The sequence below is a fragment of the Notechis scutatus genome, chromosome 3 (assembly GCF_049901735.1).
Source record: "Notechis scutatus isolate UNSWTSFEM ecotype Mainland chromosome 3, rNotScu1.2, whole genome shotgun sequence".
NCBI lineage: Eukaryota > Metazoa > Chordata > Lepidosauria > Squamata > Elapidae > Notechis > Notechis scutatus.
In genome coordinates, this window is record NC_142011.1 from 134377183 (window position 1) to 134521361 (window position 144179).

Consider the following 144179-nt stretch of genomic DNA (forward strand, 5'->3'; position numbering starts at 1 on the left):
CTGGGCTGATGCTCATTTTATCAATAGAGGAGTTTTCTTCTTCCTACTGCAGGAAAAATAATTTTTATCCAGTAAATTAAGTGAAAAAGCAACCAGATAACAACATTAAACAATCTTAGCCAGTAATATCCAGTCCTCGTTTGATTGAATATTTCTTTGGCATCCAGGAGCTTCAGGATTGATTAGTCTCTTTTCCACTAATGTTCTTACTTTTTGGTAAGAAATATGCAAAGACATGTGAGGTGTTTACATAGCCATGTAGCTTACTGTTTTAGCTATACAATAAACAATACCTACCTTCAGTACCCACTTCAGTAGATTTTAATAGGGCTGGGATGAGATGGATCCAAAGTTACAATGTAGGTCAATTTTCTCTTTCTTTCTAAGCTTTAAAATAACATGATAAATTAGCTGCTTGATAATTGACCTGAGGAATCTCATCCTTCAAAAGAAGGAAGTTTGAACACGTATTTGTCAAGCCTGTACAATCTTATTTATTTTGTAAGCGTGAATGTACAGAGAAAAGAGAATATTGATGTATTTGAAATTTCCATAATATTTTAAGCTGCTCATTTTCTATTGCAAGTAGTCCTTGAGTGGCAACAGTTCATTTAGTGACCATTTGAAGTCACAGCACCACTGAAAAAAAGTGATTTATGACCATTGTTCACACTTATGATCATTGCAGCATCTCCCATCATCATGTGATGAAGATTAAGACTTCGACTATTTATGATGGTTGCAGTGTCCCCGGGTCATGTGATCATCTTTTGAGACCTTCTAAGCAGAGTCAATGGGGAAGCCAGATTCACTTAACAACTGTGTTACTAGTTTAACAACTGCAGTGATTCACTTAACAACTGTGGCAAGAAAAGTCACAAAATGGGGCAAATTCATTTAACTATTTTTCTTAGCAGCAGAAATGTTGGATTCACTTGTGGTTGTAAGTCAAGGACTACATGAACTTTTTTTCCAAATCAATGTTTCCACAAAATTTTCATTACATTATAATTTTTACAGATGTTCAAGTGAACCACTGCTGTACTGTAGTCAGAATGATTGGTCGGTTCAATAGATATTATTTAATCCTTGCAAGCACCTTATTTACATCTTGTGCATGTTATTTTTTTGGCATTTTCACAATTACTTATTTTAATTTTTTACTAATTTCATTATTTTTTATCCTGCATTATTTTTATAAATAACTCTTGGCAAACATATATAATACTTCTTCCTCCTTCTACTTTTCCCCACTACAACAACCTTGTTAGGTAGATTGCGCTGAAATAGTTCAGCTATCACAAGGTCACCAAGCTGGCATTGATTTCTAACCTAGTTTCTAGCCTGGTGCCCTAGCCACTAGACCAAACTGCCTCTATTCTCATCAAAAGAAGCAGGACAGGAGGATGTGAAATATGCAGTGAGGGTTTCTGCACCTTATGACAATAAAATCACCAATTGCTTCTGCACAGATGATAATAGAGAAAACAATAAACCGAAATGCTTAGTGCTGGATATCATATTAGCTGAAGAACCACTATTTTCATCCATTACACAAATGGTTGGCTCCTTAAAATGCAGTAATAGCATTGACTGAGATATGAACAAGCCCTTTCTCCCAGTTGCTTTAAAGTGAAGATTTTGAAACACTAATCATTATCAGCAATGTAGTCAGTGCTTACTCTTTGGTAAATGTAGGGTTCATTATATTTAATAGCACATTAAGTTTACCATCAGACAAATTTATTAACTTTGCATACCTTTACGTATACCTTCAACACAACCACCCATCAATTTCACAGGCATTAATTCCCAGAGAAATGTGCTCAGGGTCCCAAATCTACTTATTAAGGTGTTTTGTTTTTTTTAGTGCCAAGGACAGAATTAGGGGAGAAGGGTAGGGACAGACATTTCCTTTTTCAATTAGCTAGATGGCACTGCAGCATAATAACATGCTATTCACTCTGCAAATTGAGTGGGAAGCATCCAGTGTACTGGTGAATAATGTTTAGCAACAACTTATTATTTTATTCAGCACTTTTATTCTCCAGCCATTTCAACATTCCCTGGAAACATATTTTATAACTAAGAAGTCTGTTTTGGGTACATGTTGTATGCCAGGGTTTACTTGTTGCTCTTTTTCCAACTATCTACTCGGGTGGGATTCAACTGGTGTTACTAACAGGTTAAGTGATTACGTCTCTGGTCTGCTTCCCAGGGGAAAAGCGGATCTGTGGGACTTTGCAAAATATAAATGTGTGGGGCCTTTTGAATCTGGGAAAATGCTTTTCTGTAGGTTTTTTCTTTATTCATCTATATGTGGGTTGGGAAATGTTATCCAGAGTTATATAGTATATGTTTTACTTTCTCACTGAATGCTTGTTGAATAGAAGTTTAGTTTAAGGTCCTTAATTGTATGTGTCGTTGGGTGGTGGAAAGTAGATAAAAATATCAGTGTCCATGAATGATGGTTATGATCAGATGATGAGATTGTTTCAGAATATATTAGGTAGAGACAATGATATATATGCTATAAATGTCAACACCTATGATTTTTGTCTTAATCACTACCCTTATTTTTGATAGTAATTAATTATATCAGACATATAAATATCCCTTCTGCTTCCAAACTTGCTCTCCAATAACTCAATGTTGTAGAATATGTCTTCTGCTCAGTAAAATCTGTTGAAAATGTTGATAATTCCACTCATTATTTATCTGAAATCAAGTTATATTTTGATTTTAAGTCTTTTCTGAATAATCTTTTTAAAGCAAAGTCAATTAATTTATATTACATACATCATTATCTGTATTATTCTTTGACAAGCTCTTTAAATAGATTGATTACACACACACACACACACACACACACACACACACACACACACACACACACACACCAAAAGAAAAAAAAGAAAAAATAGAGAAGAATGAATGGGATATCATTCACAGACTGAAATGAGAATAGAAATATGGTTGTACGGAGAAGGTACAACTTTGAATCTAGCTCCAAAGAACAGAAAAATGGCATGGAGATACAAATTATGGCCTTGTAGTTTTATTGGCCCGTCATTCTATTTTTCTTTAGGATCACTGAAGAAGTGCATGGAGATTGCTATGGAATCTTGGCAGGAGAAACTACATTTACTGTTAGCTTTTGTGCTTTTGCAAAATATGTCTTTAAAGCAGCTAAGTCCTATAGCAGATTTAATTTGCATCTCTATTGCTACTCCCCCTGATGGTCACAAGCATCCTAATGGTTCACAACTGCTAACATTCTAACACATTAATCAGAAAAAACACTAATATGACCAGGATATATTAGATGATAATATGGAAGAAAATCAAGTCAAGATTATTTAAGTCTGTAGCAGTCTGCTTTGAAGTTTTAATACCATCTGATCCATGTTACATAACCAATGGGGGGATTGTGGAAGTTGTATTCTTGAAGGTTAGAAAAAAATTGTATTTATAAGGTGAGGTCATCTGATGACACAAAGTGAGGTGTCATTCAAATGTTCTGATGTACTGTAGTTTTACATCTTAATCAATGACTGACCAAGTGATGCTATGGAGATTCTTCAAATATGTATTTTTGGTGAAACATGCATGACATCTCTGCTTCACAAACTGTTTGTTTCCAGGACCAATTGTCCTAGGCAGTGGACTTTTTCTGCTGTGGCACTTGTGCTATGAAATCTTCTTCCCTCTGAGGTGAAGTTAGTCTTGTCACTGTTGAGCTTCCGGATGTCCTTGAAGATATGTTTATGCTAACAGGATTGTGGACCCCAGAGGATAAGTGAATTAGGGAGGTTGCTTCACTCTTTGTAATATCCCTTTCTCTATTATTCTTTCTTTTAGTTTAATGTTTATATTTCTTAATCTATTTATTAACTTTTTTTAGCTCTATCATATGCTGCCCAGAGTCACTTGTTTGTCAGATGGGCAGCTGTATAAATTGTATAAACAAACAAACAAATTTATTCTGTTAGATTATTGTTAGGAATGATAGTCACCTAACAGTTGGGTTAGCTGACTTTAAATGGAACAACGAACGAGCTCTTTGTATAATTGGACTAGCACTGAGTGACCAGCAGCTAGTCCATATTCGTGGAGAAGAGTCTGCTGCTAGGTGTTGGGAGAATTTGAAGAGGATTTATGTTCGTGACAGTGTAGGTGCACACATACATCTTACACGTAAACTGTTTAGAGCACATCTTCTGAAAGGTGGAGATATGTTAGCTCATTTGAAATTTATGAAAAGAACTTTTCAAGAGCTACATGAAAAGGAACTGATTTTTTTCAGAGTTGAATTAGGTTTGCATCATTCTTTCCGCATTGGATGAAAGTTATGATGATTACGTATGTTCACTGGAAGTCCTGACCAGAAATGAACTGACATTGTCTGACATAACTGGACAATTGTTAGAAGAGGCAAGAAGAAGGCAGGATAGAGACCAACTGAGAGAGAAACAACCATAAGAAGAGGATTTGTTTTCAACTGCCTATACTGTTAGGAAATGTTTTTCTTGTGGGGCTAGGGGACATATAGCTAGATTCTGTAACAAGGGCAAATGACAGAATACTGGTAATAACCAGAAGGCCAAGAAGAATGTTAATTTAGCTATGTCTAGCAATTCAACTGTAAACCATGATTTGTGGGTAGTTGATAGTGGAGCAGTGCAGTGCATTACTAGAAATAGAGAGAGGTTTGTAAAGATATCCACGAGTAAGCAACATGTATCATCGGCAAATGGATGGAAGATGAAAGCGTCTGGTGAAAGTACTGCATATTGTTCATGTGTAAATGAGCATTTAACTATGTTATATGTACCTAAACTGAAATTTAATTTGTTATCAGTAAGGGCTTTAGTTAATATTGGTTATGTAGTAACCTTTAGAAGAGATAACTGTATAATAGAGAAAGAGGGTAAAGGTGTTACTGCTACTTTAGAGAATGATTTATATGTGATACATAATGATCAATTGCAGATGGCTAACTCGGTTTATAACAATGTTAAGCCACATGACGAATGTATACATTTACTGCACAGGGCAGTGAAATTAATGGGGCACATTAATTTCAAAATGTTGAAACAAACTGTTAAATTGTCAGAGGGAGTAAAATTAAAACCCTGTAGCAAGTATTTAAACTGTAATGCCTGTAATCAGGAGAAAAGCAAGATTACTCCTGCAAACAGACTGAATGGGTTTAAGACCAAAGAACCTTTAGAGGTTGTTTTTGCTGACATAATTGATCCTAAGACACTCAGTTTGGGAGGTGCCTGCTATGTTTTGAGTATAATGGACCATTACTCACGGTACAGTTTCTGCTATCTAATGAAAAACAAAACAGAAATGCTCCAACACTTCTTTAACTGGCTAAGATTTGCTAAAAGGAAAATGAGACATAGGGTAATTACCTTAGTTATAGATAACAAGACTGAGTTTATTAACAATAGATTCCAAATGATGTTGAAATTGGCTGGTGTTGAGCATAAGCATTCTGCCCCTTACAGGCCACAACATCACTCGTTTATAGAACAAAGAGGGCAAACGTTACAAGCCATGGCTCGCACTATGTTATCCGATTCAGATTTGCCTGAAACACTGTGGGGTGAAGCCATAATGTGTACCAACCATGTTTTAAATAATGTGGTGAACACAACAACTGGTGAATTGCCATTCACTTGTTGGCATGGCAGAAAACCAAATTTAAGTTATCTACACATATTTGGAGCTCCAGCATGGGTGCATATTCCCTCACAAGTAAGACTGAAAGGGCAACATAGAGCTAGGAAATTATTTTTCATAGGTTACAAGGCCAACCATAGATTGTTTAGATTCTGGGCTCCAGGCACAGCTAATGTTTACTGTAGCACTAGTGTTAAATTTCTTGAGCACATTGGGTGACATAAACCAGAACAGGAATCCAACAATGATGTTGTTATCGACACCCAAGTAGTCCCTAACGATGAGATAGTTAAACCATCAATAGCCATGAAAAAGGAAGAACAGGCACAGCAGGAGATAGAAGAACAGGAGCAGGTGGAACATGAGAGTCCATCAGTAAGCCCTGAGTTGCCTAGACTTCAACCCGTGTAATACGACCACCAGATAGATATCAGGCTAGTATAGCATGCCAAGTAAATATAGTTCCTACTAACTATAATGAACTGAAACTGTATCCTGCTAAGGTTCAGGCTGCTTGGCAGGAAGCAATGGATAAGGAACTGAAATCCTTACAAAGGTTGGAGGTATATGAAAATGTCAGGTTACCTCCAGGTAAGCATGCCATACTGTGGTAATATAATCTATTGATAATTTTATCATTTTCTGTAAGGCCTTTGAAATACTAGCAATAAGTCTAGGGATATAGACATTCTTGGTGGGGGTAGGAGTACCTTTGCTCATGAGTGTCTCATCCTGTTTGATTCTGCAAGTTTAGAAGGAACAGGAAAATAGGTGAAAGTTCAAGATACACAGTTGTGCTTTCTCATGGGACTTTCCAAACTTTCCCATGAGACTTTCCGTGGCTGTATGATCTCATCCTAGCAAGGTAACATCTGGGACTTTCCAAGATTGTGTGTTCTCATGCTGGTGAAGTAATCTCCTGTTGAGGTCATTGTTTTCTGAATATGCATACTGTATTTTTGCTTGTGTTTTTTCTCAATAAATACTGCTACCTGAGTTCACTCAGGGCTGGCATTTTCACAGACATTTTCCCTGTGTCTCATTTCGAATGTCAGTCCACCATAAATGGTGACCCCGACGTGATAGCTTGGAAGGCTATACGTTTCCCGCATCCTATACTCATCGTCGCGGACATCGACTGGGCCCTCATCTTCTTCGCTGGACGAAGATAGATTCTTTCGTGAGTATGGGGGGAGATCTCTCGAAGGCTCAGAAAGAGCACATCAGGGAATTGAGAGGGATCATTGGGAATAGTTTTGGATTTGGAATTGGCAGTAGGGGTTGTGCTGTAGGAAAGAAAGAAATTGAGGACTTACTACAGTATGTTTGGAAAAATATTAAGTCATATCCGGAGGGAGGTAGTATTAAAGTAGAGTCCTGGAAAAAAGATAGGGAAATTTTTGCACGAGGAACCTCGTGCCCCTTCTTCAATTTTGTTAACCTGGAGGGTGATTATGGATGCGTTAGCTACTTATGAACAACCGCTCCTAGCACCCCCTGAAGAAGGTTTGCCGCTTTACCATGCGGTACGTTTGTTGCCACCGACGGCACCTCCAGATAAATCTGGGGGACTGTCCGGCGCTAGAAATACTTTGTCAGAGGATAAGAGTTTACCTTTAAGGGTTCAGGTGGATGCAGTTACTGCAGCTATTCAAGAAGCAAAGAATAGAGGGGAACTATCAGGGGATGATTTGGTGGAGTTTGGAGTAGAAGTTCAACTTAATCCAGTAGAAATTGTCATGGACGCTGCGTTGAATCCGCAGCGGGAGTGGAAGCCTTTACCTCTCAGGATTTTGAGGGAAGTTAAGCAAGCAGCAAAAGAATATGGTGTTAGATCGCCATATACTCAGGCATTGTTAGAAGCAGTTGGTTATGGAAATAAAATGATTCCGGCTGACTGGAAAGCTCTGTTGAATATGATTTTAACTCCAGCTCAATATTTGGTGTTAGATCAGAAATGGAGACAGCTGGCAGTCCAGAGGGGAACAGCAAATGTTACCCCAGATCAGCTTTACGGAGCTGGTAATTTTACAACAGTGGAACAACAGAGATGGTATGCCTGAGGAGGGGTTCGTTCTTCTCCCACAATTAATTTTTCAAGCCGTAGGGGCTCTCCCTGACGGCGAAGGTGGTGAGAAGACCTTTACTAACATCAAACAAGGGAACAATGAACCCTATGAAAATTTCATTAGCAGACTGAAATTGGCTATTGAAAGACAAATTGATAATCAATTCGCCCAGAAAGAGTTGCTTTTAAAGTTAGCAGTAGAACAAGCTAACACAGATTGCAGAAAGATCTTAAATCCACTTGTAGCAAGTGGAGAGCGAGAAATCGCGGATTTGATTAATGCATGTAGGAAGGTTGGGAGTCAGTCTTTTAACATGGAGACTTTAGCTCTGGCTTTACAAACAGGACATGCTCAAAAGGGGAATTGTTTCAATTGTGGGAAGCCTGGACATTTTAAAGCGCAATGTCGGGCTCCTGGAGGGGGTCAAAGTCAGCAGAATAAGAGATCAATGGGACAGGGTGTTCATCCTAAATCAGTGTGCCCAAAATGTAAGAAAGGATACCATTGGGCATATCAGATGCTCCTACAGTTTTTACTGATGGAGGGAAAGTTTTTGGTGCTTGTGTTTGGGGGGTCCCATGAGAGGGCACAGCTGTGTATCTTGAACTTTTACCTATTTTCTTTTAATAGTGGATTCATTGTATGTGTATAATTTGTTACCCTTTGTAGCAGGTTCTTATTTGTCTCCTGGAATATCACCTGATATTTTAAGATTGCTTTTGCTGTTACAAGGATGTTTGGAGCAGCGTGTGAATGTGTGTTTTGTTGCTCACATGCCACACTCAAGACCATGTTGACTAAATTAAATAAAAAAGGAGGGAAGCTCCTGGGGCTTCCGCGATTCAAGATCAATTAAATCTAGCTTTATATACTTTAAATTTTTAAATTTGTCTGGTAACCCCCTGCAGCGCGGCCAGCAGGCATTTTCTTCTCCTTCTACAGATGCAGTGAGACCTCGGGTGTTGGTGCGGTTCCTTCCGGATCCGGCATGGGTTCCTGCTGAGCTGATAACGTGGGGACGTGGTTATGCAGCAGTTGAACATCTTGGTCAAATTCGTTGGGTTCCTGGTCGGTGTGTTCGACCGGATCATTCGCAGGCACCCGTGAAGGAAGTTTCGGAGGAGCAGGATGGTGTACCTGTGGTTCCTGATTCACTTGATGCCAATGGCTCGGACGCGGCGATGTGAAGACTGGGAAAAGATGACTGCTTATCTGAGATTGCCAACTTGTATGCAGCAGGTTTCTTTGGGGAACCGGACTAAATTAATCTGCAAACAGCGGTATCCTTTGGTTTTTCCAGCATATTGGTCCTGGCATAAGGATCAAGACATTCTTTACTCGGGACCTGATAAGGATATTATATCTTCAGCCTGTGCAACAACTCTGATCCTGTTTAATGTTTCTGTTTCAGACTATGGACAATATCAGTGTCAATTGGAGTTGCCTAAGTTACCTTATACAGACTCTCTTTCCATTCGTCTTATGCCTCCACGAACTTCAATACGGAGGCAAAGAGATGTTATTAGATGATTAATGTAGAAATGTCTGAAATTCGTAAAGTTACTTTTGCAAAATCGATATGCTTTAGATATTATGTTAGCTGCCCAAGGAGGAGTTTGTGCTTTAATTCATTCGCATTGCTGTGTTTTTATACATAATTATGAGCCAAACATTACAAAGACTGTTCAGGACATGGAAGATCGTATTGCTCAGCATCAATCTGGAGCCGATGAGTTTAATGCATCATTCTGGGACAGTCTGTGGTCCTGGCTTCCTGATGGATCATGGTTTCGCTCCTTATTGCAAGGGGTTGTTATTATTATTGCTATATGTATCTTATTATGTTGTTTTATTCAATGTATTCCTAATCTATTACAAATGTGTACCTCAGTCTTCCGGCGTGTGGGATCAGGTCATGAGGGAACTGTGTACTATGCCACTAAAACACCCCCTATCTTTGAATAAATAAAAAAGGAGGGAATGTGGTAATATAATCTATTGATCATTTTATCATTTTCTGTAAGGCCTTTGAAATACTAGCAATAAGTCTAGGGATATAGACATTCTTGGTGGGGGTAGGAGTACCTTTGCTCATGAGTGTCTCATCCTGTTTGATTCTGCAAGTTTAGAAGGAACAGGAAAATAGGTGAAAGTTCAAGATACACAGTTGTGCTTTCTCATGGGACTTTCCAAACTTCCCCATGAGACTTTCCGTGGCTGTATGATCTCATCCTAGCAAGGTAACATCTGGGACTTTCCAAGATTGTGTGTTCTCATGCTGGTGAAGTAATCTCCTGTTGAGGTCATTGTTTTCTGAATATGCATACTGTATTTTTGCTTGTGTTTTTTCTCAATAAATACTGCTACCTGAGTTCACTCAGGGCTGGCATTTTCACAGACATTTTCCCTGTGTCTCATTTCGAATGTCAGTCCACCATACCATACGGTATAAGTGGATTTATAAAATTAAGACAGGTATGGATGGGACTGTTACCCATAAAGCTAGGTTAGTAGCACAAGGGTTCGATCAGTCAGCCAACAACTACAATGAGGTCTAGACCAGACACAGCATATAGTGTCAACCAATTAGCCAGGTTTAACGCTGAGCCTACTGAAAGGCACTGGCAAGCTGCTAAGTGTGTGCTGAGACATCTTAAATGATGCATTATGCATTATATCTGGAGCCTAAGGATGAACTAAATTTAACTGCATATGCCGATGCAAGTTTTGTTACAGGCATACCTACACGTAAATCAACATCAGGGACTGTAGTGTTATTAGGAAAGCTGTTAATTGGATGGTGATCTATTTGACAAAAACATCTAAGCTTATCAACAATGGTGGCTGAATTCTCATGTTTGTCTCTGTTATGTACGGACTTAGTATGTTATAAACAACTAATGATAGACATGGGAAGTAATGTAAAGGAACCTATTGTTGTATATGAAGACAACCAATCAGCAATTCAGATGGCTTCCAATCTCGCCATAAAGACAAGATCAGAACACACCAATCTACGATATCTGAATGTGAGACAATGTGTTCAAAGTAAAATGATTAAACTGGTGTACTGCATGTCAGAGAATAACATTGCAGATCATTTTATGAAAGCCCAAGGCACTGTAAAACATAAGGCTTGCTGTGAGGAATATGAACTTAAACTGTAAGGTTTTATATGTTGTCCTACCCAAAGGGGAGAATGTTAGGAATGATAGTCACCTAACAGTCCGGTTGGCAATATATAAACCAGGATAGTCATTTAATACTATTGTATCTTTAAGAGAATGTTGTAATTGTGATTGGCTGAGGTTCCTCCAATGGCCATAAGATGGAGCCAGAAACCTGGTTTGTTCTCTTTTGCATTTTCTTTGTTTTCCTTTTGCCTTTTGCCTGATCGTCATTCTGCTTGAATTGCTGTGAGTCTTGCAACTATTCGCAAACTCTGTTTACTGAATTTTGTTTATGATACTGGTAAAGAAAAGGACTTCGTTTTTGGATTATCCCTGGACTGATTATTTTGAATACTAACTGCTTTAACTGCATATGATTTGGACTGATTGTTGGACTTTGTTTACCCGTTTACAGAAAGTAAAACTTACATTTTACTATTTAGTGTATCTATGTGCTGGTTGTGTGTTATTCATCACCATTCTCACTATGTTTCCCTGAGTGCATTCATTCTCCTAATTATCCTTTTCCAGTTGTTTTTATCTATCCTATTGGGTTTGATAGGAAGGGCATGTGATGGGTCCCTTAGTTAAAGAGTGTTACTTTATGGGACCCTGGAAGCCTTTGCTGCTGTAGCACTTTTCCTGTGAAACATCTTATCCTCTGAGATTATTTTGACCCAAATCCTTCTGAGCTTTCATACATGATTGAAGATCTGGATGTGCTCCAGGGCCTGAAGGTTGGGGAATTAGATGGCCCATTGAGTGGCATTTGTGAATTGTTTTGTTAGGAAATATTGCCTGCAACCACAGTAGGTTTTTACCCTTTGAAGATATTATTTTTATTTTCCTAACTTGTTATTAGACATCCAGAGTCACATTTGCCAGGTGGACAGCCATATAAATCAAATGAATAAATGAATAAGTACAAAAGGAATTCAACAAAAAGTTGAATGTCTAATTCCAGAGGACCTTTAACTAGAATTCTGTGGAAAGGCCTGAGGATATGAGCATTTGGTTAGTCATTATAAAGTTTTCAGACTTTGATTCTAATTAACTAACCAACATTATGAGGGGCAAGCCCTTTAAATTACTTGTTGAGTATAAATAATGCATTAATTAGTCTCATGAATGTGCTCAGCAGTGTCTTATAAGAAAATAATTCTCCCCCCCCCCCTCTCTCTCTCCCTCCCTCCTTCTTTCTAAAGACAATTTAATGAGAATAATCTAACTTTCCCAGACTATATGCTAGCAATGAAATTTACAAATGAAATATCTATAGAAATGTGTAAAATTATGACTTGGAATTATTCTCACTTGACTAAAGGAGAGGAAGCATTGCAATCATACAGAAATTTAATGCTAAGGATTGTTTTGCCTACAATACACTATATATGTCACCTTCTCAATTTCATGACATACACCCACCCCAATTCTCTAGTATCTTAGCTGGATATATATTTTTCTCATTATTTGTAATTAGTTCATCTGCAGGACAGTAGTTTCACCTAGCAGGCAGTCTCCCAAGCTGCACGTGGAGTTTTGCAAACAAGTCCCAAAATTTCATTTACTATCATTTACACTTAGTACAAATAATTTATTTGTACTTAGTACAAATAAAAGTTTTCCAGAAGTGAATTAGGTAAAGTAGAAAAAGAGGAGTGAAATGCAATGCTCCTCAACAAATCATTTAATTAATCAAAGACAAGATGGTTTTAGGAACTGATGATATGGATACTCATTTTGTCCTGATTGATGAATGTTCAAGCAACCTGCATGAAGATTAAAAGTCATGATAATAATGTAAGTAACATCATGGAAATGTAGTATTAAATCAAAGAGAGGTTGAGGCATTTATCCATCCATCTATTCATCCATCCATATATTTTATGGTTTCCTTTCAATTAATTACCCAAAGCCCATAGATCATCAATATTATCATTCAGATGATTACATTTCTAAAGAAGAAAAACCCTAGGCATGATCTGCCAGTATGTGGTACCAAACAAATGTGATGGAAAATTACCTTTTCAGTTGAAAAAATGTTCCATTGTGAACAAATGACTTAAATAATGAGAATTTCAGAATAAAATAGAATTGGAAACATTTTCTAAGACCAGCAAATATGGAGATAGATGGATTGATGTATAGGTGGGTAGCCAACCAGCCTCCAAAGGCTATAGGTAGCATTGCCAATAACCTGACAGTGAAGGTAATAGTATGTCCCTTTGAGATAAATTAGTTTTTAAAAAGCCAAAAATGTAAAGGGCCAAAAATGTAAGTTAAGCCTTACAGAGGTTTAAGACATTTATTTTGCTTCCTGTTTCTTCAGAAACAATTAAATAAATAAGATGCATTTAAAATTGGCTTTTTACTGAAATTACATGAATTAATACATTAATTTAATTAAGACAATTTAGACAATATGACTTGTATCCTTCCCTTATGGCTGTCCCTGAAATTCATGAATACATCCATTTCTGGAAGAAAAAACAGCACTTAAATATTGGAACAGAGAAAAGGTAGTATAGATTGTACCTTTGAAATTAAATTAAATTAATAATAATAAAATCTACCTAGGAATATTCCTCTACAAATGTGCTTCACAATACCTGTTAATTATTATTATTATAACTCAAGTACTATTGAGTTCATGGACATCCTCCATGGTGCCTTGTCTGTCTCTTACCTTACCCTACCTTTTAACATTTATAATTATTTTAATATTAAGCCCCTCCCCCACATGAAATTTTAATTTCCTCCTACTGCTGCATAACAAAGCCAACATTTTAATCCTTATTCCCAGGCATTTCCTTAGTTTCCAAATAGATTTCACAATATTATTAGAAACTAACAGCGCTGAAGGTTAAAGGCTCTAGTTTATTGGTAAACCACCATATCTGGAAAGAATGGACTGTAAATGGTGACATGTAAATGGGGAGCAACCTCACTAACATACTTTCTGACTGAATTGTGGGATTAGACATCTATTTGTTGTGAGTCCTCAGAGCTAATCAGATAAAGCATGTAAACAAGTCTTTTTTTATCAGGTATTCTGATTTTATTTTATTTTATTCTTAGCATTGCTATGATGGTACAGTGGTTAGAATGCAGTATTGCAGGCTAACTACCTGTTGACTGCCAGGAGTTCAATCCTGACCAGTTCAAGGTTGATTTATCCTTTCATCCTTCTGAGGTAGATAAAACGAGAACCCAAATTGTTGCAGGGGCAATATGCTGACTCTGTATTTTCTATATCCTGTACAGAGGAGGATTTATAAACTGTACAGATGCAGAAAGATAACTCAACAAGACGTCCATAACAAAGAACATTTATTGGTTCATCAGGTATCCTCATAACTCACGTTTGTGATGAAGTTCTTTTATGACCAATCCTTTGTATATCTGCCTTGTAGCTAAAAGATGGTTATTTCCTAACCCATCTTGTAGCGATAGAAAGAAAGCTGCTATCGGTTCATGAGTCCAAGCAAGAATGGGGGGAAACCTCCCCCAACCCCTCAAGGGTCAATTTAGTGACCAATCAGGTTTACAGATGTCGCCACGTGACATGAACTACATTTCCCTGGATACCTTTAACTACATTTACCATGATGCATTCCCTTAAGGGGACAGCTCATAATTCCTAATTTGTAATTCATAAGTAACTGTCCAATTCTCATAGACTGGCTGGGACAGCACTATGAAGTACATTGTATAAGTCTGGAAGATTGAGTTTTTCAGTGAAATATCTAAGCAAGCACAATTCAGCTAATGCATGCAAATAAACCCTGTCTCTTCCTGTCTGTTGTCAAGAGTGTTTGGAATGTAGTATACTAAATTATGATTGAAACATTAACATCTCTCTGCAGACAGTGCTATTTTTATTAAATGTATAGTGTCACTAAGTGTCACTGTTACTAAACTCCTTAGATAGGATCCATTTAAAGCTTCTCTCTTGTGGCTACTGAAACTTGGATTTTCTTTCTTGTGTAGTCTTTGGATATCTCCAGAGATCTCCATAGGGTGGATGTTTCTAAGCCTTAGCAATTTTAAGACAAATGGACTTTAACTTTCAGAATTCCCCAGCCAGAGCAGTTAGCTAGGGAATTCTGGGAGTTGATATTGATATCCATACATCTTAAAGTTGCCAGTTGAAAAATGTGGGGTAGACAGATCTCATGTGACATTGTTCCTTTGCAAATCTTCCTTGGTGGTCCTGAATCACATTGGAATTTTTCAAGAGCCTGGACAAGAGCCTGAATCTTTAGGAGGTTAAATTCCAAATTTGCTCTTTCTTCTTTTCTGCCTTTCTCCAGCTTCAGTTTTCCTCCCAATTCTTCTTGTTGGTTTTTTAGGTTATTTCAATTTTTTCTGTCCTATGAGAGGCTATCCTGTGTGGTAAGCCCCTTATTTTCTCCAACTGTAAAGTTTGCTCTCTGCTCCTAAACTTTGGAGACCAACGTCACAAGCATTTAAATAGCCTTCTCCATATATACACTCACGTGTGGTAATGGCATAATGCAATTTGATCCTATCTTTAAATTTGCCCATGTGCTTTCAGTCCATGGTGTTTTCAAGAAGGCAACAAATAATAGTGTGATTATGTTATAATAAATTTATCTTGACTTGTGTATTTATATCTGACATGGAGACATTTATCAACTTTGTTTCATTACAGTTTATGGAAATGTGGCTAATTTAGTCATATAATGCTGGTTTCTATAAGAGCAAGGAAACTTTCTGTGATGCATAGGCATGGTCTAAAGGCCCTTCTACATAGCCTATGATGATTCTCAGTCATCCAGGTCATGGTTGTCCCAAAAGTGCTTTTTCAAGAGGCAACTGGACTTTCTGGTTGTTCTTTGAAGACATTTAGCTTCTCATCCAATATAGGTGAATAACGGAAAAGCTCAGGAGGATCTTCAGCCAACACAACATATGTGCACAGTTTAAACTCAAAAATGCACTGACAGAATCTTGTCCATTCCAAGGATAAAACACCCAGACACAAACTAAGCAACATGGCATATGCATTATGATGCAGTGAGCCATGTGTAGATTTGTACATTGGGGAAACAAAACAACCACTTCATAAATGCATGACATGACATAGAAGAACAAACCCATCAGGAATATATTCAGTAGTTTATCTGAATTTAAAAGACAAAGGCCACTCTTTTGAAGACAGCAAAGTCCATATTTTGGACAGAGGACTTCTGGTTTTAAAGAGATGTCAAAGTGGCCATCTATGTTAAAATTGAATAACCATCTCTCAACAGAAGGGGAGGAATATGACATCATCTATCTCCAGTCTACAACACAGTCCTTTCAACAGTTCCAAGAAGGCTCCACACCCATTTGCACCACTCAGGTGAGACTGATGGCATAGATAAACCTTCAGGCCTTAATGCCTCATTAAATGATCAGCTCTCTGCAAGGAGTATAAATCCTTCCATTTTCCTCCAGTCAGACCTCAAGAAGCATCTTGGATGAGAAGCAAAACGTCTTCAAAGAAAAACCAGACAGTCCAGTTGCCTCTTGAAAAAGCACTTTTGGAACTACCCATAATGTTATTTAATGGCAAAGTTTATAGTGGCTTGTCCTTTAGGATCATGAAGCAGTTTAAACTGACAGGAACTATAAACATCTGAAAGAGTTGACTCAAAGGTTCCATATCTTTGAAAGAAATACATTTTCCATGTATGGAATTAGTTCTTCCCTTGAAAAAGAATTTGTGTCCTTGGTCAATCATTCTGAAAGCAAACCTCAACATTTTAATCCAAATTTATTGAATGATGATTGATTATGTTCCATCAAGTTATTTTCAACTCTTAAGACCTCACAGTTAACTTGAAATGTTTTTGTTAGGGATGATACCTGAAAGTTATAGTAAAAAAAAGACATATTTAATTATTCATGTATTAGCTGCAGCTAGTATTTGCTCAAAACTGGAAAAGTGAAAAGATTCTGATAGACGATAATGTGATCAGGAAAATGTTAGAAAGTGCAGAAATGAAAATTGAAGCAAATTGAAGAAGTCCCTATGGGATCACCACTGTCACCCGTTATTGCAAACCTGTTCATGGAAGAATTCGAATCCAGAGCCCTGGCAAATGCCACCCACAAACCCAGCTTAAGATACATTAATGACCCATTTGTTATTTGGCCCCATGGAAAAGAAAACCTAAAGAATTTCCTAATACACCTAAACAGCACACACCCCAAAATCAAATTCACCTTGTATATATAAAACATATATGAACATATGAATATAGAGGGGAAGGAGTTAAGAAGGGGATGGTTATAACGATAAGATATATTATGCATAGTAGTTTAAAATAAGAATGTAATGTAATTATTGTTGCTTTGGTAAGGAAATTGTATTAACCATAAATACTATGGCATAAGATATTTGTATCCAGCCGACACACTTAAGGAAAGATGGAATTTGTGTAAAAATAAAATAAAAAACTTTTAAATAAAAAAGACCTCATAGTTAAATTTTCTATCCTAGTAATCTATCCCTTACCCAGTATTTCATGTCTCCCAATCTTGTACTCGTTGCCAATGTAAATGAATCTATCCAACTTGCTGCCATCATCCTCTATTTCTCTTCTATCTTTTCCAGCATTACAGCCTTCACTAGAAAGCTTACATAATATTGAATCCAAGGCATTGTTAAATTTTAGCATTAGAGGTATGCACTACATTTTAATGCATTCTTTATGCACAAAATTGTTAAAGCTGTGACAATGACACCTGTGAATAAAGGCATACTTTAAATAATATATAACAATGGAAGAATTCAAGTTATATATAGTATTTATACTGCTTGCTTTTAATTCACAGGTGCCATTGTGTGGCATTAATGATTTTGTGCATAAAGGGTATATAAAAATGTAGTGCTTCTTTCTAATGCTAAAATGTGATAATAACTGAATTAGAGAATAACCAAGCAATGCATGGTATAATTCAGAATTCATATTGTGTGAATTCTCTGATTAAACTTATGATTATTCATATTGGCTAAATAAAGCACCAAAAATCCCTTTATTGCTATCAGTTTTATTCTTTTTTAAAAAGAATTTTTATTTTTAAAAACAGACATACACATACAAAACATAAAAACATAAAACCATCTCTCATTTTGTATACATACAGTGTGTCAGTTGGTTACAATCTTTTGTCCTATCCTTTTGTAGTCATTTACCCATAGTTTATATCAGTTTTCACATTGTCAACTAACATATGCTTATATATTTATCAGTTATTAATCACCCATTACAAAACTATTTATTCCATCATTTTATACGAGCTGTTCCAAGTTTTATCTTAAAATTTATGTTATACTTTCAACTAATGGTTATATATGTCTATATTATGTTTTATATCAATCTATTAAATTTCTATCACAGTATTATCTAGTCAATTACATTACCATGCCTTTTTGTCCAACCATTGATAAAACAAATCCCATATCATACAAAATTGTTTATCTTCTTGTTCTCTAATTTCAAATGTCAATTTACTCATTTCAGTACAGTCCATAATTTTCTTAATAACTTCCTCCTGCATAGGTATTTTATCGTTTTTCCAATTCTTAGATAATGCTATCCTACCCACTGTTAATACATTTACAATCAAATATTTCAACTCTTCGTTGTATATTTCCGGTATAATCTCCAATAAAAAGATCACTGGTTTAAAGTCTGTATGTTGTTTTATCATTTTTCCAACCATGTGTGGATTTTAGTCCAATATTTCTTTGTGTCCGAGCAAGTCCACCACATATGGTAATATGAACCAGGTATCTGATGACATTTCCAACATTTATACAATTTGTTCTTAAACATTCTTGCAATTCTTGTCCGGGGTAGATGCTACCTGTAAAACATCTTATACAGATTTTCTTTATATGCAGTTGACATTGTCATTTTATAATTTTGAGACCACAATTTTTGTCATTTTTCTAAATCAATCCCATATCCAAAATTTTCCCCCCAAGCAATCATCATTTCTTTAACTTGTTCCTCCTCCAATTTAATAAGTGTCCATAAAGTTTTTTAATTACCTTTTCATCAGTACCCATCAAAATTTTATCCAAATCAGTCAACTTATCATAAATACCTTCTGTTTTAACATCTTTATCAAATCTGGATTGTATTTGCAAATATGAAAACTAGTTCATTTTTACACCTTGTTCTTCCAACGCTTACATAGATTTAAGTTCACCCTTTTCATTCAATATCTCACCATATTTAACTGTTTGTTCCTTTTTATATATTATTGGATAAGAAGAAGCTTCAATGGTAGATATCCATAATAATCCATAATAATATTGTCTTTTTATCTTCTCCCAATTCAAAAACAATACCTCTCGAATATAATGTCTTCTAAAATACCCCTGTGTTTTAGTTCCCTTATACCAAAGGAAGACATGCCATCCCAACAGCAAGTCATGCCCTTCTAAGGTCAATAGTCTATTGTTCCTTAATGTTATCCATTCCTTTACCCACATCAAATTTGTTGCTTGGCAATACAACTCCCAGTTAAGCAAGGCAAAACCTCCTCTTATTCTTGCATCTTGTAACAATTTTAATTTTATTCTTGTTTTTTTGCCCTGCCAAATATATTTCAGCACAATTCTATTTAAATCTTCAAAAAACTCTTTCCCTAATCGGATTGGAATTGTCTGGAAAAAATATAAAATTCTAGGCAATACATTCATCTTAATTTATCATATTCTCCCAATCAATGATAATTGTAAGTTTCCCCATTTTGTCAAATCTGTTGCAATCTGCTGTTTGAGTTTAAGATAATTACCCTCCTTCAGTGTACTACATCTTGGTGTAATATATATCCCTAAATACTTAACCTTGTTTGTGACCTGTATTTCTAAAAATTCTTCCAACTCTTACTTTCATCTTACTAACATATTCTTTGTTAATATCTTTGTTTTATCTTTGTTTATTTTCAAACCTGCTACTTTTCCATATTCTTCTATTTTTTCTATTAATTTAGGTGCTGTTTTCCAATGGGTCTTCTAATATAAATACCAGGTCATCTGCAAAAGCTTGCAATTTATATTCTTCCTTTTGGATTTTCATTCCTTTTATTTCTTTATCTTCTCTAATATGCCTATTCAACACTTCCAATGTTAACACAAACAGCAGGAGCGACAGTGGACAACTTTGCCTTGTCCCTTTTCTTATATCTATAGATTCTGTTAGTTCTCCATTTACCATAACTTTTGCAGTTTGTTCATTGTATATTGTTTCAATGGCTTGAATGAATTTTTTTACCAAAGCCCATTTGTTCCAATTGCAATAACATAAATTGCCAACTCACATTGTCGAAGGCTTTTGTGCGTCTAAAAACATCAAAGCCATTTGCTTCTCAGGATGTGCCTCATAGTATTCCAGAGTATCCAAAATAATTCTCACATTGTCTTTGATTTGTCTCTTTGGCAGGAATCCATTTTGATCAATATGGATAAAGTTATTTAAATATCTTTTTAGTCTTTCTGTCAAAATTGAAGCAAAAATTTTATCATCTGAATTTAATAGGGATGTAGGTCTATAATTTTTAACTTGCTGCAGGTCTGTATCCTCCTTCGGTATAAGTGTAATATATGCTTCTGTCCATGTTTTGGGTATTCTTTTCTTCAACATAACTTTGTTCATAACTTCTTCTTTTTAAAAAAATTTTATTGGTTTTTAAAACGAACATAAACAAATAAAACATAAAAACATCAAATCATCTTCCATATATGTACATACAGTGTGCCGGTTGGTTTACAAATTGTTTTGTGCTTCCATTTCATAGTCTTCAATTATAATTACATTGTATATAATCTCATATTTTCAATCAATATATTAAATACATTAATATCATTATTAATCAATCATTTGACTATACTTTTATTCATTCATGTTTTCCGAAATGATCACATTTTACTTAATTTGTTTTATGACAATTCATATTATCATCCCAGATCTATCCTAGAATCATTTTGTAGATATAATAAGAAAAGAATACATCTTTATATATTTATTATTTTCTAAGAATCTACATATTTCATTACCATGTTTTATTGTCTAACCATTGATAGAATAGATCCCAAATTTTATAAAATTGTTTATCATCTTGTTCTCTGATTTCAAATGTCAATCTACTCATTTCAGCACATTCCAATATTTTCTTAATGATTTCCTCCTGTAATGGTATTTTCTCATTTTTCCAGTTTTTGTCAAATACAATCCTAGCCGCTGTTAATACATTTACAATCAGGTATGTCAATTCTTTGCTATATATTTCAGGTAAACTTTGTTCATAACTTCTAATAGGTGAAGATTCAGTATTTCCTGAAAAGTCTTGTAAAATTCCACTGGTAAGCCATCTGGACCTGGTGCTTTTCCAACGTTCTGTTTTTTTAAGACTTCTGTTAATTCCATCATTGTTATATTCCCTTCTAGCATTGTTTCAGTATCTTTAGCTATCTGAGGTAAATTCGCTTTCTGTAAATATTGCTTAACTTTTTCTTCTTGAATATTCTCTTGAAAATACAATTTCCCATCCTAATCTTGTATAATTTTTTTCTTCTCCACATTTCCATAGCATGTATGTCCTTCATTTATTAGTTGCCTAATCCTTCTTGATTCTCTCTCCTTTCTCAGTTTATAGGCTAGCCACCTGCCTGGTTTATTTGCATCTTCAAAGTAATTCTGTTTAGCATTTTTAATTTTTTGTGCTAGTTCCTCTTTTACCATTAGTCCCATTTCATGTTTAATTATATCCATTTTATTTTTAATGTCTTTTTTTTTGCAGGGACTTCTGTAAATCTTTTTCCATTTTTTTATAATTATCCTTCAATATTTTGAAAGTCTTTTTCTATTTTCTATTTCTTTTCCTTGTATAGTCTATTATCAAGCCTCTTGTGTAGGCCTTCATCATGTCTCAGAAGTTCTGTAGAGATGTATCCTCTTTTCTATTTTCTTTAAAGAAGAAAGCAAGTTCTTTCTCTATTTTCTGTTTAAAGTCTTTTTCTTTTAATATCGTATTATTTAAGATCCATCTGGATCTCCTCTTTTAATCTTTCCAAGTAACTGTCACTGGGTTATGATCTGCCCAAGTGCTTGTTTCTATTTCAATCTCTCGTATGTTAGCCAGTAGTTCTGCTGACATCCATATCATGTCTATTCTAGACCATGAAGCATGTCTGTTTGAGTAAAAAGTGTATTGCTTACTCTCCACATTTCTCTCTCTCCATGCATCTTTTAAGTTGATTTCTTCTATTATTTGAAAGAAGGATTTTGGTAATATCTTTCTAGCTTTCATTGTTGATTTCTGCATTTTGTAGTCCAACCGATCATTAACTATTCCATTAAGATCTCCAATCATACAAATATTAGCATAGTCCAATTCAATTATTTTCATATGTAATTTCCTGTAAAATTCTTCTTGGTTATCATTCAGAGCATAAATTACAATTAAAAGTGTTTTAACATTATTGTCCATTATTTCCACCATCAAAATCCTTCCATCGTCATCTGTGTAAATTAATTCTGCCAAAATTGTGTCTTTAATATATAAAACCACACCTCTTTTTTTAGATTGTGCCAATGATGTAAATAGCTTCCCTATTTTTTTTGTTTCAGTATATATTCATATTGTTTTTTAATATGTACTTCTTGTAAGCAAATTATATAATATTTTAATTTTTTTAATTTATGAAATACTTTCCTTCTTTTAGTAGCCAAATTAAGTCAATTTATGTTAATCGTAATCAATTTTCTTTCATCCATGTTAACCTTTGTGAGGGGTTTTTATTGCTTTAGTAGGTCTTAATTCTCATTGCTTTCTGGGTTCACCACCTACTGCACCTTCTTCTTTCTCTTTTTCAATTACTGCTATACACTCCTCTTGGAATTCAATTAGTCACTCTTCCTTTCTAGCTTCTTCCTCCTTTCCTCTAAAGTATTCTAAGTAGAATAGCTCAGCTTTTTCAACTGTGTCAATTCTGTGTCTTTGTTCCTGCCAGGTGAACAAGAGGCCTTCTGGCATCAGCCACCTGTAATTTACTCTTCTTTTAAGTAACTCTTTGGTCAAAAATAAATATTCTCTTCTCATCTCTCGTACTCTTCTTGGTACCTGTTTCAGCACCACAGTTTCTTTATCTTTGTACTTTAAAGTTTTCTCTCTTGCCACCTGCAGTATATGTGTCTTAATAATCTTTTTAGTGAATCTGATATGAACTTCTCTTGGTAGTCTGTTTCTCATTGCGTATCTTGTATGTACATGGAACACTTCATCCATCCCATCCATCATCTTCTCTTTAGTTATCTCTAATGCTTCTGCCAGTATTTCTGTCATTATTTCAGCAAGGTTTTCACCTTTTCCTTCTTCTACATTTTGAAATCTTAGGTAGAATTCTGATCTCTCAATTTCCCATCTTAATGGTTCACATCTGCATCAATATCTCCAATTTACTTGTCCCTTTGTGTATCTTCTTCCATTTTTTAAATCTATCTTCATATTGCATCATCATTTGTTGAATATTTTCTACTTTCTCATCTGTCTTTTCCATTGTTTGCTCAATATTCTCCATTCTCTTTTCAATCTTCTGAATTCCTTGCATAATCATCTGTAATTTCACTTCCTTCTCTTTCTCCTGTTGTAAGATTGTCTGTATTGACCGTTGTCCTCCAGATGGTGAAGAAGCTATTGGTATTGAGGAAGCTGGTGCTGTTGTATTTCTGCTCATCTTGTAGTGCTTACCTGTAGAGAGGGAGAGAGAAAAAGGGAAAAAGGAAAAAGGAAAAAAAAGGAGTACAGGCAGGCAGTTGCCACTCCAAAAAAAAAAAAGAGAAAAAGAAAAATCTTTAGGCACTTATGTACCTTAATCCAATTATTTCTCTTAATAAAAGAGAGAAAAAGAAGAAGATAAAAAAGTTAAAAAAAATTAATGTTCCAGTTTCTGGAATAGAAGGTTAAAATCCAAACATAAAAATCCAACTTGAGGGGGGGAATAGAAAAGGAGATGGAAAATAATCTAGAGTTAAGCCAGCTGCTGCCACTGAGTGTCCAAGGCTCTTTGATAAATCAACTCAATGTTTCTGTTTCCAGTATTTTCAAGGTCACTTCAATCTTCTTTCTTTCAATTCAGCTTGAACCTCTACGTATTTAGTTTCATAGATGGGCACCTGTACAAAAAATCTACCAGGCTCATCCCACTATCTTTTCCAGTACAAAGCTCAGAGTCCTTGGGTATAACACAAGTACATAAACAAACTGAGAAAGAAAGAAACAATATGCCCAAACCTCTAGATGGCAGTGCTACTTTTTTCCCCTTCACTTTCACTCCCCCCTCTGGTGTCCAATAAGAGAAACAGAAAGAGAAAATGGAATCATTTCTTTTTTTAAAAAAATAAAAATAAAACTCAAATCGAAAAGAAGAGTCTTAATCAAAACAGACTTTGAAACAATTATAAAGAAAAATAAAAACAAAGATGGAAAATTTAAAATTTAACAGGAAGATCCAGGCTCACCCCTCTCTTCATCCTAGGGCATGCAGGGAGAAATGGAGAAGAGAGCAATGTGGGCTGCATGGCTTACAGGGAGGAAAGGGCCCTGATTCCCTTCATTAGCCACACCTGGGAATGGAAGTTTAAAAGAACTGAATGCTGACTGTGGCAGCTGTGGGATTAAACATGACTTTATCCTGTGTTGTCTTTGCTTATCTGTGCTCCTGGCATCTTCCCAACCATGTGAGTTTTGCTGTGTCTGCAAGTCTGGAATTCTTGCTCCTGCCCTGCCAAACTAATTACCTCATTTTGGCTTGAGTGGACTTATAATTACAGTCTGTGTTGACCATGTTTTGGACTTGATTCATTGTAGTCAATGGCTGTTCCTGGGCGGGTTTTTCTCCAGCCAGAAGGTAACCTGGACATTGGGGGCAAATTTGGAGCTAATAAAGGGATTCTTATTGATTATCTGACTGTGTTGCCTTTGTGCCACATCCCAGGTCATCACAGATAGATAGGTAAATAGATATATAGATGATAGATAGATAGATAGATAGATAGATAGATAGATAGATAGATAGATAGATAGATAGATAGATAGATAGATAGATAATACAGGGGTAGGCTGCTATTGGTTTGCACCAATTCAGGTGAACCAGTTGTTAATTTTATGGTCAGTTCAGCAAACCGGCAAATCCGACCCCTAGCTGACTCCACCCACCCCACCCCTCCCAGGACTCCCCATGCAACCCATTTTGGATCACAGGTAAGCGCAGGGCCCATATGGAGCCTGGGGAGGGCGAAAATGGCTCCCCCACCCTTTTGTTCCCCGGGTGGTGCAGGAAGCCAACTAGGCCACACCCAACATGGCCACACCCACCCAGCAACTGGGCAGAGAACCAGTTGTTAAATTATTTGAAGCCCATTCCTGAGATAATAGTGTAAAGAGAATACCCACCCCACCCCCAGAATAAATGATTTTCTCTCCAAGAATGATCTCTCCCCAAAAAAGAAAAAGAAAATCCCAATAAAAGGAAAGCCTTCCCCATCCTTTCTCCACTGCAATGGCTGCTGGTTTAGCCTAAGGAAACTATGTTTCCATTCATAAAATGCAATATTGACATTCATAAACTGGATTCCCATTCAGAAAATACTATGCAGCAAATGATTTTTGAAAGACCAAGCCAACTATACAAAACACCAAATTTACCATCCATGCTAGGGTCAAACTGGGGGGGAGAAACTATGTCCGCCTACCCTTAAAAATTGTGCTGGTTGCTGGTTTTAAAACTCAACCATATGCCATGCCAGGAGAAGGAAATTCCTGATGCCAGGGTCAAGCATGTGATGGACCAAATTTCTTCAAAATTTCTTCAAAAATGGACACGGAAGAGATTAGAAATGGTGCTGCTGGTGGCCATTTTTAAAAATCATCAATATCGGGCACCCGGGGAAGAAAATTCCTGATGCCAGAGTCAGGGACGTGAGGGGCTAGAAGGTCAATTTTTTTTCCAATCCCAAATGCAAAAATGGTAGCCAGGACAAGATTTAGAGTGGAATTTCATGCTTTAAAATGATGTTGATTGTTGGTTTAGAAATCAACCACAGCAGGTGCCTAGGTAGAAAATTCCTTATGCATCAGAGGTGCAATGGGCTAGGAGGCCTTTTTTTTAAATAAAAAAAAGTCCCAAATTAATAAACAGTTGCTGGGAGGAGATTTGGGGTAGAATTCCATGCTTAAAAATGGTGCTGATTGTTGTTTTAGAAATCGACCATATCAGATCTTCAGGGGAGAGAAATTTCTCTTGACATTCAATTCATTATTAGTATGTAATATGTATACAAAGAGAATACAAAGTAAATAGTAAGGAAATTAGGGAAGGAAAAGGGGAAATGGATAGTGGGGGGGGGGGAGAAAAAAAAAGCATTACTTCTGACTCCTTTGGTTTCAATGTTTTACTTTTACCTATTAATATAAACTAGCCATTTCTTTAACGCAGGGATGGAAATTTCTGATGCTGAGGTCAAGGATGTGAAAGGTTGGGAGGCCAAATTTTTTTTTTATCCTGAGTACAGAATCAGATGCCAGGATGAGATTAAAGGTGGAATTTGATGATTAAGTATAGTGCTGTTTGCTGTTTTTAAAAAAATTAATCGGCTCAGGTGCTTGGGGAAGAAAATTCTTGATGCTGAGGTCAGAGATGTGAAAGATTGGGAAGCCAAATTTGTTTTGATCCCGAATGCAAAAATGGATGCCAGAAGGAGATTTGTGCTTTAGATGGTGCTGCTTCATGCTTAAAAGTGCTGCTGTTTGCTTTTTTTTTTTTTTTTTAATCAACCATATCTGATGCCTGAGGAAGAAAATTCATGGATGTGATTCATGGTCATGGATGCAATGGGCTGGGAGGCCATTTTTTAAAATCTTGAATGCATAAATGGATGCCAGGATGAGATTTGGTGTGGTATTATATACTTAAAAATATTGCTAATTGCTGTTTTTTAAAATAAACCATATCAGGTGCCTGATACCAGGATCAGGGCCACAAGGAGTTGGGGGGGCAATTTTTTTTTTCATCCCAAACACAAAAACAGACCTCTGGATGATATTTGGGGTGGAATTTCATGCTTAAAAATAGTGCTGATTTCTGTTTTTAAAAATCAACCATATCAGGTGCTCAGGGAAGCAAATTCGTAATGACAGGGTCAGTAACAAGGGAGGCTTGTCAAACTTTTTTTCAATTTGAATGGAAAAACTGATGATGGACCAAGATTTGGGGTGGAATTTCATGCTTAAAAGTGGTGCTGGTTGTGTTGCCCGGTGGATATTTTTTTTTTCAATTTGAACGCCATTTTCTCCCCCAACCTGAACACAATAACGGATGCCAGGATGAGATTCAGGGTGAAATATTATGCTTAAAAATGGTGCTGTTTGTTTTTAAAAATTGACCATAGTGAGTGCCTGAGGAAGAAAATTCAGGGATGGTGGTGCCTAAGAGCCCAAAATTTATTTTCCCCCAAATGCAAAAACTGATGTCTGGTGGGATTAGATTCTACCTATATTTAGTTTTAATTTATTTTAAATATGAATATCAAATTTACCTTATTCTGGGTCTACCTATTTTGTAAATGTGAATCTTTGGATCCTTTTCAAAAGCTAACCCTGGCCCCTTGGCAGGGAAGATGTTCAAAATTCTTGTTCTTCCACAGAGAAAGCTGCTCTTTTGTGAAAGTCAGTCTTTGCACTGAATGCTGTCCTAGGAAGGACTTAAGATATTTGAGATATTCGCAACCCCTTGGATACAAAATTTTTATATCCTGGTTTGATCCACAGGCTAAAAATATCTCCTTCATGACAAGCTTCTCAAATATCTTATTGTTCCAAAAATGTAAGTAGATCTGAAAAAATACAAGCAGTACAATGAGTTGAAGGTGTTTTAAATATGAATGCAACATAAGAGTTAATTATTAGATACATAAAAGCAATTCTTTACACATTTGTTTGTTTGTTTTTGGGTTTATCGACTTTCTCCTTCTTTAAGCTTTCCCATCAGCAATCCTGGGAAAGAGGCCTGGCAGAAATAGAATAATCCAAGGTCCTGCCCAGGTCCATGTCACAGAATCCATGTTCCCCCAGATTCCTTTACAATTGCATAATGAATATGCCACACGTTGGTAATATGATATTCCTAATCTCGTAGGTATTTTAAAGATAGTAGAGATATTTTAAAGAGAGAGAAAGTCATCACATTTACATTTTTTTGCAAACTTATCAAAATTGCAATTTGTAAATATATACACAAGTGCTGGACTTTTGTTAATGTGGTGATGCAGTTTTCACAACTCAGATATGGTGCATATCTTGGGAAAAAGAACATAGATAAAATATGTATCAGAAAAAGATATGCAAAAGATAAAAACTTTTTTGTGCTAACTTCCTCCCCTTTCCAATGCAAATTGATGTGAAAGTGGGATAGAACAAAATTAAGGCTGGAAGGAAAAAACAAGTTCAAAAAAGAAAGAAAGTGAATTTGAGAGAAGAAACTTCTTATATATTTTATGGCTGCCCAAGGTACTAGAGAAAACATTCACATACTGAAGATGTGATAGCTTCGATTCTTCACATGATTAAGTTTGCAAAGGTGAAATAAAATTTTGCCTGGGACCCTGAAGATTTACCACCAGCCAAGGTAGTCAACAATGGATAATCTTAACCAAGGATATGATTTAGTAGAAGGCTGTTCAATGATTTTTAGTGTTCTTATTTAGTATGATTTTTAAACTGTAATGATGACCTTTTCAGTATAATTTTCAGTATAATTCTATTAAACTTAGTAGGCTGTAGGTTTGAAAACCAACTTTAGGTGCTGAAGAATCACCATCCAGAACAAAAAAACATAAAAGTCCCTTTTGCTCGGTAGTTAATAAAATCCAAACTTTATTTCATAGTGGATGCTAATAATTTGGCACTTTATGTACTTAGAGGGATGTCTAATTTGAAGCAAATGTTTTCCAATTATTACTTGAAGGCTTCATTAGCTCCTATGATTTCTTCTTGCCTTTGGAAAACTTACTCAGGTAAAACCTTCCTTTTAGCTTTGCATTGCTAGATATTTAGCTTTTAGATTTTAAAAGAATGTTTTTTTCTTAATGTACAAATTGCAGAGGTGCACTCAGGGAAAAAGGGGATACTAAATAAAGTTACTGGCAGTGTCATAAAATTATTGTGTCTCTTATGAGGAAAGAGTTTCAGGTTTTTTTAAAAAAAATGCACCTTGTATCTTTTTTACTTTAACTCAACCCCATAACAGAATGAAAGACATTATAGGTAGCCAAACACAGTATGTATTATATTGATTTTCTGCACTAATATTTGCAGTAGACCAAGGTTCAGCAATCAAGGCAGCACAACTCATGGCAACATATTTTTCAACCAGCTTCTATACTGGGAGCCAATGCTTTTATATGGCTATCTTTTCAGGTCTGATGGACTAAGTGCTTGGAGGAGACAACTTTGTTATTATGGTATATACATTGACTGCAGTGAGAATTTTGTATACACAAAGATGGAAAGACAGATCAATTCCTACAACTGAAGAATGGATAGTAAAGGTGATTGAGGTGGTGGTGTTGGCTATCTTAATTAAAAAAAAAAAGAATTTATCTTGTTCTGTTTCCACTTGGAAACTGCTTCTGAATTTTGTGATCAAAACAGGGGGAAAAATGAAACTTTGATTTGTTTTTTGGTTCTTTTTATGACTGGATTGATTTTGTTGTTATAGGAATAGCCTGAAATCATTAGAAATGTAAAGGAAAAGGTTGAACTTGTAACTTTTCTTATATTCTACTGCACTGAAAAAACTCAGTATCTTTTTTTCTTTCTCCTTATCTTTTGCACCTTTCCCTGTTCTCTTTGGTTTTTTTTTAACTTTCATTTCTATTTGCATTTTAACTCATAATAAACTTTAATAAAACTTTAAATATATATTTCTGGGTTTTTGCCCCAGAAAAGGTTTTGCACTGTTGCTATAAGGAGCTGAATGAGTGTTCTGTTTTATGGTTTTTTTTAAGTTGTTTGTTACATTCTACACTTTTTGAAGAACTGTGATAAAATATAAAACAGTCCTAGTTACATTTTAGACATAATGGTTCCAAATTGTTTCTGGTTACATTGCAATTAACGTGCTTGTATAATAATTAAAATTTTGCATGAATATATGTAACCATTTATAACAATGAGGTGAAAAGATGTTAGTTTCTTCATGTTAATTTATTCTCTTCTTGTGGTTGTATGTGGCACACTCTGAGAAGCTTTCCTCTTGACCCATTAATGGCAACTAGATGACAAATTGTTAAAAACTACAGAGAAGTTTAAACCATATTGTAGGACATGTGTGAATAGAATTTTCAACAAGAACTTTGAATTTTGGCCTCCTAAAGGGGACTTGAGAAATAAACCATTTTGTGAAATATTAGTATAGATCCAAGATGGTATTCAGCAGGTTCTGACCAGTTCTGGAGAACCAGTATCAAAAATTTTGAGTAGTTCGGAAAACTGGCAAATACCACCTCTGACTGGCCCCACCCCGTCTATTCTCTGCTTCCCGAGTCCCAGCCGATTTACTGAGTCTTCTTTTGTTGCCCTGCACAGGAGAACGGAGCTGGAAAGTAGGTTAGTGGGGTAGGGAGGGAATTAGTTTTTGCAGTAACCTTCCCCCAGGAGTGGGGAGGGAATGGAGATTTTACAGTATCCTTCCCCGCCCATGCCCACGAAGCCATGCCCACCAAGCCATGCCACACTCACCAAGCCACACCCACAGAACTGGTAGTAAAAAAAATTGAATCCCACCACTTGTACAAATGGTACACATTAGCCGTTATGAACTGAAAACTCCTTATTGTTAATTTTAAGGCACTTGTGTGCATTTGAACTAGATTCCTACATTTCAGGATCATGAGAAAACAAACTGCAATTTTTAATTCACTTTCCACATAAACATAGCCCTAAGGGTTGACATTAAGCAGTTGGAGAGGAGTCGACATACCTTGTTTGTGAAGAGCTTGTCAGCAAGATAGAAGACATCTCCTGACAAAATCTTTGCTTCCAGGTAGAAATGCTAACAACTCAAAATTACCACTTGGTTATGTCCAAACATAAATGCATGAAGCAGAGGGCAAGGAGGTAGAAATCTGACAAAACAGCTCCTTTGTGGACACATTGTTACCTCAGGATATATTTCTCCAGATATGGACTAGCCTGAGGCATTGAGTTGTTAGTTACAGCCCTTAACTAATGTTTCAAACCCCTGCCTTTCTTATCTGTGCTGTTTCACCTTTACAAAGAAATTAATAGATTCCTTTTCTAGTGAGGCAAATATAGGATTTATGCTGTTCAACCTTAGCCACTTTTCTACAAATTGGATTATTTAGGTAATCTCAAATTGCTGTACAGTGGATGTTATGCAGTTTGGCAGGAAACCAGTAGATGCCAAGTGCTATTGAGATGAATATATGTAACATAGATTTCTATGTTAACTAGCACCACATACCCTTCCTGACTGCTATTATATCAGAGTAAAAAAAGAAGACGGATACTTTTACAATGGTTAGTTTATCTATGTTTTCATCTTATTTATATTTTTCAAAATCCTATTGCCATAGTTCTACCTATTTTTTCCATAGTATAGCAAGATAAGCATATGCAGAGATTGTTGTCTGATCGTAAAGGCATTTCTCCATTACTGTATACATTTCTCCATTCAGTGAATGCCTGAACTATGAAAAAATAGATAAAATGTATGCTGTGCTATGTACTTTTTTTATGATGGCAGCATTGAATCCAATATATATATGTGTGTGTGTGTGTGTGTGTGTGTGTGTGTGTGTGTGTGTTTTCTGAGGTTCTCGCGGGTATTTGTATGTGGATCTTTGGTTATTCGGGTTTTCTCCCGCGTAAAGAGAAAACCCGCGGGAGAAAACCCGAATAACCAAAGATCCATATATATATATATATATATATATATATATATATATATATATATATATATATATATATATATATATATATATACATACATACACACACATATACATATACATATACATATACATATACATATACATACATACATACATACATACATACATATATACATATATATATATATATATATATATATATATATATATATATATATATATATATATATATATATATTATTGTTGCCACAGTGGAAACATGAGGTGCAAATTAAATTAATTTGAATTAAAAAGAGGACTAACAACTTTCCTCCCTCCCTCCCTCCCTCTTACTTTAAGATAAACCATGGCAAGGCCTGCACTTTCTGCAGTTTTAAGAATTTCTTTATTTTCCACATCGGCTTTTCCAAAATTGGTACCTCCAGATGTGTCTAGCCTCCATAGCCAGCATGCCTTTATGCTGCAGCCATAATAATGTTAGCCATGAGACTTATACATTTCCCCCCCTACTTCTTTTTTGGCATCTTATTTTAAAAACATGTAGTTGGCCTCAGGCATTTTCTTGTAACCATGGTGCCCCATTTGTGCTCTATTTTCTATTTTCCTGATTTCATCAATGAAGGTGCCAGCCAGGGCAAAGATATGAGACAGTGTCTACTACATCTGTTTGTCCTAAAACAATTCCAATCTGAATTTGTTTTGCTCATGGTTGCTTCCAGTGGTGAGATTCCAAAAAATTTCCTACTGGTTCTGTGGGCATGGCTTGGTGGGCGTGGCAGGGGAAGGATACTGTAAGATCTCTGTTAGGAATAACAAGGTTACCTAACGTAGTTTGGGTAAAATAATATATATAAACTATGATAGTAAGTTTAAGTGTGTGTCACTTTAAACTGCAAAGCATGTAATTTTGGGTGCGGTTGTAAAACCGCCATAAGAGGGAGCAAGAGAACCTGCTGGATTGCTGACTATGCTGGATTGATGGTTTGCTAACTGCGTGTTCCCTGCTGCTGAATTTTTGAACGTCGAAGGAAGAAAGGAGGTTTGACTTCTTTATATCTCTACTGCGAGGAGATATATCACTGGACTGATATTTGTAAGTTTACTAACCTCTTTTTCGACACTGGACTTTGCAACTGAATAATTCCCGAACGGACTGAACTAGTGAATGATATATGGACTGTTTGACTATGATAAAACTCTTACTGGAATAAACTATTTAACTAGCACAGTGTATCTGTTTTACTGAGTGTAAGCTACAAAAATGTTTATCTCACATATTTGCCTGCCTGCCTGACTGCCGTGCAAATTCTGCTAGGGTGTATCCCTAACACTGGTTATGGGCCCAGCTGCACAGTCAGACTAACCAGGATATAACAGGCTTATATAAAGTGAGAGTTAGTGTAGTTACACAATACTGTAAACAGACAGCTGTGTTTTATTAATTATAATTTAATATCCAGAAAAAGATGGCACAAGTCAATTTACCAAGTTTGTCTCTAATATCCAAACTGGATGGAACAAACTATGTTTCATGGTCTATGAAATGCAGCCTACTTCTACGCAGAGAAGGTTTGTGGAGTATAATTCAAAACCCACCAGAGATAGATGCTTGGAATCCAGAAGATGAGGATGATGCCCAGAAAATACAAGAATATAAACTGAAAAATGAGCAAGCTCTCTGTATAATAGGACTGACACTCTGTGACCAGCAGCTAGTACATATTCGTGGAGAAGAAACAGCTACAAAATGTTAGGAGAATTTAAAGAAGATTTATGTTCGAGACAGTGTAGGAGCACATATAAATCTTACACGGAAGCTGTTCAGAACACATCTTCAAAAGAATGGAGACATGTTGACTCATATAAACACTATGAAGAAGATTTTTCAGGAACTGCATGAAAAAGAACTTATCTTCACAGAACTGCATCAGGTTTATATAATTTTGTCTTCGTTAGATGAGAGTTATGACGACTATGTAACTTCACTGGAAGTACTGCCAAAAGATAACCTCACATTAACTGACATTACTGGCAGATTAATTGAAGAAGCCAGGAGAAGACTTGAAAGGGATCAACTGAGAAGGGAACAACCACAAGAAGAGAAAGAATCTTCGACAGCCTATACAATTAGAAAATGTTTTAATTGTGGAGGAAAAGGACATTTGGCTAGATTCTGCAAGAAAGGAAAATGCCACAATGCCAGCCAGAATGCTAAAAGGCATCAAAAGGATGAAAAATGCTTAGAGTTAGCCATGTATAGCAACGAAACTGTGAATAATAATTTATGTGTTGTAGATAGTGGACCATCGCACTGCATAATGAAAGATAAGAAAAAAATTGTTAAGATGTCCACGAGTTCACAGCAGATATCGTTAGCTAATGGCTGGAAAATGAAAGCAAAAGGTGAAGGTATTGCACATTGTTCTTGCATAAAAGAAAATGTAAAAATGTTATATGTACCACAACTTAAGTTTAATTTGCTTTCGGTTAGAGTTTTAGTTAAACTAGGTTATATAGTTACCTTTAGGGGAGAAAACTGCATAATAGAAAAGGAAGGTAAAAAAGTGACTGCAACTTTAAAAGGTGAATTGTATGTGTTAAATGATAATCAATTAGAGGTGGCTAACACAGTGTATAATAACGTTAAACCTCATGATGAATGCATACATTTGTTACACAGACATTTAGGGCATATAAATTTTAAAATGCTCAAGCAAACGGTTGAACTGTCTGAAGGTATAAAACTGAAGCCTTGCAGTAAGTATTTGCACTGCAATGCTTGCAGTCAAGAAAAAAGCAAGGTAATACCAGCAAATAGAATAAATGGATTTAAGACTAAGGAACCTCTAGAGGTCGTATTTGCTGATATTATAGGTCCTAAAAAACCAAGTGTGGGAGGTGCTCGTTATATATTAAGCATAATGGATCATTATTCCAGATATGGTTTCTGTTATTTAATGAAGAGTAAAACGGAAACATATCAGAATTTCTTTAATTGGTTGAAGTTTGCAGAAAGAAAAACTAAAAGGAAACTAGTAACTCTTGTAACTGATAATGGTACGGAATTTATAAATAATAAATTCCAAAATAGACTGAAGATGGCAGGTGTTAAACATAAAAAGTCTGCACCATATAGGCTACAACATAATTCTTTTATAGAAAGACGAGGCCAAACAATACAGGCAATGGCTCGTACTATGTTATCGGATTCAGGATTACCTGAAACTTTGTGGGGAGAAGCAATAATGTGTGGTAATCATATATTAAATAATGTTGTTAACACAACAACAGGTGAATTACCATTCACATGGTGGCATGGTAGAAAACCTGACCTAAGCTACATGCACACATTTGGAGCACCAGCATGGGTGCATATTCCTACACAACTGAGACATAAGGGGCAGCATAGGGCTAAAAAGTTATTCTTTGTAGGTTATGAATCTAATCACAAATCATACAGATTCTGGGGAAAAGGTACATCTAGTGTTTACTGTAGTGCTAGTGCACAATTCCTTGAACATGTAGGATGGGAAAAACTGGAGCAAGATTCAAGTAAGGATGTAATCATAGAAACCTACAAAAGACCAAAACAACATATCAGTAATAAGAAGAGTAGAATTAAAGAGGAAGTACAGGAAGAGCACATAGGACCAGAACAGGAAGAAATAGGTGAACAGGAAGAAATAGGTGAACATGAAGAAATAGATAACCAGGAACAGGTTGTTAAGCCTGGATTCCCCAACGGGTGTTAAGGAAAACAAACTAAACAGAACGTGCAGCGAAGTCAGATAGGAAGACAGGTAAATGTGTGAGATAAGTTTTCTAGTTAACACGCAGTAAAAATACAGATACGCTTGTGCTATCAAAAATATAGTTTATTCCATTTAAGAATTATAGCATAGTCATATAAACGGTCCATTAGTCATATATCAATTTCAGTCAATTCTTGTCAGGGATACTCTATTTGCAAAGTCCGTGTTGAATAGCCAGTGTCAGTACACATATAATAAATCTGTCCAAAACTTATCTTCTCTCCATTGAGAAATATCTTCAAAGTAATCCAACACTTCTTCTCCTCCCCGATCCAGCAAGAACGCAGTCTTCAATAAGCCAGCCAGTAATTAGGGATCAGTAAGTCAGAGAGTGCCTTGCTGCTTATATAGTACTTTTACAGCTGCACCCTTAATTACATTCCTTTAGCTTAAAGTCACATACACTTTATCTGAGAAACCATGATTCATCATTTTATTATCTTTACCCAAAACAGTTAGGGTAAAACAATGTTATCCCTAACACAGGTAGTACATGAAAGTCCACCTGTAAGCCCTGTAATACCTAGACGTTCAACACGTGAAACCAGACCACCTGACAGGTACCAAGCAAGTGTAGTTTGCCAAGTTAGTAAAGTTCCAACTACTGTTGAAGAACTTAGAATGTATCCAGCAAAGGAACAAGAAAATTGGCATAGAGCAATGGAGAAAGAATTAAATTCATTGAAACAAATGGAAGTTTATGAAAATGTTAAATTACCTCCAGGTGAAAAGTTCATTGGCTGTAAATGGATATTTAAATTAAAAACAGGTAAAAATGGGACTGTTACCCATAAGGCTAGGTTGGTAGCTCAAGGATTTAGTCAAACTGCATGTGATTATGAAGTATTTGCACCGAGTCTAAAAGCAACAACCTTGAGAGCAGCTTTAGTGTGGGCAGCTAAGAACTATATTATAAATCACTTAGATGTAGAAACTGCCTATCTGCATGCACCATTGCAGCACACTATATACCTAAAGAAACCTGTAGGAATTAAGGATGATAAAACAAATAATGACTGTTGGAAACTTAAAAAGAGTCTCTATGGATTAAAACAATCTGGTTACGAATGGAACCAATATATTGTTAAGGAGTTAAACAATATAGGGTTTAAAGCAGGTTTAGCTGATCCATGTGTATTTAAGAAAGAGACAAATGGAACAGTGTCATTGTTATTGTTGTTCACTGATGATATTGCCTTAATTACAAAAACTAATAATGAAGCTACTGAAATAATATCATTATTAGGTAAGAGGATAAAATCAAAGCAATTAGGAGAGATAAAACAGTATCTAGGATTAACAATAAATAAAACCAAAGGTGGCTATAAGATATCTCAAGAGGATAAGATTTATCAATTACTAAAAACATACAAGATGGAACTTTGTAAACCGGCAAAAACTCCAATGTGTCAGGAATTTGGCCACACTGATGCTCAAAGTCCAAAATTCGATAAGACTATCTATCAATCGCTAATTGGTAGTTTATCGTACATTAGTAATTGGTCAAGGCCAGATATTGCCTATAGCGTTAATCAATTGGCAAGATTCAACACTGAACCCACTGGACGACACTGGCAAGCGACAAAATGGCAAGCGACAAAATGTATCTTAAGATATCTTAAAAGGACAATGCACTATGCATTGTATTTGGAGCCAAAAGATGATCTGATTTTAAGTGCATATGCTGATGCAAGTTTTGCAACAGACATAAACACTAGGAAATCAACTTCAGGTACGGCTATACTGTTAGGAAAAGCACTGATTGGTTGGAGGTCAATTAGACAGCAACACATAAGTATGTCCACAATGGAAGCAGAATTTTCATGTCTATCTTTATTATGTACTGATTTAATTCTGTATAAACAGTTGTTATTGGATATGGGAATAACTGTTAATGATTCCATTGTAGTATATGAGGACAATCAAGCAGCCATACGGTTGGCTACAAATATTGCTGTGAAAATGAGATCTAAGCATACAGATCTTAGATATCTGAATGTAAGGCAATCTGTAAAAAATGGTTTGATAAGACTGGAATATTGTATGACTGAAGAAAATATTGCTGATCAATTTACGAAAGCCCAAGGTGCAGTCAAACACAAAGAAAGTTGTGATGACTATGAGTTAAGGTTGTAAATAGATATATATATATATATTATATTACCCAAAAGGGGAGTATGTTAGGAATAACAAGGTTACCTAACGTAGTTTGGGTAAAATAATATATATAAACTATGATAGTAAGTTTAAGTGTGTGTCACTTTAAACTGCAAAGCATGTAATTTTGGGTGCGGTTGTAAAACCTGCCATAAGAGGGAGCAAGAGAACCTGCTGGATTGCTGACTATGCTGGATTGATGGTTTGCTAACTGCGTGTTCCCTGCTGCTGAGTTTTTGAATGTCGAAGGAAGAAAGGAGGTTTGACTTCTTTATATCTCTACTGCGAGGAGATATATTACTGGACTGATATTTGTAAGTTTACTAACCTCTTTTTCGACACTGGACTTTGCAACTGAATAATCCCCGAACGGACTGAACTAGTGAATGATATATGGACTGTTTGATTATGATAAAACTCTTACTGGAATAAACTATTTAACTAGCACAGTGTATCTGTTTTACTGAGTGTAAGCTACAAAAATGTTTATCTCACATATTTGCCTGCCTGCCTGACTGCCGTGCAAATTCTGCTAGGGTGTATCCCTAACAATCTCCATTCCTACCCCACTCCAGGGGAAGGATACTGCAAAATCTCCATTCCCCCCCCCCCCACTCCTGGGGAAATGTTACTGCAAAATCCCATTCCCTCCCCACCCCACTAACCTGCTTTCCAGCTCCGTTCTCCTGTGCAGGGCAACAAAAGAAGACCCAGCTGGGACTCTGGAGGCAGAGAATAGATGGGGGCAGAGCCAGTCAGAGGTGGTATTTGCCAGTTCTCCAAACTACTCAAAATTTCTGCTACCGGTTCTCCAGAACTGCTAAATATCACCTCTGGTTGCTCCCCTGCTAAATACCACCTCTGGTTGCTCCCCCTTAGTACAATATGAGAGATATATTTGAACTGCGGGCCAGGATAAATTTTATTGAAACATAAATTGGTTTATGGGCAGCGATGGAGGCAAAGAAAGGCACAAGAGACTTATACAGATTAAATGTACATCTTATTGGATAGAGCAGCCAGGAATTTCATTGGATATAACACACCATGTGCTTCACAATGTCAGAATGGAACTATGATGTAGTGGGATTTCAAAGGCAATGGGAAGCCCATGAATATAGTTTCTCAGAGCTGTGCTTCCCTCTTAGGATCTTTTCCCAGTTTATCACATTCCTTGGTTTTCTAAATATTTGTTTAATGGCTGAGCTGACCATTCTACTTTGCCTGAGAGTGTTTTTTTTAAAGGGGTAGCTGCCTAACTTGACATCCTGTGGCTGAGTCAATGGGATTCTTTGGCCTAGGAGCATGTTTTTGGACTTGGATTCCCCCCTACTCTTCTCTGATTCTCCCTGTACCTCTGTGTGCCTTATGTGGGGGACCTACTCTCTTTATTCATTTCTCAGGTAGTTATCTAGAATAATTTTTTTCGTAAACTCCTGAGAAATAACCAGCTGAAGTGCAAATAATTTTATCTCAAATTCAGCTGGCTGACTATTTAATGCATGGGGAGTTTTATCTATTTACTTATTTCTGAAACTTTTATTATATAATAACTAAGTATCTGTTTTAATGGTTAATTATGCTTCATATGCATTTCTTAATGCTGTTTACATTTCTCCCTCCCCTTTCTGTCAGTATATATTTACCAAGAAGCCCATATGACAAATCTCACCTTCATAATATTCTTAAGAAATGTATTGTTTTTAATAATGACTGGACTACATTTCTTCATACAAATAAATTTAAATCCATGTGTTTGCTGAATGTTACCTCTGCTGGCAATGATGTATTTTGTTTAGTATAACCAGGTTGTTACTAGCTATTCTTTTTGCAGGGAGGGGCTATTAAAAAAATAAAAGCAGAAGGAAAAATACTAGTGTTTATGAATATTTTTCTGCTTGAGTCCTTTCTACCACTCCATAACCCGTAAATAAATATCAGACTCATATGGAATTTCTGTCATTTTTCTGAAAAATATGGACCATAGTGACATGCCATTGCTCTCATATCACAGTGGTAAATGTTTTTCTCAAAGCAGAACAATTAAATTCCAACTCACCCATAGCAAATGTTTCTTAACTTGTTACTAGATTTGTCTTCCTAAAATCTCTCTAATAAAAGACCTCTGAAGACAACACTAGAGGCCTACTATCTTTTAGGCTGCTGACCTCAAATAACTTTTCTGAAACCTCCTCTGATACCACAGCTTCTATCTTTAAAAAGGCAAATGATATGCATAGCTAATAGGAACCCATTTGCTACAATAAGAGGACACTAATCCCTTAAATAATTTTTATAATTGTTATATATTATATTAATATAATTATACATATTATTAGAATATATAAGTCTGATTAATACTCTCTATATGGAACTTCTCTTCCAATTAAGTGCTTCCACAAAATCAACTAAAAATCCACTGCTTCTGGGAATCACATAGCATAATAACATTTTTTCTCTGATATATATGGATAATTTGCAGCCTGCAGATTATAAGCAAACCTTCAGAGGTCTTCAGTGTGGCTTGCTGTGGTGTCAAAATTGTAGCAAGGTGCCAGATTTTGACCTTCCTTGCAGCATTGGTCAACTCTGAATATGATCCATACCCAACATGGAGTCTTCTGGGACTCATTGTTTAAGTGGGGTCTTGTCTCTACCCTTCAGTGTGACTGTGGTGCTCCTCGACAAAATATCCATCACATTGTGTCCAAATGTCCATCAAGGGCTCAGACCAGCCCAATGTCTGATTTTTTTCAACATAGACCACCCTGTCCTTGAATGGCTGGGTGGACTGGACATTAACATTTGAAACACTATAAGTCCATGTATTTGCCATACGCTAATAAATAAATGCACCAAGGTCCCCCACCCAACTATTGTCAATTGTTTTTTTTTAGTGGGGAAGCAGGATCTCCAATCACCCCATTCCCATGTAAATTATACTTCTGACAGTCCCTTAAGCCAAATAGCCTTACCTAGTTATATCAAGTATGAATGTAAGCATTAATCCAATTAAATGAGCCATGGTGGTGCAGTGGTTAGAGTGCAGTGTTGTAGGCTACTTCTTCTGATTGCCGGCTACCAGCAATTTGGCAGTTCAAATCTCACCAGGCTTAAGGTTGACTCAGCCTTCCATCCTTCTGAGGTTGGTAAAATGAGGACCCAGATTGTTGGGGCAATATGCTGACTCTGTAAACCTTAGAGAGGGCTGTAGAGCACTGTGAAGCGGTATATAAGTCTAAGAGCTAAGGGCTAAGGGCTAATGTTTCTTTAAGAGAGATTGGAAGAAAAGGTTTATGTAAGTAAGTATCTGTGGTGAATTAAGGCTCACTGGTGCCCTAAGCACCGACAAATCTTGGTGACCCCCTCCTTTGACAATACTGTACAAACAAAGCCATATTCTCAACTTTGTGGTGCCCTCTTTGGCCTGGTGCCCTGAGCATGTGCTTAGTCTGCTTAATACACCACAGGTAAGCGTATACTATAAGGGTATAATGCCTGATTTGCTGTCCATTCTGATATACATTTCTTTCTGACTATTTTTATACAATTGAAATAAAAACTAAGTTCATAATACTGCATTTATTAGTATGCAGAAAAGTATCCTGACTGTCCTTTCTAGTGATGTGGAGGTTAGCCTATGCCGTGATTTACTCTGGGAAGAAAAGAGCTCTGGGCAAAGAAAAACACCCAAAATAGCAAGAGTAGAAATGGTAAAAGGCTCACTTTGAAGTTGATTGCACAAATCTTAGTGCATAGAGTCATGTCCACTGTGTAACAGTGAAGGAGTCAAAGAAGGATGCCTTTGTGACCTCCTCTCGACCTCAAGTAACTGTCCAGCAGTATCGGGTGGTTGATTATTACTGCTAAGTTCCAGAAATTTCAGAGTTGAAAAATCTGCTGCAACACATTTGCAGGGCACTTTGAGAATAAAATCCCTTGACTTTGTGCTAATTGGAGTAGCATGATTCCAAATCCTGTTATTTTATCTTTTTGTATTGGACTTAATTTGTATACCATCCAAAGTATTTATGAACTGGTCAACTTTATAAATAGAACAAATCAATAGATAAATAAACAAATGAACAAGCCAACCAGCCAACAGCATTTGGGGGCAAAATGTGCTTGAAAGGGTGTTTGTTAAGTTGCAGACATTAAGAGAACAATGATCCCAATCCTTTTCAGATTTGGTTCCTTCTGGAGATAAAATCATCCATGTCCATCCTATTTGGTAATCTCCTACAAGAGAAGAAGGGAAAGTTGACTTTGTTGACCTGTTTAATGTCTTGGTGGCTTTTGATATTACTGATTTTGTTAGATCTGGAGGAGTGGGCACAAGGAATGGAGACGAGGCATCGAATAGTGACTCAACTCTTTATTAGTGACTTCAGAAAGGAATGGAACGCTTGGGCAGCAGCAGCTCCTTTTATAGAGCTGGCTGCTGTCACAATGTCCAATGATTCAAGTTTGCCGCGCTGGAAGCGTCCAATCGGCGGCGACCCGCTGTCAGCCAATCAGATTAGCCAAAGACGACCAATCACGATCTGCTAACTGCAGGCCAATCAGAAGTGCAGGATTACGAGCCTGCTGTGGAAGTAAAACTATTAGGATTCAAAACCAATGCGTTTGCTTAGTTCGTAACAGATTTCACATCATACCAACCTATATTGTTTATATGACTCAGGAGTTTCATGCATTGTTATATTGTCTTATTCCTATTTGCAGTGATCGTCTCAGACAGTAGTAATAGGTGACTTTTTGGTCTTAGTGCTATTAATTATTTTTATAAAACTATTGGAACTGGACCTCAGAAGTTGTGTAGATGAGTGTTGCCAATATGCTGTTATTGACAGGTTGACCATGACTTTTCACTGAAACATCTCTATCAGAAAAGACTGTATGTATATATTCTAAGTCAAAATCTGGATGCAATAGTGAGTTTTGAAGGTTACAGCAAAAGGCTAGAAAGTGGGAGACCCTTAGTTCTACTCTCACTTTAGCCGTGAAAGCCAGTTGGGTGACTTTGTGCTAATCATTCTCTCACAATCTGACTCACCTCACAGGTTTGTTGTGGTGAAACAGGAGAGGAAGGTGTGTTGAATATACTTATCACCCTTTGTACAAATAATAAAAGTGGGATACAACTAAATAAATAAAAACTTAATCTTGGTAAGGCAAAGACCTTACTATTAGGTGGTTCTCATGTATGGGAGACAGGAAGTTTACCTATTAGGAATAGCAATAGCACATAGACTTATATCCGCTTCACAGTGCTTTGCAGTCCTTTCTAAGCAGTTTACAGAGTCAGCCTATTGCCCCTAACAATCTGGGTCCTCATTTTACCCAACCTCAAAAGGCTGGAAGACTGAGTCAACCTTGAGCCAGTGAGAACCAAACTGGCGAACTATTGGCAATCAGGAATGCCAGTAGTACTGCATTCTAACCACTGCACCACCACAGCTATTCTCATGGTTATGGTTTTGGAAAAGTGGGTAATAAAACGTTCTTTTGGAGACTACTAAATATGGAATAGATGCAGGTAGTGCTTGACTTATGGCCAGAATTTCCATCGCTTAAGCAAGCCAGTTGTTAAGTGAGTCTCGCCTGATTTGACAACCTATTTTTGCTGCAACTGTTATGCAAATCTCTGCAGTTGCTAAATGAATTATGCAGTTATTAAGCAAATCTGGCTTCCCCATTGACTTTCTCAGAAGCTGGCTGGGAAATCACAAATGGTGGTCATGTGACTCCAGAATACAGCAACCATTGTAAAAATGTGCCAATTGCCAAGCATCCAAATTTTGATCATCTGATGGTGGGGATGCTGCAATGGTTGTAAATCTGAGCACCAGTCGTAAGTGACTTTTTTCGGTGTCATTGTAACTTTGAATGGTCACTAAATGAACAATAGTAAAGTCAATTCAATTCAATTCTGTTTATTACAGTCATAGACCAGAGACCAGAACAAATAAAAAACACTCAGTGAATATCCAATTTAAAAATGTAGAATAAAACAATAAATAACAGATAAAATCTTTGATAAAATCCAGTCTGTCAATTACACATGGTTTAACTATACTAAAATAACAATCCACAAACCGTGAGACCCATAGTCAGTTTAATACTAAAAGGGAAAGGACTAAGTGCAAAGGCTTTGCCACATTTGCTGTATAAAATAATTATGGTGAATTAGACATGTGTTTCCAATGAATACCCAGTGCTGCTGCACAGAATCTTCCCCCCTGCGCTGTAGTTATGGAATGTTTAACTTTAAACAGCCACTGAAGATAAGCAGTATCAGAACAGCCAGAATACCTAGCAATTATTGGAAGGATATGTTTTTTCAAATCTTTCTGTAAAGGAAGCATCGAAAGAGTATGTGACCAACGGTCTCCACCTCTCCTGAGCCACAGGAACAGAGTCTTTCAGTCAATGGTATCTTTTTATACTTGCCGTATAGGATGGCCAATGGAAATGCATGGCACTGTGCAAGCGAAAATGCTTTCTGATGGTTTGCTGACTCCAACTGGCTAAGATAGCCGGCAGGAGAAACACCATATTTAATGGCACCTGGAGTCCGAAACAACAGAGCTTTCCCTCAATGTCCTCTACTCTTTACTGCAAGGTTTGTTTTGCTTGGTTGTAGTCCAACTTGAGTATTGAGGCTGGGGAGAAGCCTAGTTTGGCAAGGTTGGACTCGATTGCCTTGATCCATGAAGAGGAGAGGATTAATCTTGGAGGATTAATGGAGCAAGACATTGTGGAAAGAAGTTAAGCTTTAGCCAGTGATTTAAAGATGCTACACAGATTCTTGCTTCGACTTTTGTCAATCCTGTCTCCAAGCACAAAACTGCATTTGAGACATAATGTCGCATCTGGAGAATTGCTGTAATAAATTTGGATTGAACTTTTTCCACTGGTGTGAAACATGAAACTGAGGGTCCAAGCAAGATCCTGTAAAGGAGCTATGCTAGCGACTTGGCCAGAAAATGCTTAATTGCAGCAGGAACGTAGTATCCTCCTTCTGTGCAAAAAAAAAAAAAAATAAGGATGGCACTTGGTGGTCTTTGGCCCAAGGCAGCTGCAGGTGTTTTTCTTTCTTTTTAAATAAAGTTTTATTAATTTTCTTGAGCCAGTGGCCCGGATGACCACCCTTGGATATTTGAAGATGGTAACCTGCTCTATATTATAACTATTTAGATACCATGAATAGAGTTTTGGCCTTCTTGCAAAGGGCATAATCTTTATTTTCTCATAATTTATATCCATAAATTTATGTCCAATTTATGTCGAGGTCTACCTGTTAATTTATGTCAAGGACTACCTGTTCAGCATTTGACTTGAAAATTTTAGTGATAAATAGTTAGTGTACACACACACACACACACACACACACACACACACCATGCTAGGATGGCTTAATTAAACTATCTCTATTTTCACTTACAATGGAAGTGATATGTAGTAATAAATTCTCTCACCTTAAAAAATCATCTTTTTATTTGATTATTGATTTAGGAAAGTCTATGCAGAACAATATTAATCTTAAAGGTGACACAAATTAATTAAATTATTAATTTTTTCATTCTTTGTCCTTTTTTGGTGCAAAAGGGTGTCCACCTTAGAATATTTTATAAGATGAAATGATGCAGTAATCATGTCTCTGTCCTTTTCCATCCTGAATTCCAATGAGCTTTCAATGAAAACATGTAGACATCAGATATGATAATAAAAGTTAAATATTACATTATTGATCTATTTTTATACTGCTTCCTAAGCCAGAGTATCTTAAAAAGGTTTATACTATATAAAACACATAATGACAAGAACAGGAGGGAGAGAGAACAAATATATACATATAAAGCAGCCTTGGTGAAGCATGTGGGCTTCAAGAATTGCTTTGAAAAATAATAGGTACCTCCCAAATATCATAAAAGAGAGTATTCCTTTTTTATAATAATGCTATTAAACATTACAATTAGAAAGATAAAAACAAATACAAAATGAAAAAATGAAAATAAAAGTGGAGAAAAAAAGTAAATAGAAAAAAGAAAGAAATAATAAAGAGAAGGAAAAGAAATATATAAATCATTTCCCCCTTCACCACAACAAATATAAACAATTTAGTAACTTATCTTAAAATACAACAAATTATATCTTTCCATATCCTATCTCTTTATTTATAAACAAATCCTTAAAGACATCATTCAACCTTGGTCAGTAAAACTTCATTACAATTACCAGAGATAGCATATCTATTTAACTCTTGATCAAATAAATCAATTTTACATTCTTTCCTTTTACTTTTAACAATCTTTTCCCCCTTCAACTAATATCCTAGAAGTTAGTTTCTTTTTTTCTCCTTTCTCAAAAGTTTCCCGATGTTTTAACAAGTCTCTTTTGTAAATACAGTATAGGAAAGTTTTCCAGGTTACTCTTTTAAAATGTTATTTGTATATCCCTTTTAATTATCAAGACATAAACCAGTTTCATTTGTATGTCCAGTGAAGCATATTTTCCCATATAATTCTTGCTGCCTGAAATTTTTAAATCTACAATCAGTCTTAGGCTTTGTAATATAATATGTGGATGACCTTGGAGAATGATGGGAAGAAATGCTGCCTAGGAAATGATCAAAGAAAAAAGGCAAGACCCAACAGTCAAAGAAAGAAATTTAGGAGGGATCTTCCCTCAGGGATTAAGTAGTTAAAAGTAACAGCAGGAAGTCTGTGCCTTCCTACTTGTAAGGTTCTGTTAATGTAGCTTTATAATAAAATATAATTAGTTCATCTAGTCATGTTTCCTGTCTGTTACCTGGGATGGCTAGCAGTCTTGTCCAGTAAAATTTGTTCCTTTTCTGTAACATCTTTTAAACTGCCTTATAGATGCAGCCACTTTTAAAATTAACTCCTGTCCATTGTTCAAAAACTATGTCCAATGTTAAAATGTTTTGCTCCATTCTTACTAGATCAAATTTAACTTTTCTTCTCCTTTAATTGTAATCTGGTTCTCTTTATATCCTCGGGTTTCTCTTCAGATCATATAAATCTTTCGCCTTTTTTTATATCCGACCTTCAAAGCCTCATCCTATCGTGTTCTATGTCTTTTTTAATAGGATTCAAAACAAAAGCATATCCCCATGGAAAGGAATGTTATAATTAATCCCAAAATCTTATTTTAAATCCATCTGGATCCTTAATCTTTTTGTAACTTTCCAAAATGAAAGTTAAAATAACCATTTTACTGTTCCACCACCCCCCCCATATATATTTAAATCTTTAAACTTGTATTTAAAACTTCTTTGTTTTAGGACTAAAGGAAGCTGGATAAGGAAACTTACCCAGTACTGTAACATCTGTTGATCCAAAGTTTCCTAATAGCTAAAAAGCAGTTAACAAGCAATTTTTAAAGTTATTGGAAAAGAAAGTATATTAACCTACTACAGTTTGAGCAAAAATTTGGTTATTCCCTTATCTCCAGAACTCCAAACCTATCAGAAATTGCTGTCTTGTGGTCTCCTAGCAAGGAGCAACTGAATGGAGCACTTGTGGGTAATCTCAAATCCTCTCCTTGTCTGTAGAGGAATTAGGAAGAGATGATGTACTTTTAATTCTGCTGTGGTCATTGGCTCTGATTTTTATTGGAGTTGTCTTCAGTTCACCATTTCTTCCCTGGAAGTTGAAAGAGAGAGACAGAATTCCAAAATGCAGATACCAACATTTATACTCACTTGCCAGTTACCACACAGGATGATAATCTGGAGTTTTAATTGCATAACACAATAAATCCCCAAAATCTCAGTGAGAGATCAGATTTGTAAGAGTTAAATTTAAGTAACCTACTTGCAAAGTGATCTGAGCCTTATATTTTGGAAGCAAAACCTCTGCATTATTAGCTAATTGGCTACCAGTGCAAATGCTTCAAGAAAGATGTAGTATGCACAGGACAGGTTCCCACTTTGCAAACTGGGCACTGGAGTCTGCACCAGCTGCATTTTCTGGACTAACTGTAAGGGCAGTTGCACATAAAATAGTAGTCCCACACCCAGTACTTCATAGCAAGTGTGAAGTTGTTAGTGGAGGAAGAAAAGTATCTAAATAGTCCATATGTATAGGAAAAAGTGCAATTGGCTAAAAAAAGTAATGTTAATTAGTATTCCTGGCTCTGGAATAACTCAAGCTTTTCATTCACAACAATGCATCTCAACAATGCATTTCGATTTCTTTTTAGGGAAATGCTTAGGAAACCTTTTTGCCCTTTTTCTGAATGTGGTACTTTTTTCACTACATTTCTTTATGGTCAGAGTAAAATGAAATCTATAGTAATATCTCATACAAAGCACTGAGCTACAGCAACTCACTTGCTTTATTTTCTGGGAGTGCTTAGGGGATCTATGTGAGGGTAAGGGACATTTTTAGAAATAAAGCTGGAGCCTTGCACTAGGTTTTGTACATGTCAGCTTCCCATTTGATTTTCTTTACTTAAAGAAGGTGGTTTTTTTTTTAGTTTGGCAGTCATTAAATAGAGTCTCTGTAATATATAAGTTCAATCCTGACTGGCTCAAGGTTGACTCAGCCTTCCATCCTTCTGAGGTCAGTAAAATGAGGACCCAGATTGTTGGGGGCAATATGCTGATTCTGTAAACAGCTTAGAGAGGGCTGTGAAGCACTGTGAAGCTGTATATAAGTCTAAGTGCTGTTGCTATATGAGTGCCTAGGGCTGCCACTCTATGGGTTCCAGTTTAATGTATTAAAGGAGTGGCATGTGGTGGCTTCCTTTTGTTTTTAAAGTTCCTCATCATAAAGTACATTGTGACATTATGCATTGTCAGTAAAGCTGGAATTGTCAAAGCATCCAGAATACCAGTAATTTTTTTCTTTTCTTTTGTGTCTGATGCCTCCCAATCAACCCTTCTTCCAAACGACTTTCTTTTTGTATTTTTAACTTTTCCCATCCTCTTACAACACCATGTACTTTTAAAATATCTCTCTCAGAATTTTACTATGTGAGTGTGATAAACTGGGCATGATATACACGAGCGATCCACAGGTGTGATCAAAACACCTGCGTGTTTTGTTTTGGGCGTGTTTATGTTTTGGGCGTGCATAAGCGCATCAACGTGCCTACCGCCCCTGTCCTAATTGTTTCTTTTATTTTTCTTATATGTATCCATGTATTCATAACTATGTTTTTACTTATACCTATTATCTTGTAAGCAATTGACAAGCAAAATAAAATAAATAAAATAAAATAAATAAGAACAATAAAGTCTCATGCCACCTAGTGACTAAACTGAACAATGACACACAAGTGTGGTACAAGTACTAGAAGGTACAAATACTATCAAAAGAATAGCAACCTCATTTCATCTTTGCAAAGTCTCTTTAAAAGAAGAATAGGTGTGCTATTGTACCGTGTTTTTCTTAAACTAAAAGCCATTTCTTTTCTACAGCCAAAAAGCATATTGTGGGAATAATGGAAGATTAATCTTCTTGCCAATCCATTTGTTTAGTTCTTTTGCCAATGAAGAACTAAGATAGCATTTTCCTCTTTTTTCTGAGTTTTACACATGATGCCATTCTAGACAACTCGATTTTTCTTTTCTTTTCATTAGCTGTATACTTTTAAGCCAATGACAAAAAGGATGTTTTTAAGTCATGAGTGCTGTTTATTTTTAAATAAGTGTCTTTTAATTGATTTGCTTTTTGGCAATAATAATTTATTAAGACTGTGCTAATTATGATTTTGTACTTTATTTAAGCAGGATTATTGGTTTGATCTCAAGTTCTGATGTTCTTGCTAGCCATTTAGAGCAGCGGGGAAAGACACGAATAGAACAAAATAAAGAAACAGTGTTGCTACCGTACAGCTTTAGGCAGAACCTATCCGCATACTCTGTCTGAGCTGTAAAAATTGTTACAAATAATTAGATGGCACCAAAGAGATACAGAATATGCTTACCTTTTGTACCCTCTAGTGGTCAGGGTTATGTAGCTCAAATATGGCACCCTTAATTTTAAAAATATGTAGGTATGAGCCAATCAAAGTGGCTATCCAGAAGAACACTCTGTTTATAATGTAAAATCTATAAATGATGCAGAATAGAAAAAGGATTTATTTCTTCTCCTTCCTTCCCTTCCTTCCCTTCCTTCCCTCCCTCCCTCCCTCCTTCCTTCCTTCCTTCCTTCCTTCCTTCCTTCCTTCCTTCCTTCCTTCCTTCCTTCCTTCCTTCCTTCCTTCCTTCCTTCCTTCCTTCTCCAAGATAGATAGATGATAGATAGATATCATCTCTCTCTCTCTCTCTCTCTCTCTTCCATCTTGTGTCTTGCTAGAAAAAATATTAAAAATACCAATCTAATCCTTTCTCGGATTACAGAAAATACATCAAACTGCTCTTAGAAAATACAAATAATGAACTTTAAATATTTTGAATACAAATTGCAAAGGCACAAATTGCTTGGGGAGGGGGGATGAAGGAAATCAGTAAAAAGGTCCACAGAAGATGTGTCTGAATACTGTAATAGCACAAGATGAATCTGAATGTTGAAATGTTCATTGCAGCATCACAGTGCACGTTTCCTTCTTTCATATTTGTATTGCAATATTGCATGCAAGTATGTAAAGTGTAGAAAATGAATTTCAGACATATTTTGTCAGTTGCTTCTTATTCTACTCTAGGATCTATATATAGACACCTATGAATACCATCAGTGATGACAATAAACAAGAGGTTACAAATTGTCAAAGATTACTAAAGGCTATTGTTAGTGCTGTAACTAACAATAGCCCTAGTAAATTAGTGTCCAGCAGACCACAAATTATTATAAGTGACTGAATGATTAAACAACAAGTATAATATGCAAATAATGTCTGGGGAATCAGAGAAAATAACTGCAGTCTCATTATTCAGACTGAACCACCTCAGTCACATTCATTAGATATAATTTATGTCTCTTAATATATGAGGAATCATTTTAATATTAAACACATGTGACATTAGGGTCATGCAGAGCCAATCAACTGACTTTCAAAATAATTATCTTGAGGAATAAATCATTGGCTTTGTAGCCGACATCAAAGCAAGACTAGAAAGGATAATCAGTCACTGGAATAAGGAAGTTAAGTTATAGGACGTTTAGATAAAGTCAACAATATTTCCCATAACCTTCTGAAAAATAAAATCAGGATTATTTTTTTAAAATTTAGCTTGAAAGAAGTGTAATTGACAAGGTCTTATTTTCTGGAAGAGAAAACAATTATTGTACCATTAAAGCTTGTTTTGTTATTATCTTTTATAGCTCCAGGGGTATCTGCAGGGTATGGTCAAAACATTTATGAGAGTGTCAATGACAGTGTAATCAAAGCTGTTTTTCAGTTGTGTTATGTCACATAAAATCCATGTGGAGCTCCAATTGCATCATCACAGAGACTGCTTTGAACCGTTTTATTTATTTATCTATCTATCTATCTATTTATTTATGTATGTATGTATGTATGTATGTATGTCAATTGCTTACAAGATAATAGGTATAAGTGAAAACATAGCTATGAATACATGGATACATATAAGAAAAATAAAAATAAATAAAAGAAACAATAGGACAGGGATGGTAGGCACGTTGGTGCGCTTATGCACGCCCAAAACACAAACACGCCCAAAACAAAACACGCAGGTGTTTTGATCACACCTGTGGATCGCTCGTGTATATCATGCCCAGTATATCATGTATATCGTGTATATCATGCCCAGGCCTCTTAGGAAAGGGGTGAGCTTTGCTTCCCCCCCCTCCACTCTCCTAGCTATTCTCTATGATACAGCTGCCAACCTTTCACACGTTAAATTCTATTGTTGTTCTATTACTATACAGATAGTCCTCAACTTATAACCACAACTGAGCCCAGAATTTATGTTGCTTGGTGAGTTTTGCCCCACCTTACAGCTTTCCTTGCCACATTGGTTAAGTTTAACATTGCAGCTGTTCAATTTGTAACACTGTTGTGAAGTGAATGTGGCTTCCCCATTGGCTTTGCTTGTCACAAGGTCACAAAAAGGGATCACACGACTCACCCCCACCCTGGGACACTGCAACTGTCATAAACATGAGCTGGTTGCCAAACATCTGAATTTTAATCCCATGATTATGGGGATGCTGCAAAGATCGTAACTGTGAAAAATGGTCCTAAGTCACTTCTTTCAGTGCCATTGTAACTTTGAGCAGTCTCTAATTGAACTGTTGTAAGTCAAGGACTACTTGCATTTACAATTTATATTTCACAGGCTTTATCAACATTTTTTTTTTTTTTTTGGAAAAATACTTTATTAGTTTTACCTTTAAAAGAACAACACAACTACAAATTATGTACAACAAAAAGAAAAATAGGCCTTGGCATAGACCAAGAGGAGAGAGAGGAAAGCCTAAGAGAGGGGAAAGGGAAGAGTAAGGGAGGGGAAGGATAGAGTAGGAAAACAGTTAAAATAAAACCATATTTTGTGACTGTCTGTAAGATCCTTTCTTCTTCAAAAGTATCATCGGCGGTGCTTTTCTTTATCTCTGCTTCGGAGGCCCTCGGCCATAATTTTCCTAGAGATGATCTATCTTTGGTTTAGCCAATTATACAAAGGATTCCAATTGTTGTAATATGATGAGTATTCTTTATTTTTAGTGCTTGGGTTAGTTTGTCCATTTCGGCGCATTGTAAAATTTTCTGAATAACCATATGTTCAGAGGGAATGGAAGATAATTTCCAGCACTGGGCAAATGCCAGTCTGGCTGCAGTTAAGATATGAATTACAATATACTTCTATTTTTGGGTATTTGTTTATCGAAAATTCCTAGAAGGAAGGACTCTGGTTTGTACTCTATTTGTTCCTTGGTTATTTCCTCTAGCCAGCGCCTAATTTTTGCCAGTACTTCTGGGTTTCCTTGCACGACCACCACAAATGGAAGAAGGTACCTTCTATGCTTTGACATTTCCAACAATTGGGGCTCGTGTTGGGGTGCATCTTCGCCAATCTCGAAGGGGGCAGGTGCCATCTATAAAACATTTTATATGCGTTTTCTTTATAAGCTGCTGATTTCGTGATCTTAATGTTCCTGTTCCAGATCCTTTCCCATTCTGCTAGCGTAATGCTCCGTCCCACGTTTCTGCTCCACGCAATCATATTTCCTTTGACAATTTCTTGTTCTAATTCAGTTTCTAATAAATGTTTGTAAAATTTAGATATATTTTTTTGCTCGGTCCTAATAGAATTTTGTCTAAAGTCTGTAATTTATTGTAGATTCCAAATTCCTTAATATCTTGTTTATATCTACTATGAATTTGAAGGTACACCCACTGATCAATTTTAAATCCTCGCTCTTGTAATTCTTGTCGGGTTTTCAATTTTCCTTGTGGGTCTAATAAATTTTCGTACTTAATCATTTTAGTTATATCCAAATTATTAGGGTGTACTATCGCTTCCATTGGAGATAGCCAAATCGGTATTTTTAGATAAAGTTTTTTACGTACTTTTTCCAATTGGTTAATAGAGAGTCCCTGATAAGATGCCTATGGAAATATGATTGCCTGGGTTTCCCAGTTTCCCACAGAAAGGCATGCCATCCTTTCTGCATATCGTGGCCTTCTAATATTAGTGTTCTTTTGTTAGTTAAATTCACCCATTCCTTTATCCATAGTAGGGTGGTTGCCTTGTAATATACTTCCCAGTTTGGCAGGCCTAACCCTCCTCTGCTTTTCAAATCTTGTAGGGCTTTTACATTAATCCTAGCTTTTTCCCTGCCAAATAAATTTCAGTGTTATCTTGTTTAATTCCATAAAAATTTTTATTTAATTTGATTGGAATTGTCTGGAATAGATATAGAAATTTTGGCAGAATATTCATCTTAATCAGAGCAATCCTGCCCAATAAGGAAAGTTGTAATGTACTCCAGGAATCTAAATCTTTCTTGGATTGTTGGAGAAGTTTGTCATAGTTGTTTTCTTTTAATGATTTGCTTTGTGGAGTAAGCCAAATTCCTAAGTATTTAATTTTTTTGTCACCTGTATTCCCATTATTGTCTCTAGTTCTTTATTCTGGTCTCCTGTTAAATTTTTAGACATTAATTTCGTTTTACCCTATTAATTTTAAATCCTGCGACTTCTCCAAATCGTTCTAGTTCTTCTAATAAGTTATGTCCTTTTTCTATAGGCTCCTCCAGAAAAAAAAACCAAATCATCAGCGAAGGCTTGTACTTTGTACTCTTCTGATTTAATCCTTTATCAACATTTAAAAGATCCAAAATATGTGATACTGGTTGAGAATTATGCTTTGAGAGAGTCATTGTGGCATAATAATAATAGCATTGGAGTAGGATCAGGGAAATTCAGATTCACATTTATCTTTAGCCATAAGCTTCACTGACTGACTTTGGACCAGTAACCTAAATCTATCTCACAGTGTGGTTGACTGGAGGTAAAATAAAGGAAGACCTCCAAGTAAGATCTCCTTTAAAAATGTATTCTTTTAAAAAATTATAAGCTGTCCTTTTGGAGTCAGGCAGCCTTAAAATCCAAGAAATAAAATAAATAGACTAAGCTGCTTTATCTTCTGGGAGAAAAAGTGAGATGCAAATATTAGTTTTTCTTAAAGGCCTCCATAATCTTTTGCTTATCACAACAACCATAAACTCTGGGCAATGCACAAACAGGCTTTGAATATATAAAAGTGGAAATATTAAAGTTTTCTGATTTAACAAGTTGAAAGAGATATGAACTTTTTATATTTTTTTTTCAGAAAGCCAATTGTTAACAAGCTGAAAAAAATCAAGATTTTCTTACTGTCCTCTCTGCTTAAATTTTTTGTTTGTTGCATGTTGACAAATCTCATAGCATTTATTTTTTTAATTGTTATTTTAATTGAAGCTTGGATATAACTATATTAGATAGATATCTTGTCCTATTGTCTCAAAAAAAAAAAAAAATCAAATAGTACATATCTCTGGATTAAAATTTTACCCTCATTAAGAATTCTAATCCAAAATAACTTCCATTTACTGGAGTTTTGCTGAATCATCTTATAATATTTTTTAAAAACATTATGCAATTAATTTTGGAAGAATAGTAAAAAAAATGGAAAGCTTTGTCCCCACTTATGAAAATCCATACAAGTTAAATCTCTGTGCCTGTCCAAATAAAGATAATTTACCAAAGAGAAGATTTTTTTGTTTTGGTTTTAGAATCAAAGATTCTTCACCTATGCCCCATAATTTCATCTTTTTTTAAAAAAATACAGATCAAGGAGATTCCTCTGTATGGGAAGAAAAATTAAGAACACCCCCAAAATGTACATAACTTTTTTTTGAAATGGAACAATTTTGTTTATAGAAACTTTGGGGGAAAATCAACTAGCCCAAAGACAGCAATAGTAATCTGTATTTCTGATCTACAATTTTGATACAGTCCCAAGGCTTAAGAATTTTTTTCTACCCCTTTTGTCTTTGTAATGTCTTCTGAATATTTCCTCCAAGATCTGTTGTTCATCTAGCCAAATCATCAAAGGAGGCTCTAATTTATTGCATGAAATCCTGCATGAAGTTTTCCAGTCGTGGGTAATTGCCATCAATGATAGCTAGAGTAGTTGCATATAATGCCACAGCAAAATGTGCCACAGACAGTGAAATATCTTGAGGGTGGCATGTTGTCTTCACTAATAAAGCTAAGATTCTTAACCTCTCTTGAAAGACAGTGGAGCCTTACAAGATTAATATTTTGCAAGCCTGGCTGTGTTTTTCCTCTCCTCCTTTTCATGCCCCAGTGAGTCAGTGAGGACTTAGTTCAAGTTTCTTTGTCACACCATTTCATTTCCCAAGGTTTAAAGACTGCTTCTTCCCTTTTTTTTTTTTTTTTTTTTTTGTAACAGCTTCTGAGTGTTTTCCTCAAGGCTATCTCCATGGCTCTTTACAGTGATATACTATAAAAACATTCATACAAGATTTAAGAAAACCCAATGCCAGAAGAAAAAACAACCATGCGGGACCTGCCACCCACTTAACCCAAGGCCAAAGAAAAGAGCCAGGTTTTCAGAGTTCTTTTGAATGAGGCCAGAGTGGGGGCAAGATCTATCTCAGAGGGGTGATGTTCCAGATGGCAGAGAATAGGCCAGAAGCAATGTCATTTCTTCATAAATTCAGTACTGTGTTATACTTGGAAACTCAAAGCACATCAACCACATCATTTCTATAATCCTGTTATAAACAACAACATGCTTTTTTTTTTTTAAAAGAATAGTCAAAGAAATAACTTGTGCAATATGATAAATATATCATCAGTTTAAAACTAATCGCAATTATTAGCCTCTTTTGTAGATTAAGGGTTGAGTCGGCATGATTGATGGCGTGCCTCAACCACCTAGTGAGAAGAGATTTGAACCACTTCGCTTTCACTTAATGACTGTGTGACATTATATCACACATCACATGCCTATAATGCAACTGGGATGGGTGTCTTTGTTCAAAAGAATGGCATACAGCTGATTGACAGACATTTGCTAGCAGGAGTTTACTGGCAATTCTGCAAAATGGAATAAGTGAACACATCTGGGTTGATATCACATTTTCTCCTCAAGGAGAATAATGGAATTGAGAGCTTAATTTAAATGGGAATGAGATGGTAGAATGGACCATGCCAGTTACAGTTAATGACAGTAATTTGAATACTCCCCCTCACAGGCAAAATAAATAAAATTATTATTGTTCTTGTTCTGAAATATGTTTTTCTCCCCCTCCTTTCCCATGCAATCATTTCTAAAAGCAGTTGGCAGTAGAGATGAATAAAAATACAACAATAAAAACAAATTAAAATAGTACAAAAATGTATTCATTGAAAAAAAAATGAGAGAACAAAGACAAAATAACAAAACAAAAACGATTCATGTAATATTCATACAGAGACTGCATGGATGAAGAGATAGGTCTTGAACAGAGATAACAATAAGCATCTCATGAATAACATAGTAGAGATCAATCCAGATACAAGACCATCACAAGGAAGGCCCATTTCCAAATAACTGCAAGGCAGAAAGTGAAGAGAAACTAAAGGGCCTTTGATGTGGGTGAAGGAGAAGAGTGAAAAAGTTGGATTGAAACTCAACATTAAGAAAACTAAGATCATGGCATCTGACCCTCTCAATTTCTGGCAAATAGAAGGGGAAGAAATGGACGTAGTGACAGATTTATTTTCCTAAGCTCCAAGGTCACCGCAGATGGGGACTACAGCCAAGAAATTAAAAGATGCTTGCTCCTGGGGAGGAAAGCTATGACAAATCTAGACAGCATACTAAAAAGCAGAGACATCACCCTGCCAACAAAAGTGTGTATAGTCAAGGCTATGGTTTTCCCAGTTGCAATGTATGGCTGTGAAGTTGGACCATAAGGAAGGATGGGCGCCAAAGAATTGAGGCGTTTGAACTATGGTGCTGGACAAGACTTCTGCAAGTCCCTTGGACTGCAAGGCGATCAAACCTGTCAGTCCTAGAGGAGATCAACCCTGACTGCTCTTTAGAAGGGCAGATCCCGAAGGAAGGCCTGAAAGAACATTGTCTATGGGGTCATGATTGTGTGACTAATAACAACAATGATATTACTTATTGAGAAGTCTGTAGTGGGGAAAGTGCTCTGTCAAGCATTCATCTCATGTCCAAAGCAAAATCCTGGATCAGGAGATGATTGGCAGATACATCTGGGTTAACCACAGGATCATAAACCCAGGATAGCCCTACGTACAGCACACTTAACTTATATGACAGCCAGCTACAATGCAAACAACAATATTGCTGCTGGATTAATGACTATTGGGAAAATTAGACTTCCAACATGGTGATTTTTGATTTTTCCAAATGAACAAATCAGTGAGAATCTGGAGCAGGATCGCGATATATTGTTTATTTTAGTCCTTTAAAACTTGATACTCTGAACAGCCAATCCTATGCTTTTAAATTATACAGTTAAGGGTAAAGCCACAATCACTGATACGCAGGCAAATTTTTAGGTTATTATTTTTTTTAAGCAGAAAAAATAAATACTCCATTGGATGCCTTCATCATCAATCTGACATTCTGATCCTGATTGATCGAGACCATTCTCCTTTTCCTTATTTTACTGTGGGCTGTTGCTTTTTGGTTTCAGCAACAAAGCAAGGCATTGCAGAATACTACTATTCTCTTGGCCAACTAAAGGAAATAGATTAAATTGCAAAAGGATTCTATAGTCACTGTTGTCTGCATGGGATATAAAAAAATACGCTTCAATTATTTTGAGTGACATGTCGTGGTTTTTTGTTTTTTTTTTCTGGTCACTCTGATAAAAGTCTTTTTTTTTAATACTCAGACATAAATAAATAAAAAGGGTGTTTTTTTTTTTCCCAAAAATAAAAAGATGAGAAATCTTTTAATCAAAACTCATGGGTTTGTGAAAGAGACTTTGATATCTGTCCCTGGATAGATGTGCCTAACCTTTAGAGAACCTCATACTGTCTGAGATGTTCTTTAACTTTGTTTGCGTCTTATTTGTGATCCCTTACTTTGTTCATGCTAGGAAGAAGCTGGCAGGAGGTGGCTGAAGGCTTCATTGGAGATTGCCACCTCCTGCTGCTTTACTTTTCTATTGGCTAGCTATTATTAAAGTTAACTAGGCAACAATAGAAAACCAATAGGAAAACCTTGTGGGAAGCAGGTTTTTCACTGTCAACTCAAATTCCTCAGGCTTAAGTCTCCGGTAGTGATTGTGGGCCCCATACCTGCTGTTAGTTTTTCTCCCCCTTCTCCTACTAATTAATCCCTGTAAAGCAAGAGAAGCAAAATTAATTGTTTTTCCTGGCCCAATGTGCATGTTATGTGATGGAATTGGGATCAAAGGATTCTAGTGCTGATTTATGTTATGTATTTGTCTAAAGGCATGTCGTATCCTGGGGCAGGAGTATTAAGGCCAGACTTAACAGAGCTATTTTAATGACATGGATTCCCCCCCCCCCTCATTATTAATTTTTAGATTGTTTCATGAATGCTTAAGACATGGGCCTTTCTGGCTGGTGTTGAAAAATACCACAAGAAGTAGGCTCACTAATAATAATAAACTGCATCCTATTTGTATAGATGTTGCTCTATGGGGAAAGGAGAAAGAAGGTTTGCTGCTTAATGAGCATGAAGTGAAGAAATGTGGACATTTCATGATCACAACAAGGATTATTTGACTTTTACCACAGACCCAGCAACATCATTAGCAAATGCATAGCAAGTTTGCTAGAAGGGGCTTTGTTCTCAGGATATGTGTGTGCAGTTGTGCGTGTGCGCGCATGTATGATTGGGAAAGGGAAAGAAGAAAAGCAGTTAATTTAATTAATGTAATCAAATATGTGCCTGAAATTATGGATGGGTAGGGAAGAGTGTATTGTTTTTAAAAATTGAGTTTTATACTTGAAATGGAAGAGTAATTTTAATTAATTCTCCTTTCTACACTATAATTCTATTTCCCTTTATCCATTTTCGGTCAAGGATTCTATAAGATGAGAAGTTTTCATATAACATAATGAAGGGGCATAAATATTCTCTGTATTTATGGTCTCTGACAATCTTTGACTTTGTCTGCCTTTTGGTGGCAGCCCTGAGCTGTTCAAACTTAAAGCTGCTCCCCACCCAATTAAAGCTGTGCCTGTGGTGCTTCCCCATTGTTGTGACCTGTTGGCCACCGGCCCTTCCAGTAGCCAAATCAAAAAAAGGAGGAGGCTTGGGTCAGGGTCAGCATCAGGGCAACCTGGGATCTCTGAGGGGGAGAGGGAATGGAGCTAGCATAAAGAGCGACAGAGGCAGAGCCTAGGCCATCCGTCAGCCTTCAGATGGAGAGTCAACAGCCCGCAGGTCTGGAGGTGACTGATGAGGAAGAGGAGGAACAGCTGGGTCCAGTGCCTGACACGTGGCTGCGCAGAAGGCAGAGAAGAAGAGAGCAATCGAAAGCCATGGGCAGATCCTGGAGAGGGAAGAGCTACCGCTGCTAGCGAGGCCCGACTATAGCTCTGGGGATAAAAGGCAGGGGGTGGAGATGAATAGGTGTGGAAGACCTATTCATCTTCCGGCTGGATGGACTTTTTAGCCTTTAAGAAAAACTTTTTGCCTGGGCTGCCAGCATTCCTAGTAAAGGAATCTTTTGAGTTCATGTTAGAGGGTTTGTCATGTTTGGGGAGCTGGGTCCAAACACCCATGTTCAGAGCTCTTCAGGTACACTAGGACAGTAATCCTTTCAGCTACGATGAAAATTGAATGAGGGTTTAACTTCTCTTTAACTTCAGGAAGTTGGAAGCCAATGCGGTCTACACACACATTGACAGAATGATAGGGCTGAGGAAGACCTTATTGTTCCTCCTAAATGTATCTCCAAAGCTACTAGTAATCATGAGTGAGAAGTTAGATAATAAAGTGAAGTTTCAAATGGGTTTCTTAAGACTAAGAAACTTTTGCATGCTAGGAATGACCAGAGGCCATTACTAGGCAAGCTTTACCATTTTTGGCATGAGTGTATGAGGTGTCACTGCATGTGCAGGGGGGGAAAAACAGCTTGTGTTATAATGGCATGATATTTGCTTTCGTCATTTAAACCCAGCACTATTTTTTTTCCAGATCATACTAGGGCAGTGGTCCCTTCCGGAATCATCACTCCCTAAGAAAGATGGAGGTTTGTTTTCAGAGTTCTCACAGAGAGTAAAGAATCTTACTTGAGTGTCAGGGAATGATCAACTTACCTTCTTCTTTTCTTCTAAATCACCAATATAATAATCTCAAGCAATGTAAAGATTCTCCTCTCCTAGCTTTTTTTTCTATGAATCTTTATTATTGGGCCAAATGTAGGACAGGCCTTGTGCTAACCCAGAGTCTACCTAGTTGTTTTTATATATATATATATATATATATATATATATATATATATATATATATATATATATATATATATATATATATATATATATATATATATATATATATATATATATATATATATATATATAAAGGGGATAAAGGACACAGATAAATTCCCTTCATGCAACCTTCCTCTAAGAATTCACACTAATTAAGTTTCAGAGAATGGAGGTCAACCTTTAGTCTTCATACCACTTGTAAACATGAAGTATTTTTTAAATCAAGAAGAAGAAGAAAAAACCAAGGGAAATTGATGTTTCCCATAATTTTGATAAGAACCTAACCTGCTACCTTTCCATTTGCTCTATTTGTAAATTCTTACTTTTTCATGAAAAGGATAGCTTACAGTATGTAGAGCTGATATTTGCCCAAAATGAATATGAACCAAGTATTTTCTAATTCATAATTGAAATCTCAACTTATAATAAATACATTAATAAGAACTTATTACTTAATATTACTAAAACTTTCATTAATAATGAAATTTCATGGTTGGGATGAAAAGATAGCTCTAGACATTTCCTCTATTTCTCTTTTCCTCTTAAACACTAACATTGCTTTCTTTTAGTGTATTTTTCTAGGAACTTCCAACAGTTCTGGCTACTAGAACTGTTACCTCATTGTTACCTTTCATCTCCGTTTGCAAAGCAAACCTAAACAAAAACTTCTATTTCAAACGAAGCTGCAATGATTTGTGCAGCAAAAGATATTCTGAATCCTTGAACCAACTCAGTGACTACCATTTCCTATTTTATTGCCAAGGGGCATCAATATTTCCATTACACTTCCCTTTCACACCCTCTTGGCAGATTACAACAAAGGAACAGATAGACTGGCTTTGTTTCAGACTGGCACTAAAACCAGTCTAATTTGCTCCATGTGGTCACAGTTTTTGTCTTAGCAATAGCAATAGCACTTAGATTAGGGCTGTCAAACTCATGGCCCCTGGGCAGGATGCGTCATGCGCTGGCTACACCCACACCCAGTTTAGTGAAGGGGAAAAGTCCCGATACATCACGTTATGCCACCAAGATGACTTGAGTTTGACACCTCTGACTTAGACTTATATACCACTTCATAGTGCTTTACCTCACTAAGTGATTTACAGTGTCAGCATATTTCCCCCAACAATCTGGGTCCTCATTTTCCTGACCTTGGAAGGATGGAAAACTGAGTCAACCTTGAGCTGGTGAAATTTGAAGTCCTGACGGTGAGCTAAATTAGCCTGCAATACTGTATTCTAACCGCTGCGCCACCACAGTCTTGATCACACCCAGCACATCATGCATAAGAGTAAATAGTTTCATCTCAAGGACAAATTGCAAATTGTTTAGCATTGCATAATCAATACAAAAATGAAAACAAAATGAACTATATATTTTGCAGGACCTGCAATAGAGTTGTCGACAAAGCCTATCTCCTATTTACTCCATCATTTAGTAGGGGACAAAGATGTAAAGTCAGAGACTTATGGAGAAGCTATTGCAAGCACTGAAAACTTTCCTAATAGTGTACCACAGCAGAGAAGATAATATCTCATTTTATTACCTCATACTCACTATAAACAATTACATCATTAGTGGCACGCACTTGACACAGCAATATTTACTTCCTGGCAGGGAGTTCACTAGTAACCATAGCATTCAGCAATAGTTGTTCCCATTTCAGTTGAAGCTGTAGATGGAAACAACATAATTCCTCTTCCAAGAGAAATAAAAATGTTTCTTTATTAATGTGGGAATGTAAGGACTTAACAAGTACAAAATGGCTCCGGATCCTGAATCCTTCTCCCTTTCCCTAGCAAATTGTTGTTATTTCTTTTTAAAGATGTTATCGTATATTAAACTTTATGTTTAATGTAACATGTAGTTTGTCCTGTCACATAATACAAATTATGGCAAATGCTTCATTTATTTTAGATGTATTTGTTCTATATAGCACCAAGATGCAAAAGAGATGATCGTTTCAGAAATACCAAAACAAAACAATTAACTGGATTTGTCTCCTTCTCTCTTTTGCCTTAATGATTCTTTGCTATACTTCATTAGCAATACTCATTACTCATCACTGCCTACCATGCAAAAGGCAATTGCATGCGGAGTTGTGTATTTTTCCATAATAGTTCATGCTGAGTCAACACCTCGTTCAGTGTCACTTATGCAGCTTTTATAATGAGCTCCTAAAATAAACACAAAAACAATTAGCTTTATGCATATGACAAATTATTCATGCTCCATGGATAAACAATCAGGAGAAAGCAAAGAGGCTTGTAAGACTTTAGTAGACAATTGGCATTCCCTCATTACCCCATTGGTACCCATTTGCTCCTGAGATTAGGGGTGAATTTTGATGATATGCTGTTCTTCCTTTTCATCTGTTCAGGATTCAGTTTATTTATTTATTTATTTATTTAATTCAAGTCAATTAAATTCTATCCAACTTCAACCAAAATGAACATAAGGACTTCTGCATCCATGTTGTGTTTGTTTCTCAAAAATGTCTATTTGGAATGCTGGATTAGAGAGACTCTCATTTGATTCAACAAGTCTTCCATTAACTGGAAACAAATGAATTTGGCAGCATGAGGTGGGGATGTACGCAGGGGTGGGATTCTACCAGTTCGCACCTATTCACTAGAACCGGTTGTTAACATTCTAAGCAGTTTGGAGAACCGGTTGTTAGAAGAAATTACTGTCCTAATCCCGTAAGGAAGACAGGAAGGAAACATTTTGGTGTTGTTTACAGAAACTGCCTCTCCATTAACCTTTATTACATTCTTGGCAGGACTAGACTTCCTATCTCTGGAACTTCTCTGGAGTTTTTTTTCCCCCTCCTTTGTTGGTGCTTTGCTCGTATGGAGTGACCATTCAAAGTTACAATGGCACTGAAAAAAGTGACTTATGACCATTTTACACACTTACGACTGTTGCAGCATCCCTAGAGTCACAAGAGGCCAGGCGAGGAGATGTGTGCATCGATGTGAGTGATATTGAGTTGGCCATGCCCAGCCAATAACATGGGGAAGGTGTTTTTTTTTTCTAGAAGAGCTGGAACATTTCATTCAGACTCTATTTAGCCACCAGATTGGTCCCTGAGTCCAAATAAGTCCAAACACATATAAAAGCAAATGAAAGCATTTTAAAGAAGGTTAAAACAAGGTCACAAGAATTTAATGATGCAATCCATATTTACCAAAGAAACTCTAGGCTCAGTCATAAACAAGCCAGAAAAGACATGAGCTAATTCAGACACATGTCTGACATCTTCATTCTTGATTGTTGTACAGTTGGTGATGCACCGTATTCAGTTTCAACAATATTTTAGAGACCTTGGCAATAGCATGAGTTACACTAGCACACAATACAATTTATTTTTACATGTTTTACAGATTCAAATCCATAGCTTTTCTTGTCTAAGTTAGTTATCTCTTTAAGTGGTAAGTATGTAAGTCAGTAGCAAGCACATCCTTCTGATTGCAAGTCTTCTTTTGATTTGAGTTAGGTATAATATCTTTGTAAAATATATTATCTAACTGCCAGTGTTGTCTCACCATCATTTCTCTTCTGAAAAAAAAAGTTCCCTGTGAAGATACTTTAAGAGATACTTGGAGGAGAGTCTTCACTGTATTCCAGAACTTAGGATGGCCTGTCTAACAAAATTATTTTTAAAATCAGTATTTATTTTAACCTTGTCAGACCGTAAGTAGATGTGCCATGCAAATATTAATTCATGGTTCTCCACTTTAAGTACAGGTAATCCCCAGGTTACGAGGTCCTCTTAGCGAACATTCAAAGTTATGCGATAAACACCCCTGAAATTATGAATCTTGCGGCACCATGGCACAGGCCAAAATGGAGTGTTTTGGCTGGCAAAGTATTAAGCAAACCCAAGATGGTGGACAGCCTAGGAGTGGGGTTCTTTTCTAACCAGTTAGCCAATTCCCCAACAAGAGTAGGCCCTTGTTGAGACCCCTGACTAGGTGGCAGAGCCAGTATTGTTACAGATTTATATTGCTGCGCCGACCCTTGGTGGCACAGTGGTTACAATGCAGTACTGCAGCCCAACTCACTGCTCACTCTAGGGATTTGATTCTAAGCAGCTCAAGGTTGACTCAGCCTTCCATCCTTCTGTAAAGCATTGTGAAGCCGTATATAAGTTTAAGTGCTATTGCTATTGCTATTTTAACAGTTTACCTGTCAAATGTTTGGGCATTTCTCAATGTTTTGAAAATGAGATTTATTTAAAGTAAATACAGTTTATGTATTTTAAAAACAAACTATGCCTCATAATTTTTTTACTAAATTTGTTATTAATTGGTAGCTATAGATACAACCTTCTCCAGATACTTCTGTTTAGAATTCCAATGAGTCCTGGCTATTAATTGCAATGATGGAAAGAAGCTACACAGGTAGTCCTCCCTTAACTGCCACAACTGAGTCAGAAATTTCATCACTAAGTGACACAGTGGTTAAGCAAGATAGCATGGAGTTGTGACCTGCAATTTTACTATAAGCTATTCCTTTAACTTTTCTTGCGAAATTAGACTGAGAAGTATACAAATGGTGATTACATGACTGTGCGAAGTTGTGACAACCGTAAATGCCTACAGGTTGCAAAATACCTAGCTGTTGATGACATCCTTATGGGGATGCTGCAACAATCATAAATGTGGTTGTTATTTTTTCATAACTTGCTTTAATAACTTCAAATGGTTGTGAAACAGAGCAGTTCTTAAGTGAAGAGCAGTTCTTAAGTGAAGACTGACTATAATCTAAAATATCTGGTTGAGAATATCTGCTATACATGGCAAAAATCCATTTTGATCAGGGAATCTTCTGGTTTTTATAAGAGATATGGAGTCTCAAATATTTACTTATTATATCTAGATTTCCTTAACTATCAATCCCTTCAATAAAAAAAAACTTGAAATGCCAAGAGGATTCAAATACCTTGAAATACAGCTGCTTATACAGTCTCAAATCCATTGTAATTATTTAAAATAGTGCTGGATTTTTTTTTCCCCAACACATAAAAAATATTGTGTTAATGTATTTCCCACAGACAAAAACATAAGGCCAAATGTAAATGCTTATATAAGCATTGTTAATATGTTGGCTGCATGTGAAATCTCATTAGATAGTCCGAGAATTAGATTGCTTTCATCGTTGCACTAAAAAGTGGCAGCATATCACATCAAGTAATTAGCAGTCAGTAAAATCTACGAAGTGTTCTTGCATTGTGAATTTGGAGACTTTGTTGTAATATTCCATAGAAGTGATTGACAGAGTAATTCTACATAATGGAAATTAAATTTAGAATTGCACTCACAGCTCATTCCAGCTTGTAAAAACTTCCCTACCACTGCCAAATCCCAGAGCTGAGACAAGGCTTATCAAACAGCCCTGCAAATGGAGTTAATGACATTCTCTTCATTCCTGATCTTTACCAGATTTTAACTTTGGCTCATTTGCTGAGAATTTTCATTTGAACAAAATCTGCAGTTTTGGAAAAGATTCTGGCATAACTCTACTGGGGACTTATAACTCATTATGAAAGGATTGCAGTTGTACCTTTATGTTTCAGATGCTGATGCCATGTGATTTCAAAACTCGAGAGGGAAATAAAAAACAAGACAGAAAAAAATGTTTTCATCAAATAATATTATTCAGAAAAATAACAATTAGAGAGGAAAACCACGAACACAGAGGAATGCGAAGGCAGAACAAAAATGGTGACATTAAAAGAATATTTCTGAATGAAAAATTCTGCTGTGGATAACTAATATTCTATTCTTTATTCACTGCCAATTATATTTAACACCCTTAGCAACTGGGCCAGAATGCTTTAAGAAAGACCTGGGGAATTTTCAACCCCCGGGCTAAATTTCTGCAATTCAGGCTTCAAAATTCTCCTGCTATATGTCTCCCTTCTTGGATCATTCCCTTATGATTCTGCTTTTATTAACAACAAAAACTACATTGAAAAATATTCTTTTAATTCTGCACTTTCCATGAATAAATTTCACATGTACTCCAGCCCTTGAGGGGTGGTGTCTCCTTTTAGCATTTGTTTTATTTGTTCAACATTCTCCAGAACCCCTTTGTAAAATGGGAACTATGAGACAAAAGTTATTATTTATAGTAATGAGCTATTCCAGGATATCTTTCTTGAGGAGTCAATAATGTCAAAATGATGAGCATGACCAGGAAATCAAAACCTTGTCACTTTTAATAAGCATCACAAAAATATAAAAGGGGTAAAACTTGGGCACAGTAATCATTTTTACATCATGAACTTCCCAAGGCTTCTGGGGGGAGGTATGTGAACTGAAGAAAGTTCAGTGAAAGCAGGGCCAACAACCATAGCAAATATCCAGAATTCAGTGAGTACACCAGTTCCTTGAAAGCTCTCCAGATAAGGAGAGGATGAGAGATCTCCCGCATGTGATCCAGACAGCTGCTCCTTATGAGAAGGATGCAGAACCATGGTTTTCCAGTGTTTGAGCACTAAGAAATGATGGCATGATGGTTATGAGAAAGAACGTATCTTGCTCATAACCACATTGGAGATTTTTAAAGGACATTAAAATAGCAAAATTGCTCATTAATTACTGCTAAGCCATTAGAGACTTTTGCAGTGATAAGTTTGAAAATGCAAGGTGAGTTTGACTTTTAATTCTAAATGAAATAAAACTTTAATTATTAAGCTTAAGAATTTAAAGAATCTGAAAAAACAATAAAAACTAAATAAGATTTTAATCCAAGAAACTTATCAATGGACAAAGAATCCAAATAAAATTAGAACAGTGAAACATTAGTGTATTATATTTGTGTGCTGCTCATCTCATCTTACAATAATAATGTACAAATACTTTCTTGTGGGAAATAGATCCTGCTTTCGGTTCCATGACCCAAGAAGACAGAACATGGATAAATAATATCATTATTTCACAAACTGGACAAAAGACAAAAGGAGAGAAGGACCTGTACATTGACTACCATGCTGACTGTATCAAAAGTAAGCCACGCAACCCAATACTCAGCTTCTACCCTCAACCACAACCCTACCTCAACCGATCCACCATCACCCAAGACTAGGCACGCACGCCCCCAACTACCTCAATTCCAACTACTGCCGGCCTTAAATGCAAACTACTCAATGCAAGAAGCCTCGTGAATAAAATACCTGAATTTCTCATCCTCCTAAATATGGCTAACTTCGACATTATATTTGTCTGTGAAACATGGCTCAATGCATCTCTCCCGACTCCATTACCACAGTAAGAGACTATCATGTTTACCGATCAGATCGTGAAAATCGTCGAGGAGGTGGTGTTGCTATATTCTATAAAAAATCCTTACATCTAAAAATATCCAAGTTACCCAGGAGCTTGCTCTTCCTGAGACCATCATCTGTGAACTATCCTTAAATATCACAATTCGATTCTTACTATGTTACAGAGCACCTGATTATGACATCGAACATGTTAACAAACTAAATACATTACTAACATGGGCTGCATCCTGCCCATACCCTTTTATCTTTCTTGGTGATTTCAATCTACCTCATATTGACTGGACCCTAAATGATTGTACAACTGAAATCATACACACAACCTTCTACAATGCTATTACAAATCTGGGACTGGAACAACTAGTAACCAACAACACTAGACTAAACAACTGCCTCGATCTCATCTTCTGCAATAGTTTGAATTTAATTTACGAATACAAACTAAAGAACCCTTTTCAGTAGTGACCACAATATGATTGATTTTGTCTCAACATACGTCCACACAAAAATCACCACAATGATGTAATCCCCAATTGTAACTTCAAAAAGGCAACTATGATCTTATAGACAACGATCTCTCATCCCTGGATTGGCAATCTCTATTCACTGGATGCAATACTGTTGAAGACCATTACAACATATTTTTACTTGAAGTCAAAAGAGTCATCAAACTATATGTACCAACAACAACTCCCAAAACAAAACAAAAAGCAGATTACCCATATCAATAAGGAAACTTCAATCCAAAAAGAGATCACTCTGGAGGAAAAACAAATCTGGTCACGTTGCCAATTTCAAAAACCGATACAAAAATTTATGCCACCAGATAAAGACCGAATGCACCAATTATCACATTAAACAAGAGGAAAACCTTCTAAGCACCAATTCCACCCGTGCTTTTACAATTTTGTAAACAACAAACTAAAAGACTCAAGGTCCATCCCTCCCTTGATAGGACCTGATGGTAAAGACTGCAACGACGACACCATTAAAGCCAACATCTTTAACACATTCTTCGGCTCAGTATTTGTAAACAGCAATGGATCATACCCAGTATTTCCTAGCCGTACCACAGATAACAATAATGATCTAATACATATCGATTTCACCAGAAGACAATGTTGAAAAATCACTACGCAATCTAAAACCATCTCTATCTATTGGACCGGATGGAATATGTGCCTACTTCTTAAGAAAGATATCCACTGCCATAGCCAATCCTCTAAGCATAATCTTTGAAAAATCTTTCAGGACCAGCTCCTTGCCTAACCTATGGTCACAAGCCACAGTCATCCCCATCTTCAAAAAGGAGACCCAAGCCTAGTTGAAAATTACAGGCCAATCTCCTTATGCTGCGTCACCTGTAAAGTCATGGAATCAATTATTAACCAATCCATCATCCTCCACTTAGAGACAAATAACCTACTCTCCAATAAACAATTTGGTTTCAGAAAAAAACTATCCTGTAATCTACAACTCTTACACTGCAAAAACATATGGACGACACAACTCGACCAGGGCAAAGCAATAGACACAATCTACATAGACTTCTGTAAAGCCTTCGATTCAGTGGTGCACGACAAACTACTCCTAAAAATAAAATCCTATGGTATCTCTGGACAACTGAATAACTGGATAGAAGCATTCCTGTCAAACAGACAACAAATGGTCAAAATCGGAGCGTCCTATCAAATCCAGTACCTGTCAATAGTGGTGTCCCCCAAGGCAGTGTTCTAGGACCAACTCTCTTCATACTCTACATAAACGACCTCTGTGATCATATTAAGAGCAATTGCGTTCTCTTCGCTGATGATGTAAAGCTGTTCAATACCACAGACAATACTGCTACCCTACAAAAGATCTTGACTATGTATCAGAATGGTCAAACAAATGGCAACTTCAAATCTCAACAAATAAATGCTCTGTCTTACATATTGGCAAAAAAATCAGAAAATAAAATACAAGCTGAATAGTCAAGAACTCGTTGATGACCCAAGCTCTGTAAAGGACCTTGGAATACTCACCTCTAATGATCTAAGTGCTAGAGCCCACTGCAACTACATAGCCAAAAAGGCATTAAGAGTTGTTAACCTAATCCTACGTAGCTTTTTCTCTGGTAATATCACACTACTAACCAGAGCATACAAAACATTTGCTAGACCAATACTCGAATACAGTTCATCAGTCTGGAACCCACATTACGTATCTGATATTAGCACAATTGAGAAAGTCCAGAAATATTTCACAAGAAGAGTTCTCCACTCCTCTACTCGTTGTAGAATACCTTATGCCACCAGACTTGAAATTCTAGAACTAGAAAACCTTGAATTACGCCGTCTTCGGTCTGACTTAAGCATGGTATATAAAATCATACATTGCAATGTCCTACCTGTCAATGAATACTTCAGCTTCAACCATAACAACACAAGAGCACACAATAGATACAAATTCAAAGTAAACCGCACCAAACTTGATTGCAGGAAATACGACTTCAGCAATAGAGTGGTCAATGTCTGGAATACTCTACCCGACTCTGTAGTTTCTTCCCAAACCCCAAAAACTTTAACCTTAGACTGTCTACTATTGACCTCACCCTTTCCTAAGAGGGTCTGTAGGGCGATGCATAAGCGCACCAACGTGCCTACCGTCCCTGTCCTATTGTTTCTCTTATTCTTCTTTTATTTTTCTTATATGTACCCATTTCATGTATTCACAACTATGTATACACTTATACTTATTATCTTGTAAACAATTGGCAAATCAAATAAATAAATAAATAAAAATAAATAAATCTTAGATAGACAGAAGAAATATAGGCCTAAAAGATGGTTATGACAATAAAAATACCAAAAGGAGATGTTTGAAGAATGAAATCAGAAAACAGTAGCCACAATATCACCAATATCAATAATAATGTATGCTTCCATAAATAGACTATGTCCAAAAGATGGAAGAAGTGTTAGAAAAAAGAGGATTTAAAAAAGACAGGCCAAGAGAAAGATTTAGAAAAGGATGTTTCACTGGATCTACAAAAGAAAATGGCTGAGGTTTTACAATTAAAAAAGGAAATACAAATCAAATACAATCAAGAGGCTCACCTAGATAATTTTTTCCTACTTGATTTACAAAAGAGACTTGTTAAAGCCTTAACAAATTATATGCACTTGGACAAAGAAGAAATGAAATTGAATTCCATGACAATATTTGATGAAGTAAAGATTAAGACTGTTAGAAGTAAAAGAAGGAATATAAAGTTTGTATATTTGATCAACATATATTATAAGATACTTTGTTAGTTCTATCAATCCTTTTTGTTCTTTCTGTTAACACCAGGACTGAAGAGGATTTGTTTATAGATAATAACTGGGCTATGAGATGAAAAGATAAACTTGTGTAACTTTAGAGAGGATGACAAATTATTAAATTTATTTGTGATGAAGTTTGAAGTTATCTTTTAATCCATGTATTTTTTTTCTATTTTCCTTTTTTCTTTCTTTTTGCTTAGTTTTTTTTAGTTCTTCTCTATTTTCTTTTTCTTCTTTAAGTTTAGTTTATATTAGATTTTATTATGTATGTATGCATATATGTATGCATGTATGTATGCATGTATGTATGCATGGACATATGTATATTGCCCTGGTATTACATATTTCTAAAATTTGGGTACTATGGTTGACTATCATGCATATGTTGGTATTTTACAAGTGAGAGCCTTGTTTACTTCTGAGTAAACAGGCATGAGGTGGAATTTACAATTGATGTTTCTGTGTTGAATAAGCAAGCATATTAACAATTGGTGTTGTTTGCTGTGGTCCTATTTTTACTTTGGCTCCTTCCATTATGGGTAAATATGGTCCTTGTTTCCAAAGCAAATATTCCAAAGCAATGTTGCCTTTCAATGTTATATCTAGCTCTGTAAGTTGAATATGAAATATGGTTAAAAAAAAGGTAATTTAAATAACAAAAATAAGCAATAAATTTTATTTATTACATGTAAGCTACCTGTTTGCAGATTGCCTCAAAATTTATTCGTTAGAAAGTAGATTAAATGGGGTAGGAATGGGAAAAAAAGCCATGAAAAAAGACTAATATAAGTAGTAATAGTAACACATTTATTTTCTTCTAAGATTGTCATTACAAATGGCTACTGAGTACTGACTGTCATTTGGTATCATCCTAATGTGTTAGGCCTAACATTATTTGGTACACTCTGGATTCCTTTGATCAAACAACGCCCTCTATGAGGACCCAAGAAACATGCCTTCACTGTCATGATGTTCTCTGGATTGAAGTTTCCCCTGGCTCTTCTCCCCAGATTTCGTAAGATATTTGTAAGATATAAGCACATAGATGTTGTCTGGCTTTGCCATCTCATTCATTGGTTTGTTGTTTTTTTTAAATCTGGCTAGTATATTGTTGTTTGGTTTGTATTACCTGACCCACTCAGTTTGATTGGAGCCAGGTGAGTCAATAAATGAATGAATGAATGAATGAATGATAAATAAATAAATAAATAAATGCAAATCATTGTAAGTAAAGAGAATGACACCTAAGAAGGAAAGAAGGAAAGAAAGGAGCATGGGCGAAAAGTAGTTTTGCTTTACCTAAACAAGTGAGGGGAAAAAGGGGGGAATTGTGTCAGAATGCTTCAAATAAATATCTTATGAAGATAACAATGGATATGCAATTAAATATGTGTAACTATATATATTGTTTCTAAATATATAGCTAATGATATGTGTGTATTTAGGCATGCCCTACAACTATGCATAATGGTTTAGCTTGAAAAAATAGTGAATTAAGCCAAAGGTCATGCTGAAAAGGTATCAAGCAAAGAAAGCAAGACAAAATCTTCAGAGTATGGCCTTTTCTTTTGACAATACTTCAGAGGTAGGATTCTGCCAGTTCTGTCCACTTCTATAGAACCGGTTGCTCTGAAGAGCATACATAGAACCGGTTCTATGTTTGTTTCTGTTTTGGCCCACTGGCCCGCCTAGGTTCTTACCTGACCTTTATTTCCTGACACAACGCAATTGAAAAAGCAGGAAAAAAGGGCTTTTCCAACCTCTGCACACCCGCACGCAGCGCTGCTCAGCTGTCCGGGCAGCTCAGCAGGTCGTAAATTTCACTCGCGCAACTCACGCGACTTGCACGCGTGCGCACATGCACTCACGATGCAGAGCGACCGAACCAGTAGTTATACCAGTCAGATCCCATCCCTGCAATACTTCATACAAAATCCCACCTGAAAATGCTGACTTCTCTGCAAAATTCAATAAGGAGATTGCATCTCTCTGGATGTGATATGAGTATTGAATGAACAAAACTCTGGCTCAATTTGCAGTGCAAACAGGAATTGCTTCATGTTATATTGAACCAAGAAGGGGAGGGAAGATGGACAAGTTCTTTTTGTAGTCTTCTTCCCCAGCATGGGTCTGCTTATCCTTACTCACATAGGAGCTTGTTTCTTGCTGAGATTAGAAAGCAGGAAATTCAACACAAACTTGTAAGAGGAGAAAAGAGCAAGGAATTGCAGGCCATCTATTTCAATTAGACTAAGGTTATATTGGTACTGTACCTAAGTTGGTTTATAATAAATTATGCCCTATTTGAAATACTTTCATAGTAGCAAAGTATTCAATTCAGACTTCAGGCTACTATTCCTCTTGGACAAATTTTACTGTGCCCTCCCAATTTTCTCTTCACTACTGTTTATGTCAACAGGTATGTCATCTATCTGGGAAATTATCATCATGCTTTGTTCAGACCTTAACCACTCTTCTATTTCAACAGTGCTATTAGAAATGATAAACATTGCCTTAATAGAAGTGACCAGAAATAGGTGGCAGCAATTGAAATTGCTTCTTAAATTTATAGTTATACATTTTTATTTAACTTATATGCCATATTCCCCCTTATAACACAAACTGAAAACTACCAGATTAAGTGATTTATAAAATCAGATGAGTTAGCATCTTTAGATTATGAGTTGGCTGATGAGATATGAAAACTAATAAATTAATAAACATTGTAAAATAAACAAATATTTATTTATTTGTCACTGATTTTTATGTAGGATACTCTGGCAACTCATCTGGACTTCTCAAGCTTCTGCAGGAGGAATGGACTGGTTGACACTTACATTTTTTCATTTGCCTTCAGTTTATTTTGCTTTATATAAGTTCACAAGTAATTTTTTTCCCCTGTGTAACAGAAAACTTTCTTGCATTAATATGCATATATATGTGTGTGTGTGCGCGCGCGTGTGTGTGTTTTTTCTTAAGTTTTCGCGGGTACTTACATGTATGGTATTCAGCTTTGTTCGGGTATTTTCCCACGTCATTATAGTTGTGCTTTTAAAGTTGTCGCAACGTTTTGGCAGAAGATAGATAGATAGATAGAGAGAGATAGATATATATATATATATATATAGAGATAGATAGAGAGAGAGAGAGAGAGAGAGAGAGAGAGAGAGATAAGAGGGCTTTCCATGTTTTTGATGCTGTTGCAACTAAAAATATATCCAGTTCTGTAATATAGTTTACAAAAGTTCCATTAGCAGTCAAACAAATGCATAATTAAGAACTGACAAAAGTTCTCCTTAGACATTACAGAGACAGACCTTTGTTTCAATATCATAATGACAGCTTAGACTGTGCACTCTGACAGTTATTTGATCATGGTTGCACTATGTGAAACCACGTGTACTTGCAAACACTGCATAATTTGGCATATGAATGGGACTCAGTCTTTAGATTAATACTCCTGGACTGCCCTGAAAATAAAGAGTTTTCAGTTTGTGTACAATGGTGCAGTTGTCTTACCAAAGAGTGATATAACCCTGACCTGCAAAACTTTGAATTATAGTCAAATAATAATAAAATAGGATAACCTTTGAACTCAAAGACATCACATTTCCAGCTATAACAAGACTAGAATCTCAAGGGGCAACCCTGTTTCTTTGTGAACAATGAGTTATGACATTTGTTTTATATATATATATATAAAGCCTGATGATGGCAGATGAGATTCTGCTGAAACGTTGCTACAACTTTAAAAGAACTACAATGGCGTGGGAAAATACCCGAACCAAGCCGAACACCATACATGTAAGTACCAAAACTTAAGAAAACATATATATATATATATATATATATATATATATATATATATATATATATATATATATATATATATATATATATATATATATATATAATTTTCCAGATCACAATAGTGTGATACATCCATGTTGAAAAGATAATATTCAGCAATCTCCTATAGAGCACACAGCAGAACTCCTGGTGCATGGTGCTGGTGGCATGAGTTATGTTGCTGGTGGTATGAGTTATCCTCCTACTGCATGTAGGTCCTTCAAGGAGGACCAAGTCTAGCTGGTACACAACTAGACTTGGTCCTTCTTGCCATGAGCGCCAGCTTCCCAACTAACAGTAGCCATGAATCCAATATGATTTTCAAATCATGGATCTAAATATAACAATCTGAGTTGGTAGTGGTGACAGATTCAAAGAAATCCATGTAAATGTAAATATCAAGCCCCCCTCCCCAAAAAGTAACGTGCTAAAAAGCTGCAGCAAAAAGAAAAATCATAACCCATGCTTTAGTAGGCAAATTCTTTGTTAAAGTTTGTGGGATGCAGATTGCAACTTTCAACGTTTTGTAATAATGATTGAGCAAAAGGAAACATGGCAACATTTAGCTTCACCCCTCATTAGCCACCCAAGTGACAATTGTAAAGTTGGAAGTGGCAATCTTACTTCATTCATCATGCAGTTCAGACTTGGTTCCACATGATTTCCACAAAATGTAAGGAATATGTCATGGGCACCTGTTTGAATCAAATAAAGAGGTGGAAACAACTGTCTGGACCTCAATGAACAGACAAAACAAAATCTTTTGTCATATTTTTAAAAGGCTTGCCATCACTGGCAAGTATGCAGCAAACGTTGATTATTTAGAGAATTAAATACAGGTCAAATGACTTCATTTTAAGGTATATTCTTTCATTTATCAGGTAAAAGTTAAAAGGTTTCCCTTTCCAATCATGTCCAATAGATCTCTGATTTTTGGCAAAGGAAGCCAGCATTGTCCAAAGACATTTTTCATGGTCATGTAACCAACATCATTTTATGGCATGCCAATATGCATGGAACACTATTATCTTCCCATCAAAGTGGTACCTACCCGTGTTTCCCTGAAAATAAGACCCAGTCTTACATATTTTTTCGCAACAAAAAAATGCACCAGGTGTGTTGTGTGTGTGTGTGTGTGTGTGTGTGTGTGTGTGTCTTCCACTGACTCACCTTGTGGCAGCAGCACTGACAGCCCTGCCCAGCAGGAGCCTGCTACTGGCCCACTTCTTCTATAGCTGCTTGTTGCCGTTTATACAAACAGCAACAGGAAAGACCTCTGATGGGGAAATGGAGGCCGGGGGCAATGCATGCGTAAATCCGGAGCCCGTTTCTCAGCTTCAGAGGCCTTTCCTGAAGGCTTTGACAGCAAAACTGAGGCCAGGGAATAATGTTAGTGGCAAAAGGCTGCAAGCAGCTGCAGAAGAAGTGTGGTGTCAGGGTAAGCGAGGCCTGGTAAGTAGGGCAGCTCCATCCACACTCTAGTTTAATTTTTATCCATGCAACTCAATCTACCCCCTGCACCCCAGAGTGGGCAGAGACTTATTAGGGCTTATTTTTGGGAGTAGGGCTTATATTGTGCATATGTGTAAATATCAAGCTAACACTTACTTTTGGGGTAGGTTGTATTTTTGGGGAAACATGGTATTAATCCACTCACATTTGGATACTTTTGAACTACTAGGTGGGCAGGAGTTGGGGCAAGTGACAGGAGCTCATTCCATTGCGCAGTGCTCAGGTCTCAAACCCAAACTTTCAACTTTCCAGCTGACAAGCTGAGCATCTTTTAACTGCCAAGTCTTTCATTTATTAGAATGATTAAAATTAATCTTTAATTAAATTAATTAAATTAATCTTAATTAAAATCAATATTGAAATTAAAATATCTCTATTTAAACTAAAATTATGGGAGCAGAAATATTACTTTTCTTTCGACCCTGATATTTTATGGTACAATGAAAAAATACCTTTTAAAAAGCTTTAGCTTTCTAAACTATTTCATGCATGCATGACACCCTGCTCCTGCCAAACACATACATAGTATACAAATATCACGACTGATTTTCCATTGTGATTTCAAAACATTCAATGGGCAAGTCTAATTAATGTTCACAGCTTCACAAAACTGTAGGGAATTCATCTCTGTGTTGCTGTCTTGATGGCACCTGAGTGTGGTTTGAGAGAATGGCTATTTGGACAGAAGTTAAAGTTACTTCTTGGGATGTGAAAAGGAGAAAGAGTTTTGTCAGCAGGAAAGGAATAAAATCTATTGATATTTGTAGGATATTTTTGTTATAAATCTATTCCATTTCCACTTGTAAAAACTCTGTTTAAAAGTCTAATTAGAAAGAAAAATAAGATGAACGTGAAGAGAAATGCTGAGGCACAGCAATCTGCTCTGTCGCATGAATCAGCTGAGCTAAAAAACAAGGGAATATAGGAGAGGAAACGGCAGGGGTGGGTGGGTGGGGCCAGCTAGAGATGGTATTTGCCAGTTCTCTGAACTACTCAAAATTTCCGCTGTCAGTACACCAAAACCGGTCTGAACTGGCTGAATACCACCTCTGATACTGAATACTACCTCTGATACCTTGCCTTTTGGAAGTATTGGGTCTGGTTAAGAGGATCTGTATCCCAAAGCTCTAACATTGCACATTTTAAAATGGTTTGATTAAATAGAATTCACTGGATATATAGATCAATGGCAGATAACTTGCAAGCCTTCCCCCATGCTGCACCCTAGTTAGAAAATTATTGAAATCCATGAAAATTATAGTACAAGCTTGTTAAAGAGAGATCCAAAGAGAGAACTAAGGAGAAATTTCTTGACAGTGAGGACAATTAATCAAAAGAATGGTTTGCCACCCAGAATTATTTGGGATACTCCATTAGTGCAGGTTTTCAAGGATAGAATGCATAACCATTTGGATGGGAGGGGGTTGGACTAGAAGCCCTTCAAAGTCCCTCTCAGTCCTTTGTTTCTATATTTGAGTAGTGAAGCAAGCACCTTAACATTCTTTCACAGATTATTTTAGATTTTATTCTAGCTAGTTCATTTGTAGCCTACATAATCAGAAATTTAGTTATTGAACAAAGCAGACAATAAAATGCTTATATTGCTATGGCTGTTCACAAATTAAAATCATTGCAAATGAAATATAATTTCATTGGTTCTAGTGGAGAAGATTGTATCTTTTGCTATTGAAATTAATAACTGTTTAAACAGAGATGAAACAATCAATCTATTTCTGAGGAATATTGCTTTCATATGGGTTATTCAGAAGTGTGATTTGTTCTGCTTCTTTCTTAATCAATAGGAAAATGTCCATTTCAACAATGATGTACATTTCAATTGCGTTGTTTAATTTTATGATATCTTGAAAAAGATATGCATGATACAAGTAGCTGGAATGCTTGCACAATGAATGTATGCACAATGACAAGTTCAACATTTTCACTTAAAACTCACTAGAGATGCCTGTGCCACTAATGAGCATACTTGGTGTGCTGACTTGCTGTTCGTCAAATGTGTAATCAAGAAAAACTTATGGCAATTTGTATAAACTATATTGTCACTTGAAAAATATTTGCTCTTTATACTAAGTTTATAGTTTAAATTTCAAAGCTTCAGTGCTTTGAGATAGAATGCAATGGCCTGGATAATTAAACCAGCCCAAATTTTCCATAGGGACTTTTCAACTGTTGATAATTCATAACTCTTTCTCTAATTACAGTTTTGAAGATTTACGTTTTAAGAGAACCATCAACACCATGCTGCTTTTTTTTTAACAAATGGGCTGAGAAATCAATCTTTATTGTTGGCAATACAGTAAAATGGTTTCTTCTAAAATTGTATTGTTGTATCTTCATAATAAGCTAGTATATACTGGTAGTTAATGAAACATGAAAGTGCAGTGTAAATCTTCACTTAGTGCATGAATGATGACTCAATGTTTACAGTCTATAAAGTAAAAATACTCTTATAGTGGGATTTATTCCATCTCCCACAAACATAACTATTAACCACTACACATAAACTCAAATGCACTAAGAAATTATTTGTGCATAATTCTTTTTTCCCTTCTCTTTTATTTGCTCACTTTGCTAGTAGTAATTTTTGATGTTTATTATGAATTATTTTAATATATGGTGTATATTTAATTAAAATAACCACCATCTTATATCTGGTAATGTTGCATTCCCATTTGCTCATTAGACACAATGCTTTTCTTCTTGTATGCATCAGCTGAAATCATGGCAAGCAATGATATCATGTTTGTAGTGTGTGATTGAATGGGCATATTCTTATACATCATATTAGTATTTAGGGTTTGTCTCTTTAATTACATGGTTAATGGACATTTATACATTTATTTATAACTTATTTATACATTTATACTTGAAATGGACATTGTAATTTCCAGCATAAAATATACTTATATTAATTTATAAACATTATACTTTATATACAGTGTATAAAGACTAAAATTCCTTACCAATTATTCCAACAGGCCTCAACATTATTCCATTGTGGCCTGTTCATCCCTAATGGGTCAGATTATGCCCTTCAGTTGTTCGCTGCTGTTCTGACCCAAACCTTGTTCCAAGGAAACAAACACGAAACCGAGGTAACAGCAAAACCTTTTAATGATTCTTTATGAATTCCCTTCCTTCACGGTTAAAAGGCTGTTTCAAATTAATTGTCTCTGATAAGAATGAGCCTTGCCAAGGTTGTGCAAGGCTGCCAAGAACACTAGATAAAATTACTAAGAAATATTTCAAACACAAAGAATCTCCAAACACCAATCAAGATATTCTGAATGTCCACAAGGCTTGAGTGCAAAAACTTCTTTGCTTCCTGCAAAGAACTCCAGTTTCTCAGCTAGCTTTTATCTCTTAAGGGAAGGGCCATTACCTTGCAGCCTTACTTCCGAGTCTCCTGTGCTACTGCAGCTTCTCTTTCCTTCGAGCAGCCCTGTGTGCATGTGCACTGGGCACAGGATCCTCGGGGACCTCTTCATCACTGCTGCCAGCCTCCACAATCTCCAACGGCACCATTCCACTCCCTAATGCTCCTGGCCCCATCCCTGCATCACACGCAGGCCCCTCATCTGAGTCCTCACTCTCTGAGACCTCAGCCATCCACACCTGCTGCCGGTGAACCACAACAACTGCTAAATACTTATTCTTATCCTCTTATGGAGCACAGAACAGAAAAAGAAACAATTTTATTTAATTGATTCTATTCTCCAAATACAGCAAGACAATCAAGTCTGCAGTGTGATAACACCTGAGAAAGCTAAAGTGGAACAGTCCAAATCACAAACAGGTAAATGTAATGTAAAATAACTTTCTTGTTAAAGAAAGGATCAATACATAGAGAACCATAAATTTGCCAGATGATACAGTCAATAATGAGCACCATTTAATTTTAATCTCTGTTTGTACATTCATTCATTCATTCATTCATTCATTCATTCATTCATTCATTCACTCATTCATTCTTTCATTCATTCATTCATTCATTCATTCATATATTCATTCATTCATTCATATATCAGCATATTTAACAGTGGTTGTTCTGCCTGCAGGTAACACATTTTTGATATGCTATGTTTTGCTTATTCAGATTTAAGTTACATAGACATGTTTCATATGTAAATATTCAAGAATATGTGTGTTTTGTGTGTGTGTGTGTGTGTGAGAGAGAGAGAGTGTTCTGTCAATTCTAGCTGAACATCTGGCACTACTGCTGAAGCACTCTCATCCAGACCAAGTTTTCTTAACTGGCTTCACAGTTCAGCCACCAAGAGAGGCTTAAGGGTGCATTGTAGATATGCTGAGATTCTACTTTTTAATTTAGCTGGTTAGCAATCATCTTTCTTTTTTTAAAAAAATCAATTTCTATTAAAACACTGTGTCTATGAGGTGTGGGAAGTCAAGGATTGAAAAGAATGAAAGCAGGGTTGTGACGATGTGATACAATCTCCACCACTTTTGTACAGGCATTGTTATACTGCAAGCATATATACAATGTCCAAGGTTGCACTAACTTTGTTATGGCCAGCAAGTCCTCACTCCAGTCCACTGTTTAAGTGGGAGCCGGGAAAGTCCCTGATTGGCTGGACTGTTTGACAGCTCTGATATAAAAGGAGCTGTCAAACGGAATCAGCTGTCTCTCTCTCTCTGCTGCTGCCGCAAGCCACGGCTAGCCGCAGCTGAGTTACAAGTTAAGAATAAAGTCTGTTTGAGCTTTATACTACCTCCGCCTCTTCTTCTAAGCGCGCCAAACATAAAAAAACCTCACAACTCTGCTTTTTTCCTTGGAACAAAAGGACTGAATCCTGTGGGGACCTTTGTTAACCCCCTTGATTATGTAGCACCAAGTCCTGTTCTGTCCATATGGATTTCACACTTAGGAAGATGTGCAGTGCACACACTGGTGGTTTGGTCCACCAGTAACTTTCTTAACTTGCAGATGCTTATTTTTACAACTTTCTGATAGATTTCACTCCAGTATACTCTTGACCATTGGCAGTATTTTCCACAAGGAGTTCATGCAAATCTTCTCTGCTTGGTTTCCTCCCTTTGTTCAACAATTAGTTAGCAAACCTTCAAAGAACCTTGCATTTATTTCAGTAGACTTTATATAACTGTTGATCTTTGATAGGGTTACTTTCTAACTTCTCTATTTGTTCAGCTTTCATTTCTCCAGCCTCATTATAGCCAATTTCAGACATTTCACTCTTTCCTCTAGTTGCATTCCAAAATGGCTACCTACAAATTAGTGCCATAGTTACATTAATTTGCCTAGTACGGTGCTTTGCTTGCCTAAGTTTACAATACCTCATGAATTTATCAGGAAACATTAGAGCTGATATGATCAAGGTTTTACCTAAAGCAAAGATTATTTAACTCCTCAGAAGAAATATCTGAGGGATGTCAAGGAGTTTCGTTAAGGCATTCCTCAAGCTGCATAATGCACAAAATCTGCACAATCCTTTGCCTGTAATAAACTTTTGCCTGTTGTTTTTCTGAAATCAAATTCAAATTGGACTTGGATGTCCCTCCTTAGGTTAAACATCTCAGGAATTGCTGAGGCAGTCAAAACAATTTTGCTAGTTGGCTGATTTTTTTCAGCTTGGGGAAAGTTATGACTCACGTTTTACATTTGTTGATTCTGGGGTTCCTTGTGTTAACTGTTTCATCTTGTCAGACAATAAAATCTTTTCAGTTTCTGTGATGATATATCTATATTATTGCTTGAGACTCATTGGGCATGGAAATAACCTAAGGACAGCCTTGAAACCTTACATCATACTGCATATTGCCATTTTTGAATTGATCAAACAAAGTATGGGATCAGCTTAACAGAACACATATACATCCACTTGTCATTGAATGTTGACCTAATATTAATAACGTCATTCATTCTTTTTCATTACAGCCTTGATTTAAAGCATCATCAGGCCTTCTATTCTTAATACATTCATCTTCCAAATCTCAATGCTTTTCTGACAGATGTATCCCTCCATCTTGGTATTCCATTAGCATAGATGATATTCATTCATCTTCACACTGCTTCTTCTTTGAAGCATTGCCCTGCTTTCCCTACAGTAAAATCTTTACCTTGTGTTTGCTTGACTTCCCACGTCATCTCATCATCCAACACTTTTTCACATCCTATGGTCTTCAATCAAGGTTTTGACGTTTCCACACCAGGATTTTATTTTTTCTAAATAAATTAATATACTTATTGTTTTTTACACAGGTCCTATGTACTTAATTTTATTATGTGAAAAAATGACTTCTGAATTTTCTTTCTATTCTTTCCCTTTAGCATGCTATACATTGTGAAGGACCTCTCTCTGGGAAACATTTAACAAGTTAAAGGTCATTCCTTTTTTTAAATAAAAGTTTTATTTAAGTTTTCAAAAAACATATAAATACAAATAAAATATCTTTTTTTGAGAACAGCATGGCCCTGGGTTATCACTTCTCCATACAGATATAAACTCAATACATATTTATCTTATACATTCTAATCCATATCTTATAACTATTTTTGCAATTTTTTCAATAGCTTTTCCCTTTTTTACTTCCTATAGCCTTATTTTAAATTATCTCATTCCTTTCTTAATTCAATTACATATCTTTTTCTAATTTTTAAAATCTTTCTAATCAATGTTTTTATACTTTCGTCTGTCCTGTTTACAATTTCATATTATCTTTTCTCATAAAACAAATTTTCCCCTGTAATTACTAGACTGGAGTGTAACACCTTTGTATCTTTTCTCAAATCTTGTTTAAAAATTTAAGTTACACCTTTACAGTTATAACATTCATTTTCTAACCTCTATTTAATAACACATACCTATTTTCAATCAAATTCTGCTTGGTACAGTCTCTTAAAAATACACACTAAATTCTTAAAAGGAAAAAGTATATATGTATATATATCTGTGTATATATGTATAACAATAGTAAATGGAATAATTATTCTATTCAAGTACAGCTCTGCCATTAATATTCACAACAATCTTTTACATTCCTATTTCTTTTAACAAACATTACCTAGTAATATCAGTTGTCTTTCATTTTAATCATCTATGTTTCATATTTTACTTATTACTGTCTTTAAATAAAAAACCAAACAATAGTTATTAACAGTAGTCAATAAAGTTATTATTCTTATTCAAGTTCATCTTGTCAACTGATAAAAATCTTCCATGTTTCTTTTCAGTTTTTTTTAACTTTCTTTTTAAATCATTGAGAGCCTTATTCTCTTTGCAAACAAATATTCCACTACACATCAATAAAAAAAATTCTATCACTTTAATCATCTAACATATTCTCTAACCCTTTTCTAATATAACAATGCTATCCCATGCTCCCTTGCAGAATCCTCTCCTTAAGTAAACCATTGTCTCTGTGTCTTTTAAATAGGTTTATACCTTTAATTCTTGTACGCTTTTCCTGTACCCCTATATCTTGTTTCTGTCCTTTGTAGCTTCTTTTCCTTTCCATCTTCCCCCTCTTCTTCTCCCTCCCCTTTTTATTCCCTTTTCTATCTGATTCTCCCTTCTGTGATCCTCCCTTCTGCTTCTTCCTGATATTATGATTACTTTTCAAATTACTCTTTTTTTTTGGTTGTTGCTTCAATGCTTAAGTTTTTAACTCCCTTTCCCCTCTTTCCCTTTTTTACCCCACTTAAAATTACTTGGTCATTAAAGATGGCTTCTTCATTGTCCCGCCCTTCTTGTTCTGCCAGGGTTTCTTGTTTTTCATAATTCAAGATCTCCATTTCTAAAAATTGAAATACAAAGCCAAAAGATCCTTTTCCCTCTTGTGCTTCTTCCTTTTGTTCTTTTGTAAGTCTCATTTTTAACTCTTTGAGGAGTGATGCCATTTTTAAAAAATTTAAACAACCCCCAATTGATTTTATTTTGTTTCATTAGGATCCTCCATCCAAAGTTCCAGGAATCATCCAATAATCCAAAACTGTTTCTTGCTTCTTTTCTCACTTTCTCTTTCCAGGGGCTTTGTAACAAAATTTCAGCTACAATGTCTCTTTTGCAAGCCTTGTTAAAATTCCACTATTGATTTTTTTTTAAGTTCCAGGTGGTCTCCTCCATTTTCCAGATTCCACCCTCTTTTTTCCTTTTTTCCTCCACTGCTTTCTTTCTTTTTTTAAAGAATTTTTTTAAATTATCCAAGAATCTTTATCCCTTTGACACTTTATTTTCAGCTAGAAATAGCCTATTAATGTCAAAGTGGATTAGTATCAATTTCTTATTCGAATCTCTTCTTCTTAACATTCCAAGTCAACTAAAACTGTCAACGTGAGAGGAAAAAAAGCCAATTACATTTCCTTTCCCTTTCTCTTTCACAGCTTAACATCTTTTTTTAAGAATAATGTTAGTCTTTAAAATTCAGGTTCCAGGTACCTTAAATTGATGTTCTCCATTCAACCCAGTCAGTCAAACTTTCTCCTTTAAACTTTCTCCTGTACAATCTTGTGCGGTCAGGTTCTTCTTTGAGGTGGCCATTTCTGACCACCGCTGCAACCGCCTTTGGGAAAGGGAGTAACGGCCAGCCAAGGAGGAGAGATGCGGCTCTCCTCAACCCCGCTGACGGCTCCCCCTTCTTCACCACCTCTACAGGGTGGCTTCAGCGGCGAGCACAGATCAAAACTGCACACAATCGCAATTTTGATCTGTCACCAAAGAAGCCCAAACCGCAAGTCCAGTTTAAAGGTCATTCCTATCACTCCGACAAAATCCTGCAAAATGTGTGTTATGTGAAAGTATACCATATTTTGGAGATACAACTGAAGAAATAACAAATGCTCATCAGCCAAAGAAATCATCCATTGTTATCTGGGCATGGTGTGAAATTTGCTTGTTGTTTTATTGGTAAACAAGAAAAGGGAGTAAACACCCCTGGCTATTTCTTTGCACTATTCTTTATAGAACACCATGTCATTTTTATTACTTTATTATTATTTCATGCTCACATTGGAAAGGTAAAACCAATGCTGGTGTATCTCTTGAGGGAATGTTTCAGAAGCACATTCATTTTTCTGCTTTTATGTAGATAAAGCAAAAGCACTTTATTTGACAGAATGCTAACTTTACAGAACTGGACAATGCACATAAAGAGAACCAAGCAATATACATGCATATTGTCTGGTTCTCTTTATGTGCATTGTCATTTTCTCTAGACTGGGATCTCTATTAGACCAGTGTAGTAAATTAAGTTCCTTTAATGAAATAGGTACAGCTCAGTAGCACAGTGGCCTAAAGGTGGAACTCTTATCTCATAGTCAGAGGGCTTGAGTTTGACATTAGGCAGTGGCAGGTATTTCTCTCTCTGGGTGAAATAAGTTATTGTCTGCTGTGAACTCCGCCTAGGCATCAGGAAGGGTGATTGAACAGTAAATGCTTAAGTTCCATTCAGTTGCCCTAACTCCACCCTAATGCAAGGGATTATAGGGTCATTAAAAGAAAAATAAAATATAATAGCTACAGCTATAACTGTATCTATTCTGCAAGTAATGGTTGGAATTAAAAAAACAAAACAAAACTATTTACGACTTCTTTGGGGGAGGTGAATCATAATCTTTCCAGATAACATTATTTACAAACCACTGAAGGAGAAATAGTTGGGAATGCTGTATTTTCTAATTATACAGATTAAGCTCTGAGGGTGTAGAATGCACACTATAGAAAGGTATAGAAAGAAGGCATATCACTACTATTCCTACAACTAAAAATAAGAATAAATGGTTGGATAGAGCTTAGATGCGAGGCTCGAAAAAGATAAAGCAAGTTAATGTAAGATTTCTTTTTTTTTTTTTTACTTTCACAAGTCTCCTCAGGAATAGTTTCAGATTATTCAAAGCCTAAACTAAAACAGTTTTTAGACAGCAACAATATATATTGAAATAATAAGTCTATGGAAAAGAAGTAAATAGTAACAAGGATGAAACCATAAAGTGAAAATCAGTAATTATGGGGTCCCTAGGAATATGTACAGGTACTTGAGAGTGATGTTACCTGCAGGTTTAGAAATTTAGGGGAAAAAATCCTGTTTGAAATGTATTTCAAGAGTAACATTTTACAGCAGCGTCTCCCAACCTTTCTGGGTTGATGGCCTGGTGTGGAGGAGAAGGTGGGAAGAGGTTTTGTGTGAAGAACAGGTGCACACACATGTGTTTACATAGCTTCATTTGTGTGAGTGGTGGGGTGCCCACCACTCTGCACAAGTAGGAGTGTGAGCGCTGGTGTGAGTTGAGATGCAAGTGCTGCTTATGCAAGTCGGGCTGTGCTCATGTGCATGCACATGTTGGCCTGCCATTCATGTAGCCCCATTATAAATAAGCCATGTCCCGGTAGTGGGCTATGGCCCACAGGTTGGGGACCTCTGTCCTGTAGCACAGGGGTCTCCAACCTTAGCAACTTTATGACTTGTGGACTTCAACTCTCAGAATTCTTCAGCTAGCTTCTGCATCCATCCATTTCTGCATCCATATCATCTTATCCCTTTGCAAAAAGTTTGTTAAAGATTGAACTCTCTTATCTAATGGCTTCTCTGAAACTGCTCTAAATCTCAGACAGAATTCTTATTCTCTCAATTCTAGTTATTGCCAGATTGTCTTAATCCTTTTACATTTCTGTTGATTATTTATGTTTTACTTTTCTAAAATTTCCACATTAATTTGTTTTATTTTTTCTTTAGATACACTATAGATTCGTCAATTGGGGGGTTAACTTCCCTCCTTTCATCTTTGCATACTTTTTTCCTATTCCAAATTTAAATCCAGCTAGCTCATTTTCAATAAATCTGACAGAACCAGATGTCTGGTTTCCCATCTTTTCAAACATTTTTTGCAGTATTTCTAGTATTTATTCTGTTTTCTATTTGTTTTAATGAAACTTTTCTTCCTTCACTCTGTTTTTCAATTTTTCTCATGGTCTCCATTTTAATATATATAGTCCAAAACTAAAAGTAAATAAATTACAAAGCTAAAGTAAAATACAGCCTTCATTTTTGTTTCTTGTTCACTTTCTTTATACTCTTAAGACTTTAGTCCATTCTGTCTTTCTGGAGTTGTAATGACACAGTCTGTTTCATACTATCTTTCTCTTCTATCTTGTAACTTCTACCAATTATATTTTCCATTTAATATCAAACAATCAACATTCCCGGAAGTTCTGATCTGTTTATTTAATTAATTCTACTTAATGCCAAAAGAACTGTCACCATAATCTTTATCTTTCAAATTAATACCTTTCCCTTCATCAAAATCTTGATTAATCTCTTTGCTGTTATTTTGAAATCTTTTAAAAGCATTATTTTCCTCTTCATTTTATTTTCTGTAATTCAGAAGGAAGGCTAAGTCACTGAAAAGTTTTTCTTTGCCCCACTGTTTCCAAAGACTTCTTTTCAACTGTAAATTAATTTATCCTAAAGTGATATAAAGTGAGTATTGGACAATCATAGTGTCTTTGGCTTGGGTGAACAACTTACTTCTTCTGTGATCCCCTAGCCCCCTGATGGTGAACCTATGGCACATGTGCCAGAGGTGGCATGCAGAGTCCTCTCTCTGGGCATGCAAGCTATCACCCCAGCTCAGTTCTATCCCACTGGCCAGCTGGTCTTTGGGTCTCTGTCATGCATGCATGGGGGGGTCGGGGGCGCATGCACGGTGCGCACAGGCATGTTGCATTTTGGGGATGTACATGCTGAAAAGATTAGTCATCACTGCCCTAGCCATCCTAATGACAAAACTGTAAGACTTTCTAAGGTGCAGGCAGGCAGCCTCTTGTTCTCTCTGTTATCCAGAAAGACTTTCCTTGACCAGAAATCATTGCTGGCCAGTCTTCACTTTGCTGCATGTTTTCACTGTATCAGATGTGCTTAGTATGCCATAGAACATGGGTGTCAAACTCACATCATCACAGCGGCGTCATATGACATATTGGGACTTATTCCCCCTTCACTAAACCGGCATGGGTATGGCTAGCACATGACACATCCAGCCCGTGAGCTAGGAGTTTGACAGCCCTGCCATAGAAGCTTGCATGGAAATCATTCAGGATCTCTTTAAAGAAACTAAAGACTCTCACCAAGACCTATTTAATATTGTGAGAGATTTCATCTCACTGCATACAATTCAGAGTTTTTACTTCATTACTTCATTATTATTTTTTTATATTTAATGGACATGATAATTCAGAATCTGTGGGGAAATCTGTAATTCTGAAAATACCAGAAGTGTTATTAACTGTTCTGCCTTACATGAATAAACAAGCTATCTAATAAGATTAAATATATAAATACAGCTTTGATGGCTTCATTACTATTTCAAGCCAAGGGAAATGTTGCCTGTTCTTTTGCACCTACCTAATGGACCTGGTCTCACCACCAGCTCTTTGAAGGAATTATGAGTCCACCAATCATGCTTGACTTCTTTGAACAGGGAACAAACATTAAACCTATCCAACCTGTCCAAGGAAACTGACTATACAAATTAGGGAAGGTTGGTGGATGAAATTCTCTGGGTTAATTCTGTAGGATAGCTCTTATAGTCATATAATTATTCATTTATTTAAAAAAAAAAATGCAAGCGCCTCTGCCAGTCTGGAAATAGGTCTGAGGACATCCTTTAGTTTAATAATTTTCCATTTCAATCAATTTTATCTTTATGGATATTTTACCTTTCTTTAAAAAATTCAGTGAACTACCTAATGAACCATTATACTGTAATTCATGTTCACTTTATAGGTTTTCTCCCCTTCTCCTCTTACTTCTTCTAAATGAATTCATTGCATGTCTTATGAGATATTTGAAGTGTCAAACTTCAAGGTCAATTTTATGATGCTTGATAGTCTTTCCAGTGACTAACCACAGCATCTCTTTGTTAACAAACAAGCAACCCTCATTCTCATTATAGTCACTTTTTAAAAAGTCATTAAGATTGCAAATGAATTGAATGACTTCTTAATGCTGGACTGCAGAGGCTTCTTGAGACTGATACTTTAGATAAAGAACAGATCGAAGGTCTATCTTTATCCATCATAAATATTTTGATTTACACAATGCAATATTTTATATGGCAAGTTATTCCTGTGAGAAATTTAAAGTAAAATTCATTCTTAGAATATCATAAATGACAAAAGAAAGGACATGTTACATGTGTATGTTACTAAAAAATGAAAAATATTCTATTTTGGGCAAGAAGTTTTATCTAAGAAATAGAACTTTTGTTATATTTTATGACTTACATAGTTCCATCAACCCAGGTGACATTTTGCAGGATTTCTTGATGTCCTAATGGCTCTACATTACAAATGGTGTCTACCTTTTTGACATTTTACAAATGAATTACAACTGTGATATAAAACTAACAGCATCACAGATTTATTCATTTATTTACTATCCATCCATTTATTTATCAAATTTAGATAACAGCCCATCTCACAAGGCAACTCTGAGCGGTGTACAACAATTAAGCAACATTATCAAAACTATAAAACAGTCATTGTTACAAATGTACAAACTACTGAACAAAGAAGAGAAAGTATATCATAACCACAATAAAAGATCATTTTTTGAATATAATTGGTTCCCAGGGATAGAGCTAAACTCTATTGTTTTTTATTGTTTTAAATATATATATAAAACAATATGTGTATGTTTTGGTAGATTTTCACGGGTACAGGTATGCAGGTCTTGGCGTGTTCAGGTCTTTTCTCAATCTTACATGGGGATGATGGCAGATGAGATTCTGCTGAAACGTTGCTACAACTTTAAAAGCACAACTACAATGACGTGGGAAAATACCCGAACCAAGCCGAACACCATACATGTAAGTACCCGCGAAAACTTAAGAAAACAAATATATATATATATATATATATATATATATATATATATATATATATATATATATATATGGATCTTTGGTTATTCGGGTTCTCTCCCGCGTAAGATTCAAAGTATCTAGGCAACGTTTCGGCGAGGTCCCACTCGCCATCTTCAGGCTGGTGCTCTCGGCTTAGTGCCAGTGCAAGGTATTTGTATGTGGATCTTTGGTTATTCGGGTTTTCTCCCGCGTAAGATTCAAAGTATCTAGGCAACGTTTCGGCGAGGTCCCACTCGCCATCTTCAGGCTGGCGCCATCTTCAGGCTGGTGCTGAAAAACTTGAAGTCCAAAGAGCTTCCATTTTATGTGACCTCACATTCCTATGCAACTGCCGAGATCAAAATTTAATTCCCACAAGCTTCCAATTGAAATTCCACACCAACACAGCAGCCACCAAACGCATCCTAAAAAGAACAGAATTGGCCCTAATTAGAAATGAACTTCACACAAAAGATTTCTCCTAGACCAAATCAACAAAGATCTTCTTACACTTCACCTCAGACTCAGCAACAAGATTCACCCCTTACTTTGGGACAAATCCAAACAACTCGCTGTCTGGAGAGCCGAAACACAGACCACCCTCAAAACAGACACACACACCAACAAACTCAGAAAACTACAACAATGCCAGAAACCAACTCCCCCCTCACAGCCACACATGAAACAAACAGTGCACAACATCTCAGACAAGATCCTCACGAAGCCGAAACCAAGGTCCTTTCAAAAGGATTCAACTTTGCTGTTGCTCCCAAACACATCCCCACAGAAACCATCATATGCGGAGTTGAAACCAGCCTGACCAAAACCAACCCTGATGAGGCTAATAGAATCAGACTCGAAATCACCAACATCCTTTGCACTAGCAAACCACCCAAAAGCAACTTATCCAAAGAAGAACAAACTGCACTACGTAACCTGAAAGAAGACACCAGCATAATAATCCTACCAGCAGACAAGGGCAACGCGACAGTGGTTATGAACACATCTGACTACCAAACCAAGTTAACCAACCTACTCCTAGACCCCACATACAAACCCCTAAAGACAGACCCCACCACCTACCTAGAAAAACCACCATATCCAAAATAAAAGCCTCCCCATCAGTGAAGAAATCCAGCAAAGAATCATACCCAGAGAGAAATCATCCAGATGCCCTAAGCTTTATGGTCTCCCCAAGATACACAAAGAAGGAACTCCACTTAGACCAATAGTCAGCTCCATAGGCTCACCTCTACAAAACCTAGCCAAATTTCTCGCCAAACAACTACAGCCCTATGCAGAATCCATCAACTCACATGTAAGAAACTCATTCCAGTTCATCGAGATCATAAAGAAACAAAACTTACAACCCAGCGACCTACTAGTTAGCTTCGATGTCATATCCCTCTTCACCCAAGTGCCAATAAAAGAAGCCTTGACAGCCATCCAAAACAAATACAACCCCCAAGCACATCCTAGATCTGACCAACCACTGTCTATCCAATACATACTTCACCTACAATGGACAAAAATACAAACAAATAGAAGGAGCACCCATGGGATCACCCTCTCACCTGTCATCGCAAACCTCTACATGGAACACTTTGAAACACAAGCTCTAGAAAAATATGATCACAAACCCAAACTCTGGCTCAGATACGTAGATGACACCTTCATAATCTGGCCACACGGGAAAGAAAAACTGAACAACTTCCTCACACACCTCAACAGCCTACACCCCAAAATACAATTCACCATGGAAACAGAAGCTAACAATCAACTTCCCTTCCTAGATGTCTTGGTATACAAAAACCCAATGGCTCCCTAGGACACACCATCTACCAAAAGAAAACACATACAAACCGCTATCTACACGCACTCTCACACCACCACCCAGCACAGATCAATTCCGTAGCTGAGACACTCATCTCCAGAACAAAATGCTTAGCTGATGAACAACACCTAAAACCGAACTAAACACTCTCACCAACGTACTAACAGCCAATGGATTTCAAAGAAAGAAGATCACCCACCTAATCCAAAAAGAAACCCCAACCAAAATCCAAGACAGAGAACAAGAGAACGGCAAAGCCCTCCTCCCATATATAAAAAGGCACTACAGACAAAATCAGCAAGATCCTCCAAAAACACAACATTAAAACAGCATTCTGCACAAACAGAAAAATATCCACCATCCTAAGAAACCCTAAAGACAAAATCGAGTTAGAAAACCAAGGAGTATATGAAATCCCCTGCACTGCCTGCCTCTACCACATACATTGGACAAACTAACAGAAGAATAAGTGCACGCGTTGAAGAACATAAGAACTCAATCAAAAAGAAGAACCAACCTCTTCCCTGGTCCAACACCTCAAAGCCACAGGACATGAGATTGACTTTAAAAATACCAGAACTATCGCCAAAACTGAACACCACAGCAGCAGAATAATCAGAGAAGCCATAGAGATAGAAAACGCCCACACAGCATGAATAAAAGAGATGACACCTCCCGCTTACCAGCCATTTGGAAACCTGCCCTCATGAACAGACGAGTACCCAACATGATAAATGACACCAGACCCACACCCATGAGGGCCACACAAGATGCCACCACCACACTTCCACGTAAAAATCAGACTCACACCCACACAGAAGATGAGACACGACCACAGACCAGAAGCCGCACTGCAGCTGCATCACTACCCACTTCAAACTCCTCTGAACCATACATGAAGCGAACTGACCCCCACCATGAAGATGTGGCACCCACCACGAACTCGAAGCCAAACGAACACAGACCCAGACCCCAAACTCAAAGCCATATTAAAAACCCAAAATGCTACATCACAGCCACCCGCTCAGGACATCACATCAGAAAACTCAAGAAATTACACCTCAAGAACTCAAGAAGTCACAACACAGCAAATGACCCAGGATATCACAGCACAAGACCAAGGATACCACAGCAATAAATCTCACAAGGTCATCACACAACCCATTACCCAAGCTGTTACTACACAGGAGGCTAATGGAAAAGAGATCAAAACACAAACGACCCAGGAGATTACAACGCAAGACCCAGGATACCACAACAAAAGAACTCACAAGCCCATCACACAACCCATTACCTAAGCCGTTAAAACACAAGAGGCTAACGACCCAGGAGATGACAGCACAAGATCCAGGATATCTCTACAACAAAAGGCCATTACACAGCCCATTATACCAACATCAACTCCATCAACCAATCAAGAGGCTGCAGCACAGCCAACCAGCCCAGCACACCATCCCCCACCACTTGTATATATAGAGATGGCAGCTCCGGTCACACACTGCTTGCACTGGCACTAAGCCGAAAGCACCAGCCTGAAGATGGCGAGTGGGACCTCGCCAAACGTTGCCTAGATACTTTGAATCTTACGCGGGAGAAAACCCGAATAACCAAAGATCCATATATATATAATCATAAATAAGTAATCTCACTGGGGAAGAATGTTTCATTAGGTGAGCTCTAAGGCAGAGAAAGCTTGCCTCCTAGGGCCTATGAGATGCAAGTCTTAGCACAGGGGTCTCCAACCTTGGCAACTTTAAGACTTGTGGACTTCAACTCTCAGAATTCTTGGAGTTGAAGTCCACAAGTCTTAAAGTTACTGTTAAGTTTGAGGCATGGGTTAATGAACGGAGACCAGACTGTAAACCTTGAACTTCAGCTCTTTATTCTCAAGCATAACAGAGACAAAAAACCCCGGCTAGCAGTCACTCTTTTATAGAGTAAGCTGCTATCCGGATAACCAATGGATAGTGTTATAGCGTTTGAATCTTTGTGCGGCCCGCCAACAGCCAGTCAGATTGCTCGGAATGAACTAATCATAACTTGCCATTATATGGGCCAATAGGAAGTGCAGGATTACGATCCTGCTAGGCAAATGAATCTTTATTAATTACATTTCTTTAGTTCACAACACCCCTCCCCTGGGTTCCGTTTGATGGCCATGGTGACGTAATCACGCAGGTATGCAGGTCATTTTACCTGCCTATTTGATTTTCGCTGTTCCACCGGTTTTTGTTTAAAGTTCGGTTCCGTGGAACGCAAGGCTCGCTCGCACGGGGTTGATTCCGCGGTGCTGTTTTCGACACTATCAGGGTCCCTTAAGTCCATTCCTGGATCAGGCGGGCATGTTTCCACTACGGTGTTCCTCTGCGGGAGGATGCCCCCGATCCCGGACCTTCTTCAGGTGGCGCGAGTACTCAGTTTAGCGGCCGTCTGTCCTCGATTACGTCGTCGCCTATACGGCCTTCGTCCCCTCGGTATTCCCTCCCCTTGAGTTTGGGAGTCCGGGGTCACGGATATTGGGTTGCAAACGAGATCGAAGTTGATCTATGTGGCGTTTCCATATCTTGCCATCTGTCGTTCTAAGGCGGTAAGATCTAGGGCCAGTGAGGTAGACTACGGTGGCTGGGACCCACAACGGTTCACCGGAAAGGTTTTTGGCGTAGACCAAGTCGCCTACCTTGAATTGGCGATACGTTCCGCTGGATCCACAAGGTTTCTCTGGCGAATAAGATGGGTGTAATCGGTCGAGGTGGGAGCGAAGCTTCCGCCCCATTAAAAGTTCGGCTGGAGTCTTGTTGGTGACACTGTGGGGGATAATGTGTTGTAGTAAGAGTATTTTGTTCAATCTAGCATCGATGTCCCCCGGATCCATTTTTTGTAGTGTCTTTTTAAGGAATTGGACCATCCGTTCCACCCTACCATTTGCCGCAGGGTGAGCCGGCGAAGTTAAGGCATGGCGGATGCCCCGGTCCGCCAAGTATTGTTCGAAGGTGAGAGCAGTAAACTGGGGTCCGTTGTTGGAAACTAGAACGTCCGGGAAACCGTGTGTTGCAAATAATCTATCTAGTTTTTTAATAACGGAGTCAGTAGTCGTGCTTTTCATCTTGTGGATTTCGAGCCAGTTGGAGTAAGCATCCACGGTTAGGAGAAAAGTGTTTCCTTTAGTGGGTCCCGCGAAATCAATGTGTATGCGGGACCACGGGCCTCGAGGAGTTTCCCATTCGGTGGGGGTTGCTCTCGGTGAGGCGTTGCTGACCTCTTGGCAGTTTCTACACGTGGTTACCCAGGCTTCAATTTGTTTATCGATGCCTGGCCACCATGCGTAGCTTCGAGCGAGAGCCTTCATGCAGACGATGCCCGGATGTCCTTCATGCAGGGTTTGCAACACGAGTCGCTGTAGTCTCTCTGGCACGACGACTCTATCTCCCCATAGGATGCAGCCCTTCTGGGAGAATAGTTCCGTTTGCCGGTGCATGAACGGCACAAAAGTGGCGGGGGTTTCTTCGACTGGCCACCCGCGTTCGACCCAACTGAGAACTTTTGCGAGGATAGAGTCTCGTTTTGTGCCAGCAGTGATATCTCTTGCCGTTAGTGGCGGTGAGTTGAGGGTTTCAATTTGCAGCGTGGTGAGGGTTGGAGCTGGGTCGCTGACGGTTTCCGGAAGTGGGGAACGGCTCAAAGCGTCAGCGTGGGGAATGGCTTTCCCCGGGCGATGCTGCAGTACGTAGTTGTAGGCTGCTAGGAATTCTGACCAGTGAGTCATTCTAGGCGATAATATATGCGGGGTTGGTTTATCACCTGCTAAAATGCCAAGTAAAGGCTTGTGGTCTGTAATTAGAGTAAAGGGGTGCCCGTAAACATATTCGTGGAATCGCTTCACGGCCGATACAATAGCAAGAGCCTCTTTGTCAAGTTGGCTATAGTTCCGTTCAGCCTTCCATAATGTCCGCGAAAAGTACGCAATGGGGGCTTCATGCCCGTTTGGTAACACGTGGCTCAAAATGGCTCCAACCCCAAATGGTGATGCGTCACACGTAATATTTAATGGCAAAGTCTCGTTGTACTGCATTAGAACAGCATCGGATGTTAATAAGTCTTTCACTTTTTGAAAAGAGTGTTCTTCTCGATGTCCCCAGACCCAGGTGGCTTTCTTGTTGAGAAGTCTATGTAGGGGCTTAGCTACGGTCGCCTTCTGGGACAAGAAGATGTTGTAAAAGTTAATAAGTCCCAGGAAAGCCTGGAGATCAGTCTTATTTTTAGGTCTTGGGGCGTTCTTGATTGCCCTGAGTTTGTTTTTGGTAGGGTGAATACCGTGTTTATCGAGGAGGTATCCGAGAAACTCTACCCTTTCAGTGCATAGTTGACATTTATTTTTTTTAACCTTGAGACCGGCGTCCTTAAATCTATGTAAAACCAATCTGAGACACCTTTCAAGCTCTTCTCTATTTGGGGCAGCAATTAACATGTCATCGAAGTACGGTACAACCCCTTTTATTCCCTGTAAAAGTCTCTCCATTAGACTCTGAAATATCCCGGGGGCTACACTCACTCCGAACTGGAGTCTGTTGCATTTAAAGGCACCTCGGTGTGTAATGATAGTCTGTGCCTCTGCGGTTTCTGCATCAACGGGTAGTTGTTGATACGCTTGCGCTAAGTCTAACTTTGCAAAGATCTTCCTGCCACCCAGGGAGTGGAGAAGATGTTGAACCACCGGCACCGGATAAGCGCTCTGTTGGAGTGCATGGTTCAGAGTGGCGCGGTAGTCTCCACAAATTCTGATCGACCCATCCGGTTTGATGGGGGTTACGATTGGGGTTTCCCAACGGGCATGGTCAATAGGCTCCAACACCCCTTGGGCTATTAACTTATCAAGTTGCTCGTCGATCTTGGGTTTAAGGGCGAACGGCACCCGACGAGGCTTAAGGCGGATAGGGGCTACTTCTGGATTGAGGCTAAATGATATAGGGGTCCCCTTGTACTTGCCTAAGTTGTCCGAAAACATGTCGTGGAATTCCTGGACGATGCTCTCTTCCCAATCGTCGCTTCCGGCCTGGTGAATGCCAGCCACCTCGATCCCGAGTGGGGCAAACCATTGTAGGCCTAGTAAACTGGGCTGGTCACCATCGACAACAGTTAATGGGAGTGACACGGCACGATTTTTAAAAGATACTTGGACTTCACTCACTCCGACGACTGGGATCGTGTTCCCTTGGTAATCCCTGAGGATGATTTTCTGTGTCCTGAGGTCTTCACGATGGATGGCAGGGATCAGCTGTTTAAGGGTCTTCCAGGAAACCATCGAGAGGGACGATCCAGAGTCGACTTCCATCAGGCAAGGTTGGTTTTCGATGGCCACTTCCACTCGGATCTTTTGTTTGTCTAATGACGAAGCGTGGCCGATAATAATAGTCTGGTGTGCCTCTTCTCGTCTTGCTGGAAGAGCAGATGTTTTGCTGCTGTAGGCATGGTTGTTCCATTGGTTATTCAAACGATCCCGATTTGCAGGGAGGTTCCCTGTGGTTTGGCGGAGGTTGTTCTCCTTTCTGTTTGTGTTGGATTCCCTCTTACTTCTGCAGACCCGTGCGATGTGGCCTCTCTTCCCACAGGAATGGCAGATTGCGTTGAGGAATTTGCAACCGGATCGCGGGTGGTTTCCCCCACAACCTGCACATGGGCGCTGAAATTTTAGTTTGTTGATCTCGTTCGGCCCGAAGTCTGTTAACCTCTTCTTCATTACTCTCGGATTGGGACTCGAGGTCCTCATGGTGCGCTGTTGCTGAGTGTCTTTCTAGTTGAGGCGAGGCTTCACGGGCAAATTGACGGAGCGGTGCGTTGGTGCGGTGCATTCGAGCGGCCGACTTCTCGGTTGCCTCTGCTGCAGTAGCGTCTGCAATGGCATCTGCAAGATCGATGTCCCCTTTTGCCATGATCTTGCTCTGTACTGTGTGGTCATCTAATCCCAGAACTATGCGGTCTCGCATAGCTTCTTCTAGGTCTGAAAAACCACAGAGGCCTCCCAGGTTTCTAAGGTCAGCGATGAAGTCTGCAATACTTTCACCCTTCCGCTGATCCCGTTGATAAAATTCGTGTCTCCGGACCAACGTTGGTACGGCGGGGGCATAATGAGCCCGTAGGATAGGTCTGAGGTTGTCCCAATCCATTGATTTCACCTCAGCCGGTTTCGCGAGCGCTTTCGCCATCCTAAAAATGGCCGGTCCACAATGGGTCAAGAACACCGCTCGCTTCTTTCCGGGTGTAGCATCTTTCAAATTGTTGGTTTCTAGAAACATTTGAAACCGATCCATATACGACTCCCAGTCTTCCTTTTCCGGGTCAAAAGGAGCGGGTGGTATAGCGTCACCTGACATCCTGTCGATGTAGATGCGCTCTCAGCCATGTGCTTCGGTTGGTGCTCTGTAGGATTTAGTCAGCTCTTTTGTCTCCGCATCCCACCCTCGTCGCCAGTGTTAAGTTTGAGGCATGGGTTAATGAACGGAGACCAGACTGTAAACCTTGAACTTCAGCTCTTTATTCTCAAGCATAACAGAAACAAAAAACCCCGGCTAGCAGTCACTCTTTTATAGAGTAAGCTGCTATCCGGATAACCAATGGATAGTGTTATAGCATTTGAATCTTGGCGCGGCCCACCAACAGCCAGTCAGATTGCTCGGAATGAACTAATCATAACTTGCCATTATATGGGCCAATAGGAAGTGCAGGATTACAATCCTGCTAGGCAAATGAATCTTTATTAATTACATTTCTTTAGTTTACAACAGTTACCAAGGTTGGAGACCCGTGCTCTAGCAGATGAAAGATTTTAAAGGTTATTAGCAACACCTTTAAATGGACTTGTAAGCAAACTGGCAACTGATGAATCACGTGGAACAGTGGTGTTAACATGCTGTTTTGGAAGTACACCTACAATGGGTAGCTAGCTATACAATTCTTTTAAATAAATAAATAAACCTTTTACCCTCACTGATTCAATCCCTTGTGAGCAGCCTTGGTAAAAATAAGCTGCCTCCTCTATTGATCACCAGCCTGCACTGCCAATTATAGTATTTTGTGAGGACACCTTCAGGCAAGTTAAATGCAATGTCATATTACCAAAAGAATAGCAATTATCTTATAAAAAGAAATTAATGTTTATGATAATGGAATTGATCAAGCCCTCTCCCTTTCTAAATCATAATTTGAGCTCTTTTGCATTGATGACACTGCTATTCTCTCCTGACCCAAATTTAGCTTTGGGGCATTGGATGAATATGGCCAAAGAGATATAGAATCTTTACTTTTGGTGGGCAACATTTCTCTTGCAGCTTCTTTGTCCTCTGATAGCCTATCTTTAATAGGAGAACCAATTTTAATAGGAGAACCAGGTTTGTGATATCCAGGTAGTCCTTGACTTATGACCACAATTAAGCCTAAAATTTATGTTACTAACTATGACAGTTGTTAAGTGACTTTTGCTCCATTTTGTGCCACAGTTGTTAAATGAATCCCTGCAGTCGTTCAGTCAGTAATACTATTGTTAAGTGAATCTGGCTTCCATATTGACATTGCTTGTCAGAAGGTCACAAAAGCTGCTCATGTGACCCCAGGACACTGCCAGCCATCATAAATATGAGTCAGCTGCCAAGTGTCTGAATTCTTTTTAAAAAAAAAAAAAAAAAAACAAGTTTTATTTTTCAAGACAAACAATACATAAATACACATAAACACAAAACATAAAAGTATAAAAAATCTCTTTTCTGAAAGTTGCTTATTCCCGGGTTAAAACTCTTGGTACAGACACAAGTTCAATTTCATATTCATTTTACATACCATTTCATATCTTCTTAACATTTTCAATTTTCTATATAACTTCTCCTCTCCTTTAAATTTTCTCAATTTTATTTTTTTTATTTTTTTTATCTCCTCTCAATTCATATCGTAATATTTATTATTCTTTGTCTGTTCTATTCCAGCCAATCATTTATTTTTCTTCTTTAAAGAAAAAGAAGAAGTACTTCTCCTATACACTATATGGAGTATGATGCCTTTATCTTTTTCCCCTATATTTATAGTACTTAATATAAAATACATAACATACATTGGGATTCTGTCTGGTACATTCTAAAATTATACTATATTATCAAAAATAATACAAATCTATTCATTAATATTGATATTCATTCATATCTTAGATGTTTAACTCATTACTTTTCAATTAAATCACATGCTTTTATGAGAGCCCTATTTTTCAAAATTATTTCCCCCCCCACATCACATATTATAGCTCAATATTTCATTGAAATGTTCCTCCTTCTTCTACTTCAAATCTCATTTCACAAAGGGTTTGCTAATATACCATCTTCTAATTATTAATATTAACAATCATTTATATCTTAAACATTTTATCCATTTCAATTGAATATCATGCCTTTGTGGGAACACTTATGCTTTCCACGATTATTACCCCCCCCACATCACAATCTTGAATCATATTTCATTATAGTACTCCCTTTTTCTTAACAAAAATTTCACTTGTTTATGTTAAATATTTTATCACATTTTAGGTTACATATTGTTTCTAATTTTCTATGTTTACTTCTAAATACAAGTATAAAAAGTCAATCTTATGTACCTTTCTAGAATCCCTTTAACCATAAAGCTTAGCCATTATCTCTAAAAAAAAATTTGCTTCTTAACATCTTGCTCCCCACCATTAGGACTTCTCATCCCTTCCTTTCTTTCTTGTTTCTTCTTCTCCTTATCCTCTTTAACCCCTTGTCTCTCCACCTCCCTTTTATCCTGCTTTCCCCCTTTCTGTTGTTTCTTAACATAATGTCCCCTTTTCACCTTATTCTTCTCTTTTTGGGCTATTTTTCCAGATCTTAAAGACCTTTTCCCCTTTTTCTCTTGCTTTTTCTCTTCTCCAGTCAAAGTAATTTGTTCATCAAAGATGGCTTCTCCTTCTTCTTTATCCCCATCATCCTCATTCTGCTTCACATAAGTATAAACCGCCATTTCCAAGTATTGAAAAACAGTGTCAAGACCATCTTCCCCTCCTTGTTTTTCTCTTTCAAATTTTTGATATATAAGTTCCAATTCAACCATAGATGATGCCATTGTGTAGAGAAAAAGTTTTTCCAAACAACCACCCAGATGATTTAATCAGAAGTAATTTCCAAAGGTTCCAAAATCACCAAACAATCCAAACAGACTGTTTCTTTTAGATACCTTCTTCTTCTTGACTTTCTCTTTCTGGGGTTAAAGTAATCACAAATCCTTTTCAAATATATTTTTTGGAAGTTTTTAAACTCTTTGCAATTCTAGGCAATCTTCTCCTTATTTTCAAATTTTGCTCAGATTTTTTTTTCTCACTCTCCCTTCCCACTCACAGCCAAAAATATTTTTTTTTTCCCGCTGTCACTTTAGGAAGGAGAGTCGAACAAAGAAAAAAAAAAACTTTTCCCTTTAAGGTATTCGCAGCTTGTAACTCTCGCAAGGAACAATAGATACTTAACAGCTTTCAAGGTTCCAAATCACTTTCTTCCGTCTTGTCCCAGTTAGAAGCAACTTTCACTTTTCTTTCAGCTTTCTCCCTCCTGCACTTGCTTACCCGGCTGCAGCTTTCTTCGTGGCGGCCATTGCTGACCGCCGTTCCTCCGCCTCGGGAAAAGGGAGTTTAGCCAGCTGGGAGGGGGTTGCGGCACCCCAAACCCCTTGCCGGATCCCCTATCTTCCGCTGCCTCTACAGGGCAGCTGTATCCCCCAGATCCAAATGGATCGGGGGAACCTTGGCGGTGAACGCAGCAGGGATCGCACAGTGGCAAATCCCTGCCGCCGCCGAAAGCTAGCAAACCGGAAACCCAAGTGTCTGAATTCTGATCACGTGACTGTGGGGATGCTGCAATGGTTGCAAGAGTGAGAAATGGGTCATATGCAGTGATGGGATTCAGCCAGTTCGCACCGCTTTGGGAGAACCGGTTGTTAACTTTCTGAGCAGTTTGGCAAACTGGTTGTTGGAAGAAATTATTAGGATGGAGAACCGGTTGTTAAAATTATTTGAATCCCACCACTTTTGTCACATATGTCACTTTTTTTCAGTGCTGTTGTAACAGTCACTAAACAAATTGTTGTAATTCAAGGACTACCTGTACTGTGTTTAATCTATTCAGTCTAAATTCATCATAATCCTGTTATGGTTCTCTCACTCTTCTATGGATACTTTTCTGCACCAAGACAAATTCCTTGTGTGTCCAATCACACTTGGCCAATAAAGTATTCTATTCTATTCTATTCTATTCTATTCTGTTCTGTTCTGTTCTGTTCTGTTCTGTTCTGTTCTGTTCTATTCTATTCTATTCTATTCTATTCTATTCTATTCTATTCTATTCTATTCAAAATTGAGAAATCTCCCCCTCCACCCTCTTTCCTCCCCATATAACTCCAAAGGAGAATCTGCCACTTGAAATATTAGCTGCCCTAGGCCCTCTGGAACAGGTCTGTCAAACTCGTGGCCCGCAGGCCGGATGGGTCACATCACATGCTGGCCATGCCCACACCTGGTTTAGGGAAGAGGGGGGGGAAGTTGCAATATGTCATGTGATGACGCTGTGATGACATGAGTTTGACATCCCTGCTTTAGAGCAAATCTCTGGCCCAGTTCATTGTTACTGATGTTTATTTATTTTGTATTTATTTATTTAATTTATATGCCACCCATCTTACAGTCAAGATCAACTCTTTGCTATGCTGTGCCACACAATCAAGGTCAGTTTTAAATAGAAGTGCTTTCCAGGAATTCCACATGGGAATGAGACTATTGCAATTAAATTGTTGAACCAAAGGCCACGATAGAAGAGTAGTACAACTTTCCTGTTGTGGCAGACTGTGGACTTTTGATTAAATAAATAAATATGAGGAAAACTCTTATAAGCCATGTAGTGAGTCTTATTGCTCTTGTATACCTTGACCTTTATATCATCTCTTTGACAAGCCAATCTATCCCCCACCCTTTCAGCTTTAGATCTCATGTATTATAGCTCCTGAGAGTTTCTACATTTTTAGTCAGGTCATGATTTGTGCTGGCTTGCTTGGAACCCCATCAACCACCATGTGTTCCAAAAGCCTCTTGAGTGTTTTTTTTTTTTGGAGGGGAAGACCCAAGAAAATCACTTTAGTGCTATTGGGGGCATCCATGCATAATTCATCTTTTTCTCTCCTTCTACTGTTATATGGGGCTTTTAAGGAATACTCTTTTTATCTGTCCTTTTTTTCAAAAAAAAAAAAAAATCCAATGGAGTAAGTGAGATGCTTGCTGCAGTATTTGTGATATGTGTATCTTTCTGTGTCTCACTTCTTTGACTTTCCCTTTAATCTTTTGGATATCTTTCTGATTAAAGACCCAAACATGTTTGTTTTACTTGTGTCTGTCTTGTTTATTTGACTCTTCTTTTAATCTTTCAGACACTTTCTATGATAATGTATATTTCTGTGTGAATCAGTGAGTGTTAAGAGGAGGTATTGAGGCTCACTGTGTCTCTCTCCTCCCTCCACCCATTCTTATCTCTACCAACTATACATTATTGGCAAAAACCTTGATGCATTAATTGTGTTATTTTTAAGCCCACACTTAAGTTTTTTTTCCCTCTAGAGATTCTTTTTACTTAATTTTCTTGTACAACCATTATCACATCACTTTTTTATTTCTTTAACAAGCATTATGTTTTAAAATTGTTATTCCACTACCTTTGATGGCTTTAAAGAAATAATCCTTTTCAATAGTGGTTATAATACCATATGCATTATTTATTTGGCTAAATGCACATTCTGTGTGATTTTGTTTTCAATATTACAGTAGCAGGAAGAGTCGGTTTTTGTTGTTGCTGAAAAAAGGTTTACTGTGAGCATATAGTCCCTAAACACTCTTCAGGCTGAGGATGAAAAAAAGTAGCATAGACACAGAAAAGTAAATGCTAAAGGCAAAATGAAAAGAAGGGGGAAAAACATAAAACATTATTTTGATAGCGCATTTTTCCTTCTCTTTCATTGTTTCCAAGATTCAGGGTTTTTTAATCAGTTAAAACCCAAACTATTCAGTTACCAACAATGTTTTAATTTAGAATCCATAGGAGGAAGAATTGAATGATCTTGGAGATATCTAGTACAGGAGTCGCCAACCTTTTGGATCTCAGGGACCACCAAACTCATACTTTTAAATCCCGTGGACCACTAATATGAATTTTATTTATATATATATATACATATACACACACATACATACATGATACACACACACACACACACACACACACACACACACACACACACTTACTTTTTTAAATTATAACAAAAATGTAAATGCTTAATGATAACAAAATAAAACGTTCCGGGGTGGAAGCCTCCCCCCACCTGGCACCTTCCAAAGAGATAGAAGAGTGGGGAGTGTGTGTGTGTGTGTGTGTGTCTGAGCTGAGGGGCCTTGGGGCAACTACCACTGGGAGAAGCAGAAGCAGAAAGGGGGCTTTGCTTTCCTTGGGGGGCAGTGCCCCTTGGCTGCCACTCCAGGGGCTTCTCAGCAGGCATCTGCCTGGAGAAGGACTGCCACTCTTGGTGATTAATTGGGGGTGGGGGGAGAGAGAGAAAGCATCTCTCACATTACCAGGTAAGGAAAGGAGACGAAACAAAGCTTACTCTTTCACTGAGACCTACAAAACGCCAATCTACCATGTTCCAGGAGTTCTTCGAAATCATCAAACACTCCCACTTGCAGTTCCTGTGCCTCCCAGCTCAGGTCCCTGAGATGCATGCTCCCACACACAGTGGCAGCAGCAACAACAGTCCCCTCCCCCAGTGCCTGCTGTCAGCTGTCATTAGTTTTCTAGCTTTGAATTGCTCCCGGCTCTCTCTCTTTCCTCCCCCCTGCCCACGTGCAGGCAGAAAGGAAAGGGAGATGGAACCATGCACAGCTCTCCCCTTTTCCAGCCCTAGCTGCCTCTCCCAACATCGAAGCCTCGGAAACGCAGGCAAAGCCACCACAGCGGTAGCGACCTGAGCTGTTTGCTTCTCCACTACTGCCTCCTCTTCCTCCAGCACCACTTCCTTCTCTGGGTAGGGCGATTCTTAACTAACCGAGCATGCTAAGGCAACTCAGGATGCTACTGCTGTGGCGGCTTTGTTGAGGTAATTCCCCGTTAGGAGAGTGAGCGCATACAGGGAGACATAGTGAGAGAAGTGTTTGAATAATACACACACAGCACACAGATACACTGTACAGTAAATGTAGGTTTTTACTTCTAGAAACGTTTAAGCAAAGTTCAAACAAGCAATCCAAAGTCATTCACAGGTTAAATCAGTCAGTTTTCAGTCCAATAACAAAGTCCAGTGTCAAAAACAGTTCAGTATCAAACTTACGTCAAATCCATGAATATCAGTCAATTAGGAAAAATGGAGGAACAGCAATACTCTCCAACAGAAGCAAAAAGAGACTCACTGAGACACACTCTCTTCTGAGACTAAGACTAAGACTAAACAACCGAGGTTTCTGGCTCCATCTTATGGCTGTTTGAGAAACCACACCCAATTACACTTTTAGGGTTCTCTTAAAGAGGCAGTATTAAAATGTCTATCCTGTTTATATATTTCCAACCCAAATACCTGTTAGGTGACTTATATTCCTAACAGGCTTTGCCTGTGTTTCCAAGGCTTCAATGTTGGGAGAGGCAGCAAGGGCTGGAAAAGGGGAGAGCTGTGCACGGCTCCGTCTCCCTTTCCTTTCCTGTTTGCACATGGGCAGGGGGGGAGGAAAACGAGAGAGCCGGGAGCAATTCAAAGCTAGAGAACTAATGGGGAAGAGCTGACAGCGGGCGCTGGGGGAGGGGACTGCTGTTGCCACCACCGCCAAGTGTAGGAGCTGGTTGACGCGTGCATCTCAGGGGCCTGACTCCAGGGTCCCTTGGAGAGCCGGGAGGCGCAAGAACTGCGTGGCCCAGATTAATTGCTTTTGGGGGCCATTTCCTCTGTGGCCCACCAAAATTTTTCCACGGCCCATTGGTTGGCAACTGCTGATCTAGTACACTCTGTCGAGTCTTCACTGATAGCCAGTAAATGATTACACTTTTGAATTGAGACAACGGTTCAGCATTTCAAATAATAAAACATTTATTTATTTTTTACAATTTTTAAATTACATAAGCTCTCTGGACAGTTTACAAGGAAGTACATTAAAATACAATTTGAATAAAAGCATGTATACTAGTATAACAAACATATAAAACATATAAAATTATAAAACATATAAACCAAGCAGCTGCATGGTAGTCATTCAACAACTGAGACAATATAAATTGAAGTACAGTTAAAAGCCAATTTAAAAGCCAGGGAATAAAGAAAGGTCTTCACATGGCATAGGTATGTGGGTGCCAGTCCTCTGGGAAGAAAATTCTATAAATGGGGCTCCATTTTTATGTAAGAAGAAAAAGAGCTTGGCTATCATTATGCAGACTTTAAACAATGAGTGATGAATCAGAGCTATGAACACCTAACTTTCTTAGCAATTGACAAAAGGAACTCTTGATAGTGGACAATCCATGAAATATAAGCCAGTAGTGTGCCACAGCTGCCAAAAGAGCCTACACAGTCATAGGCCGCATTAACAGAAGGATAGAATCAAGATCACATGAAGTGTTAATAACCATTCTATAATGTCTTGGTAAGACTATGCTTGGAATACTGCATCAAGTTTTGGTTGCCACAATGTAAAAAAGACTTTAGGAAGAGAAGAGAAACAAAGATGATTAAGGAACTGTAGCCTAAAACATATAAAGAACAGTTGCTGGAATTGGGTATGTCTAGTTTAATGAAAAGAAGGATTAGGGTGACATGACAGCTGTGTTCCAATATCTAAGGGGCTGCCAAAAAGAAGGGATGGTCAACCTATTCTTCGAAGCAACTGAAGACAAGACAAGAAGCAATGGATGAAAAGTAATCAAGGAGAAAAGTAAGGAGAAATTTCTTAAAGGAACAATTATCAATGAAATGAATTGCCTCTAGAAATTGGGGGTGCCTCAGCACTGGAAGTTTTTAAGAAGAAATTGGACAATCATTTGTCTGAAGTGGTGTAGGGTTTCCTGCCTTAGCAGGGTGTTGGCCCATTTCCAGTCTTCCGGAGCCTCTGGGAGGCCCATTTTTTGCCCTCCCCAAGCCTCCATACAGGCCCTGTACTTACCTGGAATCCAAAACAGGCCACCTGGGGACTCCTGGGTGTGGGTGTGGTGAGCGGGATGGGGCTAGCCAGGGATAGGATTTGCCAGTTCACCTAACGAGCCATAAAACGGCCATAAAATTACCTATGGTTCATGCGAACCGGGGAGAACCGATAGCAGCCCACCCCTGAGGCAATCCAAATGGGCCTCTTCTAGAATAAATCCAAATATTGGCTAAGAAGATGCTTCTGTGAAAATAGGTTTTTAATGGGAAAAGTCTGCAGAGAAGCCTTGGGGTTAAGCAAGTCTTAAGACTTTTGGTCTCTACTCCCAAACAACTTTCCAAAACCATCATTTCTGATGTTTGCCACTTATTTCTTATAGCAGTATTTCTCAACCTCAGCAACTTTAATCACGTGGGCTAGGGGATTTTGGGAGTTGAAGTTCGCTTATCTCATATTTGGTCAGGTTGAGAAACAGTGGCTTAGAGTCTGCTTTGAGCAGTTGGAAAGCTACACATGAAGGCCAATATCCCATTTCCCAATGAGCACCCACTTGTGCCAAGTTCTCCCTTGTGGAGAGAGATTTTGGTCTCATCTTTCATTTTCTTAATACACCAAGACATAAAGCAAAGGTCTGAAGCACACCAAACCAGGATTTCTTTTTGTGAGGGATTGTATCAGCAAAAAAATTGAGGGGTTTTTTTTCATGGAGAAAAACAATATTAAAAAATGTAGGGATCTATTTTGACATCGCATTGCCAGGTAAGTATAATTGAATCTAAAATGTTAAGAAACAGGAGGACACTTCGACTAAGCACTCTTTAAGACTTTTTCCCAAGCGACTGCATTTGGGGATTATAGCCACGTTATTTCTAATTTTCACCGCCTGTCTATATCAACTGCACTTGAACAACATGGACAGTATTTCACTCTTCTCAGGTTAAGTTTAATTCCACTGCCAGAAAGATATACTACATGTTTCTCCTATCCTGTCAAAGAAGGATTGCCTTAATAAAAGAGCTGTGCTTTGATGAAAGGGTAAGAAAATTAACCTGGCCCAAAACAGTGCCATAACAAAGTCTTTCCAGCGAAGTAGGAATTTAGAATATCAGAAATTAAGTTTGTACAAGTGAAATCTTATCATTCTCTCTTTGTTTACTCCAGTTAATTAGTGAACTGATTTGCAAAGTGAAACCTTTCCAAACATTAGCCATTACCCCTCTAAACAGCAGGACAATTCCAAGGACTAGAAAATCAGAGTCAAACTCACTTTTACTTTGCTTTACAAGTTATCTAAAGAGTGGGACAGGGATAAAGATGAAGATGATTAACCAAGCTGATTCAGAAGGCCCTCCAAATGTTACTCATTCCCTGATTACTTCACAATTGGATATTTCTCTACATGCCCTTGAAGAACATCTGTAAACTACAGATAAGAGAATAATAGAGCTGGAAGAGATCAACCCCTGCTCAAGTAGGAGATCCTATACTATTTCAGATAAATGGTTGCCCAATCTCTTCTTAAAAATCCACCAGCAATGGTTTAAAATGCAGCAATGAGACCAGTAATGGATACCTCTTGGTGTGCCCATGTGTCCCCATTGCTATGCAAGCTTCATTAGCTGCCAGCTGGCTTCCAAATGCAATTCAAGGTGTTCATATAAAGCTTGGACATCAAAGGGATCACTTGTCTCCATTTTTTTTCAACCTCCCAAGTATGTCCCAGCAGAGTAGGTTCAATTCAGGTCCCATCTATTAAACATTGTAATCTTGTGGGATTTAGGAAGCATGCTTTCTATGGTGCAGCCCCCATCTTATGGAGCAGCATCCGCCCCCCAATGATAGGGATGATGCCTTCCCTCCTGAATTTCCTAAAAGGTTTAAAAATCTATCTTTTGTCTCAGGTCAGGGGTTAATGCTTCTTATTTGTTCAATGGTTTCATTGTCTATTAGATTTTTGTCTGAGTTGCCTGTCTAATGTTTTAGCTGATTTTATATTTTCTCTAATTTTGTATGATGCCCAGAGTCCAATGTATTTGGTGGCTGTTAGGAATGTAAGTCACCTAATAGTTGGGTTGGAAAATATATAAACCAGGATAGACATTTTAATACTGTCTCTTTAAGAGAATGCTAAAACTGTAATTGGGTGTGGTTCCTCAAATGGCCATAAGATGGAGCCATAAACCTGGGTTGTTTAGTCCTGTTCTGTTCTGTTCTGGAGAGTGTTGCAGTTCCTATTGACTGTTGCTGAGCATAGTTGGATTTGATGTAAGTCTGTTACTGAACTGTTTTTGATACGGGACTTTGTTATTGGATTATCCGTGGACTGAAAACTGACTGCTTTAACCGTGAATGACTTGGACTGTTTTGTTGAACTTTGCTTAACCGTTTTACTAGAAGTAAAAACCTACATTTTACTATACAGTGTAACTGTGTGCTGTGTGTGTGTTATTCTTCACCACTCTCACTACGTCTCCCTGTGTGGGCTCATTCTCCTAATGGGGAATTACCTCAACAGTGGCCAATAAAATCAAATAAAGGATAACAATAACAGGAATTCCTAACTATGCCCATCAATGCAAGTGACCTATTTTGCTATCACCTACCTGATACGGAGAAGAAAAATAATATGGTTCAGCCAAACTTTATGTAAGGATCAATTCTAGTTCAATTAACCTCTACTAATGACAAATGCTAGCAGACTTTCATCTACTTTTATAAGACAGGTTTCAAGTTTGATCATGTATGGGTCACAACAGCATCATTCTCCATAAAGAACCTTGGTCCATTTGAAGTTTTATTGGTGCAATACAGAATTTTCCAAACTGAGAAAATGATACGGTATTGAACTTCTTTGAGAGACTGTGTTTTCCATGCACATAGTAAGCTTGAGGGACAAATTCTGAAGTATATTGGTTTTGGCCTTGCAACCTTTTTGCTGTTGAGAGGAGGGAAGTACTTTCCAGCAGCCAAAGGCAGTTAGTACAGTATTCATGCATACATACACAAATGCAGGAAAAGTTAACAGTATGGAATGCAGAAATATATTACATTTAAAAATATAGAAAAGTTGGATGAGAGAGGAAATGAAAATATGTGTCTTGTAAAACAGCAGAGGGGATGGACTGGAAAATCTGAAAAATCTACACCACGTCCTTTTGTTGCAGCTTCAGCTGACATTTCTTTGCAGCGCGTGATTATTATAAGTTATTTTCGTTATAGAAATCATCTTTCAAATGAGGGAGGCCATTCAGTCCCTGCTTATAGCCTCTAATTAAGAGCAGGTTTCTAATGTCAATGCATGAAAGAAATAATACAGGTGGAAGAGGAGAAACAATGTTTAAAGTGTATTTAGGAAGACTGCTTGGAGGAAAAAAAATATTTATCTGACCCGGTATAGCTTTCTGAGAGAGCTACGTTATAGCAAATGACAGCATATACTGTAGCCCACATAAACTGATCTTGGGGAAGGTACAGCAGACTAGATGAGTACTTGAATGGGAGCACCAGGCTTTAGAAGAAGGATACCAGGGCAGGTGACTATACAGGTACAAATGACACACATTCCACAGTATATATATTTGCATCAGATATTAAGATTTAACTATGTACACAGTGCATACACAAGACACAGTGTCATGATAAGTGACTGTTTTCATGCAATCTCAGTTTGCTATGAATACCTAGGCTTCCAGGAAATTCTATGGCTATAAGGTGTATTAAAAGATTCACAGACACACACATCCTGGAATGAGATAATGGAAAACCACTTCTATACATTTTATAAAATTGTGTAGATACAGTATATTGAAGGAGTCCCTAGGAATTGAGTTCAGCTTGAGGGAATCTTTACCTTTACATTGAGAAGAGCAAATGCTGTTCGCTTCCACCTTTGTCCTACTTATATCTTTGTAAATAAATATTTTATATCTCTAGCAATGTCTCCTTTCAAAAGAAACCACATCAGTTCATATTGTTCCCTGAATTGCTCTGGCACCTAGTAAGAATTTAACAGTCTATAAATGTCATTGTTATGGTTATTGTTACTGCATATTCGCTGTGAATACGGGTTTTTTTTGGCATGGTTTTACATTCTGATTGAAGACTTCTCATCTTCACAATTGGTTAAAATTAAACCTAGGTCAGGGTTAAATAATGTAGTGCCTTTTGGATGTTAGTTCGTATCAGCTCCAAACAGGCCACTTGCAAAGGATTAGGGGGCTCTAGGACAACATAGAGGCTACTTTGCCAGAGGCTACTTTGATTCTGTCATCTGGCCTTGGAAGAGGTGATACTGATGAAGCCTTGGTAGATGCTTGAGTTTCAGCCTGGAAGCAAACCTTGATTTTGCTTTAGAGGAACAGAATTCTTTCATGCTTCCCTAAATATTCACAGCAAATTAGAAGACCGACTTCTCATTCAAGGTTAATTGCTGCATAAAATTTAAATAGAGTGTGTGGCAATATGTTTTGATTTGTGGGACACTAGATGAAAACAGCTCTTTAAATGCTGAATGCCTTCATTTTGTAGCAATTTGGAACATTATTGGATTTATTTTCTTTCTCTTTTAGTTCAAAATCTGGCTTTATAATTTATTCTTTTGGCTGCTAGTTATGGCACCGTATTCTGAGAGTGAGATATCAAAGGAAACTATTCACTTAGATCTTCCATGCATGTGCTGTGATGAGCATACAACAAAGACATGAAAGGGCAAATACCCTCCTCTTTTCTTCCTTTTTTTTTATTTCCCCCCCTTTTTTAATGAAAGCTGTGCAAGGAGGTTTGCAGTAACTATCACTTGGATAGACTGTAAATGCTTAAAGGTGCAAATGAACGAATAAGAAGTATTAACAGTGATAAGCAAAGGTCACCAGGGATGTCTGAACAATTTCATTTGTCATGAAGGAGCAAGCTATGTATTACTCCCAGATATTGTTATGAAACAGAAGGAAAGCAGCTCTGTGTGACAGAATTCAGAGTTAGAAAATATAAAAATCTACAGGATTTGAGGAGGTGAGGAGGCAAGCCACAGTGTAGGATGCAATTGCGATTTGTTTACATTTGCACATTATCCATTTCTCCTGAATGTGTGCTATTGATTTTTGCATAACCACATTGTTTCATAAATTCAATAACTTCACATGATTTTATTGGAGAAAGAGTTCGATGTTCTAGAATAGGGATGCAAAGAGGCAACCTTATTTATAATGACTAGATTGTCCAGGTCTCAATGACCTAGATGGCATTTCTGCCACTGACTTTGGCTTTTAAGTTGTTTTTACTCTTCTGATGTAATTACCATAAATCTTCTTGACTTCAGTGTGCTTCATGTTGTCAACTTGAAGGATGCCCAGGTATTTCTAGTGATCTTCTTCATCCAGATGTTTTTCCATATTGAAATTATAATAGAACAAGTGGATTCTTTAGTTTTCACTATTTTCATCATGTTGATGGTGAGGGTGGTATGTTTGTTCAGTCCAAACTCCATTGCAATGTCTTGGCTGTATATAAAGACAAGGTTGAGCAGTGATTCTATTCCAGATAATGTTTTTTCACATAGCTTCAAATTGTCCTTGTAAAAGTGGTGAGATAGCCTGGCAGATGTTTATGATGCTTGAGAGCCATGGTCTTGTTCAGTGTATTGGGCAAAGGATTCAGTGCAATGACAAATGATAGTTGTAATAGTGAGTTTCCTTAAAGGATTCCTCTCCTTATGTTAACTTCTTCCAGTCTATTTCCACCAGCAATTGTCCCATTGATAATTGAACAAAGTTTCTCATGTGACTTTCTAGGGACCTGATTATCCAGGCATATGGCAGGGAATCAAAACTTCAATTTCATGTCCTTTCAGTGTGTTTAAGCTGTCTGGTAATGAGTGAATTGAGACTAGTCAGATGATTCAACCCAGGGGTGGGATTCAATTTTTTTAACAACCTGTTCTGTGGACGTGGCTTAGTTGGTGGGCATGGCTTGGTGGTCATGTGACTGGTTGGACGTGGCCAACTCAACATCACTCACATCGAGGCACACATCTCCTTGCCTGGCCTCTTGTGACTGTGGGGATGCTGCAACAATCGTAAGTGTGAAAAATGGTAAGTCATTTTTTTCAGTGTCATTGTAACTTTGAATGGTCACTCCACACAAGCAAAGTACCAGCAAAAGAGGGGGGAAAAACTCCAGAGATGTTCCAGAGACAGGAAGCCTAGTCCTGCCAAGAATGTAATAAGGGTTAACGGAGAGTTTCTGTAAGCAACACCAGAATGTTTCCTTCCTGCCTTCCTTACAGGATTAGGCCAGTGATTTCTTCTAACAACTGGTTCTCCGAACTGCTTAAAATGTTAACAACTGGTTCTAGTGAATAGGTGCGAATTTGTAGAATCCCACCCCTGGTTCAACCTAAAAGCATGCAGTTCGTTTTCACCTGGCTCTGAGCAATTGTCGATCTTACTTGGTTCTTTCTCTACTATTATGACAAGTGTAAACATTCTCTCTTACATCTCGGATGCAAATATCCAGACAACAACTACCTGACAGAAAAAAGGTTTTTCTAGATCGCTTTGCTATTATCTGGTAGTTGTTGGAATTTTGGCAGCCTAGATTTGATGGCTCTGTTGATAACACAAACAACTGGTCTTTCTGTCATAGACATTTTCAAGCATGGAGTTTGGTAGAAAATAATAAAGATGGAAATTTATGGTTGATAGCAACCTCAACCTAGTTAAACCGGACAGGCTATTTAACATCAGGAAGTTAATTTCCCTAATCTAGGATATGTATCTAGTAATTGCAATGGATTTTAGCTTTTCTCTTGAGCAGGAGAGTATCTACAGAAAGTTTGAAAGTGATCACAGAGGTGACTTCTACTGATAAATATAAAAGTTTATACATTCAACACAACCACCTAAACCAGGGCTGTCAAACTCCCATGGCCACGCCCATGCCCAGTTTAGTGAAGGGGGAAAAAGTCCCGATACATCACGTGATGCCGCCATGATGACGTGAGTTTGACACCCTTGATCTAAATCCTAGTTCTGCATCTGTGAAGGGGAAGCCAGCAATACAATCTCAAAAGGTTACCTGGTATTCATTTTGTGTGCAAAATGAAGTATTTTAACAGGCGGTTATTGTTGTTTTTAAATCAATAGATTTCCCGATTCTGAGTGGACCATTCATCAACAGGCTTTTCAATTAAATTGCAATTTCAATTTAATTAAAAATTAAAATTTTAATTTAATTTTTATAATCTGGGGGACATTAAAAAGAAAGTACACAAAACATAACAAGAACAATAATAAAAAGTTAATATTTTTAGAGACACCAAAGAATTTTTGAACTTTACTATGGTGTGGGTGTTCTTGAGAGGTCTGAAAGTTATATAAAAGATATTCTTAGATGTCATTTTTAACAAGAAACAAATAAAGGAAACAGTCCTGTCTTTTTTAAGTGCAAATACTATTATATTTCTTTCAATATCCAGAAAAAGTCTTAGAATTCATTACAGCCTTCTATCTCAATCAGAGATTCCCTATGATTTGGGGCCCAATGGACACACCTAGAATGCTGAATGCTTGCATGAGTATTCTTGCAAAACCTCTGCTGTAGGAGAAGCTACCTATTCAAAAAATATTCTACCATGTAACTAGAAATGGTGTTTAAGAGCTAAGCATTTAAAAACACCTGCTCAGACAATAAATCTGTCAGCTTTGCATTCTACCACACTGAAAGTTTTAACATCTCAAATTAGTTCCATCCAATTTGTTATGAAGAATTTTGCAAATGTAGACAAGTTGTTGTAAAAACAGACCATGTTTGTATCCAACTTAATTAAGAACGGTTTTTAAAAATGGAATTCTAACACCACAAAAAGAAAGCAATTTCTCCTAATTGAGCCAAGGTAGGAAATATACATCCTTATCACTAAGATAACCCTATTCCCCTAGAAGGGAAAACAATAATAATAATAAAGACATATAATCACAATTTTTACTTGAACTCCATGAGAAAATTGATGGCATTGCAGGAGGAGGCTTTATGTGGAGATTGTATGTATGTGAAGAATCAAAGATAATATAAGCAATAGGGACAAACTGCTTCTTTATTGTTTCATTTTATATGCTGCTCCATTTTTGAAAACTGTAACCAAAAAAAAAAAAAAGAGCTGATTAGTAGTATGCATTTATATAGCGAGAAAGATGTTCTGCCCATTTTGTAAGAAAAGTAATTTCAGTGTCATTAGGCAACAATTTAACAATTAGCAATGACTGACATACCTGAAGTAGTGTTGTGTTAGGTTTCCTAAGTAAGAAAGTGATTTCAGCCTCCTTAAAAAAAAAAAAAAAAATAGTTGTCATCAGGCAACACACTTTTCATAAAAGTTATTTTTTTAAGGAGGCTGAAATCACTGAAAGATAGAAGCCAAGACAGGAGTTGAGAATATTTCTAACTCAAAACTTTATGAAATGGTGATGGGGTGGGATAAGGAAAGAAAGAATGTCCAGGTGTTTTAATAGTTAACTACTAGAGCATGGAAATACATCTCATAATTATTATGGATTTTCACTCTGGAAATATGAAAATATGACAAAGTTTCTCAGTGCTTGATATCCAATTTATGGGTGTGTTCATTATTATTATTTTTGGCTCTTGTTTGCCTGTAGTAGAAATGTATTCCATTACAGATTGGAGAATTTTCAGATATATGTATTTTTATTATTATGGCTGCACATTTTTTCTGTATTTGTTCCTCTCCAGAGCATTTCTCTCTCTCTTTTTAGAACAGATCTTGTTACTAAAATTCAAAAATTATGTTTTCTGATACATTTCTATTACGGGATCACAGTTGAATGTTACATGGAAAGCAGAGCTTATGGTGGCCAGTAAAGTAGGCCAGGTTGCTTTCTATGATTTAAGGAACCCATTGAAAGTAGTCTTCAAGAGCAACCCTATGCAGAGCAAGTTGCAACAATAAAGCCATGATATGACCAAGGTATGAGTGATTATTTGAAAGGCTGCCTGATCTAGGAAAGGGCACAACTGATATGCTAGAACCTGGGCAAGTGCCTTCCTGGCACAGCTGCCACCTGCTCATTGAGGTGGAGATGTGGGCCCAGGAAGTCCTCCTAAATCCACAGCATACTTGTAATACCATTCATCAAAATCTCTAGATTTTGGGCAGTCAGTCTCAGCAGGGTTAAGTCAGAGGCCCTCCCTACCCAAACCAACACAGCTTCATCCCTTTTACTATGTTTTACTATGCAAAACCTTAGAATAGTATACTAATCTGTCATTTATTTTATAGACTTCCCACTGCAAAAAAATCTACATTTTTACTGCCATCTTTCCAATAATTACTACTATCTTCTTACAAATTTTACTTGGTAAGAAAGAAAAATGTGGCTTAGATAACATCACCACCAGATGGATTCGTAATTGGCTGACCAACTTCAGTCAATGTGTAATCCTCAATGGAGCTACATCTATATAGAAAGAAGCATGCAGTCTGAGACCCAGTATTTTTGAATGACTTCCTCAATGATTTAGATGAAGGGATAGAAGGGGAATTAATCCAGTTTGCAGATGACACTGAACCGGGGTAATAGCCAAAACTTTAGAAGACAGGCTTAAGATTCAGAAGGATATTGACAGACTTGAACACTGGGCCCTATCCCACAAAATGCAATTCAGTGGTGTAAAAAAGAAAGGTTTTAACATTTGGGCAAGAAAAACCAAATGCACAGCTATAGAATTGGTGATACCATGTTCAATAGTAATGACTGTTAAAGCAATACAGATGTCCTAGTGGACAACAACTATGTAAGTAAGAGTCAGCAGTATGCTGGCAGTTACTAAAAAAGCCAATGGAGTCCTGGGCTGTATCAACAGAGGGATAGTATCAAGACCACATAAGAAGTTAATGTCACTTTATGCTGCAGTGATGAGACCACATTTGTAATACTGCATCCAGTTTTGGTCACATGATATAAAAAAGATGTTGAGAGTCTAGAAAGAGAGCAGGAAATAGCAACCAAGATGATTAGTGGGCTGGGAGGGCTAAAAACGTATGATGAACAACTGCAGAACTGGCAATACCTAATCTACAGAAGAGAAGGACTAGGGATAACATTATAGCAGTGTTCTAATATTTAAGGGGCTATCAGAAAGAAGAGGGGGTCAATTTATTTTCAAAAGCACTTGAAACAGTGCAAGAAGTAACAGATAAAACCTATCAAGGAGAAATCCAGCCTGGAACTAAGGAGACATTTCCTGTTAGTGAGTCAATGGAAAGGCTTGCCTCCAAATTGTGGGTGCTCCATCACTGGAGATTTTTAAAAGAGATTGGACAGTCTGGAATGGTTTTATGATACTGGATCAGATGATGACCCAACTCTGGAGACTTCAGAGGAAGCACGGAGAGTGTCAGGAGGATGCTAAGCTCTCCAAGCAGGGAATGAATGGACCAGAAGAAGAGGAAAGGCCAGGAATCTTGGATGACAACCAAATAAAGTAGCTAAAGGAAGAAAGGGGCTGGAAGGCTTGGGGACTCAGTGAGAAATGCAATGTGAAGAAGGAATGTAGCTGCAGTTGGTCAGCAGGGATGAGGAGAAATTGGCTTTTCCACCAGAACCCAGGTGGCACAGGACTGAATTGAATTAGACATTATGGAGGTCGGCAAGGCTACTTGTGAGGCTACTCGCAAGGAGGCAACCTCTTAGTGAGTTACACAGCGTGCGCCTACTTCACCTATCCAGTATATCAGAGCAATGCTGGGAACAACCTTTCAAAATCAGGCTGTGTATGTGTTCTGGCCTCGTGGATTCCTGCCTTCGTTTCTTGACTCTGCGCTTGGATTCTAGACTTGTGAGTGAATTCTGAATTTATGCCTTGGACTGAATATCATTCCTCTGGGCTTGAGTCTAGACTTCAGATTTTTTTATTTGGTTGGTTGATTTCATGCAGGACCTGTGTTCTTTGCTGTATTGGAACTTTCTGGGGGGCTGTTTTCAGGCAACTTATTGCATAAAGCACTTGGGGGAATGACATTAGGGGTTTGTGGTTTAAATAAAGCCCTTAAACAAAGTCTTTGTGTGTGCATGTATGGTCTACAACAAGACAGGTATTGGGACTAGAACACCTCCATGGTCCTTCTAATTTGGTTGTTCTGTTATTCTGTAATGTATAGAGTTTTTACATGCAACTTCCTGTAATACAAACTTTTTTTTAAAGTAAATTTTCTGAAGTAACTTTTTTTATACACATTTCTCAGGTGGTGTTCTTTGTTGTCCACATTTAATGGGCATTTAATATACACTTCTCTGATAAAACTTCTTCTACATGGTTATACTTCCTTCCATGTGAGTTTTAAAAAGAGATTTCATTCAGGACTTTTATTTATTATCCACTATTTTATCCACTATTTTGGTGGCTATTTTAGATTAACCTCTGTTAAACCCTACATATTGTGTAGTATCTAGAAAGAGTTCATTTTTATTGAGATGCCCGGATTATGGAATTCCTCCCCTGAGAAAGTTCACCTGATTTCATCTTCAGTGTGTAACACATACATTTCTACTGCTGTTTTTATTTGGATGATGATGATACATTTTTATTTTTGACTGCAGTAAATTATCCTGATAGTTTTCTATTGGATAACAGTATATAAGTTTGATAAATAACCCCCTTGCATCTTCCCTCATTTTTCACAAAGCTACTGCTTTTATGGACTTCTAAAGTTAAACTTAGATACAGTATATCTGGCTGTCCTCAGCTCACCAGTCTTTTTCTAATCATATCAACAATAAATCTGTTAACTTCATGGTAGATCATATTTATATAATTTATCTCTAGATTATTGATGAAACACAAATACAATGAAATAGCTGTACTCATATTGGGATTTGCCTCTCTCTTGGAAGGAAAAAGAAACAGATTTTTGTGTCATGATTTTTGTGTCCAGATATTTACTTCCCACCCTTCCTGGACTTAAGAGTGACTTTGTCTGCCACTAATATCTCATATCACACTTCAATTAATATAACTATGTCTATGTCTATTTGTTTAGCATTGTTGTTGTTAGTGGAGCAGAAGGAGGAAGAGAAGAACATATTGTTTTGTACTTTTACAAAGTGAGAGCAATCTGCCCTACTGTAAAGCACTCAAGCACTTTACAAAAGTGAGCAGCTACTATTATGCCAGAGGCACAATGAAGTAAAGAGCTTGTCTGAGGCCATTCATCAAAGCATGGAATAGACTTTGGTCCCTCAGCATATCTCAGTTATATTAAGGATCAGGCTAAAACAGATTTAACCCTCAGAGCTAATTGGTTAGTCCAAACCATGTTGCAAACTTATAGGTTGTTTTGCCCCAGGTCTTTTTCATATATCCCCTTCAAACCTCCTTGAAGTGGTGAGTTAATTCATCCTTGAACTTTTAGATCTTCTGAGTATGAGTTATAATGCTTGCTTATTACACTTGAAAGTGTCTGTAAATTTTGCTTAGGTAAATGTTGAAAGATGAGATCAATGATCGATTTATTGTGTACCTGGAGAAACAGAGATGAATACTATCAAGTCTTCAACTTTTCTTACCTCTCAACCCATGCAGGAGCTTACAATCATTCAGATTCCTCCTTCAATCCATCAGAAGTTACAGGGACCAACTTTTGTCAGGAATATTTAGTTCTAAAAAAGGAGTCAAGAAAGCATCTAGGTCAGTCTTTAAGATAGCAGAATGAAAGAGTTATAACGGCTTGTAATATTTTTTATTGGAACATTGGAAAAAAGTGGCACAGGGTCCATTTCTGTGACTGGCAAACAACCAAACTATATGGTGATACTGTAATTCATTTATCTAACATTAATACTAATTCTCTTTAGCCCTTAGCATGAATCCGGGAATTGTTGGGCATAAATTGCTCAAATACAAGTTCATAGCAGATGTAAAATGGCACAATTAGCATAGCCATACACCCTCTATCCTTTTTTATGTGCGTATATGAAAGAGGCAGCAATCATTGGATTCTGCAGATATCCCTGACATATTCCCAAGTTCTGGAACTTCTTGTCAAATAAATGGATAAATAACAAGGAGGCCCACAATAGGTCTCTAGTTACAGATCATCCATTGCTAATGTGACTATTACCATTCATAGTCCAATTTTGATGAAAGGTTTTAATTACTTATACCAATATAAACACGTAAGTGATTATGCAACATTGCCAGTGTATGGTTCACATTTGGAGGAAATAAACTATTATTTAAAGCACAGAGAATAAATCCTGACAAGCTGCAGTGATCAAGTCAGAAATTAATTATGCTTGGGTTTTGAAACAACGGCATATCAACATAATTATATGGGATCTGAGATCTGCAAATATATTGTTCCCAAATGCAATATCCAAGACTCTTTGTTCTTATTTGTTTTTAAAAACTAAATTTGCAGTCCTATGGATGCAATGACCTTGTTGTGTAGAAGATAATTTTGGAAATCTCCAGAAGCAATGCTAGGAAGTTTTTGTTATTATTTGGTGTGGGTGTGAGTGTGGGTGTGATATTTTCCACAATGGCAACTCTGTGAGATGGTTGGGCTGAGTGTGACTGGCCCAAAGTCAGCCAGCCAGCTTTCATGTTTACACATTTGTCTTTAAGACCATGGAAAATCCTGATTTCAAGCAAACAGGGTAATGGTTATTGTTCTCTGTAGGTATATACAGAGTATTCCCCCATATTCTTTTTTAAATAAATCTTTAAAGGTAATTTTTGCATTTGGCATGTATCTTAAGCAACTCAGTACAAATGGTGGTAGTTAAGAAATGCATGATAGAATGAATTTTTACCTGAATTTAAAATTCACTCTGTCAAACATTTCTTAACTATCACCATTTGTACTGAGTTGCTGTTTCGATTATGTACTCCTCCCTTCCCACCCACCCACCCACCCTCCGCCCGGCTCGGGCGCTGCGGAGGCCAATCTGGAGGTGGGGTGGGGGTGGAGCGGGAGGGTCTCTGGTGGGGCCGCTCGTTAGCCAGCCCCGAGCCGCGTAATGGCCCGGGAGTGGGGGGAGAAGGTGGTGGGGGTGGACTGTGGCGCCCTCCTTCTGGGCAGCTGGGCGGGGGCGGCAATTTGCTCCTCCCGCTTCTCCCTCCCTCTTGAAAGACTGGGAGGGCTGTGCTTGGGGCGGGGGGTGTCCTTAGGAAGTTCCTGATGGGACCCCGCTGGGCAGGGCCACCCGGCTCCCGAGCTGCTTTCCCTTGGGAAGAAAGGGTCCCCTGTCCCGTCCCATCCCTCCTCTTGTCCCCTCCTCCCCTCCCCGCTTAAGAGAGAAAGATCTGCCTCCCCTGCACCGAGCTTCCACCCGGCGCCACGTCTCCTGCCAGCGTGCGCTTGCGACTTGGGAACCGGCCAAGCGACTTTAAACCGAGCGGAGGCCAGAGATAGCCGGAATTACCCTCCACACCACACACACACACACACACACAGAGAGAGAGAGAGAGAGAGAGAGAGAGTGAGTTGGCAGCTGTCCATCCCCCACCCTGGGTCCCGATGGCACGCACGCGGGGCTGTCACAAAGAAAGGGAGAGGAATTGAGTGCCAGCCTGAGAAAGGCGAAGCTGCCTCTCTAAAGCATTTTGGTGGCTTTGTAAGTTTGGGGGAAAGGGTTGGGGGTGTCAATCAAGAATTATATCCAGAATACCCCAAGTGTTACAACTTACCGTATTTGGCGTATGAGACGACTTTTTGCCTTGAAAGCATGCCTCCAAGTGGGGGTCTCTTATACGCAGTATATAACAAAACTATATTTTGAGTGGAAATGTTAGGGCTCGTCTTATACGCCAGTCGCCTTATACGCCGGCAAATACGGTATGATATGTATATGTATATGTATATGTATATGTATATGTATATGTATATGTATATGTATATGTATATCTATATCTATATCTATATCTATATCTATATCTATATCTATTTTTGCAGGAGAGGGGAGAAGGGTTGAGAGATCACAGTTCCACCGAACACAATGTGTGTGAAGTTACATTCAGTAACAGCATTTGAGACCTGTTCATTACTGTCAGTTTTCTGAAGCTGACAATTGCTCTTTGTGGTACTGCTTTTATGCTTCAGTGAACTGTTTGCAACAACTTACTCATTTTTTAGAAACTTGCTAAATTGTGAATGCAGAGAAGCTTTTATGAACTATCTGGTGTATCTCTGAAGAGCACACTTTGAAAATGACAGTCCTAATGCATATGTTTCTAGCCTTTTTTTTAACCCTTAATCACTTTCCATGATGTATTTTTCTCCATCCAAATAAGTACTAAACTTCTATATTTTGAAGGTAGTTAGTTGGTTTGAATTATAAATATGTTGCCAAATATTTCAAGACTACCAGCAGTTACAATAACAACAATAAAACTTAACACAAAAATATGTAAACATCCATGTTAAAATGCATATAAGTAACCTGGAGCAACAAGCAAAATCAGTTGTGCAAAGTTGGAGCTATTGCAGTTGGTATTTAGAGATTCTCCAGAAGAGCTACCTTTGTTTGATTGTTTGTTTCAACTAACAAAGGAAATCAACAGATAAAGGAAGTGTAATTTAAAGGGGAAGCTGTTCCAAAGAAGTGCCCATAATGAAAACAAACGAAGAAACAGGATTTTGAATAGCACCTGCATTTATTTAGTGTATGGCAATGGTACATTAGCCAGGAGACTACAGTGTTAGTACAGAGTAGTTATTTGACTGCCTAAGATTGCTAGTCCGTTCAGGCCACGCTCATGTGCCATCCAGGGTGTAATTCAGGGTGCAAATAAGCTCCACACTCAGAATAGACTGCAGTGTCATCCAGGCTTTTCTCTCCATTTATGTAGTTTCATGTTTGGGTGTTTGCATTAGGGCAGGTCTGGCACCGGTTGGGACACAAAGAATTGTTATTTTTCTCACCAAAGTTGTACCTATTTATCTACTTGCATGTAACATGCTTTTGAACTGCTAGGTTGGCAGAAGCTAAGGCAAGTGATGGGAGCTCACTCCATCATGCATTGCTAGGACTTGAACTGCTGGAACACAGATCTTCTCCAGCACATTTAAAAGCCATTCAGCCACCATGCCTCTATGTGCACCTGCAAATATTTTCTCAATTAATACAAGACTTGTGATATAGGTGTAATACCATATGTTCATAGTTATGAGCATCAGCCAGCAAGTCAATGATCCATCTAAATGATGATGAGAATGCAAGTAACTAAGACCTTCCTATGAAGGAAGAAACAACTAATCATTAAACAAAACTAGTCAAAGGCTTCATTCAACAGATAGCCTTGAATGTAGAATCTCTCAGGGGTGCAGTCTTCCACTAGAGCCAAATCATGATCAACAAGCTCCCTTTTGAATTTCCATATTTAGCCTGTTTCATCCCAGTCAGATTTCAACAGCACTCGGAGAGCTGTGATGGCAAAGTGGTTAGAATGAAGTATTGCAGGCTACTTTTGTTGACTGCCAGCAGTTCGATTCTGACCGGCTTAGGGTTGACTCAATTTTCCATCCTTCTGAAGTCGCTAAAATGAGGACCCAGATTGTTGGGGGGGGGCATCATGCAGACCTTGTAAACTGTTTCAAGAGGATTGTGAAGCACTGTGAAGCAGTATATAAGTCTAAGTGCTATTGCTATTAAGAAACCAGGACAAAGCTTGAACAGTATCTTTCAGTAGACCTGAGTGATATACAACTTCATACTAATCATTTTTCCATTTTAAACCATCAGATAACCTCACACAGCAGCTTAGTTTAAATATTAAATGTGCAAGGGAACTCTGAGGCACATTACAAATGGATACCTACTGACAAAACATCTCTTCTACAACCACTGACTAGAATTACCTACTGGCTCTGGTGGATTTCAGTGACTTTACCAGCAAAATACTGCATAGAACATTTATATCACTCAGTGTAATCCCAGAAAGGAATGAACTCCTTATCACCATGATATATGTACAAACATGGGACTATATAATATGAATACGGATGTTTAATGTGATCCAGTTCCTTACATTAAGAAATACACAGCTTTGCACATTTTCATCTCTTTGAATCACCTTATTAGCTACATGATATGCAATATTCAACTTTCTTTATATGGAAAATGTTATCACATGTCACTTATTATGTCTTCTAATGCAAATCAAGATAATTGAATTCAATTTCAGTGAATTCAGTTTCTTGGAAAAGAGCTGAGGAAATGCCAGCAATTAGTGGTTGCTACCTAATTTTAGCAGTCCTCACTGCCTGACCTTGAAATACTATCAAAGTGGCATGATGTCTCCTTGATGGGCTGAACCTGCATTAGTGCCCTAAGATTTTACTCACACTGCTAATAAAGGGAGAACATCTATTTTACCACTGGCCACTTTGTTTCTTCCACTCTGCAAAGGAAAATGCAAGCTGGGCATTTTGAGCAATAGGCACATGTAATAAATGTGCTTCAAGGTATTCCTGAAGGATGTGGAAATCAAATACATCATTAATTATCCCATCTCTGAGTTTCTGACTTTTCCTCTCAATTGAAAAATAGGAGCTGTAAGAACCACTTTATGAAATTAAATGAACTACAATATGCTAAAATGAAAGAAAGAGGAGATCTAGTAACCACCATCTTGGTTGCCAACCAGGGGTGGGATTCAACCGGTGGGATTCAACCGGTGTAACAATCGATTCAGTGAGTGTGTGCTTTGCACACTGTACAGCATTTGTAACTCATCTTTTGCTGCAAGTCCTGTGTGTAAAACAGCTGATGTGCAGCAATTGGCTGTGCTGTGCGAAGCAGCTGAGCTGGAAAACCCAGAAATAAAGCACAGACTAGAGCCGGGCGGGTGAGTGAGCCCAACAGCTGATTGTTGGAGCAAACCAGTTTGCTCACAGCTGATCTTTGGAGCTACTGGTTCACTGAACTGGACCAAACTGGTAGAATCCCATCCCTGATGGCAAAGCTTTTTGAATAGAGCACAAAGACAATTGCTAAGGCAAAGCTTTCTCAGATTACTAATCAGAAGCAAATCTGCCTGATTCAGAAAGATTTACGGATTGAGTGGAATCCATATGAAGACCCCACAATCAGAAAAGATGAAGCTTTATTAAATGAGACACAGACACCCTGTGATTTGAGGTGGGTAGGAAAGCATCTCTACGTAAAGGAGAAATTGGGAAAAGGTGAGCAAAAATGTTTGCTTCTAATAACAGGAAATCATATTATCAAAAATCTCCCCATCAAAGTGTTTTCTGATATTTGGGGCAGGGAGAAAAGGAATTAGCACACAGCTCAGGTTTCCAAATTGCTACGTTGGCTTCTTTGATCACTTTACAACCAGTCTTGTTATGAAGTAATGTTAACTGAGTTTATAACCAGAGAATACCTACACACACACACACACACACACACACAAAAGCTACACAGCACATTTTTTTAAAAAAAGAGCTTCTAACCATAATTTAAAAATTGGACATAACAAAAGAGACTTTTATTAAGCTTATGTTCAGTCATCCAAATACAACTGCTGAGACAGTCAAAACGAACACATTCAATGATACAAACTCAATGTAAACTGCTTCAAACTTGACTGCAGAAAGTACCACTTCAGCAACAGAGTGGTCAACGCCTGGAATGCACTACCTGACTCTGTTGTTACATCCTCTAACCCCCACTCCTTTAACCTCAAACTATCCACTATTGACCTCACCCCATTCCTAAGAGGTCTGTAAGGGGCGTGCATAAGTGCACCATCGTGCCTACCATCCCTGTCCTACTGTCCCCATTTATTTGTACCTATTTCCTGTATTCTTACTCATGTTTATACTTATATCTATTATCTTGTAAGGGATTGACAAATCAAATAAATAAATAAAATAAAATAAACAATTGTGTTTCAAAAACAGCTAAGAGTGGTGGAAAGGTGCATCCTACTTAGGAATCTAAAAAGAGAGTGAGGAATAAATTAAGACATCTAAACCTACATCTTGAAGGACCTGCAAGGCAAGCCCCATTCTCCTACGAAGTATTAGATGTAAGGCAAATAATTCATAACTGTCACTTACAGATCACTCTACAAAACCAAATTGAATAGAGAAAAATGGGGATCCAGAGTGAAGCCATTTTCTCCTTCAGTCAGTTTCTGACCTATGAAAGGCAACTGATTGATTTGCAGAAGGCTGAATGACTTTCATCCAGGAGAGACTTCAAATAAATTCTCCTAGCATTTAAACATTCTACTATTATCAGCATGTTGTTTAAAATGAAACCTTTTCAGAGAAAGTATGAGATCCTCCCATTATGTGAGTTTCATACAGAGGAAGTTAGCTCATTAATAATTTATCTTGGCAATAAGAGTGCAATTAGCTTAAAGTTTAATTGTACCAACATAAAGGTAGATAACTCCAAGGCTGTTTTATTATCATTGTCTTTGAGAAAAGACAATCCGAGTAAACAAATTATACCTCCTACAGCAAGTTAGTCTGAATCTGACATAACTCCTAAGAAAACTCTATTCTATAGCAAAAGTTGTGTTGCTGGATTCCATGGCCAAATATAGATGTTTCCATCACTTGCTATATCATGAGAGGCTGTGTATTGTTCAAGGTTTGTCAACTGTATGCTCTTTGTAGGCTTATATATTTAAAATCCTTACTTGAAATAACAGCTCACTGAGGTCTGAATTACAGATTGTCCTTTTTCCTCCTGGGTTCTAATCTAACACTGCGAGCAGAACTGCCAAGTTTATAGACAAGCAGTTCAGCTAAGTCTCTGCTATATTGAACAGATCAAGGTATCTCATAAAGGCAATGTTTTTAGCTGACTTCTCATTCTTTATTTTTAACATATTTTATTTTTATATTTTACCTATTTCATCCTGGAAATAGACTTTCATTTTACCTTTTATTAGTACTAGTTGTAGAATACCTTATGCCACCAGACTTGAAATTCTAGAACTAGAAAACCTTGAATTACGCCATCTTCGGTCTGATTTAAGCATGGTATATAAAATCATACATTGCAATGTCATACCTGTCAATGAATACTTCAGCTTCAACCATAACAACACAAGAGCACACAATAGATACAAACTCAAAGTTAACCGCACCAAACTTGATTGCAGGAAATACGACTTCAGCAATAGAGTGGTCAATGTCTGGAATACTCTACCCGACTCTGTAGTTTCTTCCCCAAACCCCAAAAACTTTAACCTTAGACTGTCTACTATTGACCTCACCCCTTTCCTAAGAGGTCTGTAGGGGGCGTGCATAAGCGCACCAACGTGCCTACCGTCCCTGTCCTATTGTTTCTCTTATTCTTCTTTTATTTTTCTTATATGTACCCATTTCATGTATTCACAACTATGTATACACTTATACTTATTATCTTGTAAGCAATTGGCAAATAAAATAAAATAAATAAATAAATATTGATAAAACCAATCAATTAACTATAACTAACTGTTGAATATATCCTACTTATTGACTGTTAACCATTTAGTGTTTTATTCTTTTAATTTCCTATTATAGATAGCTTTGTGAGGATCTGCCCTAAAGAGAAGTTTCTGAAATAAATTCATCCTCAACCAGTTAACCAGTCAAAGGTCATCTTTCAAACATTGTTTAGATGAGAGATGCACATTTTAATGAAACTATAAGGGACATTCCTGATCTACACTCCAGAAAACAAGGTGAAGGTACTGGATGGAATAAAGACGTTAGATTGAATTGAGTATTGCAATTACAATTTAATTACAATTAATTGAATTCAATTGAACAAATCCTCCTGAATATAATGACTTTCTTCTCCTATCACAGAATATATTGGCCACTTTTTTCAGGCCCTGGGAGGTATTTTCAGTTGTTTCTGGGATCACAATCAGTTTTAGGAGCTTCAATTGTGTACTTCTTGCTTGGATCTGACTTTTTCCAAATCTATGTCCTAAGAACTCTTTCCATAGCCAGCAGGTAATGAAACATTCATCTGGGGTGCATTTAAAATTTCATGTGTATAAAGGAGCTTTTAAAGATTGTACTGTATATTCAGGGAAGAACATCTTTGGGTTGCTGGTAAAATCCATTTATTAGAATTAGGAGATCTGGAGGGAAATAAATCACATTATCACTATAAGACAGCAATAGGAAAATTCTTTATGGTGGTAGTCCAAATTTCTGTGGCCAGATCTGATAGCCTAAAGGTTACACTCTATCCATTAGTTTCCTAACTGTCATTTAAAAAATCTCATTTGCCACAATGCACTCTGATTTGGTAACACAAACACAAGGATGTTCGGTTACAAGACAAGCAAAAGCAGCCAGCCAGGCAGCCAAGACTATAAACAGTTTTGAAATAGTCTTGATAATGGCTTGGCTCCTGTCACAAAATCTCTTCTTCCCACCCCACTTTGCAGCCAACACTAAATCAATATTAATCAGTTCTTATAAGCATCCTGACAATCCAATTTTGCACCTCATGGAATAAAACCTACCATTTTTGCAGAATATTAATTTTTTTTTGTTATTCGGGTTGGATTTAATGCTCATCCACATTTGTACCTACGAGAGAGGATAATTATGTGCCTTGGATCAGTGGTTTGTTTATTATTGTTGTGCAATACTGTAAAATTGAAAGCCTATAAAACAACCACAGAAAAAACACTAGCATTTTGATCCCTCTCTAATGTTGATAAGCGCACCGCGCTTATCTTTCTGTAGTGGCTTCTGCTGTAGCAAAATCAAAATATACAGAGAATTTGGATCCGCAATTTTCCTTCCTTCCCTCCCTCCCTCCCAGTGGTGGGCTTCTACCGGTTTCACAACCAGTTCAATGAGTGTGCTTTGCATGTGCACAGAACATTACAAAACCACCATTTTACACCTTTACTTTCCACTGCAACACTGGTGAGTAAAACAGCTGAGGCGTGGCAATCCGCTGTGCTGCGCCTCAGCTGAGCTTCAAAACTGCAGAAATAAAGGACAAACTAAGGCAGGGGCAGGTGGGCAGGCCCAACTTGGGTGAACCCTTAGCAGCCCACCCCTGCTCCCTCCCTCCTGTCAGCCTTCCCCCCTCCTTCCCATCAGCCATCCCCCACTTGCTGCCTACCAGATAGGTTAAACTACAAATGCCATCCTCCCCTTCCATAGCCCATTTGAAAGACATGTACTTGTGCAAGGCTATTGCAGGTTCACAACGTATCTATCACTGTTCATTCTATAAGAATAATTCCCAAAGAACCTGGAATGTGCAGATAAAAAGGTGATTTGGCCAGTTTTTTTCATTATTGGTATTTAGGATAAATCCATCCTAAGCAAAAAGAACAACAAATATTTTTTTCCTGTGAACAAAAGTACATTGTAAATAAATGACAATCATGTATACAAATTGAGTGTAAGTTGCTTTGATAGGCTGAATTAAGGGATACTAATGCAGCCAATTTAGTATGCGGTGGCTCAGTGGCTAAGACACTGAGCTTATTGATCCGAAAGGTTGGCAGTTCGGCAGTTCGAATCCCTAGCACCGCATAACAGAGTGAGGTCCCGTTACTTGTCCCAGATTCTGCCAACCTAGAAGTTCGAAAGCATGTAAAAATGCAAGTAGAACAATAGGGACCACTTTGGTGGGAAGGTAACAGCATTCCATGTGCTTTCAGTGTTTCTCCTTCCTTTGCAACTTGGATGCTATTGAAAACACTGACACAAATCCTGCTCTGTGCACCTTTACTAATATAAATATAAGAACATTATACTGTGATTGGTAAGACATGTTCCTGCCAGTTTACAACCAAGCAGATATGTTTCTATTTATAGTCTCTGGCTTTAATGGTACATTTGGTTGTAAATTGTTGATGACATTTGGTTGCTCCCTTGTAGTTTGGTCTGTGACTGTAATTAACTTTTATCAGTCTAAAACTCAAATGAACAAGTTAGTCTCCCTCAGACTCTGATTGCCTTGGTGGCACCATGGTTAGAGTGCTGTAGTGCAGGCCACTTCTGCTAACTACTAGCTGCCTGCAATTTGGCAGTTCAAATCCCACCAGGCTCAAGGTTGACTCATTCTTCCGAGGTGGGTAAAATAAGGACACAGATTGTTGGGGGAAATATACTGACTCTGTAAAACCCCTTAGAGAGGGCTGTAAAGCACTATAAAGTGGTATATAAGTCTAAGCACTATTGCTATTGCTGTTTCTTGGCCTAGCTGGCTAGAATTTCTGGCTATGAGGCCGTAGTAGTATCAGATGCTGCAAGGGTTGCTATATATCTTCAGAAACTATACGGCTTAAGATTCTCTCTCCCTCCCTCCCGCTTTCCCCCCCCCAGTCCTTCATATAGGTAACCTTTGACTTATGACCACAATTGAGCACAAAATTCCTGTTGCTAAGCAAAACAGTTAAGTGAGTTTTGCCTCATTTTCCTGCCACAGTTGTTAAATGAATCACTGTAACTGTTAAGCTAGTAACTCCATTGTTAGGTCAATCTGGCTTCCCCATTAACTCTACTGGTCAGAAGGTTGCAAAAGGTGATCACATGACACCAGGACACTGCAACCTGGCAACTCAGGAAATATGAGCCAACTGCCAAGTGTCCAACTATTGATATGTGACCATGCACATTCCATGATTTTTTTGATTATAATATCGTCTGCTTTTTGGATATCACTGATCTACAAATCTCAGGAACCCAAATCTTATGTCAGTAGAGGATGGGTTGGCAGCTAAAATTCAGCAACATTTGGCAAACCATGACTCCCTAAATCTTATTACCACCTACTATAAAATTCTTACTTAAGATTTGCAACTTTTCTATAGATGTTTGCTCATATACAAATCCATGGCTTGCATGAAAAGCTTGGTGTCTACATCTCTTATAATTAAATACCTTTCTCTGGGAGGCCACATGGTTCCTTGGCCCTAATATTCTATAACAATAAAGAGCCATGTCTTGCTGAATTGCCTTAATTAAATATTGCTTCTTAATACTGAAAGAAGCATCCTGCTACTAGGTACAACATGAGTGATTCCTTATTGACGTATTTGGACATTTAATTTATAGCATTTTAATGGGGAGACACCCCATTAGCTTCCTTTTCTTTCATGCTAGGATGAGGTTGAAAAGAACAGGTGCATCTTCAATTTCCTCTAATCGTAGGAACTGTAAAAGTAACTTAAAACACACACCTGAAATCTGTTGGTTTGTTTTTTTTTTTTTGAGAGAGAGAGAGAGAGAGAGAGAAAAATCAGCAATAGCAATCCTTGCTTAGTAATTATCTGAACAGTAGGTGGTTGAAGAGTGTTCTTATGTTCCACCTGCATTCAGTTTTTTAATTTGATTGCACTTTTGACATGAGCTTCCTGTATGAAATCAATGTAGAACATTTCCTGTTTTCAAGATTACATTAAATAAAAGAAAAAAGGCTGCACTTACTTGCATTATTAATATGCTCTTTCAGAGGAAGGAAACCTACAACAAGGCAATTTGTAGTAATGAGTTTATAGTTATACAACAATACTAAGAATTTGAATTTTATCTACATTTCTTTCCTTCTCTTTCTCTCTCAACTTCACTTGCCCTGTACCCTTTCCTTCTGATGAGAAAAGCAAGGACAGAGAGAAAACAAATTATGTCAGGCCACCTCTAAAGCTCCAACTTCTTATATTATCTTCCATTTACAAGATGGGTGATGTTGTCAGGAAGAGTGGCAAGATATTTTTTTCCCCATTTTTTTCAGCTTTCTTGTTTAGCTGTCATTTTTGATGGCAACTGTCTTCAGTGCAGACACCTGATACAGAAATTAACTACATACTAAGACAGTAATAATTATCTCCCTTCCCCAATGACAGGGTAGGATAGAACTGATATAAATCAAAGATATTTGCTGCTCTTGCAACTTCTGCAGAAGGGTCTAACCATGGCCAACTTTCAACAGCTAATTCACCACCTCCAACCTGCCATGGCCAACTCGTTGTGGGACAACTCACTGCAGGACAAAAGTTACACTAATATCAAAGAAATGGTGGAATAGACTTATTAAAGAAAAGATGCAAAAGGAGGGACAAAATCAAATGTGAATGAAAAAAATAAAATAACTTCATTATTTTAAATAATTAAATTGAATTGTTAAATTATCCCACGATGAATTATCCCACAGTCAGTTGGCCATGGCAAGTTGGCCATGGCGAGTTAGCAGTGGCAAATTGTCCCAATCTTCTGCATAACATTGATGGCAAGCACAATGCTACACATGGAATTCTATACCACACGTTTCCTTGTAGGAATTGTTGAAATATAAAATGAAAACAAATTTGGAAGCTGGTCTGTATTTTCTCCTTTTCCTGAAGAGATGTGACTATCTTTATGATGATCTTTTTATTTTTATTTATTTTTATTTATTTATTTATTTATTTGATTTGCCAATTGTTTACAAGATAATAAGCATAAGTGTATACATAGTTGTGAATACATGAAATGGGTACATATAAGAAAAATAAAAGAAGAATAAGAGAAACAATAGGACAGGGACGGTAGGCACGTTGGTGTGCTTATGCACGCCCCCTACAGACCTCTTAGGAAAGGGGTGAGGTCAATAGTAGACAGTCTAAGGTTAAAGTTTTTGGGGTTTGGGGAAGAAACTACAGAGTCGGGTAGAGTATTCCAGACATTGACCACTCTATTGCTGAAGTCGTATTTCCTGCAATCAAGTTTGGTGCGGTTAACTTTGAGTTTGTATCTATTGTGTGCTCTTGTGTTGTTATGGTTGAAGCTGAAGTATTCATTGACAGGTATGACATTGCAATGTATGATTTTATATACCATGCTTAAATCAGACCGAAGATGGCGTAATTCAAGGTTTTCTAGTTCTAGAATTTCAAGTCTGGTGGCATAAGGTATTCTACAACGAGTAGAGGAGTGGAGAACTCTTCTTGTGAAATATTTCTGGACTTTCTCAATTGTGCTAATATCAGATACGTAATGTGGGTTCCAGACTGATGAACTGTATTCGAGTATTGGTCTAGCAAATGTTTTGTATGCTCTGGTTAGTAGTGTGATATTACCAGAGAAAAAGCTACATAGGATTAGGTTAACAACTCTTAATGCCTTTTTGGCTATGTAGTTGCAGTGGGCTCTAGCACTTAGATCATTAGAGGTGAGTATTCCAAGGTCCTTTACAGAGCTTGGGTCATCAACAAGATCTTGACTATTCAGCTTGTATTTTATTTTCTGATTTTTTTTTTGCCAATATGTAAGACAGAGCATTTATTTGTTGAGATTTGAAGTTGCCATTTGTTTGACCATTCTGATACATAGTCAAGATCTTTTTGTAGGTAGCAGTATTGTCTGTGGTATTGAACAGCTTTACATCATCAGCGAAAAGAATGCAATTGCTCTTAATATGATCACAGAGGTCATTTATGTAGAGTATGAAGAGAGTTGGTCCTAGAACACTGCCTTGGGGGGACACCACTATTGACAGGTACAGAATTTGATAGGACGCTCCCAATTTTGACCATTTGTTGTCTGTTTGCCAGGAATGCTTCTATCCAGTTATTCAGTTGTCCAGAGATACCATAGGATTTTATTTTTAGGAGTAGTTTGTCGTGTACCACTGAATCAAAGGCTTTACAGAAGTCTATGTAGATTGTGTCTATTGCTTTGCCCTGGTCGAGTTGTGTCGTCCATATGTTTTTGCAGTGTAAGAGTTGCAGATTACAGGATAGTTTTTTTCTGAAACCAAATTGTTTATTGGAGAGTAGGTTGTTTGTCTCTAAGTGGAGGATGATGGATTGGTTAATAATTGATTCCATGACTTTACAGGTGACGCAGCATAAGGAGATTGGTCTGTAATTTTCAACTAGGCTTGGGTCTCCCTTTTTGAAGATGGGGATGACTGTGGCTTGTGACCATAGGTTAGGCAAGGAGCTGGTCCTGAAAGATTTTTCAAAGATTATGCTTAGAGGTTTGGCTATGGCAGTGGATAGCTTTTTAAAGAAGTAGGCACATATTCCATCAGGTCCAATAGATAAAGATGGTTTTAGATTGCGTAGTGCTTTTTCAACATTGTCTTCTGTAAAATCGATATGTATTAGATCATTGTTGTTATCTGTGGTACGGCTAGGAAATACTGGGCATGATCCATTGCTGTTTACAAATACTGAGCTGAAGAATGTGTTAAAGATGTTGGCTTTAGTGGTGTCGTCGTTGCAGTCTTTACCATCAGGTCCTATCAAGGGTGGGATAGACCTTGAGTCTTTTAGTTTGTTGTTTACAAAATTGTAAAAAGCACGGGTGGAATTGGTGCTTAGAAGGTTTTCCTCTTGTTTAATGTGATAATTGATGCATTCGGTCTTTATCTGGTGGCATAAATTTTTGTATCGGCTTTTGAAATTGGCAACGTGACCAGATTTGTTTTTCTGCCAGAGTGATCTCTTTTTGGATTGAAGTTTCCTTATTGTTATGGGTAATCTGCTTTTTTGTTTTGTTTTGGGAGTTGTTGTTGGTACATATAGTTTGATGACTCTTTTGACTTCAAGTAAAAATATGTTGTAATGGTCTTCAACAGTATTGCATCCAGTGAATAGAGATTGCCAATCAAGGGATAAGAGATCGTTGTCTATAAGATCATAGTTGCCTTTTTTGAAGTTACAATTGGGGTTTACATCATTGTGGTGATTTTTGTGTGGGCGTATGTTGAGACAAAAGTCAATCATATTGTGGTCACTGCTGGAAAAGGGTTCTTTAGTTTGTATTCCGTAAATTAAATTCAAACTATTGCAGAAGATGAGATCGAGGCAGTTGTTTAGTCTAGTGTTGTTGGTTACTAGTTGTTCCAGTCCCAGATTTGTAATAGCATTGTAGAAGGTTGTGTGTATGATTTCAGTTGTACATTCATTTAGGGTCCAGTCAATATGAGGTAGATTGAAATCACCAAGAAAGATAAAAGGGTATGGGCAGGATGCAGCCCATGTTAGTAATGTATTTAGCTTGTTTACATGTTCGATGTCATAATCAGGTGCTCTGTAACATAGTAAGAATCGAATTGTGATATTTAAGGATAGTTCACAGATGATGGTCTCAGGAAGAGCAAGCTCCTGGGAAACTTGGATATTTTTTAGATGTAAGGACTTTTTATAGAAGATAGCAACACCACCTCCTCTATGAATTTCACGATCTGATCGGTAAACATGATAGTCCCTTACTGTGGTAATGGAGTCAGGGAGAGATGCATTGAGCCATGTTTCACAGACAAATATAATGTCGAATTTAGCCATATTTAGTAGGAGGAAAAATTCAGGTATTTTATTCACGAGGCTTCTTGCATTGAGTAGTTTGCATTTAAGGCCAGTAGTAGTTGGAATTGAGGTAGTTAGGGGCGTGCATGCCTAGTCTTGGGTGATGGTGGATCAGTTGAGGTAGGGTTGTGGTTGAGGGTTAAAGCTGAGTTGCGGGTTGTGTGGCTTACTTTTGATACAGTCAGCATGGTAGTCAATGTACAGGTCCTTCTCTCCATTGTCTAGACGTTTTTTGAGTTCAGTGCGGAGTACATGGGAGCGGGCACATTGCTGTATGGTTAGGTCAGGGTGACAATGGAGGTTCTTATGGTTGGTGTTGGTTTTGGCGAGTGAATTTATAGTGTAAATGAATTTACGTTTGCTTGATTCATTTTTGCAAATGACCCTGCACAAGCGTGGGGCCACAGAGCCGTCTTTGTTTTTGAGCTCTCGGCCAATGCAGGAAATGTCAAGTATTTCATCAGCGGAGATGGTTGATGCTTGATAATCACTGATGATGTTTCGGACAGTTGTGATGTCATCATTGTCATTGATGTCCTCTAGACCAAATAAGATGGCGTTTGGACGTTTCCGTTCACGCTCAACGGCTTCTCTGATGAGGATTGGGATATCAATATTTGTCTGGGTTGTGTTTATTTGTGGATTGGATTTTGGATTGGGTTGTGGTTGTTGGGTAGAGATGTGGTTTGTAGCTATTGGATGTTCAGGTTTTTGCGTTGTGTCTTTTTTTTCAAGGTTGGATATTCTTTCTTTTACGGCGTCCAGGGATGCTACTATGGTGTTAAGGGATGTTTCAATGGTTTCAATGGTATCAACTCTTTTAGACAGATCCAGTTTGGGTCTGCATGATTTGCAGAGATATGGAAACTCATTGGATGATTCTAGGTATTGAATCATTTGCTCAGGTAATCCCAAGCAGTCATGATGATCGTATTTTTTACACAGAGAACATTTGATGGAGTTTTCATTTATTCTAAAGACTGCTTGCCTTGCCTTCTTGTGGGACTGTGAGACAGTCTTTTTTTTTAAAAAAAATCCCTCAGGCCATAATATGATGTACATTTGCCAGCGAATAATCCCTATTGAATTTAATGGATCTCCTTTCCCAGTAGTCTTGTGTGGGATTACATTGTGAAATTGGTCTAGCATCCTTTTGAAATTGATTTTTCTCAGCATGTCTTTTCAGGAGTAAATCTAATTGTAGTTGGTAGGCACAGTGACATTTTCTGTAATCAATGTCTGGCTATGTAAAGTGACCCAGAGTTTACAATAATTAAGACTATTCCTCATTTTAGGCTATGGTGGCATGAAGCAGTCTTTCAGGCTAATAACAAAACGAAACATTTAATAGCTCATTGTTAACTGGGATAGAACTAAGGGTGCTATAAAAGAAAGCACACTTTGTGATGAACAAAGAAAACAAAGATAAAACTAGTACTTTATTAGTAAATTTAGTTTGCTATTCTCACCTATCAAAAGAGAATAAAACAAAAGAAGAAGAAAATGCATAATTATAAAAAAGAAAAATACATAAATTCTGTATTTTTTTTCCAGTAAACTGTTAACCCAAAGTATACAATTGGTCATCTTCTTTCATCTTCAGCCTGAAACAACTTTGTGAAGCTAAAAAGAACTTCTCTGTTTCCTAATCTGGACTGACAACCACTTCAAAATATTTCATCTTCCCAAAGAAAAGTGCTAGCTATCAATTTATTGATATACACATAGGATTTGAGGACTGGGAATTAAATGTTGCAATGTGACATAATGCTAATTCATAGGCTTATGATATAGTATAATTCAAGATTGTGACCTATATTATTATTCTTCAGAATATTTAATATATTTATATAGAGAGAATGCAAACATCTAACAGAGAACTCCACTCTTTGCAGGGTCATCTGGACTTTTGCAGCCTAGATGTTTACATTTGATTTTCATACATTTTTTTCCATTTCAGCACATGGTCTACTCCACCAAGCATTCAGTAGATGCCTTGTAAATAAAAACTGAATAATTGTAGATCCATTTCTCTCTTATACATTATTGTAGAAGGAGTAGTAGGACCAGTCGAGGACCAGTGGTTAGATTGATCTATCCATCCATCCATCCATCCACCCACCCACCCACCCAACCAACCAAAACCTGGCTTTCTTCTAACAGCCAAATCAATTTGAAGATACAACATAAATCAATTAAACATGCACAGACAAACAGTATACACTGAGCTATCAAAAAAGCATTGGCAGCCTGCTGAGCAGCCTTGAGCAAAAGTAAAACCATAGCTGATTTACCCTTGACCTATAATATTTCAAAGTCAAAATAAAGACAAATACACTCTAAATTACCACATGACTCAGAAAGATTTTTGATAAACCTATCTAGGTGATCATATCTTTATCTCTTCCAATCCTATGATCCTAGGCCAGCATGCTAGCTATACTTTTTCTGATATATGGCCCATGAATATATAAGCAATGGTTTGCTGGGGTGGCCACAGATTCCTGACTATTTTTCCTCCCAGCTGAAGCTCAGGGCCAGATCAGCTTGCAATAAATGCTTTCTTACAAGACCACTTTAAGCAATTGGGGGAGGGGCTTATATGGGAAGGAATATCTCACAGGTTTAGTAGTGTAACAGCTCACATATGTGTGAGTGAGTACTTGGGACAGTACTTTTTTCCACCACCCTGATTATATATTTTAAAAGATTAAATAATGGGATGCTGTGCCAAAGAGTATTAGCCCTATTGTGCCTTAATATACTCATGCCATCTCAGAAAGCATGCCGTCCTCTGCTGGTCCTGATGTGATTGTAGGGAAGGGGTCTTCAAACTTGACAGCTTTAAGACTTGTGGACTTCAACTCCCAGAATTCCTCCTCCAGTCATGTTAGCTCAGGAATTCTGGAGTTGAAGTCCACAAATCTTAAACTTGCCAAGTTTGAAGACCCTTGTTTTAGAGGCTCATTTAAGGGTCTTTGAGCTTTGAGGCCCTATGATCGATTTGGTATGTTTGTATGCCAAAACAAAACCAAAAGACCATTAAAGAGAAGAAATTGTTGAAAAGCGTGTATTAGCTTTACATAGCAGAGTGCAAGATAGGGAGATTGTGCTTATCTCAGAATAACCAATCAAAGCAATTTGATGAGTTGATGATCAAAGCAAGCAAGATGAAAAGAGTCTCCTAAAAAGAGGTCTAGAAAAATATAATTTTACTTCACAAACTGTCAAGATGTTAACCCTGCTTCAAAAAGTCTAGTAAGAGAATGCCTCAGATCCCATACAGAGGAAAAGAAAAAAAAGCAAAACTAAATCACATCTGGGGAAGCTCATCTGTGCATGTTACTTTAAACTAAAAGTAACTTTTTTGGAGTTCCCTAATCATGTGGTGCCATCTCTTTTGTACTTCTAAGATAGGGGGTGTCAAACTTGCATCATCACGGCATCATCACATGATGTATCATGACTTGTTTCCCCTTCGCAAAATCAGGCATGGATGTGGCCAGCGTATGATGCATCTGGCCCATGGGCCGCAAGTTTGAAAGCTCTGTTCTAGTATTTCAGAAGCATTGATTCTATTGACTCACTTTTTATTTTTTTAAAAACAACAATCCAATCTAATTGACTCAGAAAAAGGTGTGGTTCTTCTAAGCAAGATATATTGTATGGTAAGAATCAAAGATATTGTAAATTAATCTTATGGGGAGAAAGGAGAACTGCAAAGAGGACACAGAAACATACTCCTATTCTTTCAGTGAAGAGCCAGACATTAGCAATTTTGATCCAATCTGTATTTTATTAAATGCTTGCTCTTTAGTTATCTTGAAATCCATAGGACTTGAAAGCAAAAGTTGTATGCTTCTGCAACATCAGGTTTAATGATGACAATAAGTAAGGAGTCATGATCATGTTCTTATTTTAATATGGTGGAAATGTTGTACGACTCATGCTGAATTCAAGGTATCTGACAATAAAGATAAAGATATTAAGATATAATTTAAAAGACTAAAGAGTTGGAAAATGATAGAAAAAAGTGACCTGTTAGAATTAAAATGCCATCCTAAAAAAGATTTCCCCATTAAGGAGAAGTCAAAAGAAACCTGTTTTAAACAAAAATTTGGATATGAAATTTGGAATTGAAAATATTTATCTCTCGTTTCAACTAAATAAATCTTGGGGGACTATGAAACAATTGAAGTTTTTCCACAGTTGTTTTTTTAGGAAGATCTGACAAATGGCCAGTAACAGTTATTGGCACAGTTAGGTGTTAATTTTACTTTTATAAAAAAAATATTTTGTACATGAAGTTACATCTATGCACCACAATTTACATTCTTAGACACTGGAACCAGTAGATGGTCAAAGTAATGTCCTTTTAGTACATAGATATTTTGCTATCACTTTTTTTATGCCCTACCTAAAATTCTGCACCACAGTATTACAGTCATCCCATTAAATTCAGTTTGAAATACCTCTGAGTTTTGGTAATTTAATGATTTTATATACTGTCCATAACTCTTACATAGATTTATATGGCTGAATTTACTGTTGATTCTGAAATCCTACCTATATATACAGCATAGCCTTCATGATATTGGTACTATGTTTCTATATTTCTGCTAATACATTAAATTCTAGTTATTCTTGTAATACGTAGATTAAATTATTGGCATGGTATTGGTTTTCATTTTAGCATTGAAAATAAATTTTGCTGGTCAATGATTGAAATAAAAGACTGCTACTGCTTTGCATAGATAGATCTTATTTTTCTAATAGCTTGATACAAAGTAATACAGATTATGAAATCTTGGAAGATTTATTCCAATGAGTTTATATCGTGGAACGTTGGTAAATGTGGTGTATTATTTGTCTAATTTTTAAGAAAATGATATGATATAGTAAGATACACTAATTATATTAATTAGAAGATTTACGCTGTCTAACTTGGACAGGTGTGACCATTGAAATAAAAAGCACCATGATATTGATTCTTTTCAAATATTAACTATTGAAAGGAATCAATAGTTAGGCCTATTATGACAAAATATTAAAAATCCAAATTGCACTGACCTGCACAAGCACAGGATTTTGACTCTGTAACGCATTGCTATGTCCAGAAAATAATGTTCTATCACTGTTTATGGAGAACAAATACCTTTCTGTGCCTTTCTATATATCCATACTAAAGGACATATATGTATGGTGTGTGTGTGTGTGTGTGTGTGTGTGTGTAATATAATGTTATCTAACATGGAATCATATAATATCATATATCATTTCTATACTGCCCATTACACTTTCATGGACAGAATCAAGTTTTGAATTCTCTTCTGAAAGGCTTGGATTATTTGACCACCTCCAGTTGGTAAGATGTTTCATAAGGTGGGAGTGACAACAAAAAAAAGGATCTCTTTCTAGAATCTGCCAGCCAAAATTTGTTAGCTGATGGGATCTGCAACATACCCTCCTTTCCTCAGTAGGTGGGATGAGTCGATGAAATAGAGAGAAGGCAGTTCATCAGCTAATTTATATATAAGCATTCTAAAAGTCACCTATAAATCTCAGCAACATCATTAAATATAGAGAAAGTGAATTTGCACTCCAATATAGCAAAGAACAATGTATTGTTGGAAGAAATATCCTCCTGGGTTCAGTTCCAAGTGGGGAAAAAGACACTGGAAACATGGAGGCTATTTGGAAGGTTTAATGGTGGACAGGACCACATGGCCTGGAGCTCCAAAGAAGGATGATCACATGCTCCAAGGTGAAGGAAGAGATCAAGAAAAAGGCTGATATGCTGAGAGTGCCTGGGTTTTATAACCTTTGTTGGGATTTGAATTGAAGCTTGTTTCTAATTGGTTGTCAGACTCCCATGAGGCCATGCAGGGGCAACTATGTAGGCTGTCCTGAGTTCCAGGCTTGGTTGAGCCTTGCTGGATGATGATGCACTGAATGAAAAACATCTACCTTTATCTGGAGATCTTTGTTATGTAAAGTATTCTGCCCCAGGTCTTAATGGCCCACCCATTAACAAAGGTGGGGGTGAGCTTCTACTTCTGAGGTGAGTTTCTGCTTCTGAGTTTCTACTCTTTTTAGGGGAAATATTCTGCCTTTTTAATATTTCCCAGGATATTTCATTTTTCTAGGAGACGGGTGGGTGCTAACTTCCTACAGTATATAAAACTGTGTTACATTTGTAAGGATAGATTAACCTCCTGACTTTTTCTCTTTATTCTAGATTAAATTAAAGCAGAATGTAGGTCTGTGTTAGGAGTCCCATCTATGAATATTTACATCTAATTTTATAGTTAAATGTAAAGTGTAACCTGTATGTATCCCTATAATTTTAAAATTAAATAATTACACTTAATAGCATTGATGTGAAGTTTGAATTCAATAGACTTAGTTCAGTTATAATAGTACTAATTACATTCAGAACGCAGCCATGAAATTAAAGAATAGTTTCTACTACTATTAAAAGTAGAATATTCAAAATTACTGCTTGAATTACTTTTTGTCTTTATGTAAAATTATGGCAAATAGTATCAAAACAAATCAAACAATGACACCACAGGTCCATTTTCTCCCAAAGGAAGGAGTTCATGCCGTTGACATTAATTCTAAGTAAACAACAAAGATAGAAAAATGCTTGACATCTATTAATTCATAAATCTGGATTATTTTCTCCATTAGAAAGAACCAGTCTGCATTAGAATATCCACCATTAGGTTCTGATAGGTCCTTACCAAGGTGTTCATGGACAGTTTTCATTTTCAAGTTATTAGTCTCCCTTCCTCAAAATTTCCACTTAGACTGCTCTTTATCTTTTTCTGCCTAGCTAAGATAAATGATGATAATACGAGCTAGAATCTAATTTGCTTGATTTACATCCAGCTGCTTTTTTCTGGCTTCTGGATGATGCAACTACGTCTATTTGTTATGTTCTCATTAATTCATTTTGTGCTTTTTGTTTTGCTTGTAAAATGCCTGGATGCTGGACTTGTTGTTGTCTTACTTTAAAAGTTCAGATGACATATATAAATGATTTAAACAAACAAACTGCAACATGAAAACTTATCAGGATAAATTGCCCTTCCCAATTTTATTTTGTTAAATTATATTGGGAGTGATCTGAATCATTTTTTTTTCCAGTCTTGGGCCAGGCATATTCAACAAACAAACTTGAGGCTGCATTCTCCCATAACTTCACTGGTTTCTTATATTCAAACTGGATGACATAGGAATCTTTTTTTTCAGGGGGGAGGACCCTCCCCGTAGATGTTTTTCTTTCATATTAAGATAAGGAGACTTCTGAAGGCTGCTTCCCATCTGTAAGTGTTTTGACAAAATTGCCTAGATCAGTAGGTCTTTTCTTTATTTCCTATCTCATTATTGAACCCAATGCAATGTTATTTCAGGTACCACTATAAGGACTCCAAAATTACAACTATAATTTTTACAAATTATCTTCTCATCCTTGCTGGAACACCGTGGCAGAAAAACAGCATATATTAACAGTGGAGCCATCTGCCTGGCTCCACATTTTGTATTGAATACATAGAGATGCATTCAGTGCAGGATACGGGATTAAGGCAGCCAAGAAAACAAGTGCATGAGAAACAATAATTTCTAGTGCTCAGATAATATAATTTCATAGTCCTTAATTAGGTCACTGGGAAAACAGTTGAAAGAATAGCCATTTATTGTTAAATTAATTTGGATTAATTAAATTTGGATTGATCAAAACATTCCAAATTATGTTAATTTTTCCTGTAAACTATAAGATCATGTAGAGTATTCAATATACAAGGAGGGCCAAGACCAAATGTTTTGTACTCATGTCCCCCTTCTTGGTGGTAGTAGTGCATATGATCCTCTCCGAGATATACATTACAAGATGGCTGCAGTAGATGACAGAACTGCATTCCTGAGGCGCAAGAAAGCAAATTGTCAGCCATCCCACTCAGTCATCTAGCAAAGAAAGAGTCCTATTTTTGCCAAGAGTATACTTTACTGAAGCCCAGGTGGTTACAAAAGTAGTGTAAACTGAACCTGAGGTTTTCCCATGCAAGCAATACAAAGTAAAATTTCCTCTTCCCCTGCCCCCGCCCCCAGCCATCTCCAGGTTATCTGGAAATGTCCAATTAGGTG